Source organism: Carassius auratus, chromosome 34 (assembly GCF_003368295.1).
Source record: "Carassius auratus strain Wakin chromosome 34, ASM336829v1, whole genome shotgun sequence".
Classification (NCBI taxonomy): Eukaryota; Metazoa; Chordata; class Actinopteri; order Cypriniformes; family Cyprinidae; genus Carassius; species Carassius auratus.
The window spans coordinates 27,537,596-27,666,224 of NC_039276.1; the positions used below are offsets into that span (position 1 = coordinate 27,537,596).

The window sequence follows — 128,629 nt, forward strand, 5'->3', positions numbered from 1 at the left end:
CATCACACAGCTTCTTCAGCCTGCTACCATCAGGGAGGAGACTGCGGAGTCTCCAGGCCAGGACCAGCAGACTGAAGGACAGCTTCATCCACCAGGCTGTCAGGAAGCTGAACTCACTCCCGAACTTGCCCCCCCTCCCCTCTTCTGCCCCAGGCACCACTGAACTATGAACCCCCCCCAGATCCCTCCCCCCACTAATATACGATGATATGCACCAGTCCATGGAACTGACATCATTCCACTACCTCATCAGTCAGTTAAATAAAATAATTGCTTTTGAGCCCTTTGTCACTTTAATTAGACTTAATAAGCTTTTGTTTTTGCACTAAATAATCTTCTTTCTGCACTGTTGTTCACTTCATTGATTTGCACTCTATCTGCCTTTTGCCTTGCGCTGCTTCATTTAACTTTATTTTTAATTTTATTATATGTCTTTTTTTAACATTCCTTTATTGTATAGTTGTATCTACATTTTATATTTTGATATAGATTTTTTGGCTTTAATGTTAATGTTATCTGTGTGCACCGGGGGTCTGAGAGTAACGTAATTTCGATTCTCTGTATGTATGTACATGTGGAAGAATTGACAATAAAGCAGACTTGAACTTGAACTAACAGATGATGAAGAATTGACAGAGAAACCATCAAGTCTTAGACAGTGTTCTAGGTTATTACATGCAGAGTTTTTAGGTCCTATAATTAAAACCTCTGTTTTTTCTGAATTTAGCAGTAAGAAATTACTCGTCATCCAGTTTTTTTTTATATCGAATATGCATTCCATTAGTTTTTCAAATTGGTGTGTTTCACCAGGCCGCGAAGAAATATAGAGCTGAGTATCATCAGCATAACAGTGAAATCTAACACCATGTTTCCTGATGATATCTCCCAAGGGTAACATATAAAGCGTGAAGAGTAGCGGCCCTAGTACTGAGTCTTGAGGTACTCCATACTGCACTTGTGATCGATATAATACATCTTCATTCACTGCTACGAACTGATGGTGGTCATATATGTACGATTTAAACCATTCTAATGCACTTCCATTAATGCCAACAAAGTGTTCAAGTCTATGCAAAAGAATGTTGTGGTCAATTTTGTCAAACGCAGCACTAAGATCCAATAAAACTAATAGAGAGATACAACCACGATCAAATGATAAGAGCAGGAGGAGAGCAGTCTCAGTACTATGCTACGGTCTAAATCCTGACTGGAAATCCTCACATATACCATTTTTCTCTAAGAAGGAATAAAATTGTGAGGATAACACCTTTTCTAGTATCTTGGACAGAAAATGGAGATTCGATATTGGTCTATAATTAACTAGTTCTTTGGGTTCAAGTTGTGTTTTTTTGATGAGAGGCTTAATAACAGCCAGTTTGAAGGTTTTGGGGACATATCCTAGTGACAATGATTAATTAATAATAGTCAGAAGAGGATCTATGACTTCTGGAAGCACCTCTTTTAGAAGCTTAGATGGTATAGGGTCTAACATACATGTTGTTGGTTTAGATGATTTAACAAGTTTATACAATTCTTCCTCTCCTATAGTAGAGAATGAGTGGAACTGTTCCTCAGGGGGTCTATAGTGCACTGTCTGATGTGATACTGTAGCTGACGGCTGAATGGTTGCAATTTTATCTCTAATAGTATCGATTTTAGAAGTAAAGTAGTTCATAAAGTCATTACGGCTGTGGTGTTGGGAAATGTCAACACCTGTCGAGGCTTTATTTTTCGTTAATTTAGCCACTGTATTGAATAAATACCTGGGGCTGTGTTTTTCTTTTCTTCTAAAAGAGAAGAAAAGTAATCGGATCTAGCAGTTTTTAATGCTTTTCTGTAGGATAGGTTACTCTCCCACAAAGCAATACGAAAATACCTGTATTTTTTCTGTTTTTTGTTTTCCTCCAGCTGCGCTCCATTTTTCGGGCTGCTTACTTTAGGGTGCGAGTATGCTCATTATACCATGGTGTCATACTGGTTTCCTTTACCTTCCTTAAGCGTAAAGGAGCAACTGTATTTAAAATGCTAGCAAAGAGAGAGTCCGTAGTTTCTGTTACATCATCAAGTTGTTCTGAGGTTTTGGATATGCTAAGGAATTTGGAAGTTATCAGGAAGATAACTTAAAAAGCAGTCTTTTGTGGTAGAAGTGATGGTTCTTCGATACTTGTAACAAGAAGTAGAATTTACAATTTTGGCTATATGAAGTTTGCACAAAACTAAATAATGATCTGAGATATCATCACTTGGCTGAATAATTTCTACACTATCAACATCAATTCGATGTGACAGTATTAAATCTAGAGTATGATTTCAACAATGAGTAGGTCCTGAAACGTGTTGTCTAACCCCAATAGAGTACACAATGTCTATAAATGCTGATCCCAATGCATCTTTTTCATTATCAACATGGATATTAAAATCACCAACTATTAAAACTTGAACACTTCCTTTTCCTGCTGCTTATATTTTACATGAACATCTGCCACTCCCACTATCTCCACTGGCTCTCCTGTACAAGTTTTCAATTTGATTTTTGAAGGTCTTATTTTGAAAGCTTCTTAATCTTTCCAGATGTCCATAAACATTCCCTCATTCATTAGACTGACACTGCACCCTGTATCAATTTCAGTTTACAGGTTTGCCATCAACCTGCATTTCAACTGTGAGGGGGTTCACCTTCTTCAACACATCACTCTTTAGACAAGCCAACGTAAATGTTTCTTCAGATTCATCCCTTTCCTTATTTTTACTCACATTGAATGCTCAGTGTGGATGCTCTCTTTTTCGTCTTCCACTTTATTTTTGTTACGACAGGCCCTGGCTATATGGCCTATTTTGTCACACACATAACACTTTTCTCTTTTAAATCTGCATTTATTGGCACTGTGTTTCTTTCCTCCACGTCTATAGCAGTCTCTGGTGTCGATTTGTTCTTCTGTCTCTCCCTTTTTTCCTCGGATTAACCTTCCTTGCTTTAAACCTGACACTGTTACAAGTTTGTCCACTAGATTTATTTTGTAAGTCTCGTACATGTTTGCTTGCGGCTTCGGCGGACACTGCTATGTCAAAGTCTCAAATGTCAAATTTGTTTCTGATAGCAAACGTCTCTGAATCCGATCAGCCTCTATGTCACAAACAAGCCTATTCCTCAGCATTTGATCCAAAGTTGCTACATAATTACAGTCTTGTGCCAATTGACGCAACATACTCTTTCACAGTCTCTGTTGATTTCTTTGTTCTAGAGTAAAATTTGAATCTCTGTACAATCTCACTTGGCTGAGAATTAAAATGGTTTCGTAGCATTTTTACCAGCTGCTGATAAGTTCTTTCCCTTGGCTTTAGAGGGCTGAGAAGATCACACTGTAAGTTTGTGGTCCCACGACACTTATGAGAATAGCTCTGTGCTTACCCTCATCTTCAATTATATTAGCCACAAAAAATTGCACCAATACTTCTGAATATTCTACCCAAGTTTGGGATTTTACATCAAATGCTTCCAGTGTGCCAATTATCCATGTAGCCATTGTTCCTCTCTCTTTCTCTTTTAATAACTTTAGTTTACCTCACCGTTAGTTATCAGCACCATTCTCCTCATAATTTATTTTCTCCCCTTACCGTTATCATGGCTTTCATGCTTCATCATTGTCGCCAAAAATGTAGTATCTTCACAAAGAGTACTCTGCTACAAAAATTATCTTTCTTCTATCTTCAGAAACTGCACAGGCATGGACTTCGCAGGCCGTCTGTATCAAGGATTCCATTCACAAACTTTAAGGTTAGAACACATAAATTATAACACAACAACGACACCTTGTGGTTACTCTACGATACTACATAAATGAAGGGGTTGCATGTAAAGTGCGGGTTTTAGTGAAGCGCTGCAGAGCTTCAGGCTCGACTGTGGAAACATTGAGCTATTCTGGCCTCGGTGCTACTGGCCTGAGTCTATTAGCCCCGACCAGCCCGTTTTAAGGCCTGGCTCTCACTGGCCCGACAGTGGAAATGTGGCTATTGAATTGCATTATGTAAACCTTTAAAGACCACAGTATCTGCAAAAAAAATCTTTATTGTTTTTCTATAGAAAATAGAGACACCTACATCTTGGCACGAAGATGAAGATGTAGGGCTGTCAATTTTTTTTCGAATTTAATTGTCGAGTTTAAAATAAAAATCTGCAATTGAATTTTAGGTGTGCGTCACGCAGCCTTATCGATGACGATGTAAGTGTCATTGCTTTATAATGTTTGTTAGCCTATCCAGTTGGACCCACTAGATGCAGTGCTGCTGCGTTGTTCATTCAAAACTGTGAACAATTGATGCTGGGAAAATGTTGTTTACATCAAAACCGAAGCCATTCACACAAAACATATTTATTGCATTTAGAGGGAAATCTATCAACATTGCACTAGCTTTCACACAAGAGAGCCATAGGTTTAGAAAGTCATGTAAAAAAACATCAAGACTTTATGGCAGTTTTCCCATCCCACTGTATCTCAAGTTTTTACATGAAGAAAAGTATTCTTTTTGTTTGGTTTTCGGTCCTTTGCATTAAACTATTCATGCATGATGCTGTTTTGTTTCTAATTGTTTAAGCAACTTCATTAATTATATATGGTTTATAAATATTATTGTAAACAATATTCACTTTTTACAAAGATAGTCATGTTATATTATTATGCTTTGAAGAAACGTATATGTTATAATATTATAAATAATATTTTACTCTATGCGCCCTCTTGAAATTCTAACATGATTAGAATATTGATCATTTTTAAGTAAATAAATCTATTTGAGTTTTTCAGCCATTTTGAAAGCTCAATAAGGATGAGTAACTTAACTTTCATTTTGTGTAAACTTTCACTTTAATTGATCAAATCTAGTCAACTGAATGGTTGTTTTATTGCTCTAAATGTGACTTGGATTACTGAAGGGTTAATTCACCCTAAAAAAAAATTTCAATTCTGTCATCATACCTTCATACCATTCCAAACCCGTAAGACCATTGTTCATCTTCGAAACATGAAGATTTTTTTGATGAAATCCAAGAGCTTTCTGATCCTGCCAGCAATGGTCCTACCACAATCAAGGTCCAGATATTGTTAAAATGGTCCATGTAACATCAGTGGTTCCATCCTAATTTTATGAAGCTGTGAGAATACTTTTTGTGCACAAAAAAAATAAAAATAACAACTTTATTCATGCTTTAACAATGTCCTTACTACGTTTCTGTGTCTGGGAAAATGTTAAGTTGCATTGCTCTCTATGCAGTGTCAGAAAGCTCTCAGATTTAATCAAAATTATCTTAATATTTATATCTTACGGGTTTTGAACGACATAAGGCTGAGTAACTAATGACTGAATTTTAATTTTTAAGCTAACAGATCATTTTATTTTACCACTAAGAGTTTTCCTAAATAGCAGTAGACGTGTTTAGCTAAGAGTTTTTCCATAAAACCTATTCACAAAGCTGCTGAGACAAACTTAAGCTAAGTGTAAGGGCGGAGTTGACCTTGTTGACCAGATGTCCCGGGTGGACAGCCAGACCTTTTGACCGGGTTGTTAAGTAGGAGCCTCAGATCGGCGAAGGTCGGCTGTCGTTCTGCATCTGCGTAAGGCCTGCTGGAGTTGGTGGTGTGCCGCGCCCCTCTCTCCCGGAACCAGTAGTCGATGGCGGGGTCGATTCCATCCACTGGAGGCCGCTAGAGTCCTAAACTGAAGGGCATATTCATTAACAGACATTTTTCCCTGTTTGAGATTATACAGCTTCTCACCAATTGATGAGTCCCAAGCTGGTCTGCCAAAAACTTCTCGGAAATGGTCGATGAAGCTGGAATAAGACCGGATAACTGGGTTATTTTGAGTCCATATAGATTCTGCCCACACTAGTGCTTTACCTTGCAGCTGAGAAATTACAAATGCTACCTTGGATCTCTCTGTGGGAAATAAGTGTGGTTGCATCTCCAGGACCAGCGAGCATTGAAGGAGGAATCCGCTGCACTCCTCCGCCGAACCAGAGTAGGGTGCTGGCCTGGCCATGGGACTGGCGTGAACGAAAGGTGAGGAAGTGCTGGCATCATTGACGGAAGTTCTCGCTGGTGTTGGGGATGCAGGTGGAGCAGTGAGTGTCCTGCGGAGTGCATCGACTGGATCTTGAAAGGGGTCTGTGAGGCTCATGCTTGTGCCTAACGGTGTTGGTCCGGTCTTCTGTTACAGAATACTCGGGAAGGTGAGGAGTAACAGAAAGATGGTTTTATTATAGGCACAAGCAGAGGAGTGGGTAGTGTTGGGTTGCGTGATGAATGGATCCGTGAGAGCTGGGTGAAGAAGTCAGAGGAAGGAGGTGAACCACACACACGCACGATGGGTTAACTTAGGTCTTTGGAGGATCGCCGGAGAGAGGTAAGTAGAGGAAGAGTTAGTCCTTAAAGTTAGCATACAGGTAAGACCTTGTCACGAATGAGATCGGACATCGACTGAGTGCGTGTGTATTTGTGTGTGTGTGGTATTTATGGTGCAGATATGATTGGGTGATGATGAGGGTCAGGTGGAAGTGCTCAGTACTCAGGTGAGGGCGTGCGTTGTGAATGAGTGGAGGTGGAACCTGGCGTGTTCTATAATTTTTTTATTGTTTAGTGTGTATATATTTATATAGAGAGAAAGACAGAGAGTACAATATAATAAGATGCTTTCAACGCCGTCGCAAAGACACAGTAAAAGCACAGAATAATCCATGTTGTGATAACTGAGGGGAAACCATTATATCTTGCTCTTGCCCATATTCGCAGCGGCGTCCGAAATAATTTTGCACGTTCAAAGGCTAGTGTGACCGCCCCTTAATACATGCAAATGTAAAAGAAAACTAAACAGGATGGAAGAAAAACTGTTATTTCTTGCACAACTGGTTAATGAAATCAAGCATATAATCTTTTTTTTCCCAATATGTTTATTGTAATTTTCTCATTTTATAACCACCGAACAAGTACACATGCTTACACCTTTTCACATATACATCTTCAATTAACACTTCTTAAAAGTAAAGAAAATAATAATAATATATATTAAAAAAAAAGAAGAAAAAAAGATAATGAAATAATAATATTTGAATTTGTTACAGACAAAATTTTCAAAGTATTTTTCTGTAAGGGCTACATTCCAGTTGACATGATATTTATGTATGGCTCCCACAGCTTATCAAAGTCTGTCCAATCAAATGATGGACTAAAGTGGTTGTAGCCTTTTGTTTGGGGGTGGGGCAGTCCTTTCCGGAAGCAAAGTAGCATGGGACACAGTGCCACCAATTGGTAAGTTCAATTTCACTTTTTAACATGTTTAAAATTAAATAACTTTATATAAAAAATATATGTATGTGCATCAGTATGTAAAGAAGTATGTTTGATTGTTTAAAGACACATTTTGATTTTATTTATATATGAAAACTGTGTTTTTTTGTTTGTTGCCTCAGGGCAACACTGTGCAGTTAGACCATTGTTTTTTTTGGGCAATATGCTAAATTGGGGAGATGTGATCGGATGCAAAATTAGGACCATATGGTGCATTCAAGTCCTCCTGGGATGCTCTGTGAATGCTTCATATATGTGCAATTTATGTTTATGTTTATTATTATTATTATTATTATTATTATTATTATTATTATGTTGCCACAGATATGATGGTGCCTATCATCTCATAATCTGGCTAAATGAGTAGTGTTTTCTGGCAAACGTTATCTCTCTTCTTTATTAACAGTACACATAGTGTGTACAAATTATATTGAACAGTCAGTATTAAGATATGCATTTTTCATGATCAATGTTTTGACCAGAGGTCAGTTAGGGGTCAGTCAGCAAAGTATCATGTGTGTGTGTGTGTAGCATACAGACAGCGTATGTGTGTTAAATATAGCCAGTGTTTCGGTCCAGAAACTTTTTCTTTTTCAGGTTGCTCATAGCATCGTTGTCCCGTGGGATCACAGGTAGGCTCCTCATACTCTCTTGGTCTTGGATACTTCCTTTCCTCTCCGTTGGTCACTCTGAACACAAGATCTATGGGTAGTTCTGGATGTTGTCTACAGCAAATAGACACACATTCTGTGAAAGCTCTTGCCAGCTTTCCCTGAAGGAGGTACGAGGAAGTCCTTGAATGGCTCACTCTTGAGTTCTCAGCTCTGGTTGTAGTGAAGTTTAGTTGGGAGTAAAGTCATTGAAGATTTGTTCTAAGTCTAACTGACTTGGACGTGGTTGGATCGAGCACTCACACAAGGTTACGAGCGAGGTGCAGTGATGGAAACATGCTGGCATAGAAATGGCCCGTATGAATCTTCTTCCTACGATGAGGAGCCTAGAGAGGACTTTACCGAGCAACACTCTTTCACCAACACTCAGCTTATAATAAAGTACTTATACAATATGATTTTATGGATTATGGAGGCACAGACTCCAGATGTCATAGTGGTTTTGAAGATTTCTTCTCACGAAGCACTGAAATCATGCAAATGCATGCTTCTTTAGGCTCATCTTTAGCTCTGCAAGACTGGTCTGAATGTGCAAACCAGGTTTACAGATATGTGCTGTGACACTGATAAACTCATGATTTTCTGCTAGTTCCCTTATGATTCTCTTATGACAAAGTCATTTCATTTAGGTGTTATGGAAGTGTAATCTGCAGAGAGAAATATAGCATAGATTCAGAAAAACTAAGAAGAGTTCTAAGGTCAAGGAGAAAGGGATTTTCTTAGTGTTTAGATTGGGTTCTGCTTGAAAAGCGAAGGATATTACAACTGGGTTCAAGGTCAAGTCAACTATTGTAGATCCTTATTAGTAAATAATACTGTATGCATTTAGCAAACCCTGAAGCATATTGTAAAACATTACTTGTCAAACTTCCTCTTTTGGCTAATGATTTGTGATGATTCACTGAACTGATGTGTTTTAAATCAGATCTCTCTGATTCAGTTCATCAGTGTGTTGAACAAGGAGACATGTACAACATCCGGGAAGGTGGATCCCAAGGAATAAAGTTACCAAACACTGTTCTAAATAGTCTGCACCCTGATTTATGCCACCTCTGCACGTCACACGGGAAGAAAGCCAAACTTGTTTGTTAATTAGATTAGATTCAACTTTATTGTCATTGTGCAGAGTACAGTACAGAGCCAATGAAATACAGAAGCATCTAACCAAAATAGCAAAACCTATGTGTATTCAAATATAAAATATTGTGAATACTCTTTATATTAAAGTGTTCTTGTTACAGTGTAATTATACATATACGTACAGAGTAATATTATTTAACTACATGTACTTACTCTATGGTTAGGGTTAGGATTAGGGCTACTTGCGTGTAATATTATTAGTAAGTACATGTAACGTGAAACAAGGACACCTTAAAATAAAGTGTAAATGATATAACTTCTGCACGCTGTAATCAGACTGGATTCACTCAGATAAGTGCATGTGAACAAACTCTGTGATGACGGCTCATGGATCACTCCGTACTGAGCCTGAACCGGCCTCAGCGTTAACTACTACTAACACACTCTCATCTGTCTTCCACAGCCTCATGTTAACACTTTCTGATTGTTTAAGAATGAATTACAACACTTTATACCAGAGTATGCGTCTGTGCTCACATGAATGTGTATTAGTGAAACCAGTCCTAAGCATATTTACATGGATCAATGAAGAAGCGCTTCAGATACTTTATATATTGAGGATTGTTCTCTTCTATGTTGATTGCATGCTCATTGTCAAGTGTCGAGTTCCTGTGATCTGCTCTGCTATATTCATCTCAGCAGAAGTTGTGCACTAATGTTACATCATCATACAGTATATAATATACCCCAATCTGAGTTCAGACAAAACACTTTGTCGATAAGTCTTCCCCTGAGCTGAAGAGAGTGATAAAGTCAATCAAAAAGTACTTAACAAAAGTATTTCTGCATTATATTAAACAAAATGGTAATAATGCCAAACGACTACTGGTTTATTGTGGATTTGGCCCACAGGCTCATGGAAGCCTCCACGATTACTGGTTTAGTTGGAGGTTGTAGTAAGTGATGGTGTGAAGATCTAACTGTGGGATGCGTCTCAAACAGAAGACTGTGTCCTAGTCTTTCTCAACACCGAACTCTAACATGAGATTTCCACCACCGTGGTCACAGTACAAAAACACTATTAAACTTAATTTGGGAAAAATACATCTTTATAATAACTGACTTTCTATCCGTTCTCTCAGATTGGATTACTTCATGGGCAGTTATTGTATATCATCTTTAATCAGTTATTTGTCTTGTATTACATAATGAAACTGGACTGTTCAGTGCCTTCAAAACAGGTTAAATGAAGGACACAAAACAAAAGATATATCACACTAGGATGGCCTTGGGCAGTGCTTGACACAGCAGCACAGAAATGCATTCTTCTGTTTGAGCAGCATCCTGGTGATGTTGGGACTGCAGAAGGAGCGTGAAACTGCGAAGGTATCCTCATGCCACCTTTCCAAAGACACATACCAGCTTGTACATCTTCTTTATCTGTTTCACATCTTCACCATCAAATACAGTGATTGCAGAATTGCTAAAATATGAAAATCTGTTTGGTTTTGTACAGGCAAGGCCATTTTATTGTTGTAATACATTTCAAACACAGTGGTAAGATGTTGTGTGGGGGGTCAACTCTGGACACATTTTTTGTTTTGGAGAAGAAAAAGCTGCTCAAATTTGGCTCAATATTTAGTTAAATCCAAGATGGAGAACATTCCAACATGGCTGATACTGAAAGTACATTGATTCTGGCTTGGCCTCATTGTGAAGTGGGTGACCAGGCAAAAACACTGAACACATTGAGTGGCAAGTACTAAATCTGATCACATTAAGAGACATACTGGCAACTTCTTACCCTTGGGCTGCCTAAGAAACCATAACTAATAAATCTTTGGTGCCTATCATATGCATATTTTCCCTACTTCATTGTATTTCAAACATTTACATACAGAGGAAAAAGAAAATAAATAAATCAAATTATACAATAAAAGATACTTGCAGAAAACCTTGTAAACAGGGAACAAAATATGTTGCATAACGAATGAAAGCAAGGAAAGTCTTAACCAGATGAGCACATTTATGAAGAGAGGGGGGCAGGATGTAGAAGACGGTTGACTCCTTCAGGGAGGAAATGTTCAGGTGGGGCAGATCCCATTCGATGGACCACTGCTGAAATATAGAGTGACATATATATATATATCAATCTGCTATGTGAGTCACAGTAAATTACTGCTGATGTAATTAACAAAATAATGAACTTAATAATCTAAAATCATTCAATAGAGAGCTCTGCCTAGAGTGTAATGGATGAACTTTGAAAATAAACAATTGTATTATAATGAGTTAAAGCTCTAATTCAACAGAAATGATGCTCTTGTAGAACTCAGCTATAATATTTCTACTATAATTTATATGAACTTGCTTTTAATCAAAACCACGACAGTCACGGTTCATGGTCTGTGTTGTTGCTGGTGCGATTGCTTGTCAGTGGGGTCCAGCAAACACGAGGCAGGACAGATAATCAGGGGTGCGTTCTCAAAAACACTGTTAGCTGACTATGGTCGTTAGTTCCAATGAACTTTATTGGTAACGACGAAACTTGCGACCATAGTTGCTTTTGGGAAGCGCAGCCCAGAGTGGATGCACCTGTGACTTTTTGCATTACCACTTTCTATATCTGCCTCATGTCCTGCTGTGTTTGTCAGATTATTGTGTGCTAATGCCCTGTCGTTGTTTTCACTGGTGTTTCTCTTGTTCCTGGGTCTGTGTGGATTTATATCAGATTACTCATTCACAGCAGATGGGTTCAGCTGGTCTCAGTCCCTGTGCTACAAGGGTCTGCTTTTGTCTGCATCACAGCATCGAACCATTTGCCTTGATTTTTTCCCCTGCATGTTTGTTGCATTCACAATTGGACCTTGAGTTTTCGTCCGTGACAAAAGACATCATTGATTCTTCTTACTTCAGGGATCTCCAGTCCTGCTCAGTCCAGACTCAACAGAGTAAATGGCTGCCGGTGACAGATTGACAGGAGTTTGTCAAATAACCTGTTTGTTTTGTCAGTAATTTTTGTAGTGTTAACGTCTATGATCTGTTTGTCTGAAGATGTTATTGGACTATAAAGATAACTGACTACAGCTCTTAAAACTATGACTGTAATCTCCAGATTTAGATAGCACTATGGGATAAAAGAGCCCAGCGATCATGGATCCAACAGATCAAGGCAAGCCTCCTGTCTCACTGATAACCTTATAACTGAAAACTGTTAGCAAAGGTACATAAATTGAATGAATAAATACATGAATGAATAATGAAATAACTGTATACTAATCTCTTTCACAGAGATGAAGCCCATCAGTTTTAGTGAAATCATTGGCAAGATTAATTAGCATGTCTGTTTTTACACTGGAATCACAAGTCGTTCACCGTTTGTATTCCCAATCCTAACATGGAAACCTGTCGGTCAGTGTCAGGGGTGGGACTACACCAGGGGGCGTGCTATTGTTGGGAAGAGACGTCACTCACAGACGATTGTTAATGAATTCCATAGTTTTTACCCCAAATGCAGCGAATGCCTTTAGCGGTGCCTTTACCAATTGCAGTCAATGGGTAGCCTGTCACACACATATTTGGGAACTATTCCTTGTTTTTGGACATTTTGCCTGCGAGTCACTGTGGATCTGTACCTTTCCCAGCCCAGCTTTCGATGCTTGATTTGTTGTGCTTATCGAAGAAGGAGTTTAGATAAGTTTAGTGGCTAGGGCTCAGATCTTCCAACAACACACTCTGGGTTCAGGTCCCTGTCGTTACACAGCTGAGAGATACAGGCCCATGACTGATCCAGAGCATCCAGAGAGAAACTGCTTGACCATTCTCAGTTAAACAGTGCATCAGCAACATTGCTCAGAAAGCTGCGATCAGTGAGGGCGGATTGAAGGGGTCAAAAAAAAACAAGAAAATGGTAAATTACATCCATCAATGGCATGCTCACATAGGAAAACAACCAGAGAACATATTATACATGGATATAAGTGGATGTTCATGATTAAAAAACTACAAAATGGCCACTTATTTACACAGCTAAAGTTAATTTTCTTTTTCCAATTGCTGTACTATGCAGCAGAAGAGAGAGCATGTGTATGTGAATTACTCATCCCAAACTTAAGTTTCTTGCACTTGAATGTCTTGTGTGTGAGAGGGACAGAACTCGCTGTCCACAGATCAGTGTTCGAAGACAAGGACCCATAGATATAATAATCCCCAAAGCCCCTCAAAAGAAAGCAAGAGCTCCCTCAGTTGAAGCTGTAATATTAACACATTGGATAAACAGATATGTGGTAATTTCCAGTGCCTATTAATGTTTGTGCTATAGAGAGCATTTACAACATGTTTTACTGCATTTAGTGTGGAATACACTTCATCCAGTGTACTGATGGAGGAGTTGCTTTAGTGTGCACACTACACGACAGACAGGAACAGCGTCACACACACATTACACACACTCCTCCTCCCCGTCCTCTCTCTTGCCCGGTTGTGCTCTCGTATCAGCAGTACGTCAGCACTCATATCACTCCCAGTCAAAACACATTTCACAATGCAGGACTATGAGTTGTGGACAAATCCAAATATTGCACATGCTATTTTGGCAAAACTGTTTGGCGAGTGAAAATCCGGGCTGAAATAGTGCAGTGTGTACCCGGCGTACCCACAGTTACAGTCACTATTTCATTGCTCAAACACTTCTAGGTTGAGCTACATTCTGCAGAAAGGTGGTCCTCCAGTAGCAGGATTCAACATATCTGCCAGGTGTATTACTACACAATAACAAGTGTAATATTATTTATTAATGCTAGCTGTTGTCTGCCTATTGTTTATCATCACCTACCTTTCAAAAGATGAATCAACAGATCCTCAGTTAACAATAAATCACTGCTAGTGTGTTACTTAGGTAAATTGAATGTTTACACACTGTTCGATGTCATATTTTGTAATACTGAAATGCAATATTTTTTCTTTTGTTTTACTCCTATAGTGTTAATGACTTTCTCAGTTGATTTTATGGAGGAGAGATAAAAACAGGGTTACCATCTGCTTCTTTTCCCCCAGCATGTACAAGGAACTCAAGCTCCAGGATATTATTTGCACTCACCCAACTCTCTTTGAGCTGGAAAGTGTTTCCCTGGGTCCATCTGAAGTCGGATCTCCTTGACAGAAAATATGGAGGTAGCTGGAGTGACAGAATTTAACATGTAATTAATACAGGCATGACATTTCAGCTGTGAATGTATGACTTTATAAATGTGCAGAAATTGTTCTGTTCAAGACTGTCCTTGCAAATGTATGTACACAGCATCACAGCTTACAAAAGATTATCTTATAAGACTATAATATAATATAATAATAATAATAATAATAATTATAATAATAATATAAGGCGGATATATTATGATTAAAATATTACTAGTATAAAATACTTACTGTCAGCCAAGTCCTGCACTTTTTCTCCCAGGTCTCTAAAATAAATGTGCCGGAGAGCCACTTCTGCACACATACGCCGCCGTGCTTCAAACTGAAAAACACACATACATCTAATGTGAAGTGTGAGTTTCTTTTCTATGTGCATGTCTACAAACGGGATCTTTCTGTTAATCCTGCAGTCAAATATAAACTGAAACCCTTCGTGATGTTGTACTACAAGTCTAAGTTATGGGTGGTGTAAACATGGTTCTCTGAATGATGGAAGACCATTAACCAGCATTCTGTTACCAGAGACAGTGAAAGCATTGGAAGACAAATATAACCAAGAAACAAAACCTACACAAGGAGTTTTCGAATCTGTCCTGGAGGCCCTCCATCCCTGCACATTTGTTATCTCTCCCTTAACTAACACACCAGATTCACTTCACCAGCTCATTAGTAGAGACTACAAGACCTGAATTGAGTAATTGGGTTTGTCTGACAAGTGAGAAATACAAAATGTGCAGTCCTGAGGGTCCTCCAGGACAGGTCTGAAAAACCCTGCAAATCCACTTCATTTTCAGCGTTTATTTGCGCATCTTCTCTATTAACAACGGCTCTGTGTAGTAACAGCTGCTCTATGTGAAATCACCCACCTGATGGAATAAACCGCTGATTAGAGAACCGGCTTTACTGACGAGATGCGCAGTAACGATCGGCCGATCGTGATCGGAGCAGCCCTACTTATAATGTACAACGTGATACTTTATTTTCCTTTCTTGGATTGATTATTTCATGGAAAAAATTTACTGATGAGGATTTAGCTTGCTTTGGCTGCCTTTATGTACCAATGAAGGTTTATAGTTGTATATGCCTTGTTATTGTTAGTTATTCATTAACCTTTATTGTATTTTTTGTCTTCCAGACCAATGCCTCTACTGCCTGTAATTAATTAATTAATACCCACCTGTGAAATACCTGCACCTCTCTGGCTTACCTTATATCAGTACATCACCTGAACCTGATCACCTGTCTCCTCATCCTTAAATAATATTGTGCTCTTTCCAGCATGCAGGGGGTTCTCTCATCCAATCAGATCCTGACAGTAAAATTCTTTTTTAGAGAACAAAACCTCCAAAGTTCTGTTCCACCCATCATACATCCTTTGCTCACACTTGCCAGCCAAATTATTTCCGTAATGGTCAACAGGGTCAGCGTCCTCTTTTGAACCCAGACTGGTTCTTGTTCAGTGACAGAAAAGCAGAGAGCTGACTGAAGACTCCACATCATATGTTCTTATTCTGCTTGACTTGCAGCATCTTGACTCTTCTTGTCAGAATATGCAGAACAGCTACCTGTCAAATCTTTTTTAATTTCAAGATTGGACTACTGCAATGCTCTACTGGTGTGTCTTCCAACAAGTGCAACTCAGTCTGAGTAGATGATCCAGAACACAGCAGGATAGCTTACTCTCTGCTGCAAGCTTCACCTCTAATCAACCGTCTATGCCAGCACACTGCTGATCCACCTCCACCACTGTGGTCTCCACCTACCAAGCTTTCTGCTCCGTATTCCAGCGTTTCATTAATGAGGTGTTCTGGGAGTACCTACAAAATTTCTTAATAAATGTACATTAATGATATCCTCATATACTCCCAGAATGAGATAGACCTTTGTCATCATGTGGTGCTGCCACTTGGCAGACTGAGGCAGAACCGGGGAGAGCCAAAGTGGTGGAGAGACAAGGAAGCCTGGTGGAGGAACAATGGGTCAACAGGGCATCTAGTGGAGTCTAGGGCTCAGAGGCTCGAGGTGAAGCCAGGGGATTTACACACCTAGGCAGAGCTGGCAAATTGGCTGAGGGGAGCCAGCAGAGACATGGCTGTAAAACTGCCTTTATTTTAAAAAAGGAAGGAGAGAGAATGAGGCTGGACGAGAACAATGTTGCTGAATGAGACTTGGAACTAGCTGACAGGGGATTCATGTGAAACCAGTTGAACAGAAGATTCAAAGCTGGTTGGAATCTAAAAAGAGTATTTAAATCGAGTATCTAAACAGAGTGACTATACAGCGGAAGAGGATTGGCGAGGAAGGATGTTGCTCAAGGGTAGAAACAAGGACAGGAACTGTGTCACTCAAGTCAATCAGCCTCTCCAGGCAGTCCAATTCTACCAAAATTTCCTCTGGGATGGTCATGGGCACCTGCTCAAACACCTGTTCAGACTTTGCTGAAGCCTCGGGATCCAGGGGAGAAAATGGCTCTCGCACATGGTCCATGGCAGGCATAGTTGGGTTCAGGGTCTGTGGCATGTAATGATTTCTGACTCTTGTTGATGGGAGTGGGCTATAGCTGTGTTGTGAGTACCTAGAATACCAAAATCAACTGCGGGCGGCAGATCCTTTTCCTATTTGGCGCCTAAACTCTGGAATAACCTACCTAACATTGTTCGGGAGGCAGACACACTCTTGCAGTTTAAATCTAGATTATAGACCCATCTCTTTAACCTGGCTTACACATAACATACTAATATGCTTTTAATATCCATTAGGCTGCATTAATTAGGTAAACCGGAACCGGAAACACTTCACATAACACCGTACTTGCTACATCATTAGAAGAATGGCATCTACGCTAATATTTGTCTGTTTCTCTCTTGTTCCGAGGTCACCGTAGCCACCAGATCCAGTCTGTGTCCAGATCAGAGGGTCACTGCAGTCACCCGGATCCAGTACGTATCCAGACCAGATGGTGGATCAGCACCTAGAAAGGACCTCTACTGCCCTGAAAGACAGCGGAGACCAGGACAACTAGAGCCCCAGATACAGATCCCCTGTAAAGACCTTGTCTCAGAGGAGCACCAGGACAAGACCACAGGAAACGGATGATTCTTCTGCACAATCTGACTTTGCTGCAGCCTGGAATTGAACTACTGGTTTCGTCTGGTCAGAGGAGAACTGACCCCCAACTGAGCCTGGTTTCTCCCAAGGTTTTTCTCTCCATTCTGTCACCGATGGAGTTTCGGTTCCTTGCCGCTGTCGCCTCTGGCTTGCTTAGTTGGGGTCACTTCATCTACAGCGATATCGTTGACTTGATTGCAAATAAATGCACAGACACTATTTAAACTGAACAGAGATGACATAACTGAATTCAATGATGAACTGCCTTTAACTATCATTCTGCATTATTGAGACACTGTTTTCCAAATGAATGTTGTTCAGTTGCTTTGACGCAATGTATTTTGTTTAAAGCGCTATATAATAAAGGTGACTTGACTTGTGATGTTGTCCTTCACCTCACCAATGCTAAATTGTGAACCACACACAGGCAAAGCACAATATCCAGAAACTTAGCCAGGGCCTGCTGGAATCTTGTCCTGGCATCCAATGGCCAATGTTCCCATCCAGCTCTCTCCAAAAACAGTCATAGAGTCATCCCACAAGGTCTGGTGACAATATTCCAAATACTCCATGGTCTCCTAAATTTTCCAGCCATCTTGAATAATGGAACACAGAATAATTTGTTGTCCAAGAAAAACTTCTGCTAGATCCATATTTAGGGTCTGACAAGGATGAGTTTGAGCAGGATCTAGTTGCAGCAGTGAAACAGCAGTTCAACAATAACTCAGTTAAATTTAAATCAGTCCTTCTCAGGAGAGAGAGAGAAACACAAGAACAGAACAACCACTTGACACTGACTAAGAACTGACAACAAACTAAACTAAACAGGAAGTATGTACAGGGAGAATATATACACAGAGACTAAATGAGTGCGTTTACAAGGGGCAGGTGGACACACTAGATTACTAACTACTATAAAAGAAGACGGGAAATAAACACAGGAATTGGACACACAAATATAAATCGTAACAAAACATTACATTTAAACTGATGAAGATGAACTTTGTATAAATGACAGCACAGATAATAATCCTGAATTTCCTTTATTAGTCTTGACTGACTGTAAACATATAATCTGGACAGATGGCTCAATTTATTAAGTACTCAAGTATCTTTGATAATAATGAACATACTAAAATGGAGAAGTAAAAATGTAAATCATTAAAGTAGACATCAATAAAAAACTTTTTAATGTTTAGGTATTTCTTCGCAAGGGTAAAATTAAATGCATACTTTACCTGTAATAACTGGCATAGTAGATCATGACCGTCATTGGTGATCCTGTAGAACAAAATCACACAAAACATATTATAGCTATAGCTTTCCCATCTCCATGTTAACTAATTTTAATAGTTATATCACATGTGGGCAGCACTGAAACATCTTTTTTATCTTGTTGGTCCAGCTTTAATTCTGTCAGGTAGAACAGGAGTCGTTACAATCTTTAATAAGTGATAGCCACGATGCAAACCACCAGGGTATTAGTGGGTATTAGGATTTTCTTCCTACAAAAACTGTTATCTAGGAGTTAACAATAAAGATCATTTACAGATCCACAGAAATATACAATACCACAAACAGAAAGGATTATCACACACACACACACACACACACACACACACCTGGGTGCATGTGTGATCAGAGGTGCCCCATCATAATGAGGAAAGTTGTGTGAAAGGAAGCTTTCATTGGTGTTGATTCCTGGCCAAGACTCCTCAGTAGGAGTACCTGGAGATGACATACAAGATTGTAATCAAAACAGACCGTCAGCTACTCTCCAAGACATTAGAGTCAGCTATAGATCAAAATAAAGAAGCTGTGGCTTTGCAAACCATGTTCTACTGTAATGGGATCTTGTAGCTTATTACACTGGCAGAACATAAGACTTTTTAAACTCAATTATGAGATCAGTATCATTTAGAGACATGGTGTAGACCAGTGGTTCCCAACCTTTTCTACTCGCGGCCCACACAACCAAACACATATGTGTGCGTGGCCCACTGCAAAAAAATAACTGACCCCGCTATTGTTGGGTTAATAACTTACAACTCAGAAGCTAGATTGTTAACTGTCTTTACTGAATGAACTGGCAATAAACAGAAAAAAACTCGGGCTGGCACCGCTCAGCACAACTGCTATTGTTCTGTAGCATATGCAGCAGAAATATCTAAGATACGGTTTATTCTTAAACCCATCGGCGAGCTCGAATAGTGGAAGCATAGTTACAGTTTCATATTATTTTTTGTTATTTAATTATATATATATATATATATATATATATATATATATATATATATATATATGAAATGATGTTATTATGCTATGACTTAGACATTTTTTACATATATTACCAATATTATTATGTCTTTTAGTAGTAATCGGTGGCCCACCTGCAATACCACCGCAGACCACAGGTTGGAAACCACTGATGTAGACCATATTTTACTGTGTATTTCATTTAAAAGCAAACAAGTAAAAAAATCATACAAATATTCAAATAAACATTTAACAATAAACACAGTACACTTAGTAAAGACAAAATACTATAATAGAATGAAGCGTCAACCAATTTCAACACACTTTCCTGGATGTCTCTAGTGAGTCTAAAGAGCTTGATTCACTGGTTAAAGTGCATTCAATTAGCTTTGGAGAAACAGAAACAGGTCTGGACACCCCTGTACTCAATTCTGAACAAAACTAAACCTGGTTTCACGTGTCCTCTTTATTATGCTTGCCCATTTGGCACAAGTTTGTTGAATAGGGGGTTGCATTTCTAATACTTGCTAAAGACATTTAATATAAAGTAGGTCCACTTGAGGTAGGTGCAAATTGGCATATAATATGCAAACATGGAAAAACTGTTTGTAGCATGAAAAGCCAAAAATGAACAACAAAAATAAAGAAAATACATTGTTGATGTATGCAGTAATAGACTGTGAAAAAAAAAATAAAACAGGAACAAATCAAAAACATAGTCAGTAACAGTTAGAAAACAAACTTTCTGCATCAAAACTCATGGTACTATTGGGACAAATTAGCAAAAAACAAAAAGCTTAGTAACGGCATAACCCCAGAGCTCTTACCCAATATACGAAATATAAGATGAAGTTCATCCTCCACTGTTGACCCAGGGAAAAGGGGACGTCCTGTGATCATTTCATAGAATATACAACCTACACCCCTGTATTAATAAAAACAAAGCAGAGAGACAAAAAATAATGATTTGTCTTTTTAACCCATGTATAAAAGTCATTATCCAGGCTGATAAAAGAGTGGGCAGGATCTCTGATGTGTTCTCCCAGATTAAGCAATGCCAGCTAAACTCTCTGTAGCAAGGAATGAGCTGAAGAGCTAATCTAGTCATCAGAGTAACATCCAGTCTGTACACACAGTCATGCACACAATCTTGGGTTTTCTTGCAAATATCAACTCAACTCAAATCGTAAAGGCACATTGATATGTAAGGCAGAATCATGTTACTTGTGCACAAGATTTGGTTAACTAAACACTAACGCAAGCTAGTCTAATAAACATACATACATACAATCACTCATACAGGGGAAAGGGCAAATGGGATTTGATGGATGACACCCTCAGGAAAACCAGAGTCAGAGTCACCGGAGTAAACCATCAGTGCTGTTTAGAACGGGGTCTATAGCTTACACTAAACCTCTGTTTCGTTTAGTTAAATGTACGATACATGCATTTCCTTGTCCTGGAATGAGCGTCTGGAAGCAAAGTCTTGATGGTTTGGAGGTTGGGATAGATTGATTGAACCGGAAATCCAGCTGCTTTGATTTGAACTCTTTCTCACAACAGACACGGAAGAGAAGACAATGCTGAATAAAGTCGTTGTTTTTGCTATATTTGGACCAAAATGTATTTTCGGTGCTTCAAAATATTCTAACGGACCCTCTGATGTCACATGAACTACTTTGATGATGTTTTTCTTCCCTTTCTGGACATGGACAGTAGACCGTACACACAGCTTCAATGGAGGGACTGAGAGCTCTCAGACTAAATCTAAAATATCTTAAACTGTGTTCAGAAGATAAACGGAGGTCTTATGGGTTTGGAACGACATGAGGGTGAGTTATTAATGACATAATTTAGATTTTTGGCTGAACTAACCCTTTAAGTTGTCAATCTTCAACCCGGAAGAACTAGATCAGAACTTCACCTCCATCTACACTTGTTCCGGTATTCAGTAATGCGATATATCACGGTAATGAATATGCACAATATTGTTATCGTGGACACTTATAAATACCGCAAATAATTATATATTACAAATTATTCAGAATTTGAAATGCATTTTAAGAAAACTATTCCAATGAACTGGTCAAAATGCAGAACACCGCTGTATGCTGCTTGAAAGCGTGTGTGCTCTGATGTAAACAAGCGCACATGAGAAGCACATGAGGAGCACATGAGGAACACATGAGGAACACATGAGAAGCACATGAGGAGCACATGAGGAGCACATGAGGAGCACATGAGGAACACGAGGAACACATGAGGAACACATGAGGAACACATGAGAAGCACATGGAGGAACATGAGGAGCACATGAGAAGCACATGAGAAGCACATGAGAAGCACATGGAGGAACACGAGGAACACGAGGAACACATGAGGAACACATGAGGAGCACATGAGGAGCACATGAGAAGCACATGAGAAGCACATGGAGGAACACGAGGAACACGAGGAACACATGAGGAACACATGAGGAGCACATGAGAAGCACATGAGAAGCACATGAGAAGCACATGGAGGAACACACGAGGAACATGAGGAACACAAGGAACACATGAGGAACACTTAGTTATTTAACCTTTTATACTATATTATACTATATTTTGAGCACTTTTTAAAACAAAATTTCAATTTCCTTATACCGTGATAAAAGCATGAGCAATTAATCGCAACAAGAAAATTTGATCCTGGCATATCCCTACCTCCATCTATCTATCGATCCATCTAGACTTTGATCTGAGACCTCATTTAACGGCTAAGACTAGGTGAGAACCGTGCAGTGTCTAACCCAAGCAGAGGTTTGTGATGAGCTGTGAGTCCTCTGTCCCCAGGGCTGATGCTTCTGATCAGGAGACTGAGACTGACTCATGTTTCACAGGATCATTCCTCTGTTTCTGATCCGGCTTCACTCATTTACTCTTACTTTCTCGGTCCAGATTACCCATGTATCTGTGATATAGTATGTATATGTTTGTTTAAACTAGTTCATGTGTTTGTGTTTTAGTTTAATAAAGAAAAATCCTTTAACGAGCCGATGTTGCTACATGCTCTAATTAATTAGTAGTGTAAGAAAGTTATTTTCTCTGGCCACAAAAAATCTTAAGAGTTTATATAAAATTAGACTGAACAGATTAGTTGATATTCATTCTGGCAGCTGATCTAATTATTTATAATGAATTATTTTATCATTAATTAGCCTTGCAGTGGCTACCAGTTACAGCTGGCACAAGTTCAAGACATTGATGCGTCTATAAAGAATAGACTCAGCACTCATCTCTTAAAAATCTGTCTTTCTCTTTACTTATTCCTTCTCTTTCTAGCTTGTACTTATTTGAACAAGGCCTAAAACTTGGCATTACAAGCTGTTCCTGTGTCTGTTTGCCTCTTTAAGAAGAATAGCTTCATGTATCCCACAATTGTAAGTCACTCTGGGTAAAAGCATCTGCAAAATGACTAAATGACTGAATGTAATTATAACCAGTTATTTATTCATAATTCTCTTTTGAGCTAATCGAGGTAGTTAATCCAAACTTGAAACAAGGTATTTTGCCTACAAAGGTTCACTAGTGTTCATGAGAGCAACACAAAAGGTCTGAGTGTGTAAGTGTGTATGCGTCTCACCAGATGTCAAGAGAGGTGGAGTAATCTGTAGATCCCAGCAGCACATCAGGAGGTCTGTACCAGAGAGTCACTACTTCATTAGAGAAGGTCTTTGTGGGAACTGACTTCGCACGCGCAAGGCCTACAGCACACAAACAAACCATCAGACTCTCCCCTACAGTGAATGTAGGTTTCTGGATATGCTCTCTGTTAAGAAAGAGATAAGTATTTGTGTATGTGAGTGATGAAGCGTACCGAAGTCAGCGAGTTTGAGCTCCCCCCTGTCACTGATGAGAAGGTTCTGAGGTTTGAGATCTCTGTGCAAAACTTTCTGCCGATGGCAATAAGCTAGACCTCGCAATAGTTGAAACAGGAAAATCTGTAAGGTGGCAACAACAAATACAAAATAGTCATTCCAAAATCAGGTGCTTGCCACTGGTGTTTGTCTTCCAAAAGATTTTAATAATGTGCATTTAACAATGAACTTGAGTCCACAGAGATTAAAGTGTGTACATGGCTTTGCTTTCGTATATCCTTAATCTACATGACAGCTGCTTGTTCTCTTCCCAGTTTTCTTGTTTCTTTGCTAGTTTTGCCCTGTATCCTCCTGCTTATAATTCCCACAGTATTAAAAGATACATCCCACTTTGCACGGTATTGTTTGTGCACTATATTCCTCAACTATATCCCATCTTCTGATGCCATTTTTTGAATTAAGTCTCTGTTTTGCTTCCATTATGTTGCCAGTTTTTATTTGATATGTTGAATTAATTATATTTTATTGATTTGATTATCTTTCACATGTATTAAATCAATGTCTTGTCTTTAATCGATTAGTAGTGTTCCTGTGGATCAAGTGGTAGAGCATCAGCACAAGGTTGTGGGTTCGATTCCCAGGGAACACAGGTTAGGTAAAAACTGTTAGCCTGAATTTACTGTAAGTGGCTTTGGATAGTAGTGTCTGCTAAATGCATACATTAATTTACATTTATAAAATGTCTTTGCTTCTGTAGCCAAAGGCTTCTACAAAATATTATTTTATTTCTCAATGACTTTCCCTCATGCATTCTTTTTTAAGTATGATTTGTTTAGGATAATAACATACAAATTTTAAACTAAACTTTAAAATGTTAAAACAATGAAACGGTTATATCTGGCAGATATATGTGTTCGCCCCTCACCTTTACATTATAAACGCTCATTATGCTCCCACAGTCATCCAAATACTGTTTGAGGTCCCTCTCCTGGAAAAGACACACATGAGTTAGATTAGGTGGACACAATCAGAAATAGAGAGCTGAACAGAACATATGCAGGTCACCCACCAAGTACTCGAAGACTAGAGTAAGGCACTTCTCTGTGTGAATGATGTCGTGGAGGGTGACAATGTTGGCATGTTTCAGGTTCTTCAGAAGAGACACTAACAGAGAGAGAAATATGAAAACACTACACGTACAGCCTGGCACTGTTACTGCAGTCCACTGGGGGAATTGGGTTAAATAATGCATTGATTATTTTCAGTCTCTTTAATGCATCTGAACAGCACTGTACCTTCTCGTATGGCGGTGCAAGGAGCGCCTTCTTCATACTCCAGCCTGATTTCTTTCAGAGCCACTAGATTATCCGTTAGTTTACTACGACCCTTGAACACTGTGGCATATGTGCCCTGCACACCGACAAACACATACAGTATGCTGCTCACTACTGTTAATGATGTGTAATCACATGTATTTATATAAAGGGCAAGCTGTAAGATCATCAGAAAAGAACAATATCTGAACTAGTGTTGGGGTAACACATTACAGTATTCATTTAATTTGAAACTGTATCACAAACTGTGGTGAGATTGTCAGTATCTCACCTCTCCCACTTTTTCCAGTTTGATATACGTCTCTAATTTGCCAAATCCGATTTCTGACTGAAAAGAAGAACAGATCTCAGTAATTAGCTGGTTGTGTCATCAGCAGGACTTTGTTAGCAGTGGGGTTTCAGTCAAAGACAAGGCATATGATGGTTTTTGTCTATGACATAATGTAAACGTTAAAAGAAAGTGTAATGAACCTCAAAAGATCTGACTTTCAGAGTTATTTGTGTTTATGTATTGATTTATTATATTTATGTACAAGAAAGAAGGAGGTGTATAGAATAAATTGTACTAAAAAAGTTTATATAGTACACTATTTTACAGCTTTAATGCCTGTTCACACCAGCATGAAAAACAAAGGCAGCCGTACAATATGATATTGTAGAAAGGACAAGATGATAATATACCCTATTTGTATTTTTTAATAGATTTTCTTATTTTTGTCTCAGTATTTGTGTATGAGTGCTCATAAAACACAAGGGCAGCTTCAGTTTTCTAATCTTATGAAAAAAAAACAGCATTTATATGTTTTTAACATGTTCTGCGTGACTTCCTTCAGAAATACGTTCGAGCTCTGATTGGGTCAGCGGTTCCTGTGTTGTGATTCGACACCAGCTTACAGTACCCTGTCCTCCTGAAACAGATTGGGCTAGAACACACATGCTGGAGATGTACTTATAATCACAGGAGCGTTTTTTTACTGACGAGATGTGCATGAAAACCACATTCGTTTTTTTGCACAGCCCTAACATCTAGGCCACGCCCCCTGTTTGTGTATTCATGTGGGCGTAGGTTACTCATAAATCTGTTTTAGTGACGTTATTACTGCAGGAACTAGAGGGATGTAGTCCAAACGGGTCGTTCGAAATCAAATATCTCGCTTGGCATTGACCTTTGAGCTTTAGACTTTTACAAATATTATTTATACTCTAACAACAACATTACACACTAACTAAAGTTTAAAACACGGGATCACGAAGAAGGGGACCTTTAAAGACTAATCGATAGCAGAATGAATGCATTCAATACATGGCAAAGCACAAAGGCAACATGATGGCTACCTATAGCAAACAATCAGGGTCACATGACAAGAACCAACCAATGAGGAAACAAGACACATGACTAGGACAACCAATCAGAATATGACACATGAACCAAAGAACCAATCAGAACATAACACACAGACAAAATAATAGACATGAAAACATGAACCTGAACATCACAGTCTGATGCAGTGTTTGCTTGTTTGTTTTATATTTATGATTTAGTTTTAATCCAAATGATGCACTAATGGAGTGGAAAGCAGATCTAGATCATGCAACAGAAGTGTGCCCTCTCGGACTCTCTCTCACTCTCCTTTACGTCAAAGAACTTTAGTAACTTGTGCATTGTTTTACTTACCTTTGACCTATTCGACTGAACTACAAACTTTCCAGTGATGTCTGGGAGATATTTACTCGACAAGCTTGTGCATCAGTGCATCCACTCGCTTTGCTTATCAACTCATGCACATCCGCTATACAACTGAATATTGAATGTTTAGCATTATATTAATTACTTATATGTACTTCATATGCATCCTAAATCTCTAATAACTGTTCAGTTTCGGTGCATCCCTCGTGTGCATTTATTCAAAGTTTCTCAAAAGTACATTATACAGTACATTATACAAATACAAGAGTACTAATACAAGAGAGCCGCTAGCAGATTTCTCCTGTGCTATTTACTGTCATTTAGCAAAATAGTCTGTTCATAGTGCCACCAAGTAAAAGTTTTATTTAACCATTTTTGAAGCATCTCAAAAATGGCTGTTTTTCTGCAGTTGTATAACAATGGAAAGAGGAAAACACTGTTCATTCAAATTAAAATGTTTATACTACACAACTTTGCACCAATCATTCATCTTTGTGTGAACAGACCTTGAAATTGGTGTACCTTGCCTGAGGCAAAACAAATAAAATAAAAATAAACTGTTAGGAAGTTTTATGATACACATACAACATATCTTCAAATCTTACCTTTAAGGTAAAAGCATTTCTTTAAATCAAAATTTTAGACCAATCACCTGCAACACCTGACTCTTTATGTGGAGACACTGTGTGAAAATGTAAAAACACATTCGAAAACGACCCTTGACCGTACTTCTATTGTCTGTTTTTATTTGACTTGAAAGAAACCTTTGCTATTTTCCAAACTGATAATTTTAGAAAAAGTGACTGATGATAATTCACCATCACTCTGAAGACCAGACCTCTGTATGTGTATTTGATACAAACTGCCTCAATAACTAACACCATGATCAGTCTTAATTTCACGGTGATTAAAAAACACCTTGCCTTTCATCTCCCACTTATTTTAAACATTTATTAACAAATATATTCATTTAAATTTTGTCAGTGTTGGCAATACTAATATTCTTCAATCCTCAAGGTGAATTTTAAGATTATGGCAATGACCGTATCAAATAATGCCATTCAAACCAAGCGAGAACAGACCTCGATATATATAATGTGTAGAACTGAAATACACTCTGAACATCTGATGATGTCACATTAATAGATCATGGCAAAGACAAACTCACAAGTGACGTTCTGCGAAATCTTCGACTTAGAGGTTTGTCAAATGGGGGGCTGTTTTTGGCAAACTTCTTCAGGTAACCCTCTGGCAAACGAATATCTGCTGGCAGCGAGAGACGTTTATTGATATCCTGAAAAGGAAATGGAAGGGAAGAAAATAAATAATGTGCCAAAGAGCAGTTGATTGGGGCAGCACTCTTGAAGGATATATCTTAAAGGAATGCTGATGGAAGTGCACTTAGACAACTTTATCATGAGCTAACATTAGCAAAAACTACGATCAAAGAAAGACAATGAAAAGCTGCCAACAAACAGTAGCTAATTCTGTCTGGAAGCTTTCAAGAGGAATAAACATCAGTAAATTCTGATGTAAAGTCATTCACACAAAAACTAAGGAATGAAGTGTTGATTAAACTGGTTAAACTAAAATCTCAAAAAACACAGGACTATAGCTGAGATGGGCATAAAACAAGCTATTGCTGCATAAATGTGACCTCTCTGCTGGGGAAGGAGTGGGAGTTAGAACAAGAAGTGGAGAAGCACCAGATAGATATAGTTGGCCTCACTGTACACAGAGTCATGACTCTCTACACAAATGCCTGGGTAGGGGTCTCTCCATCTATGAGTCGAGCGAGAAGTGTGAAGAATCACAGGTGTGGGAATCACAAGTCTCCAACTCAACGCCATTGTTTTGGGGTTTAGACCAATGGATGATAGGGTTACATCAATATGACCCAGTGAAACAGAGGGGAAGGCTCTTACTGTGTTCTGTGCTTATATCTGGCCTTCTTTCAGACCCATGGGACCCTGTAAAGGGTACTACCTTGTGAATCCATAGTATTGACGAGAAACTTCAACACTAATGTTGGTGACAGCTGAGGGGTCTGGAGGGGAATAAACAGAAAGAACAGCTTGCCTGATCTAACCTGATTGGTGTTTAGTTGCTGGACTTTTGTGCATGGCATTGGTCATAACAAACACCATGTTCAAACATATGGTGAATCATAAGTGTGCCTGGTAAAGACCGGCTTAAGCTGAACGGCTGGAAATCGATCAAAACTCAAGATGAGCTATTCTTCATTTCCCAGGGAAAGCTGTAGGCCTACATGCTTCTCAGTCTACCTGGGAAAGCCTAAGCCAGAGTGCTGCAAAGGCATTCTGTCCCAGAACACTGGAACAGATCTTTACCCTAGTAAGGATCCTGGAAAGGGGCATGGGAGTTTGCTCATCTAGTCTACATGTTTTGGAGACTTGGAGAAGTCCTATGACAGGGTTTCTTGGGGTGTCTTGAGGGAGTCACTGCAGGAGTTTGGGGCAATGGTACGGCTTATGCGGGTCTTTCGGTCACTTAACAATCAGTGCAAGTCGTGTGTTTTCTATATTCACAGCAGTAAGACCCAGTCCCAGTTAGTGTTGGATTCTGTCAGGACTGCCCTTGTCAAAGGGGGTGTCCAGTTTGGGGGCTTTAGGGTGGCATTGCTGCTGTTTGCAGATTAAAACATCTCAACGCCATTTGATGTTCAACATCCTGTCAAAATAGCAGAGCTTACCCTTTAAATTATATAGCAAATAATAGTTTTTATATAAATGTTCCAAATCAAACATCCCCAATATTTTCTTATCCATGAATCACCTTTTCCCTGATTTTTTCACATATGAAAGGACACAGTCTTCCGAACTCAAAACTTGCTTGTTAAAACAGTTATTCAAACACACACACACACACACACACACATACATATATTATATATATATATACACACACACATACATATATTATATATATATATACACACACTGGGGCTCGAAAGTTTGGGCACTCCTTGCAGAATCTGTGAAAATGTGAGTAATTTTCAAAACATTATAGAGATCATACTAAATGCATGTTATGGTGAAAACTTTTGGAATTTGAAGATCAAGGTAAATTGTACTTAATTTGTGTACCGGGAAACATACAAGTATCTTCTGTTGCTTACGCAGGGCAGAACTAAATGGAAAAAAATCATATTTCAATAAAAATAAGACAAATTTGGCCATCTTCATCTATTCAAAAGTTTTCACCCCCAGCTCTTAATGCATCTTGTTTCCTTCTGGAGCATCAGTGAATTTTTGAATCTTTTTAAATAGTTATGTTTGAGTCCCTCAAATGTCCTCAGTGTGATAAGATGTATCTCAAAATCATAAAGTCCCTGCTGGAAAGGGTTCAAATATGCAAAGATGCTGGAAAACTGAAGAATCAGCAGGAGCTTAAAGATTTTTCTGAAGAACGCTGCTCAGTTTAACTGTTCAGAACAAACAAGGGACTCATGCACAACCATCACAAAACAGAAAGACAGTCGAGGATCATCAGGTAACAGAACACAGTACTAAGAACCAAGGGTTCCCAAACTTTTGAGTGGGGTTATTTTAATAATTTCAGCATTTTTTTTTTGTCTTGTGGAATAAATGTTAATATCTTTTATGCACAATATCTTACTCAGGACAGTACTAAATAAAATATAACATGCATTTAGTATGATCTCTCTTATTTTTTGAAAATTACTCACATTTTCACAGATTCTGCAAGGGGTGCCCAAACTTTCGAGCCCCACTGTATCTATACACACACACACAACAAAAATATACAGAAATTCAAAAATATAATAACATTTGACACCCTTTCATAGGTTTGCATAGTGTGAATTCCTCCAAGGGAAATAGCAGAACACCCTGTTTGAGATATAGCATGTGCTTAACTTAATTTATCATTTGTGCACAATAATAAGTGTGTGTCCACCTGTGAACGTTTGTGTATTACTCACTTGAGATTGTACATGCATTACCTCATTAGAGATGCGCTGCTGAAGGTTGCGCATACGCACTCTAACAGGACTCTGAACTTCATCAGAAGAGGTTCCTGAAGCTTGATCACTTTCTCCATCTGACCACATTTTATGATGGACTACACCTGTAAACACATTTATTAACTCTGATGTCTTGAATTTTATTTGACTGAACATCATATATGTGAAAAAAAATAAAACCATAACCATGCAAATATTAGGTACACAAAAGTGCATGGACAGGCAACAGTCCTGGAGTGAATTTCCCAAAAGCAACTATGGTAGCGAGTTCTGTCATTACCGATAGATGTCCTGCAGAGTTTAGCTCCATCCTTAATCAATAACATCAAAAAAATTGAGCCTTAGTCATCAAGATTGCTTGAAAATTGCAGACAATTGTGTTTGATTATACATAGATTTACACTCTGCAGGACAGTGGCCCTCCAGAACCAAAGTTGCCCATCCCTGATCAGGAGTAATAAAGGACATTCACACAGTGACTGAGTTGCAATGGCAAAGCAACTGGAAATCAATCATTTCTAAGAGTTGGCAACTTGAGGCAACATGAGCAGCAGAGGCTGTTGGAAATATCACAAAGCTGGGTAGCTGGGCTGAACACTTTATAAGAAGCTTTTGCATAGTTGTGACCTACTCACCCTAGTTTAGGACTTCCTCAGTGCAGAAATAGACATAAATCAATAAACTGCAGCTAGGCCCCTGGCTTTGATGGGAGTTTTACAAAATTTGTTTTATAAAGAATTCAATGATTTTCTCTGCCCCTATATTTTCTAAATGTATACCTTTGGCAAATAAGTCTGAACTTTGCCACTGATTTTAAAGGAAATCATAAAAGTGCCTCTTGATTATATATTGAGGTTTAATGAAACAAAACGTTTGGTCCGTGGAAGAATTGGCAAGTAACACAAGTATTAATTTTGTGATATGCTTTTTTTATTCTTAAAAAACAGTAGCCATAGTCTGCATTTTAGAATCACCATGGACCACGCTTTCAGCTAAAAATCTTTACTGGTCAGCAGAAGAAAAATGTGACCAGCATCTAGGATGGCATGAGGCTGAGTAAACTAAATCAACTGCAAATTGTAATTTTTTGGGTGAACCATCCCTTTAATCTGTGCATTGTTCTATGGATATAATCCATATTAGAGTTTTAAAGGGATTGTTTGTTTGCTTATATATAATTTTTTTATATGATCTGCATGCACAATAAACCATGCTAAAAAAAAAAATCATAATAATAAAAATCCAGGGCATTTTTAATAAAACAATTCATAAGCACATCTCCAGTAGCCTATGTTTTGTTTACGCATTAGGTTTGTTCAATTCCTCAGTGACACAAACACAGGTTTTAAGACCAGAATTGCGATATGGCTAAATGTGACGATTAAACTTCAAAAAGCCGTTATTTTATTAAATAAACATGAGCACTTTTTCGGTTTGAAAGGCCAGTGCACTGCTAGTTTTCTTCTTGTACTGGGGAAACAGTTATATTGTTGCTGTTTCAAAAGCGCCTCCTATTGGCAGGGAATGAATGTGCATTGGAGTAGGGTATTCCTGCAGTACCGGAGGCTGCAGTTTCAGGACAACACTTAAAGGACCCTATAATTTTATTATTATTATTATTATTACATTTTTTTTGCATGTGTTTATATATTAGCAGTTCATGAAAATTGCTGACATAACCTCACACACTCAAGTTCACGCCAGCTCTTACATCAAAGATAAAGATACAAAATGTATCATTTTCATTAATCTAGACTTTGCATCTGTTTGTTTGATGTTTTAATCAGGTATCCTCTTTAGGAATATAATTATACTTTTGACTCATCCATCTTATTAAAAATAGTTAGTGTATCATATTATAAAACGTTTTGTTTTTGTTAAAACTTATATCTGAACTGTAAATCATGCTTTTTACAGTAATTTTACAGTTTAATAGGAAACTAAAGACATTTCCCTAACTTGCTCATAAGACATTCATTTTATTTTTGCACATCTTAAAAAGTCTTAAATTTGAGCTTATAATTCCTGCAGAAACCATGCATGTACCCTACATAGCACTGGAGATATCATCATACGGGTCAACCCTCCCGTTTTCACAGGATTCTCACTTATTTTACCATTCTATCCCGCTATCATCCCGATCAAATATTAACCTGTATGTCTCCCGTATTTTTAATCTTTCTGTAAAAAAATTAAAGAATTCCACTGGGTGTATTTTATATGTTTGCTATATTTGCTTCTATTAAAACTCCTGTACTTGGTATGGGCCAAACCTCGTTAAGTTAATAAGCACAACAACAAATTTCAAGGTTTTCCAGTTGCAAGATCTTGTATGAAACACATATTTTATTATTCACACGATTGATGAATACAAATGTCAACCCATTTGTCCCCTCATCTTGGCAGCCTACAGCCCAGTGATGCTCTTGATATATGTGCAGGTAGTTCCAACAGACTGTATAGTACCGCAGGAAGGAAACAATGATCACTGGTAGAAACGGAAGGAGAAGACTCAGCTGGTGAAAAAAACAACTAAATATACATTTAAATATGCAGTATACATTTACACATATTAAGAGATATAGCTTAAACTTCAAAAGGCTATTTCATTTATTAAATAGGAGTGCTGCAAGTTTCAAAGTCAGGTGCTGTGCTGCTTTGTTTACTGCGGTTATGGGGAAACATCTATAATTCTGGCGAAAACCGCCACCTGCCACCGGCAGAGAATGAAATAGTATTTTTAATAAGCTTTTCTGCTCTTTTGACCAAAGCCTAAAACGACCCTTATTTTTATGCAGAAAACACGCAGTTGTAAATGTGATGAAGTGGATCGACAAGAATATAATGAATTTTAAACTCTGTTTAAATTAATATGAAAAAATAAAATTGTAAGCGGTACCCCCTTCCCGTATTTTGGTACCCAAATGTAGACAGGTATGGATATCATGTCTCCGATTGCAAACATAAGAAGAAGACAAACATCTTAGAAACACATTAGTACTTGTTGACAGATAGATTGTAGATAATTCCTTGAACAGTGTGACTACTAGTGTCAACTACATAAAAACACCTGCATCATCAATGGCCTGAGTGTGCCACTTGATCACAATCTTTCCTTAGAAAGCCACGTTTCTAGCATTTGTAAAACTACATTTTTCCATCTCAAAAATATATCTAAATTACAGCCTATCCTCTCAATGTCAAATGCAGAAATGTTAATCCATGAATTTATGACCTCAAGCTTAAAATGTTTAATGGCTTCAAAAGTTCCTTTGCACAAAACGCCTTGCCTCTAGTCCTTTCTCCTGGAGTAATTTGTTGGATAGATGAAGCAGCAGCAACAAGCAGCAGAAATCTGAATCAGTTGGAGCTTAAGGAGAAGCTTGTGTGGTAAACCAAATAAAAAAAGAGTTACAGTGGTCGATGCAAGAGGTGACAAGCGAATGAACAAGAATGAAAGTACTATGAGGGGTGAGAGATGAACGGAGGCAAACAAAATTAGATGAACCCTAAGTTCCCAACCCAACGAGGAGATGGAGAAACCATCAATGGATAAACAAAAACTGCAGGACCTATAGAAAGAACAGAGTTAATGCCTATGAGAAGTACTTCAGTCTTACTGCCATTAAGCAGATAACCAAATTTTTATTTTGTGAAAACAGTAAGACAGACAGGTGTAAGACTAGAGTCAGGCTTAATTGATACATAAAGTTGTGTATCATCAGCATAACAGTGAAATTTAATACCAAAATTAGAAAAGATGTAAAAAAAAAGAAAAGGATTTAAGTGTCCTTGTTCCAAGTTACATGTATATACTATTATAATAACTATTAATTATGCATAATTACAGGCAAGTAACCCTAAGACAAACCCTAACCCTTATAAGCTAATCTCTTAAAAGAAAACAAAACAATGCCAATAGATATATAATGTTAAATACAGATCTTCAGACCCTAACCTGGTGACCTTAAAATATTTAATTCTAACCCCAAACCAATACCTACCCCAAACCTAGAACTAAGGATCTGAAACCTAGGCCCCTCAAACCTAGTGACCAACATCCTGATGAGCTAATCTCTTAAAAACTAAAGCTAATAGAAATACAGTGTTACAAGTAAGTCATCGGACCTTCTAAATCTTTCTCGGCCTTGAGCAACACTCACTGGTGGAGCACGATGCAGGACCAGGACTATCCAGCGCTCACTTTCTTGCTGCGGTTTGATTCGCCGGTTCAGAACAAGCTCAGCCAGAAACCTTGTCCCCAGATCTAATTAAGTATCAAATTAAGTATCAAACCAATTAACCACATTAAACCCAACCATAATAACCCAATTAGAAATAATACCTAGTGCCAAACAAATGCTCACCCTAAACCTACCATCCTTAGACCTATGGTTCTGAAACCTAGTCTTCTCAAAATTAGTAACCAATGACCTGAAGAAAACAGAGATAATAGAAAAATAGTGTTACATGCAAATCGTCTGACATAAAATTTTCCTTGGCCTTGTACAGCTCTCGCTAAGGGAACGTGATGCTGGATCAGGATTATCGAACAGTGACTTTTGGGTTGTGGTTTGATTCGCTGGTCCGGAGCAAGTTCAGACAAATACTATGCATTCCCAGATCTTTTGGATCTAACCTCAAACCAACCATCACACTAAACCCAACCATTATAACTTTATGAAAATGAGGTACACCAAAGGACTGAAAACCTAGCCTTCCAAACTTCAATAGCCAATGCCTAGATAAGAAAATCTCTTAGAAGAGAGCAAAACAAAGCCAATAGGAATATCCATTCCCAATCTTCCTACTTCCTTCACATTCTCAGTCCAATGCCCAAATAGGCTATTCTCCTGGAAAGGGGGTTGATCAATGCTTTTCTGGTATATTCTAGCAGGCGAAGGCCCGTGCACACATCCTCAGTCTCCCTACTTCAAACCTTCCTAGATGCGTGCTAGGTCTGAAGGAGCTGTTTTAATTTTTTATAACCTAACCATATAGCAAGTACTTGTAGTTAATTAATATTACTCATTATGCATCGCAAACAGCATCCAAAACAGGGTCAGGCAAACGGATAATCCAATACACACGTGAAACTCAAAGGACCAGAGAACAGGCAAGACAAAACTAGATTAAGACTAGGACTAGGACTAAGGAAAAGAAGAATGGCTCACGAAAAGGCTCTAGGGATGTCAATGATTAATCGATGATCGATTGATTGTCTATAAGATATGCAATCAATTAAAGCTGTCGATGGTCGGTTAAACGATTTAATTTTGGATTGCGTGTGGCACATGCACACTCGACACTTGTGAGAGGCTGTGTGTGATGGTGTAAATGCATCATCATTCATTCACTATGTACAAATTAAGCTTTTAGTGTGATTTAAACTTTAAAAGTACATGAAAAAATTAAAAACACAAAAGTTCTTCAACATAGAAAGCAATAGAAATGTAGTAACTAAGTAATTTCATCAGATAATTGTTCCATATCGTGTGCCTTGCAGGGCTACAGGACACTGGACAGAAAGGCTGTTCTACTACAACTTGTTAATTCGTACCTACAACTTATTAATTTGTAGCAACTGTTTATGTTCCATTAATTCTGTTCCCTAAATAAGCCACAATTTAATAAAACAAAAAAAACAAGGCAACAAATTAATAAATCGAACAAATTCTTAATTCATGACATCTTTAATTTGCCTTCCCATGTTTACCATGGTAAGAGATGCGAAAACTGTGATTAAAAGTGAAAGATAATAAAATAAATCTCCGAAATTAGAGGGTAAAACTGTGAAGATTTAGGAAAAGAAAATGCCTAAATGTTATTGAATTTGTGAAAATTTGTGACCAACCAGCAAACCAGAACAAAGTCACATAAATGAAGGCTATAGGCTCGAACGGCATCCAGAGGCATGGTCACAATCGTAACATTTTCCAGTTAAACTATTATTCCTCTAATAAACAAAGCTTTTATACCACACTTGTAATAATCAGAGCTTATAATTTGTAAATAAATAAATGCTGGATTCAAAACAACAATTAATAGTAAGTCTATTAATTAATAAATAAAATTAAAACTCTGCTTGTAATAACCTAGAACACTGTCTAAGACTTGATGGCTGCTCTGTCAATTCTTCATCATCAGTTAGGAACCTAGGTGTGCTACTTGATCGCAATCTTTCCTTAGAAAGCCACGTTTCTAGCATTTGTAAAACTGCATTTTTCCATCTCAAAAATATATCTAAATTACGGCCTATGCTCTCAATGTTAAATGCAGAAATGTTAATCCATGCATTTATGACCTCAAGGTTAGATTATTGTAATGCAATGCAAAACAATCCAAGGTTTTTATTTAGCACAGTGGCTAAATTAACACATAACCAGACACCACCTGATTTAAATATTTCATCAACGTTAAATAGTAATGACTTTATGAATTTCTTCACTGATAAAATAGATAACATTAGAAATACAATAGCGAATGTAGATTCTACAGCATCTAACACTTCAGTTTCATCCATCGCACCCAAAGATAAACTGCAATGCTTTACAACTATAGGACAGGAAGAGCTAAATAAACTTATCACTGTATCTAAACCAACAACATGTTTATTAGATCCTGTACCCAGTAAATTACTGAAAGAGTTGTTACCTGTAGCCGAAGAACCGCTTCTCAATATCATAAACTCGTCGTTATCTTTAGGTCACGTCCCAAAACTATTCAAGCTGGCAGTTATCAAGCCTCTTATTAAGAAACCAAAACTAGATCCTAGTGTACTGGCAAATTATAGGCCTATTTCAAATCTTCCATTTATGTCTAAAATTTTAGAAAAAGTTGTGCCTGCTCAATTGAGGTCCTTCCTGCATAAAAATGATCTATATGAAGAATTTCAGGTTTTTCAGGAATGTCAGGTTTTAGGCCCCACCATAGCACAGAAACTGCACTTGTTAAAATTACAAATGACCTGCTCCTTGCGTCAGATCAAGGCTGCATCTCATTTCTAGTCTTACTTGATCTTAGTGCTGCGTTCAACACCATAGATCATGACATACTCATAGATCGATTACAAAACTATACAGGTATTCAAGGGCAGGCTCTAAGATGGTTTAGATCCTACCTGTCCGATCGCTACCATTTTGTTTACTTAAATGGGGAGTCATCTCATTTATCATCAGTAAAATATGGAGTGCCACAAGGATCCGTCCTAGGTCCCCTTCTATTTTCAATATACATGTTGCCCCTTGGTAATATTATTAGAAAATACAGGATTAGCTTCCACTGCTATGCTGATGATACTCAGCTGTATATCTCAACGAGACCAGATGAAACTTCCCAATTATCTAAGCTAACAGAGTGTGTTAAAAATGTAAAAGAATGGATGACCAATAATTTTCTCTTATTAAATTCGGATAAGACAGAGATATTAATTATTGGACCAAAAACAGTACACAGAATCTTGTAGATTACAATCTGCAACTAGACGGATGTACTGTTACTTCCTCTACAGTCAGAAATCTGGGTGTTATATTAGACAGCAACTTGTCTTTTGAAAATCATATTTCCAATGTTACAAAAACTGCATTCTTCCATCTTAGAAACATTGCCAAGCTACGAAACATGTTGTCTGTTTCTGATGCAGAAAAGCTAGTTCATGCATTCATGACCTCTAGACTGGACTATTGTAATGCACTTCTAGGTGGTTGTCCTGCTTCTTCAATAAACAAGCTACAGGTCGTCCAAAATGCAGCAGCTAGAGTCCTTACCAGGTCAAGAAAATATGATCATATTACACCAATTTTACAGTCTGGTCACGCACCATCACGCACCCTAAGGTCACAAAACGCTGGACTTTTGGTAGTTCCTAGAATATCAAAGTTCACTAAAGGAGGTAGAGCTTTCTCACATTTGGCTCCCAAACTCTGGAATAGCCTTCCTGATAATGTTCGGGGTTCAGACACACTCTCTCTGTTTAAATCTAGATTAAAAACACATCTCTTTCGCCAAGCATTCGAATAATGCATTTCTTAAATTGTGAGTGTAGTTGTATCTGATCAAATGTTTTACTTTTGTTGGAACAGCAGCTATGCTAATGATGTCTATTTGTTTCTCTGTTTTGCCACCTAGGATTTACACAAGCTCCAGTCTGGATCCAGAACACCTGAGAAGAGATGATGCTGACCCTCAGAGGACCCCAGATGATGCTGACCCTGAATCAAAAACAGAACTAACAAATATTGCTACAAGGGTGACTGCATCATATAATAATTGTGTTCATCGTCTGGCTGACTATGTTTTGTATTAACTTTTTCTGAAAAATCTTGTCATACGCACACAAACTGACAGTCACCATTTATAAGCTACTACTAAATATTGTAGAAACATAATTTTTTGTAAAGTTGCTTTGTAAAGATTTGTATTGTAAAAAGCGCTATACAAATAAACTTTAATTGAATTGAACTTATTAGGTGGTTGTTCTGCACGCTTAGTAAACAAACTACAGCTAGTCCAAAATGCAGCAGCAAGAGTTCTTACTAGAACCAGGAAGTATGACCATATTAGCCCGGTCCTGTCAACACTGCACTGGCTCCCTATCAAACATCGTATAGATTTTAAAATATTGTTTATTACTTATAAAGCCCTGAATGGTTTAGCACCTCAGTATTTGAATGAGCTCCTTTTACATTACACTCCTCTACGTCCGCTACGTTCTCAAAACTCAGGGAATTTGATAATACCTAGAATATCAAAATCAACTGCGGGCTGCAGATCCTTTTCCTATTTGGCGCCTAAACTCTGGAATAACCTACATAACATTGTTCGGGAGGCAGACACACTCTTGCAGTTTAAATCTAGATTAAAGACCCGTCTCTTTAACCTGGCATACACATAACATACTAATATGCTTTTAATATCCAAATCTGTTAAAGGATTTTTAGGCTGCATTAATTAGGTAAACCGGAACCGGGAACACTTCCCATAACACCCGATGTACTTGCTACAGTATTGTTCAAAATAATAGCAGTACAATGTGACTAACCAGAATAATCAAGGTTTTTCGTATATTTTTTTATTGCTACGTGGCAAACAAGTTACCAGTAGGTTCAGTAGATTCTCAGAAAACAAATGAGACCCAGCATTCATGATATGCACGCTCTTAAGGCTGTGCAATTGGGCAATTAGTTGAATTAGTTGAAAGGGGTGTGTTCAAAAAAATAGCAGTGTGGCATTCAATCACTGAGGTCATCAATTTTGTGAAGAAACAGGTGTGAATCAGGTGGCCCCTATTTAAGGATGAAGCCAACACTTGTTGAACATGCATTTGAAAGCTGAGGAAAATGGGTCGTTCAAGACATTGTTCAGAAGAACAGCGTACTTTGATTAAAAAGTTGATTAGAGAGGGGAAAACCTATAAAGAGGTGCAAAAAATGATAGGCTGTTCAGCTAAAATGATCTCCAATGCCTTAAAATGGAGAGCAAAACCAGAGAGACGTGGAAGAAAACGGAAGACAACCATCAAAATGGATAGAAGAATAACCAGAATGGCAAAGGCTCAGCCAATGATCACCTCCAGGATGATCAAAGACAGTCTGGAGTTACCTGTAAGTACTGTGACAGTTAGAAGACGTCTGTGTGAAGCTAATCTATTTTCAAGAATCCCCCGCAAAGTCCCTCTGTTAAAAAAAAGGCATGTGCAGAAGAGGTTACAATTTGCCAAAGAACACATCAACTGGCCTAAAGAGAAATGGAGGAACATTTTGTGGACTGATGAGAGTAAAATTGTTCTTTTTGGGTCCAAGGGCCACAGGCAGTTTGTGAGACGACCCCCAAACTCTGAATTCAAGCCACAGTACACAGTGAAGACAGTGAAGCATGGAGGTGCAAGCATCATGATATGGGCATGTTTCTCCTACTATGGTGTTGGGCCTATTTATCGCATACCAGGGATCATGGATCAGTTTGCATATGTTAAAATACTTGAAGAGGTCATGTTGTCCTATGCTGAAGAGGACATGCCCTTGAAATGGTTGTTTCAACAAGACAATGACCCAAAACACACTAGTAAACGGGCAAAGTCTTGGTTCCAAACCAACAAAATTAATGTTATGGAGTGGCCAGCCCAATCCCCGGACCTTAATCCAATTGAGAACTTGTGGGGTGATATCAAAAATGCTGTTTCTGAAGCAAATCTAAGAAATGTGAATGAATTGTGGAATGTTGTTAAAGAATCATGGAGTGGAATAACAGCTGAGAGGTGCCACAAGTTGGTTGACTCCATGCCACACAGATGTCAAGCAGTTTTAAAAAACTGTGGTCATACAACTAAATATTAGTTTAGTGATTCACAGGATTGCTAAATCCCAGAAAAAAAAAAATGTTTGTACAAAATAGTTTTGAGTTTGTACAGTCAAAGATAGACACTGCTATTTTTTTGAACACACCCCTTTCAACTAATTGCCCAATTGCACAGCCTTAAGAGCGTGCATATCATGAATGCTGGGTCTCGTTTGTTTTCTGACAATCTACTGAACCTACTGGTAACTTGTTTGCCACGTAACAATAAAAAATATACTAAAAACCTTGATTATTCTGGTTAGTCACATTGTACTGCTATTATTTTGAACAATACTGTACATCATTAGAAGAAAGGCATCTACGCTAATATTTGTCTGTTTCTCTCTTGTTCCGAGGTCACCGTAGCCACCAGATCCAGTCTGTATCCAGACCAGAGGGTCACTGCAGTCACCCGGATCCAGTACGTATCCAGACCAGATGGTGGATCAGCACCTAGAAAGGACCTCTACTGCCCTGAAAGACAGCGGAGACCAGGACAACTAGAGCCCAGATACAGATCCCCTGTAAAGACCTTGTCTCAGAGGAGCACCAGGACAAGACCACAGGAAACAGATGATTCTTCTGCACAATCTGACTTTGCTGCAGTCTGGAATTCAACTACTGGTTTCGTCTGGTCAGAGGAGAACTGGCCCCCAACTGAGCCTGGTCTCTCCCAAGGTTTTTTCTCCATTCTGTCACCGATGGAGTTTCGGTTCCTTGCCGCTGTCGCCTCTGGCTTGCTTAGTTGGGGTCACTTCATCTACAGCAGTGGTTTTCAACCTGTGGTCCGCGGCCCCCTAGTGGGCCGCAGTGGTATTGCAGGTGTGCCGCCAATTATTTTCTGTTCATTTCCAGTCCATTCTAGGGCTGTGCGATTAAAAGAAAACGTCCTAAAATCACGATTTGAGCGTGCGCATATGCCTAACTCCAGGTTCACACACTGTCTGTGATGCGCCTTTTTTCTGAGCCAATGTTGACGGATCAGAGCGTTCTCACTGCGGTAAAAGTCTAGAAATAAAAACGTGCGAAAATAATTCATGTCTAACACATGAGCATAGAGTGAATTTGTTAGTGAACATGATGCAGTTTAAGTGAGAGGAGACACGTTTTAAGTGTGCACACTCTCTCCTCGCAAAGCAGCGTGTATCTGAGCAAGCACGACCGGTTTTGTGACAGAGCAAAGGAAATCTGCTGCCAACAGAGAGATTCGCACTCGTGCATTATTTTAATGTGCTTTCGCGTTATATTTATGCGCTCTCACTGCTGACCGCATACACATACTGTATACACACTGCAAACACCTGAGGCACCACTACAATTAATGAGCTCTATGAACAATGCATGGCAAAAAAGAAAAAAAAGTCCCTGTATACAGGATTTTGTTTTTTATTTTTATTTTTTGCCACAAGTCTATACATTTTTTTACATCTTCACTATAGTGATAATTTTGACTTATGTCTGTTCTAGAGATGTTAAAACTTTTTGATAAAGCTCTGATTGGTTTTCTTTTGGAAATATGTTTCAAATTAATCGTGAATGCATTTATGACTGTAAAAGCACAATTGCAAAATTGATTAAAAAAATCGCGATAGTTTTTTTTTTTTTTGTCCATATCGCACAGCCCTAGTTTATTCAATAAATATAGTTTAAAATCTAGCTTCTGAGTACTAAGTTATAAACCCAACAAAAGCGGGGTCAGTTAATTTTTTTGAAGTGGGCCGCGCAAACATATGTGTTTGGTTGTGTGGGCCGCGAGTTGAAAAAGGTTGGGAACCACTGATCTACAGCGATATCATTGACTTGATTGCAAATAAATGCACAGACACTATTTAAACTGAACAGAGATGACATCACTGAATTCAATGATGAACTGCCTTTAACTATCATTCTGCATTATTGACACACTGTTTTCCTAATGAATGTTGTTCAGTAGCTTTGACGCAATGTATTTTATTTAAAGCGCTATATAATAAAGGTGACTTGCCTTGAATAGGCGCTGTGACCAACACTGACAACACGTTTTCCTGGAGTGTTCAATGATGTCACTTAACGGTGACGCCACAACAAGCGTCGTTCACATGTTTCTGCTTGGACCTAACTAACCAAGAGCACAGGTTCTCAAGCCCTGGGACAAAATGGGATGGTTTAAGGAAAATGTATAGCCTATATAAGTAATAGGCCTAACATAAAAAAAATGTTTTGATACATTTAATTTTTTTTAAATATACGAAATATATCTGACTTACAGATAATGGATTATAAACAGAAGTGTGGCTGCGCTCCATAAACAAGTTCACGGAAAGGAAAGGATGACAACGCGCATTCTGTTTGATTGCTTTATTTTACAAGAGCACAAATCGTCTGTTTTTATTGTGAGTGTTCACAAATCAAAGTTAACACTTTTGTGGAAAAGGTTTTTTGATCATGTCTCAGCTGTTTTGATCACGTCGGAGCCTGGCGCACACGTATTCCAGCAATTCAAACTTACATTGTAGTCTGTTCATTGTCAAAATAAAATAGTCGACTGACACAAGTCAGTTTACATAGACCATAGTATACCAGTTCACTCTGCTGTTAAGCCAAGGACATTTTTTCTCATATAGAGGATGATCTTTTCCATTTTGATGCGAATGCGTGTAAAGTGCAAATCTAGTTTAAGTTATAAATAAGTTTAACATTCAAATGTATTGGGAATATGGAAACAATTGGATTTGTACCGAATGAGACATGAGCAATATCCTCCAAATAAATCTAGCCAAACCCGCGCTCGCTCATTCTAGTATGCACACATGCACTGTATCTAATGCACTGTATGCTTGATTTTTAAAAACAAATAGGCCTACCGGAATGCAAAAATTCAAAATCAGACATTTTCCAGAACAGAATCAGGATCAAATTAAGTACTAATAATCACATAAAAAGATTTAATGTGAGCAGCAGTGGTTCACACGCGCCACAGTTACGTTCGGGGTAATTTTATTTTAAATACCATAATGTCAGTTGAATACATTGCAATTATGTTGTAAAATACAACATCGAGTACCACAAAACCATTTAAAGAGGTGCGTTCAGCGGTCTCCGTGCGGGATAGGAATCCGTCAAGTAAAAAGACCTCAAACGTATGGCTCGCTCTCTTCATTTTATCAAATGTTCATAATCACATCTAATCACATCTATATTTTATAATCCTGTTACTAGCATTTTATTCAGACTAAAACCCCTTTAATTTAACTGAGAAAGCATTTGTGTGTGTGTGTGTGTGTATGTTAATGATTAATCGATTAATTGCACGGACTGGATTTGTGCCACAGTATTTAAATGTATAATTACACTGTAAAAAGGGTACATTAAAATAAACGTTACCGTAAAGATATTACCAAGTGGGATAAGATAAATTAGGAACAACAGAGGACCTAGGACAGAACCTTGGGGGACGCTACAGCTAAAAGAAAAAGATTGGAAAGGTATGAATTGAACAGTCGAGTGGAATATCAGCGATACCAATAGCAGATAAATAGTTCAACAAAATATTCTGTGAAATAGTGTCAAAAGCTGCACTCAAATAAAGCAGAACAAGAATAGATAAGGACCCGCCATCAGTGTCCATTAACAGATCATTAGCTACTCTTACCAAGGCAGTTTCCATACTATGCTTAGAATGATATCCTGACTGAAAACACTCATTTAAATTATTATTACTATGGAGAGCATGGACCTGTACTGCAAATGCTTTTTCAAGGATTTTGAAAATAAAAGGAAAATTTGAGATGGGAAGGAAGTTATATAAATTGTTAAGGTCTGCAATAGGTTTCTTAAGAATTAGGGTTATGGCAACTATTTTAAAAGATTATGGAACAATGCAGATGCTAAGGGAGGTATGTATAATATGGGTTATAAGAAAATAAAGAAGGAAGACCGCCTTTTACCAGGTGAGTTGGTATGGGTTCAGGTAAACGTGGAAGAATTAGATTTGTAAATAAGATTTCTGATTCAGATGGCAAGGTAAAAGAAGGAAGAAAAATAAGAGGGGAATCTGCTGATACACTGTATAATGAATTACAATATGGGTTTAGCAAGAAGGCCAACTGTTGATGGATAGCACTTATTTTGCCACTGAAAAAAGATTAAAATGAATCACATTGAGCTGTGCAGAACAGGTGTGCAGGAAGGCTGTCAGGTGGTTTCAGAATATGATTTACAGTGGAGAACATGGCTTTAGTATTACTATATCCAGAGTCAATCAGATGTGAATTAAAATCATATTTGGCAGCAGAAAGACCATCTTTATAAATATGAACATTATACATTATACAGCATTTGCCATCAAGGTGTAGCCAATATAATTTGTACATTTTTAATATCCTGTGCATAGCGGTTCATCTTTAATATCATGAGATTTTGGCCAAATTTGTTACACAAATAGAAAATCTGAACTCCCATATACAAACCCGATTCCCAAAAAGTTGGGACACTGTAAAAATTGTGAATAAAGACAATGCAGTGATGTGGAAGTTTCAAATTTCAATATTTTATTCAGAACACAACATAGATGACATCAAATGTTTAAACTGAGAACATGTATCATTTTAAGGGAAAAATAAATTGATTTTAAATTTCATGTCATCATGACATCTCAGAAAAGTTGGGACAAGGCCATGTTTCCCACTGTGTGGCATCTCCTCTTCTTTTTATAACAGTCTGCAAACGTCTGGTGACAAGCTGCTCAAGTTTAGGAATAGGAATGTTGTCCCATTCGTGTATAATACAGGCTTCTAGTTGCTCAACTGTCTTCGGTCTTCTTTGTCACATCTTCCTCTTTATGATGCACCAAATGTTTTCTATGGTGAAAGATCTGGACTGCAGGCTGGTCATTTCAGGACCCAGATCCTTCTTCTACACAGCCATGATGTTGTAATTGATGAAGTATGTGGTCTGGCATTGTCATGTTGGGAAAATAAAAGGTCTTCCCTGAAAGAGTCGACTTCTGGATGGGAGCATATGTTGTTCTAGAACTTGGATATATCTTTCAGCATTGATGGTGCTCATCTTTCCAGATGTGTAAGCTGCTCATGCCACACACACTCATGCAACCCCATACCATCAGAGATGCAGCTTCTGAACTGAGCGCTGATAACAACTTTGGTTGTCCTTGTCCTGTTTAGACCGGATGAAATGGCATTTTCTAGAAGTATTCCTGAGCCCATGTTGTGATTTCCATTACAGTAGCTCTTTGCAATTTTTCTCTGAGAAACTCCTTTCTGATATTGCTCCACTATGTTTCGCCGCAGCATTGGGGGAATTGGTGATCCTCTGCCCATCTTGACTTCTGAGAGACACTGTCACTCTGAGAGGCTCTTTTTATACCCAATCATGTTCCCACTTGACCTAATAAGTTGCAAATTGGTCCTCCAGCTGTTCCTTATTTGTACATTAAACTTTTCCGGCCTCTTATTGCTATCTGTCCCAACTTTTTTGGAATGTGTTTCTCTCATGAAATCCAAAATGAGCCAATATTTGGCATGACATTACAAAATGTCTCACTTTCAACATTTTATATTTTATCTATATTCTATTGTGAATAAAATATAAGTTTATGAGATTTGTAAATTATTCCATTCCTTTTTTATTCACAATTTGTACAGTGTCCCAACTTTTTGGAATCGGAATTATAGCTACAATGAACTTTGTAACCAGGGGTGCACATAAGTGGTCCACAAGTCCACTGCTGATCAGCAGCGGTGCTAAATCCAGAAGCGCGTATACTTCCTTGCCAACCCGCCAAAATAAAAGCCTGCAGATTTAAAGTTTGAATATGATGAAATTATGAAAGAAATATGATGAATATGATGCTTTTATCCAAAGCTACTTAAAATTAGGGAATACATAAAGCGATTCTTCTTAAAGAGGCAAAGAAAGTAGTAGTAAATATTAACATTTATTTTTAAGTTTACTATAAAATAAATGTATTTGTATTTAAAACTAGTACTGCCTTTTATTTTTAATAATATTATCACACACTATTATTTAATTTATTTAATTTAATTTTATAACAAAAAAAAAATAATAATAAAGTGCAATAATATTATAATATAATATATTAAAAAAAAAATTTTTAGTTATATTTAATGGGTCATGCTATCTGCAGTGTGAGGACCAAACCAAATCTCCAGGTTCTCTTCTGAGAACCATGCAGAAAAAGTGATGTGCACTCCTGTTTATAACCTCTATGTTGATGAAAATGTTTTGTGATGCACTTACTGCCTCCGATGTGCACCGTTCTAATGACGGACAAAACACACATTGGTCAAAAACCAATTTAACCCCATTTGAACATGATTTTCATCAAATGTAAGTGTCTGATTATAATAAATACAGGCAAAATACCAACTCAAAAACAACAACAACAAAACTTTTTACCTTTTCTTTTTTGCTATATATCTGTGTTTAGTGGTGTACCACTAGTGGATTTTTTACTCATTAAAACAATGCTGCAACAGTAAAAAGGACACAATCACCCTTCAGCCAAAGACTGAGTGCCCACTGAAGCTAAGCAGGGTTGAGCCAGGTCAGTACCTGCATGGGAGACATACTGGGGAAACTAGGTTGCTGCTATAAGAGGTGTCTCACCCTGTGGTCTGTGTGGGTCCTAACGCCCCAGTATAGTAATAGGGACACTATATTTTAAAAAGCACTCTTTTTTTCGGATGAGATGTTAAACCAAGATCCTGACACTCTGTGGTCATTAAAAATCCCATGTCACTTTTCATAAAGAGTAAGGGTGTAACCAGGTGTCCTGGCCCAATTCCCTCTACTGGCCCTTGTCAATCATGGCCTCCTAATGATCTCCATTGTTTGAAATGGCTCCATCACTCCCTTCTTCACCTGTAGCTGGTGTGTGGGGAGCGCACTGGTGCCGTCGCATCATCCAAGTGCAGGACTGGCCATCTGTGTGATCTGGAGAATCACAGAACGGCCGGTACTCCAGGACGGCCGGCGGGCCGGCCCACCACCCGCCAAGCATGCAGTCATCACCGTTTTTCCCCCACTAATCTGGTTTTACACTCCAGTACTGTAGGTGGCAGCAATTCACTGCACTGGCCGTGGCCGCCAAGTAAGAAGAAGAAGAAGTGGAAGAGTAGGAAAAAACCAACAGCAAAGACGTTAACGTCAGATAGAAGCATAGAAACAAACAAACAATATGCATAACGCGGCCGTGGGTAAAAAAACTGAAAGAATAGGGTGGGGCTGAGAAGGCTTGAGAAAAAAAAGGGGAATTTAGATACTGAAGCCGCTAAATGTCCCAAACTAACTGAAATATATAACAGTATTTTCCAGTAGCAGCACCTCTCAGATAAATAACAGTGAAGAAGTGAGCCAGACAACTATACAGCATCATGCCACCAGAGATGATGATGAGGGACAGAAAGATGAGCCGGTTCCACAGGCAGATCCACATCCAAGTATGGAACATGAGAGGAGAAAGAAAGGTACTTGCTAGGGATGATGTTAGGAAGTGATATTCAGGTTGCTACATTTTTAATGATTACAGTAGTTAAAAAAGCTAAACTTTTAGCTGTAAAATGTAACATGCAGTAGCTAATATTAAGAAATATGTTGTGCTTTTACTTTTAAAAATGTTGGTAACATTACACTTAATATTTACAAACTTTGAAGATTTTGAATATAGAAGTTAAATTTGTAATGGTGTATTTTAATTTAGATGTGGTATTATAATCTGTGCAGTAAGATTAATTACTGCATAAATTAAGATTATCAAGTAATAAATTCATTTTAAGACAGCATTGAATAGATTGTATAATATACTTTTTATAACATCATAAACTATTCCATGCATTTTTTTTTTTTTTTTTAATCCATTCCATCGTTTGTTTATTCAGGTTGAGCTGAGACCCAGAGCAGAGAAAGACACCCACTCCAGCTCAACATTTAGTCAACATCAGTGTTATTGCTATAATTTGGATGGTATAGTATCATGAGCCACAATTAAAGTCTCGTGACACTCATGCTAGGCATTATTTTTGTTGTTGTCGAGTTACGCGCACCGATTGCTTTGGGCCGGGCCTAGTCATAGTCCAGGGCCGTTTTTTAGTCCCAGTCCGTCCCTGTCCAAGTGGATGCTGCCTCCTGCTGGTGGTTGAGAGGAGACCCCCTTACATTATTGTAAAGCAATACAATGTACAGAAATAGAAAATAAAAGTGCTATATAAAAATGTCTCATTCGTTCATTGTGACTAATTGAGGACCATCAGAGTTACAGCTAATGTTAACTTTAACAATTTAACAATGCTAGGTAATAGATAGGGCTGGGCGATATGGCCTAAAAATATATATTTTTTTTTTTATTCGATTTCCGATTTTTTCCCGACCCAATAAGTACAAACGGCAGACAACTTAAAGCAAATTTTGCTTTTATTAAATCAAACGCAAGACAAATGTAACCCCCATTTCTGGGATGAATAATAAATAAATGAACACCCTCGTGGAATCAAAGTCCCAGTTGTGTTTTAAGTCACACTTTGTAGTCTAGACTAAAAGGAGACAAACATTCACCTTGAGAGTAGCACCATTTTCTGAAGGATTAACAATACATTCAAATCTGAGGAAAAATACACAGGGACATCTTTCATTGTATCTAGCCCAAACAATGCAACAACATACAGGGATACATGGCATGAACATGCACTGCATCTTACTCTTAGCAGAATACAATTTTAAACCAAAAACAGAAAAAAATACTCTGTCTTTAATTGCACTTTGCATAGAATTTTAAATAACAACAAAAAGAGGCAACACCTCTGTCTTGGGTAAAATACTAATATAAACACAAAATAACAGAGTACAAAATGTACAAAATAAATAATACATCAACTCCAACTGAAATTAATAAAGTGCAAACTTTGCTTTAAATAAATAAACCATGCCATTTGTTTCCTTGAAATGTATGAACAGGAAAGAAAAATCACATTTTGGTTAAGGTGCAGATCATGAGCTATGTGCTTAAATTGCTGTCAATAACTGTTAAACATTTTTGGCAAGGAAAATCATCCTGTCCACTGCTCTGGCTTGAGGCAAGCTCTGCTGCATGTGACAACTCCTCCCTCACACTGAAAAGCCTCTCAGATGGGGCACTTGTTGCAGGTACACTGAGGTGTTTCTTGGCCAGGTGACTGAGCCTTGAGAAGTTTGATTTGTTGCTCTTCCACCACTGCAGTGGATCAGTGTCAGGGTCTGCCGCTGGCAAGAGCAGATAGGTTGCCAGTTCAGTCTCTATTTTAGCTTCTTCCGACTGGTCAGAGGTTGGCACAACAACACTCTTCTTGAAGAAGGTTGCTAAGGTTCTTTTCCTCTTGGGGTACGGCTGAGGCCTTGCCTCTTCCTGGTCCACTTGCACAACTGGATCAGGCTGTGGTGTGCTCTTGTCAGCGGGGAAAGACAGAAGTTCACTGACAGCTCTTCTTTTGACTTTCTCCACCTTGTCTGGGTCGATGTAGGATGAACCTTGGATCCATCAGAGAGGCCATGTCCAAGAGCTCATCCTTGACAGGATCACTGTATTTGTCAACAAGGTATCCCAGTATGTTCCTTTTTATTGTTTTGGTAAGCTCTGTGTCGTTGTCCTCAGGCTGCAAAAGACTGGTTTTGAACAGATGGATAACAGGCTTGATGTATGAGACACTCACATACTTTTCCTCTGATAGCGCATCTGTAAAGTCTTGGAGTGCTTTTTGTTTGTGGAGAAATTTGAATCCATTTTTATAAAATAATCCATTCGACTGTCTTTACGAATCAAATACAGATTAAATGGACATGCCATATTGAAACATTTTTGCCGAATTGTTTTTTTTGTTTGTTTTTTTTAGGCTAGGCCTAGTTAAAAAAAAAAAACATACAGCACTTAAACGTTTTAAACGGTGGATGAAGCCCAGTCAAGTAGTCAGACACTCGTCTTTTTGTAGTCTAGCCAGCTTGACTAAATGTTGGGTTGGCTGACTGAAAAAAAAAAAAAAAGAAGAAAGGAAAAAAAGACAAGCGTTATCTAGCTTGACTGCGATTTGGATGAGGATAATATGTGCGCTGTCAAAATGTAATATTTTATTTTACTTATTGTTAGACTTACCAATAGCGTTGTGTAGTTTGTGTCCAAAGCGCTGGAGGTTTGGCCATCCGTTCACTCTCAGGGCTTTAATCATGTTGGTGCCGATGTCCGTTGTCATGCAGCATAGACGGTTCTCAGACGGGTTCCAGCAGTCGAGAGCGTCTCTCACCGGTGTGGTCCTCGGGAAAGTATGACGTTTGGAGGGAAATACTCCACAAATCCCACGCATTGTTAATGAAATGCACCGTTAAACTCATATAAGGTGTCATTGTCCGACTGGACCACATGTTGGGTTGTTGCCGAATAAAAGGACAGCTCCTCCAGTTCTCTGCTGACTTTCTCTCGTGTGCTGTGGTACGGCTGGGGCCAGGCGACTTCACTGAAGTACTTGCGGCTGGGTAGCTCATTATTGGGTTCTAAGGTTTTAATCAAATTAATAAACCCGTCTTCTCCACAGTATATATGGGTACCATGTCTTTGGCTATATGCAAAGCGACCGCTTCGGTGATTGTTCTCCACCGTGCCCCCCGTCAAATGCGATGCCTTGTGCAAAGTTTTTTAGCTATGTTTTTTTTGGTCACTGCGGTTTTGTTCGTTTCGGAGAGACTGGTATTTTTCATATTGGGCTGGATGTCTCTGTTTCAGGTGTTGGAATAGGTTTGTGGTGCTGCTGCCTTTGACTGCGATGGGCTTTAGGCAAATGTTGCAGCGTGGGGTCTCTTGCTCCATGTCTGTCGCAGCAAACCCATACCAGTTCCAAACAACTGATCATTTTATTCCTTTCTTGGGAACAAACTTCCCACTCTCACCGGTAGCCATGTTGTCGCTTGCTGTTTCGTGTGAAACTAGCGCTACGGAAGCTCCGGGGAGCCAAAAATGCGCCATTACACAAAAACTCGATTTAGTTATTTTTTAAAATCGCCGTAACAAAAAATTCGAATTAATTCATTCAATCGATTTTTCGCCCAGGCCTAGTAATAGACCTACTCTGCATTTGTCTTATCTAGTTTTATTGCAGTGTTTTACACAGATAAAACATCTTGAAGTTGAGCTATGCCTAATGAGTCAAATATACTGTAGCAAAAATACTGACCAATTCAATATTGTCCAAACAACTGGACAATATCGACTGTCGATACTGACTTTTTTGGATGATTAGATCAACATCATCCAAGATAATTAAATTATTAGAAGCTGGTGTTATGTGCCACCATGTTGTCTAATGATACCTAATGATGAAGTGGAAAAAGCGGTGTCGTTAACATAGTGAATGTGCCCAAATTAACAAGTGTTGTTCTAAAACTGTAAGAATTCAACACACTTTTTAAAACATCCTTTCATGCATCTGTGTGAACAATAGTCAGTGTACAGAATAATTGTGTGAATGTATTTGTATGCACAGTTAATGTAAAAGCTTGTTCTCACCACTGTCTTGTGACAAGGGAGGCTCATCCAGTCCGGCATGTTCAGGAAGCTCTGAGAGACTCTCGTCCACACGCCGTACACTTTGCAAGCTCATGGACAGGCGCTTTTTAATTATCTTCATGCGGTCCATCAAAATTCTTCCCGCGACCTAAAAGAAACTTTGATTTCAGGTCACATATGCACATTCAATAGCTGCACTTACAGAACATCATGGGTGCTATTTTATCATAGGGTAATGTCACTGAGCAGGCTTCAAGAGGTTTGGGATTTTTGAGCAAGTACATGCTAAATCTAAGGCATGAGAGTGTTCGTGAAAAGATCATTTGTGTTTTAGCAGAACTGTAGCTTCAGGGGACATGTTTGATTCTTTTGATGTTGGAAGTTTTTCTGTATCACAATGAAATATGTTGTGGCTCTAAGATTTTATTTTAAGGCCACAAGGCTTTGTTAACATAATGGCATCTTTATATCATGCCCACTAGGGCTGCAACAACTAATCAATAAAATCGATTATTATATACAGTATAATAAAAATCATCAACAACGATTCTCATTATCGATTAATCGTGTCTGCCCACAGTACATGTCCAAATTCAACAAAAAAAGAAAGAAAGCCATTTTTGTTATTATGTGAATACTATTTAGTTGTTTTGGTTTGTTATTTGCCCAATAAATTACAAGTATTATTTTATTTGACAGATTCCTAAAATATCTGTGTTTTCTCTATTATGACAGGTGGTCCAATAAATTGTTAGCACTGTATGTTTTCGTAGCATTCTGTTGCCACATTTGTTTGAAGGACATTGAGCACAATGTGGAATAGTATGTTTTTGTCAATATAATTAAAATGTGTGTGTGTGTGTGAGTGGGGGGGGGTGACCAGATTAATCGAAAAAAGAAATGGCTTAATAAATGATTATCAAAATAATCATTAGTTGCAGCAGTAACATCCACACAAGCTGAGACAATGTGCAGATTAATGGGTTGATGTTCTTCTAAACACTTTACAACTCCCTGAGTTTGGCTGTCATTCCTGTCTGCTTCAAATCCACCATCAAACAGGTTACAAAAACGTTCACTGGGACCCACATCAATGTCTAGTGCCCTGTGGCACTCACAACAATAATTATGAAGATGTGCTCTGGAGAGAGACAGTTATTCCAGAATGCTGTTTAATAGACTTTAGTTCATCATTCAAAACAATCAATCCTCATGAACCTCACAGAGAAACTGAGCTCACTCAACATCAGCACCTTGCTCTGTGACTGTATACTGAACAACAAAAGAAATAACCTGTTAATTTCAGGAAGTCCCACATCAATGTGTCTCCTATAGAGACAGTCAGGTGCAAGGTTCAGTGCTTGATGGCTAGTAGGAAGTTACCCGGCTGAGGGAGAGTAACACCCAGTTCTCAAACGAGGGGGGCTCGATCTACAGCATGATTGCTAGATCAATGGGTAAGTGTACTACAATTTAACCAAAAGCTCAACACATCAGGGAGGCAGAGGAAGGGCCAGTTCACCTGATGCTTCCGGTTCTATGTGCACTGGGAAAAACTGAGAACTCAACTCTCATGTGACAGGAGCGTGTTAATAACCCTTACCATACAGGATTTCAGAAAGAGCGCAGAGGCTCAGTGTGCACGCTAACCATCATGTGGATATCAGAAAGTGCACAAAGCTTAGCGTGTGCACTTACCATAGCATGGATTTAAGAACTTCCCAAGCATGTGTCTACAGAAGCACTGATCCAAAGCTCAAAGATAACTCTCTGAGGTGAGTGGAGCACTGCCTGAGACAGCATTACACAAGAAGGCTCTCACAAATGCCACCTATACTTCCCACTTGATGCCTCAGCAGAGGGGATGTCCTAGTGACCATGAAGCCCAGCCTGGACATCCAGGAAGTTTCTTGCCATGTCGGGCAGAGGCCTGATGAAAGTGACATGACATTCAGCCACGTATAGTGACCCATTCTCAGAATTTGTGCTCTGCATGTAACCCATCCGAAGTGCACACACACAGAGCAGTGAACACACACACACACATACTCTGAACACACACCCGGAGCAGTGTTCATCATTTATGCTGCGGCGCCCGGGGAGCAGTTGGGGGTTCGATGCCTTGCTCAAGGACACCTAAGTCGTGGTATTGAAGGTGGAGAGAGAGAACTGTACATGCACTCCCCCCACCCACAATTCCGTCCGGCCCGAGACTAGAACTCACAACCCTTCGATTGGGAGTCTGACTCTCTAACCATTAGGCCACGACTTCTTGATAATCAAGAAGGCTCCCGCAGAAGCCTGTGACCCGGCCGCATGATCCAGAAAGCATGAAACCAATCAGACTGGCTGGATACAACATCGACGAGAGAGAAAAACACTGCAAGTCGAACACCTGGTTTGTAATTCCAGCAGCAATAAATATTAAGATGAGCAGGAATGTACAAGAGAATAATGTGCAAACAGGCTGTACAGGGTATTTACATAACAGCAATAGAGGTAAAAAAGTAAATAAATTAAATTTACAGATATTGCTGTATGCAAGTGACAATGTCAGTATATTAACTATCTGAATTAATTTAAGTCATGTAGAAGTTAAGAGACTGAGTTTGAGTGTAGGAGCCTGATGGGAAAAAGCTCCTCCTGAGTCTCTCGGTTTTAGCCATCAGGCTACAGAAGCGCTTACCAGATGGCAGCAAAATGAAAAGAGAGTTACCAGGGTGGCTAGAGTCTTAAATGAACTTAACAGCTCTGCTTTAGCAGTGTTCGAAGTAGATGTCCGACAGAGAGGGGAGAGCAGATCTCCATAAGGAGATCAGGAAGAAAAGGAAGGCTCACCTGAGCTGGACAGTTATGATCAGAAAGATAACGCTCATCAGGACACAACGTCACTTTCTTGGTCCGCTTCCATGGCAAGTCAAGCCTCGCCGTGGCTCATTCCATAACTTCCTACAGCTCCTCATAAACAGAGCAGGTGGATTGGGAAGGCTCAACCTCAGCTGTTTTGCACTTCTCAAACATCTGCTCTTCCAGCAGCGGTGGGTCCTGAACCGAAGGTAGCAGATGCCTGCCCCCTTTTCCTCAAAATGAAAGAAAAACGAGAGCGGATCTTTTTCATCGGAAAACACTCACAGTCTATGCATATTGCCCCCTGAGGACATTGTGAGCGTGCTCTTCTCCCAAACAGAAAAAGGCAAAGATCATGTGTTTCATCAGGTGTCAAATAACGCAGACACAGATGCACACATCGTCTAAACGCCTTGCTAGTACTCACCATAATATAAGGATAAAGATCGCTCTTACCACAGAAAGCATGCTTCAAACTAGTGTTGTCACGGTACTGATACCAGTGAAAATCCACGGTTCTTGGTACGAATTTCGGTACCAAAGCAAAACACAAAATATGCTAATAAAAAAAAACACACACACTTTTTATCACTAAAAATAAAACCAATGCCATTCTTTATACTTACTAACAATTGTGTTGAAAGTTTTTCTACAAGTAATATAATTATGAAAAGCAGTATACAAGTTTAACCAAATTTTATTTGGCTTTTAATTAATGAAATTTAAACACATTTTATTTTTGGTAAATAAAGGGGATTTGCTATTAAAATTAAAACATGGAAGAAATATTGTGTTATTTATTTCTTTAAAAACTTTTATAATTTTTTTTCAACAGTAGTAGCAGTATCACCTACTTTCTACTAAATAATAGTAATATTTCCAGCACAATGCCTTTATGTAAAAATGAACTTTTATTTTGATGGGTTACCGTGAATAACTTTAAATAGACACTGGTTTAAATTCCGTGACTGTCCATATTAAAATGTAAATTTAATTTTCATGACTGGATTTTAAGATTCCGTCCGCGTTTTCTGCTTCACGGAAATCATAGCGCTGTATGCGTCAAGAACCGGGTTCACCGGGTCCTCAGTACCACCGGTACTTAAAGAAACCTGCTACCATGATGCTCTTCCGGTGCCTTTTTATCCTATATTCTCACCAGTAGTGATGTCATGGTCTGTCGCCGGCCAACAAGTTATTGGAGTTTTTTTAAATGTATAATTTAGACATGGGTCACGACGAGGGTTTCCCCCATAGCATTCCTTGAAAGGGAACTACAGGAGCATTTACACTACAACCACAACTCTATTTTTATCAGTAAAATATGATATTTAATGATTATAACAAAAATTGATATGTACACTTTAATACTTCAGGTATTCATTCTTACCTCTGCAAAAATCAACTTTGGCTCTTTTATTCTATCACCATCACATTTTTTCCTGACCCACAATCCCCACTGTCTTTATTTAATTTTTTGTCCTCTAAATATATCTTTTGCAGGCCGATGTTTACAGTTTAAGGGATACTTCAACCCAAAATTAACATTTTGTTGTTAATCTCTTACCCCCATGTTGTTCCAAACCCGTAGCTTTGTACGTCTTCAGAACACAATATTTTGGGTGAACCAGGAGGCTTGGGACTGTCCCATAGACTGCCAAGTAAGTCACACTGTCAAAGTCCAGAAAGTATTACATGTGGTTTGCCACTGAGAGGAAGATCAGCTGTCCTGGCTCCCTGTAGCGTTGCCTTACATTACAACATATATTACAGACATATAATATAGCAGTTTATTGTTCTGGATAGGGCTGTCGTGGTGAGTAAATTTCCTTGCAGTAATTTTGAGTTGCGCAATAGCGTGTTATAGGGCTGGGTGATATATCGAATATTACCGATAATATCGGAATAATTATGGTGACGATGTAAATTTAGAAAATATTGTGAATATTGAATATTTCAAATTCAAGCATCCTTTCCCTAAAGAATGTGCCAAACATCCAAAAAGGGAACATACTGCGCAAACTCTCATTGGTGCGGATGCCAGATATCATAAGTTCAAATCCCCGAATCAGAGCTTCTCTGTTACATAGATACTTTTCCTTCCTGGTGCTCTGCTTATTCTGAGCAATTTGGCAACCATGTGCACGCAAACGCTCGCTCCTCGTTGCGGAAGCGCCGTCACAGATGATCTGAAAAACAATCAAGCTGGAGTTTAGTGATCTAAAAGAATGCGTCATTCAGCCGGTCTTTCCTGAGATCTCCACTGTATATGGTCACTGTATGAACTCAATCGCTGTTGTGTGACTAAAGAAACATAGGCTATGGCAATGTGGATTTACTAATAGGAATTTAACTTTTATAATATTTTTCATTTGTTTTACCAGTTTTCATAATATAGACAGAAAGAGTGTATAAGTGTTTGGTATATATAAATAAATAAGAACTATCTATGTGCTTCAGCAAATAGCTCCCCATCTGAGAAGGTTTTTAGTGTCAATGGAACATAGATTCATGCACAGAGCTTCTCTAACACCAGAGACAGTACAGACTTGTGTTCTTAAAAATAAATAATCCTTATCCCAGTTTATTTCCCCCCAGACTTTTTATTATTTAAATGCAAAAGCAAATATATCGAGATATATATCGAATAGAGATTTTTTTACAATATTGAGATATACATTTTTTCATATATCGGCCCAGCCCTAGCGTGCTATGCAGTATTATTGCCAAACATATTCATACTGTATACATATATATATATATATATATATATATATATATATATATATATATACAAACAAATACACATATAATCTTTGTGTGTACATGTTATGATAGCAGTAGTGAGGTCGTAGTCAAATGACAATAAAAACTGGAACCAAACACCATTGAGACAGGAAGTGAAGTAAACAGAAGAGACTGGCAAAATAATGGTCCACATAACAAAACATAAACCTGATAATAAGATTGTTAGGCTATCATTAGTCAATATGTATATATGAATATGTTAGTTGTAATCTGAGTGGATAAGAGACTTTGTATTGATATTTCCCCTCAGGCGTCAGTCGCTGCAGTTCAACTACACGCTCCAAAACACTGATTCATTACTTCACAACAGAAACATCATGAAACACGCTGCTGAAATCATTTCACCTTTGAGCGCCACTTTAGCAGGCTCAGCTGACCAGCTACGAGTCAATGCTAAAGACAGAGATTTAGCTTTCCTTGGGCATGACAACCTATTTTCCCAATTAAATATGACCCAGCCTGGAGGACAGACGCTAGTATTCACACGCGCTCAGACGATCTCTCGCTCATTTACTCTGTTTAGGCTTGTTAAGTGCAAATCTACAGAGACGCTGTACAAATCAGCATGGTACACATTGTTATCATCACTAACTTGTTTAATATTCAGTCTGATACAAGAAAAGAAAACGGTTCTTCCACTCCTCCGAGGTTTGCTCATCAACAGTGCGGTTTTGTGATATTGTGGTTATCACTACTGTCCTAGTTATGGACTCATCTGCAGTCACCACACATCTCTTCCTCAGGACTACTGCTATGATCACGAAGGTGAGCAGGAACCCTAGACATATTTCTTCTGTTGTTTTCCATCTGACAGATTCAGCAGGAATGTCTTTATAAGTTACTGGACCTGAGAGCTTTAACCTGTGCCCAGTGATTGCTCAGTCTCACGTCTTGACTCACTTATTGTCTTAAAGGAGCAAGTGAGAGGGAACTTTACTCACCCGTCTGGACAAAAAGACTGATTAAAACTTCAATCCCAAAAATAATTAGGGAACCACTGAAACTTGGCCATCAAAACATTTTGCCTGCAAATGAATCAGATTGTATTGCATTCAGTGATAATGTCATCCCAGATGAGGTCTGTGCAGCGAGAGAGAGAGAGAGAGACTCGATGAAAGATATAAACAAATGTGAGCAACAGCACGCGCTAATTAACTCAGAAAGATAGAAGTAGTGTACGGTACAAAAAATATATAATATAGGTAAAAAACATGACAAAGATGTTGTTTCATGACTTAATATATTCACGTTTTTGAATGAATCAAGTGAGCCAATGATTCATAACCAGTTCATTAAGACAGTTACTTGCCTCATTTCTAAACGATTAGCCATTTGAACAAATCAGTTGAATGAATGAATGACTCACTCACTAAAACATCACTCACCACCAACTAATGGTTTGGTTTCATGTTTAAACATATCATTGCATTTTTTTTTCTCAACATTTCTTATTTACATGTTCACAAATATTTAAAATATTATTATAATATCATTTTGCCCTTGCAGTTTTGCTGTGTAAAGGACTTTCTGGCACCTCTCGGCTTCATCAGCTGTCCCTTCAGAAGCAGCTTCTGTTTCCTCTGAATTCACTGAAACAATGTAAGAATCTGATGTGAAAGATAACACATTTCATACTGTTAGGGGAAAAAAGCTGTGGGAAATTACATCTCTTTTGTTATTGACAGCCACTCATTTTCAGTGAACTGTTATTTCTACCTCTTTCCAGTCACAGAGTATTTTCTTCTGAGAGTCGTTTAAGTGAGAGAACTGAAACTTAGATTAGATTATTATTATTATTTATTTTATTTTTTGCATTGAAAACCAAAAAGTAGACTTTTGTTTGTATATGCTGTCAGTTATAGAAAAATGACTGTAAATCTGTACTGGCAATGGGATATTGGTATTTGCCAAAAAAATGCCATCGGTGCATACACACACACACACACACACACACTACAGGGCTGCTGAATGCTTGAATCTGATTGACTGACTGACAGTGTAAGGTGTGCAGTTATTTTCAGGGAAATGCATGGCTAAAGTAGTTCCAGGCAGGTCTTGACTGGATTTACATGTCCGTATCACTTCACCAAATGTCCTTATAGCTTACAACAGCATATCAAAACGGCTCCTTGGAAGGGGGTCCCTGTCCTTCTTCCTGCTCACCACCAGAGAACTCCATCTACACATCCTCCCAGACTCCACTTCCCACAATCCCCACTCTGGGAACTAATGGTGCATTCAAGTCATCTCGTATAGATCGTATTTACCACTTGAATGCACATGAACACCACCACAATATCGTAAATACCAGTGGGGAGCCCGGGATTTTCTTTAAGTCAGTGATAAACATGGCAGAATATACAATACTTAAAGGTATTTAGCTGTGATATTGTCAGGCTTTTCTATTTACAGCGCAGTAAGTTAATCGACGATGCATAATATGATGGCATTATAATATAACAATGCAACTTGTAACAATAAAGTTGGCAATGGCTTAATAAATTAATTTAAAATATTAAAAACGAAGTATCATAGGCGTGATTCACAAAGGACAAAAAAGCAGGAAACTAAACGGTGCATTTTCCATGACGCAGCGATAGATCAATATTGTAATTACGATTATTTAACATGATCATGAGGGGGCCATATGACCAAAACTTTATATGAGTGATTTATTTAAAGATAGTGATACATATCAAATCTGAATTTCCTGTAAATAAGGCTGCTACAGACATTATACCTGCACTGGTTACTTCACTGGTTTGCTCTCTATCTACCATCTGCTGCTTAACTTATCTTTCTTTATACATGACCTATTTGTATAGTTGTACTTTATATTTTATTATCTGTGTTTAATGTTCTACTGTTAGTGTTATCTGTATGCACCGGGGTAAATTTTCTGTATGTGTGTACTGTACATGTGGAGGAATTGACAATTAAGCAGACTTGACTTGACTTGCTATGACATCTACATTGTAGAGACCAGCAGAATTGCAAACAAACAAAAAGTCCTCAAAATTATTGAAAATAATTAAACTGTCAGTTATAAAAAAGCAAAGGAACAAATACAAAAGAATAAGATACAAATTGAACAAACTGTCTCAAGCAGTATGATTATTTCATTTATTCGCTATACCATTTACTATTAATGTCTCTGTCTCGTTTCAGTTTAAGTTTGGCTTTAGTTTTGTATTTATTGCAGTTTATATGAAAAGGTTCATGTAGCATTGCACTGTCACAGTCTTCTGTCTTTCTGTGAGCACATGGCTTGTGCTGTGTTTATTTGGTGCCATGTGCTCTCTTCTTTCCTTCTCTGACCCCGCCCACCTTGTGACCTCATTACTGTTTAGTTGCTCCACCTGTGTTACTCTCTTGCTCCCTGACTCATTACCTTATTCACTCTGTACACCCGTGCACATAATCACGCACACAGCTGTTCCCTAGTTGTTCACGAGTATATAGTTTCGTCTCACCCACCACTCTGCCTGGCTATATTGTAATGTCTATGTACCTGTGTTTCTCGTGCTCGTTTTCCTGCTTGTCCCTGTGATTCGTTTTGTTTTTGCCGTGTTGGCCTTTTAGTTCTCATTTGTTCTTGTTAAAATAAAGTGTCTCTTCCCTGCACTTGGACCCAGATCTTGTTCTTTTACACGGCGCCATTTCTACCGCGCCGTGACATGTACACCCTACTGCAGAAATTAATAATTACATGTAAAATGAAATATAGCCCGCTGTCACTTTAAGAACCACACGGATCCAAATTACTGTTATATGCGTATTTTCATTCTCAACTCTTTACATTCATTTATTACAGGACCGACGAATGTATACATGAATAATCACCAAGCGCAGCATGTGGACACATTTTTGCATGTACTTGACCGTTTAGGCGCGCACTTTGAGCTAAAAGATGATTTTAAATGTCTGTGTTTTGTCTCTGAGTGCTTATATCTTCCTGAGGAGCCGTGCAAGTTCTCTTCCACGCTTTTAAAAACATGAATAAATATACTTGGATAATTCAAGCACGTCTCATTCTGCAAATGTCACGTTACATGATTTTACTGATTTTCACGGGTAATTGGGCTTTTCTGGAGGAATGAAAGCACAGCGCTGCAAAAGGGAGAGGAATGGGGCGCAATAATCGTTTTATCTCGATTATTGGATTTTCATAATCGTTGGAGGCCAAAATCGAAATCGAATCTTTCTTTTTTTTTTTTATTAATTGCACAGCCCTAGTTCAAAGGATTCATTAGTTCGCAAATCGGACATGTCACTAGTGGACAGATAATGCTCGCCCCGCACATATAACGTTACTCCCAAATATATTTTTAGGTCGCACAGATTAAGTTTCAGGAGCATATGTGACAAAAATGTTGGCAATTTCGAGCCTTATAGAAGCTGCAAAGCTTTCTAGCTAGAGGTAAGCCATAACCAACATGGCGTTACTTTGCTAAGTTAGCCCAGAATCGTTTAACAATAATGTTATGGAATCATGACAAAAGTGATCAATAGATTGGTTACATTTGACTAGACCTGCATATAAAAATGAAAGACAACATATTGGATTTGCTTAGCTAAATCATCCGTGTTCACTGTCTTCGTCAGTCAACTGAAGCTGTTCATGTAAGTGCACGGTTGGGCACGTGCACATTCTTTTTTTTTGCATGATTTACGAGAGCATCATTTTCAGGTCGGAAAAGCCGGATTTTTCCGTAAGAATCACACCCCTGCTAATGCACATTTCTTTGTTCTTCATTTTCTATAACAAGAGTTTAAGAACATTGCTATATTTTTGTGTTATTAATTAAGAGAAAGTACTCCTCCATCTTGCTCTGACGAAAGTGAGTTGAACGCACATGCCGTCGTAAGCACGACTTCCCACCTCGTGCGTACGAACTTCCCGGAGGACTTGAACGCACCATAATTTCAGACACACTTGTCTCCCATCAATGGACTATAACTCTGCACACAAACACACTCTCAATGTGAATTATTCTTTTGCTACTGCAGCAAAAACTAAGCATTTTTTCCTAGTCCATCTTGTTTTGTTTAGCCTTGTCTTTTTGCCTTGTTCTTGCCTTGCCTGTGTTTGAACTGTTCTCCTGGTTTTTGATCATTTGCTGCCTGCCCTGACCCATTGACAGTTTCTGTGGTTTAACCCTTTGTCTTGCCCTGGATACTGTCATTTGCTGCTGTGTGAGATTTTAAGTCTGCATTTGGATCCTTAATGCTTCCTTTAAAAAAAAAAAAAACCTGTTATTTTTCACATAATTTACCTTTATTCCACACCACTCTGTCCCATCTCTGAGAAACATGCTGGTCATTTCCTGCTTTTATGAAGCCCCTCCCTCAGAAATACATGTGGGCTCTGATTGGTCAGCTAGCGCAGTGTGTTGTGATTGGCTACACTTCCTCCAGTGCGTGTCTAAACGTCCCGCCCCTCTCATCAGTGGCATGTGCTCCGGCTGTATGGTAAACTTTGTTAATATCGTTAATCAGTTTGAGCGTCATTGAGAAGCAGAGGATATTAATGAAGAAGATCGTGCAGAATCTGTGCAAGCACGGCTTTTATAGGTAGGACTTTGTTTTTTGCTTGGTGTCTTATACTTTTAGATACGCTGTTATTTGTAAATGCTAGTGCTTCTGTTAGCTTTTAATACACAGTTTTATCCTGATATAGCATTGATACAGTACGGTAGCTGCACGTGTATTTATGGTTTGATTTGAAAGAAAACAGCGCATCCTTGTGGCGCGGCTGACACAGAAGAGCATACGCAGCATACTGTGATGTGGAGAGACACGGAGGAGACTGTTACAAACAAATTGTTGAATAAAGTCGTTATTTTTGGTTTATTCACTTACAAACAGTACTCTCGTCACTTCATGACATTACGGTTGAACCACTGATGGCAGACGGACTTTTCTGATGATGCTTTTCATAATCTTCTGGACATTGATAGTGTAAGTTACTTAGCAGTTTATGGGACAGTCACAAGTCTCCCAGTTTTCATCCTAAAATATCTTAAATTGTGTTCTGAAGATGAACGAAGCTTTTACGGGTTTAGAACAGCATGGGGGTAAGTGATTAATGACAAACATTTCATTTTGGGATGGAGTATCCCTTTAATACTACCAAGCTCTAAAAAAATGATCTTAAATGTCACACAGGAAATGTAGTCTTCACAATATAATTCAAATAGTTTGTGGTGAAGTAAAAAATTACATAGGTAACACATTAGGAATAAAGTGTCTTGATAAGGGTAGGGATATTAAAATGTTCCCCAAATACACAGAACTAGTAGTAAAAGTAGCCCTTTTCTACCTGCTTACTGTCTCACTGTTTGATTACCTGTGTCTGAAATGGCTCCCTATACACTATATAGTGCACTACATCAGCTGTCGGCCATTTTGTAGCACTCTCTTAATTCTGAGTGAACGAGTTCATTCCCTACATTCATTCACTATTTTTACCCACAATCCTCTCTGATTTAGAATGTAGAACCGATGTGCACTCGCTGAAGCACTATTTCCCAGAATCCAATGCGGAGAGCGGGAGCGAATGAGTTTGAATGAGAGATGCTGTTTACATCTTTATTATTTCTGTTTTCATGCATTGTTCAAATAAAATATATTGTTTAGGCATTAACTCAGTTTAATGTTTTACTAATTTACTGAAGTGGAGTCGTTGTTAACAAGAGATGATGGAGATTTATTTTGGTGCGTGATTATATAATATTGGATAATCACTTGTATGTAGTGTAGTATTCATTGAAATGTAGACTGAATGGTGGCCCGAGGGAGCTGTGAGACCATTGTACGAGCACAAAACTGTGTTTGGGAGAGATGTTCCTGTGCTCTCTGAGGAACACTGTACAGCACAATCTGAATTTGCTCACTTCATTCTGATTTAGTGCACTACACTGCCTTACACTATATAGGGAGCAGTGAACGAGTGAGTGATTTCAGACACAGCTATTGTGTGTAAAAGAGCAGCGAGCACATTGATCAGAATTTCTCATACTGTGTTCATCTAAAACAGAAAGTCATGTTTAGGGAACTGTGAGCTGTCCCTTTAAATGATGGTGATATAAGGACATCTCTGTACATTAACATGTTGACCCCCTGGCCCAGGCTGACACCTATGCGTCATTTCAGTCCGTCGCACATATGCTGAAATCAGTGAACGGTACAGCGCGTGACAGCACGCTTTAATACCGGAGAAACCGTGCGTCTTCATGCTTACCGCAAACACGGGCGAAACCAGCACAACTCGACCCTAGTCACTAACTGTACTCAAAGTTCAGAGCTGAACTAATATGGGGAGCATAATAAACGAGTGATCAGGAGGAAAACGCCGCAGCGGTCATACAGTACAGTACCTACCTGCGGCGAGACGCGACGCGACGCGAGCGTTGTGTGCTGACGCGGGGCGCTGCAGGAGCTCGACTGAAGAACAGACGCAATGTGTCTCGGCCAATGATTCAAGGGTTCGAGCTGAAGCGCCGCTGAACAGATGCACGGACATGTCTCCTGTCCGGGACTCCTCGTGATCACGTGACCGCGTGGCCCTCTCCTCCGTGGCGTGATGAAGCTCGCGCTGATGTGCGTCCGGTAAACATCCCGTATCGGAATCACCCCCTCCATACACCAACATGCACATATGCTCCCTGTAAACCTATGAGATTCTTCATAATATCTGAGCAGAACATTTAAAACAGATCGAATCTCCTCTTATTAATGTAACCTCATGCTGCTGTTTCCAGCGAACTTCCGCCTCTTCTCCATACTCACTGATGACGAGCTTACTGGAAAACAAACAATCTATCCTAATATAATCTACTCTAGCAACAATAATCTTTCCAAATGAATATGAACTATTGAAAACATTAAACTTAAAGCAATAAAGTTATTTTTTGGATCAGTATTTTAGTGAGCTGTTAAAGTTCACATCACTGTTAAAAACACCTTTATGTATAGAATGATATTTAGGACAATAATATATATATATATACAAGATTTAAATGTTATATTCAGATTTAGGTTTAACATTTCGATTTAAATACAAGATTAAAAATAAGATGAAATATCTTTAATATTTTAATTTAGTAATATAGTAATACAAATATAACGCTTATTTAGGTAAATCTTGCAAAATGTATTTGTTATGTTAGTTAAATCTGACAAAATGCTTTACTTTTGCCAAATTTGTACATGAAAAGGAGGACATAATTCTATTAAAGACAAATTATTTCTGAAATGTTTGGTTTACTTTAGAGCTCCTAAACCTGTTGTGACCACAGAGAGATCCCAGCTGAAGACAGTCACACCGAAACACCCGCTGAATTACAGCTGGTCCTGGCAGAAGAGATCCCGGCGTATCTGTGGATGCTACAGAACCTAAAGATGAACCTGATCCACTGACGTCTGATGGAGGAGCACGAGCTTCAGAGATATCTCCTGGAGTCTGTGACACTGAGACCTGAGAGCGTGGCTAGAACATTACTGTTTCGTTAGTATTGTTTGTTGGGTTATAAAGTTGCTTAGTTTTAAATGAGAAGACATTTGGAATAAAACATTTTCAAAGACCTGTGTTAAGTGTAAAGTGGAGGACTGTTGTAATATAAAGGATTCTGGTCAGATGTTGTTCAGGAAATGATCCGGAGCTGTGTTTTGAAGGGATTCTCTCCTATAACAGCTGGAGCTCTTCTTCCAGGGTCCAGCTCATCATAATGTGTTATTTACTGCAGACGCTGAAGTGGATTCCTGAAACGCAGCCAACAAAGACACAGTGGACCAAGAGTGTACTGGACATCATGTCATTGGAAGACTTGAGCGTCTCTTACAGTTTTACAAAACTTGGGACCCTTTTTCTCTCCCACAGACAGTTGGAGTTGGATGTTGAAGAACCGTCTGTCTGGCAATAAATGAGATGAACATGCCTCAAACGGTTTCATTTCATTAAATGTTTGTTATTTTATGTTGCTTTCCTCTTGTGTGAATCTTTTCATTTGTTACTACTGTAATTACTGTTTTTCCTGGCGATTGCTCTGCTCCTGACTGTGACAGAATGATTGCTTTATTACATCCCCCTGAAGACAACTGTTATTTATGTAGTTTTATCTTGCAAAAAAATATAAAACATCAAAAGGACATTTGCACAGTGGACCTTTATCCGTGTATCTCTTCATGGAGGATAGGATGTGAATTCTATAATCAGATACTGTGTGCATACTGTGAATGTGGACTGCAGTACTCAATTCAGCCACTAGCTGTCAATATTACATCAGCACCTTTGAGGAACAACATTATTGAGCAAAAATTCATTTGACCATTAAAGTACTTTAGTAAAGTGGCTGTTCAGAGGGTGTTCAGGAAACGTGCTCGGGGTACAGCTTGTTTGAGGAAGACTCAAAGACAGGACTGGAGCGTGTTTTAAAGACGACTGTGACTGACGGGTGATTAAGTGAGGAAATGACAGCACTATTCACATTGCATTGTTCATTTCACACAAACTGAATATCATGTGCCTGATTTACTTTAACGCTAGATTATACATCAGCAAACTCTCACTGGGCTCTCGCTCTTACTTCATAAAGACAAATGATAGCATGAAAAACGCCACTGTTGTTCCAATTATGAAAAAATATAATATACACAAATCAAGCAATTCTGCAACCATGTTGAAAGAAGCTGCCAGCGGAGCGGTCACTGCAGATTTAGTGTTTGATGGGAACTCTTCAGTGGCTCTGGGGTCTGAAGCGTGTGCATATGTAGAGGAACACAGTCACAGGAGCACACTTTCGTCAGCTGTCAGCACTTCTCACCATGCAAGCTTTACAGAGAACAACAGAGCGTGATCTGGGTTTATGGCTCAGTCGAAGTGTAAACTGCAGGACTTACATCATCTACTGTACACTGCAAGCCAATGATGTGGAAATAACCACGGATGTTTCTTGCTTTGGTTCTAGAATTTCTAATCAAATTTCATTGAGAATCAAATGGTTCTGAACTCGCATAAACCTCTTTAGAGTTGAACAGAGAAGCTGAATTATGAATCGGAGTGAATCACTATCTACCCAACGGTTCACACCCTTCAGAATCATAATAATATCTGTCATACACTTGGAGGACTGTGTGTGGGCACATAGATGAATAGGGTCGAGTGACATCACATCAACAGAGAAACAGTAAAAACAGTGTGTAATATAAGGCCAGTCAAGTCAAGTCACCTTTATTTATATAGCGCTTTAAATAAAATACATTGTGTCAAAACAACTGAACAACATTCATTTGGAAAACAGTGTCTCAATAATGCAGAATGATAGTTAAAGGCAGTTCATCATTGAATTCAGTGATGTCATCTCTGTTCAGTTGAAATAGTGTCTGTTTTTATTTGCAATCAAGTCAATGATATCGCTGTAGATGAAGTGACCCCAACTAAGCAAGCCAGAGGCGACAGCGGCAAGGAACCGAAACTCCATCGGTGACAGAATGGAGAAAAAAACCTTGGGAGAAACCAGGCTCAGTTGGGGGTCAGTTCTCCTCTGACCAGACGAAACCAGTAGTTCAATTCCAGACTGCAGCAAAGTCAGATTGTGCAGAAGAATCATCTGTTTCCTGTGGTCTTGTCCTGGTGCTCCTCTGAGACAAGGTCTTTACAGGGGATCTGTATCTGGGGCTCTAGTTGTCCTGGTCTCCGAGGATGAGACGAGACTGAGAGACACAGACTCCGTCAGCTCACTGTTTCTCCTGCTCTCTCTCTTGTGTTTGAAGCTTCTTGTTCTTTCTATTTGTACAAGTTGTACACAGGTTTCTGTGATTTTGACTCATCTGAATGGTGTTTTGAGAGGGTTTTATAATAGTGTAATTTATAATAGTGTAATCTATAATCAGTCTAGCAAACAGAATAGCAATGAATTATATAGATAGGAGATTGGAAAAATGAAATAGAAATGTCAAAGTTTGAATGAAAGTACTTCTTTGTTGACTATCTTTCCACACAATGACCCTTCGCAGCACCTAGTGTTGACCTGTGGTGACCGCACTGTTTGTCCTGCAGAGATGCGGTCCAGACCCCAGAGAGTGACCGGAGCACACACAAGCATTAGCGTGAGCCTTACACACACTGGTTCTCCTTCACACAGAAACTGCAGTCATTCACGTCAGCTAACATTTACATTGAATTACTCCTCAGTAAATCGACTGTTCTTCCAGAAGTACTGAAACAGAGCTAGAAAACTCATAATTAACTGATCCGTGGATCATCACATGGTCAGGAGTGCTGTGACAGGTATGAGCACGACTGTCTGCCTGATGCTGATGTTATAACACACTTCATGAAGCCAGAAACTATCCACAACCACTTCTTATCTTGATTTTGTTGCAGACTTATGCTAAAAATGCTTTGAATTATTAATTAAATCAATCTGCACTTGATAACACATTATGGCAAAGGGGAAAAGATATTTTATAACTTTGCATATGAACAACAACAAGAGTATCAGCTTTGCATGAGTGTTCAGTAACTCAGTACTTAGTTGGAGAACCTTTGGCAAAAATTACTGCACTTTTCACATTTGCATAATTTCCAACATTTCTGTGGAAAGATGATTAGGGAGTTTTTACCAGATTTGTAAAGAGAAGTGTTTGTAATGTCACTTCCATCAACATGAAAGCTCTCAGCTTTATCTTTTGCAAATGATGGTTCCTAAAAGAGTTCAGCTTGAGTCCCAGGGACAAGGTCACTGCACAGACTTTATACTCAGTCTGGATCCTCAACATAGGTTGAAGTTCTTCAGTTTGAACACACGCAAAGCTGCAGTCTAACAAGATATCAAATAAAGATGTCTGAATTAATTCTGAATGTGCATAAATATTCAGTAAAGTAAAACACTAAGCCTCACACACAGAGCTGTGCTTTAAACTGCACAGGGCGTATGCAAATCTGTAATTGCAATTTTGAATAGTAGTATAATATCTAACTTGTACTTTTAGATGAATAATTCGGAATACCTGAGAAACTCACACAGAAATCAGACCAGAAACTGTCAGAAAGCTCACGGATGATCTCCTGTGCTCAGTTTCTGAAGGTTTGGGCTCTGAACAGTGTACATGTCAAAATCGAGGGCTGATGAAACGACGTACCAATCCAGCATCTGTGAAACCTGTGCCACCATCTCATCACTGCTCGCCTGGTGGACAGAAACAACGGCTGTCCATTTCGTGTGGACAGTCTCATATTTACAGTCAGATGTTAAAAGATGACAAAACACAACAAATAATCAATTAAGGACTCATTTGTCACTTATGATTCCCCGCTCCCTCCACTATATTGGAAGTCTAACTGAATAAGGTCTACTGTATGAATAGGGAGTGATTTCAGACTCATCGTTGAGTATGTTTGACATCGGGTGATGCTGTGGGATCCAGTATAAACTGACCTGACCAGCAGAAAAGAGCAGAAGTAACAGGGCTGGCTCCATACCACTTTATCAGATCAGATCCGATCCGATCTGATCCGGTTCTGAGTGTCTGATACCAGCACAGCTGTTTTTATTGTAGATCCCAGTGTACACTTTCTGTACCTCAATTTGTTTACCTGATCATCACAATTTTGTGTGTTAAACACAATCTATCAAATACAGACAACTTAATTATAAAGCAAAACAACAAATGACTAAAGATAAAATCATAATCTATGACAAAAACGTATTGTGTATTGTTAAATGAAATACATTTATTTTACATTAATAGCACAATAATGAGGCAGCAAAATATCATAGATAAGACAATAAGAAAGGCTATTAATAATCTTTCATTGCACAAAAGTCTAATAACATGAAAGGCTGATCTACGGAGCGGCACGAAGAGCTGATGTGCATCTGATGATATAGAAGAGTTCAGAGAGACATTGATGCTGTCACGCTGTGGTGTGGGAGAGAAGCACCTAAACACATCTAAAGTACAGAGGTTTAAGGTATATTACTGTTTCCTGTTTCAGAAATCATCAGACATTGTCAAACCCTTGTTAGGGGTCCAGAGCCTCACGTCTGATTTAGGCTTGTACCCTCTGAACATGGAGATCCAGAAGAGATGCCTTCACTTCAGTTCCTCCGTACTCGGACCCAGAAGACACAAAGGCAACAAAACGGTCTCAGGTTACGTATGTAACCATAGTTCCCTGAGTAGGGAACGAGACACTGCGTCCTCTAGGGGGCGCTTTGGGGAACACCTCGTCGTGACCCGTGTCTGAAGCATACAATGAAAAAACACCAACTTGTTGGCCGTCGACAGCCTCTGATGTCACTACCGGCGCGACTATAAATCAGCACCGGGAGAGCACGTCATTATCTTCTTCGTCTGAAGCTTGCGTCCGAAGCATGGCAGAGAGCTAGAGGACGCAGTGTCTCGTTCCCTACTCAGGGAACTATGGTTACATACGTAACCTGAGACCGTTCCCTTTCGAGGGAACTTCGAACTGCGTCCTCTAGGGGGCGCTTTGGGGAACAGCATACCCACGCTGCCATGCTGAGGGGAATGCAGGCCAGAATCATGGCGAGCACTAAGTACCAACTCTACCATTACTATGGGAGTTGCCCCTGGGACGTTTAGACGGCTGTCTGTGACAGTACCCCTTACGGCCAAAAGGCTTAAGCTACATACCCAACTTAATTGTTAGGGCCTCGGCCCTGGGTAGAGCTGAAGGCTTGGAATCAGGAAAGATTCCTTTAAAGGGATACGGCTAAGAACCTAGCATTTGTACCAAGTCTTGCCTGTCACACAGGGGCTACTGCTAGCTTACGCATAAGCTTGCTGAAAGAGCTGTCTCAACAGTTCTCTAGTAGCAACACCCTGTTTAGATAGGTATCCGAGAATACATAGGTGGAGTGGCGCCCAAGATGAACGGGGCTTTTACCAACTCAAGAAAGGGCACGAAGCAACCGCGCGAAGCCCTCACCATATAGGATTTTAGAAAGAACGCAGAATACTAGCGTGCAAACTTACCACAGTGTGGATTTCAGAAAATGTGCAAAGACTTCACGTGCACACTTACCATAGCATGGATTTACAAATACTGTTCTAAGGAGGGGCTCTCGTGGCACCATGATAGAGCAGCTCATAGATGGAATGTTGCATCTTAAAACAGTATGATTGAGAGTCATCAACACGATCTATGGAAACAATACTGGAGCGATCTGGGAAAAAAAAAAAACAGAGAACTCCGTCTCGTACGAGAGGAGAACTCCGAGCTCAGAGTAGCGCACTCATAGGTGACCCATTTTTTGGAAAAAGGGGAGCGCTGCTAAATTACCACGAGAATCAATAGCCCCTCATGTTGAGAAAAGCGATGCTTGAGGTGTATAAACAAATACACACTGGCTGAATGGAGCCCAAGGAACCAAGGTCTAATCATCTCAAGAAAGGGAATGAAGCGTTACCCCTCATCGTACAAGATTTCAGAAAGTTTGCAGAGTCTTGCATGCAAACTTGCCACTTGTGGATTTTTAGAAAGTGTGTTCACATACACACTGACCACCATGTGGTTTTGAGAAAGTACACAAAGCTTAGCGTGTGTACTTAAAGGTTCCTAAGCATCGTAGAGGAGCTGAATCTCACGGGAGAGGCAAGCTCAATTTTACAAACCTCGGGTGAGGGGAGCATCACCTGAGGCAGCATATACAAGAAGACTTCTGTAACTGCCACCTCCACTTCCCGGTAGATGCGACAGCACCCCTAAGCGGCCAGGAGACCCCTCGCGGTGACCTGGCCGGACATCCATGAAATTCCCTGCAGTGCTGTGCCAGGCCTGATGATCAAGGAGGCTCCCTCAGATACCTGTGATCTCAGCCGCCTAATACCGGAACATGAAGCCGGATGGCTGCTGCTGACGAATGTTTAGTAAACACTGTAACTGAGCACTGCAAAGGAAACTCAGACAGAGTTTATTAGTAGACACGTAACCACCAGCAATTAAATACACATAAGTATATACAGAGAGGGTTACATGTACTCACTCACCCTCCTACGCCGGAGCCCCGCTCAAGGGGTACCTCCTTTTAACCTGGACCATCAGTTTCAGGTTGGTTGCTATGGACATAGAACCATAAAAAAAATATTATAGGTCCAGCATAGGAGACTGTTATGCGAGAGGTTTCCACCTAACCTCGATCAGGTGGAGAGCTGGTGGTTACAGGGGAATTAGGAAGGGGAGTATAAAAGCAGAAGTTAACCTTTCGAAGTCGATTAACGCATATACGCGTTTGTCTTTTCTTTTAGTAGATACCTCGGTATCATTCTGATTTGGACGAGAACGCTGCCTCGTCTAGATCATACCTCTTAGGTTCTGCTTACCTCCTCGTGACCCACGATTCCTCTATCCCCTGCCCGCAGGTCGGGGAGGAGCGCGAGTTGCGACACTAGCCTTCTGTGCCCATCTTTGATCCTCAGATCGAGACAGGCCAGGACCCCTATGTTGTTTGGGCTCAGACCTGGACCTTCGTGGGACGAAGGATCTGAAAGCAGCAGAGCGCGCCTTCGTCTCCCTGAACTTTTCAAATCGCCGCCTCAACGGAAATACCGAAAAGTTCAGAAGGCGAAACCTGAGCATCGGGCAGAAAGCATTTTCTTTCCTCCCGATGTCTGTTCATCCACAGATGTCTCTCCGCTGCCACCATGGCCGCCATAGTCCTGCCCACGGCGGAGGCGGCCTGCTTGGTAGCATGGAGAGAGATCCGTGGTGTGGCGCAGCTCAGCTACCTGATCAGAAAAAGGCCCTCGTCTCTATCCAGGTCTCTGAACAGATCAGTCTGATATGCTTGAAGCACCAGCATTGTGTGTAATGCTACTGCTACTGCGTATGCCTTGCCATTTAAGCGAGATGATTTTCTGAAGGGGCTTAGATGGCAAGGAGGGAGAATAAGAGAGGAGGTTTCCCCTGCAGAAAGAAAACATTTTTCACATATAAAATTTTTTAAATATTTATAAAATTTTTAGCTCTTTCTACAGGGGCATTCCCTCCTAGCCGCTTTCACGCATCACCTCGATGTCGGCAGATTACTTTAATGCCGAAACCGATGGATGCAAAAAGAAAACGGCATCTTTCATTTCTTTTTAATCTCTGTATGGAGATCATGCACAAATGAAAGGCTCACCTGAGCTGGAGGGTTATGGTCAAAAGGTAATTTTTGCTCAATAACCTCCAACAGCTCTACATACGCAGGGCAGGAGAATTGAGAAGGCTCAGCCTCAGCTTCTTCACCATCCTCAAATATCTCCTGCTTTTCCTGGGTAAAAAACCCAGCAGAGCACTAACCTCAGTATGAGAAAGTGTTATAACATCATCCTCCCAAGGCTCTCTCTCGTCCGCCGCCCTTTTTTTTTTTTTTTACGATCTCGAAAGGGAAAGTCCCTCTTTAAACCATTCAGACAGATCCATATGTATTCTCACGAGCTCATTTTCTTTCCTGCCTCAGCGTGGACAGATCCTGAACCGCGGGAAGCAGATGGCTTGCCTTTATTTTTATTTTTTTTTTAGAAGAGAGACGAACGAGAGCGGAGCTTTTTCCATTGAAAAAACGCTCATAGTGCACGCAGATTGCCTCCTCAAAGACATCGCGTGCGTGCTCTTCACCCAAACAAATGACGCAAAGATCGCGTGTGTCATCGGGTGTCAAATAACGCCGACACGGATGCACACATCGTCTAAACGCTTGCTAGTTGTCGCCATGATAAACAGAGAAAGATCGCCCTTACCGGTTCTTTCAGATGCACACTTCAAACAAAACAGTCAGTTGAAGATGAAGAAGATAATGACGTGCTCTCCCGGTGCTGATTTATAGTCGCGCCGGTAGTGACGTCGGAGGCTGTCGACGGCCAACAAGTTGGTGTTTTTTCATTGTATGCTTCAGACACGGGTCACGACGAGGTGTTCCCCAAAGCGCCCCCTAGAGGACGCAGTTCGAAGTTCCCTCGAAAGGGAAATACAATTTGACCTCCAAAATAAACTCTCCCTTAAACAGAACCTCTAAATGAGCAAATGTCATATTAATGAAACTATTAAACAAAGACGGATCCTCTGTGAATACAGATGAAGTGATCATAATCTCGTAGATGAAGATGGACAGAGAGAGCAGAGGATCTACAGCAAACCGAGGATGACAAACACTTTCACCTCTGTTTTATGTTTGTATACAGTATGTGAATGCTTTGGCTACATTGTGCTACGTGCTAATAAAGCTAATAAAGCTCATGAGAGAGAGTCTCACTGGGGTCAGACCCTCATAGGTTAACAGTAGGATCAGCTCTTCTTTCTTCTACACATGAAACAGATAGTTCCAGTCCATGTGTGTGAGTTTCACACAGCAGAACACACTCTTTACACAAACATGCTGGTTTTATAGGACTTTATGTTGAATGTCCAGGTTTCTAGATGACATGGAAATAGACGAGTGATTTAAGAGACTCCAGAGCTGAACTCAACTTCATTTTGTGAGGACTAATGTCTTGCTGAACAGGTCAAAGGTCAATGTGCTGTCAATGTAGATTTTTTTTTTTTGTTGGACAACTTAAAATGTAAAAATGTATGCATGGAGTCAGGGATCTCTGGGCTTTAACAGTGCATCAAATATGAATTTAACTGAAAAGTTTGTTCTAATCCACAATACAAATAAATAAAACGGTTGAAATTAATGCACAAGCTGTTGACAAATATATATATATATATATATATATATATATATATATATATATATATATATATATATATAATTCACATTTTACGTAGCCTGTTTATAATTTATAATATCAGCTATATCATTTTTACACTGGAGCAATTTTTTTAATCATGTTTATCAACGCACCGTCTCTGCACATCCTGACTAATAAACAGACTAATAAACATCTTCCTTAAACACTTTAAAATATGAACTGATCGGAAGCTCATAGACAGATCACTGAACATACTGTACATACTGTACACCTCATGTGGCTCTGACGTCATACGCGCGCTCACGCCGACGCGCGCGCCCTCTAGTGGGCGTCATGACGTCACTTCAGCACCGTAGAGGAGAAACAGCTCCTTCCGCTCGACTAATGGACCCGAATCCGTGATCGCGCAATTCAGCCGATGGGGCTCGACCCGGACCGGACGAAATCACGCCGAGCCGAGAGATAGAGGAGAACGCACGGAGAGACGCGGCTTTTACCGCGGAACCGAGAGGACAACACCGGATCCACCCTTCACTTGACAACGCGACAACAGCATCCTCCAGAGATACGGTAACGGTACTGCTCGAGCATCTGCTCCCGAACGAGCGAGCACCTCCGCGATGGAGAGCGCGTGAAGCACGGAGAGTGGCTTTAAACGAGAGAGATGCGTGTGTGTGTGTGTGTGTGTGTGTGTGTGTGAGTGTTTGTGTGTGATGGAGCGAGCGCGTCCTCTCCTCACTCGATGCGGTACCTCACGCGGCTCGACGCGTTCACTCGCGCCATTGACGCCAGTGACATCACATCTGAACGAGCGCGTCCATTAACTGCGCTTTCATCGGCGCGCCAGTCGCGTGCGTTTGCGCGATGCTTTTGCCTTTACGCGCACAACAGAGTAAATATATCACGCGCGCGTTAGTTACGCAATTTTGCCATATTGTGCAGAGAGCGTCGTGACGCGCGGAAGCGTTTTCCGATCGAGAGGTTGATATTCAGAAGAGATTCCATGCAGACACACAGTAGACTGGTTCAGCAGCCGTGGGATTGTGTTTGTGTGAACATCAGGGTCTGCTTTAGAATGTGTACAGTGAATAAAGTGCACATCTCATCTGAAATACTCTGAGCAGCTGAATTAGCACCATTAATTAGGAAAGGATTCATATGAGGTCAAAATGTATGCATAACAGATTTATTATAAAATTAGGATAATGTTTTTAAACTGTTTTAGCTTAATATTTAAAACTTGAATGTGAAGTACCAAACAAACAAAAGCATTATTGCGTCAGCATCAATATTAAGACTGCTGTATGAATATCATATCTCCTGATGGGCCCCGGATCTATCAGCTATAGCAGTGGTTCCCACCGAGGGCCCACACTCCACTAGGGGCCTCAGGGAACACGCAGGGGGCCATGCCATATCTTCAAATTCATTTCAATATATTGCTAGAATTCTTAATATGATTAATATGTTAAGTTGAGTAATGGTTTTGGAGCAGCTCAAGCGTTTCTCACAGCGCTGTCTCGGCTAGTGTAGATGGATGATGATTGTTATCACGGTAAACACGATCAGAGTGTATTATTATTGTGTGTCACTCTGGCTCTGTCCTAGTGCTGCATGAACACACTTCAGTGTATTTGTGAATGTTGAATGAATGTACCGTGAGTGTTTCATGACGGATGTAGAAGTCTGTGAGGATCAGTGGTGTTTATATACGTACAGGCATCAGACGATAGGGCTGTCAATATACCATAAATATATGTACCATACTACGCCAGCATAAATATCATGAGACCAAATTGTGTTCATTAAAAATTCAAATCTACAATAAATAACAGAATTGTCATAAATGCCTCGCTGTAAATGAAAACAGACCAGGTTTTTCTGAAACCACCAGTAGGTGTTGTTAAGTCTTAATGATTGAGTCACTGAATTATTCAGAAGAAAACAGCGGATTCAATCAGGAACACAGCAAGTGACTGTTTTTGTGAATGAAACTGATTCATTGATTCTCTCTATTTGTTCAAAAACACAGATTCATTCAGAAATCAAACAAAACACCGCTGTGTGTTGCTCTGGAAGCTTAGCAGTTCTGCTAATCTAGTACTGTTCTCATCTGCAAAACACAGCAAAATACCATCAATATTGACAAAGTTGTGTCTCAAATGTAATTTAATATTAAAGCTCCAATATGTAGGAATTTTGTAATAAAACTTCCGAAAATGTCTGTCACTGTAGCATTTTTTTAATCAATAACGTTACCCGTGAGAAAATAACATAACGTGGCAAATGGACTGTTATATTGCTCTTTGTACTAAGGTAAGGATTGTATCACGTGTGGTGACCGAGATTATGGCAGTACAATTAAATACAATCGGATATGTGTTGTTAAAAATATATTTAGTCATTACTTGCAAATGTTCGTTCGAATTTACTTTTAGGACGATTGGTTTGAGTATGTTAAACAACATGGCATTAACCATAAACACGTAACACAGCACAACATTAACCCAACAAATCATTTAACAATTAGCTGTAAGTTGTAACGGGATAATATAGTATAACATTTCACGTTCCTTGCAGTTCATTAATTATGATGACATAAAATAATACGATCAGATATACAGTTAATACAAAAGCGAATAAATTACCTCATCCGTGATCATGATTCGTTTATCCAATTTAGATACATTGCTATGGTGAAAACGCATTAAAAACGACATCTCCCATCGTCACCTGCTTCATAGCGTCATCAAGCTTTGCCTTTTTTACTGTTGGAAATGCGCCCTCTTGTGGTCAAAAATCTCATACTGGAGCTTTAACTTTAAGTTAATTGAACTGCTGTATAAAATCAATCACATTTGCAATGTCTCATATTACAAAACTATCATAAAAAACCATATGGCCCCCTACTTCTTGAAATGTGAAGTTAAAACACAATTCACATTATGAGGACTGATATGAATGATAAGAATGTTAATTGCACTCAGACTGTGTAATCAACGAATCATTACACCTGTTCCAGAAGAGGTCAGATGAGCGAGGCACAAACTGACAGAATACATCCTGAGAGAAGATGATGTTTGTGCTGCTGATTTGTCACGTCCTTTCAGTCTCGTTCTCCTGATCAACTGTAGTGTGAACAATGGCAAAATGAAGTGAAGTGTTGGGAAACACTCTTTTTCTCCACACTTTTGTGAGGATTTGCAGATGAGGCATGTGATACATTTCACTGTTTTTCATCATACAGTAAGTGTATAGCCTAGTTATGTTCTGGATTATGTTTAATCAAATGGGCATTGATGAATTTTAATTATTTTAATTATAACTTACTCTTAAAGACACACCTACTGTGAGCCATGACGTTGTTAATCAGTGTTATTTGCATTTGTTGAAGCCATCAGCCCACATTATTTAAACTTGATGTTATACATTTGTATTAAATAAGTTATTTAAGCTTGTGTTCAAGAGCTGATTTCTTGGTGAAAAACTACATTACCCATAGTTCTGCAGAGAGCTCTCCACCAATCAAAATAATCTCTACAAGCAAATCATGTCAAAAGAGCTCTTTTGTTCCGCCTGATGGATGTCATTCTGAACACCTTGATGAGCTTGTGCAGCGTGTTTGATTAGTGTTGAAGCTGTATCTATGAAGTCACAGAGAAAAACAGCATTTTCCATGTGCAAAATTGATTAGTTTGTTCTTCTTTACTAGTAATTCTTTTTTTTAAATTCCACATGCATACAACATTTTTTGTGCGCTCTGTTGTGTGCACAGATTTTGCAGATCTGTTAACCATGATGAGTACATGATTCTACAAGTTGGTGACTGATAACTGTGTGTAGAATTCAGCTGGTCTGTACATGTCTGACCGCATGCAGAAGAACAATGCTTCTGTAATTCAGGCTACTGAAATGACATTAATCGTTGGCAGGTTGCTGGAGAGAATGGTGCTGGAAGGAATGAGTTAACTTGACTTTTTTTTACTCTTTACAACTTTTACAACCTTGGCAGTCTGAAGCCATTTGCTCAGACGGATCCTTCTTACCTGGGGTCAGTTGCATAAACTTAGCTTCTATGTTAAGATAATGTTTTAAGTATGATTATTTGACCAGCTAGCTGTTATCCAAGAGGTAATCAGTCTTATTCTGGAATTCAGCTTAGACTAATGTATGCTTTTATATAACTGAATTTTAAAAAAGATAACTAACTTGTAAGACTAGTCTACAAGTTAGACCTTATATGAAACTGGCCAATGAACGCACCCTTGTGTTGTTGATATTGATCCACACGTGTGTTCAGCCCACCATAATTACTACAATTACTACATCGCTAATATACTCTGGTATTTAATTAGCATTCAAATTAGCACAGTAAGAAGAATGCCCTCTCACAGTAATGATTACTTGTGTTGTGATCTCTCTCTCCAGCTGTGCTGACGATTGAGTGGTGAGGGCCACTTTTCTTAAGGGTGGGTGACGCAGTGGGCTACCCTCACCCTTTCTGCACCCATGGCTTGTGTCCACGAGCAACATGCCCCTTCCCCATCCCTCTCAGGGTTCAGCACCCCACTCTCCGAACCCCCCTTCTGTCGGCCCGATTCGGAGGTGCCAGCGAGCACGCCAGACACCGAGCTCACCCCGACCCAGTGCGTCCTCCGTAATGTGCTCTCCATCGACCCGGTGGGGGGCGGCAGCGGCACTCACAGCAACAGCCCCACCCTGAGCGACGAGCCCACCAACTTCTCCAACAGCGTGCTTAAGCTGCAGGAGGGCGGAGCCGAGGGCGGAGCCATGCGCAACCAGTCCGACAGCTTCCGGCTGCAGGCGGGTGGAGGAGGCTTTCTGGAAGGCTTGTTCGGATGCCTAAAGCCAGTGTGGACGATGATCGGGAAAGCTTACTCAACAGAGCACAAGCAGAGCCAGGAAGGTGAGTATGGCAGCTGCGGAGCAGTCGGGTGTTTCCGTGTTGTTTTGGATGGAGATAATGGTATGTCTCTTCCAGAATCCTGGGAGGTGCCATTCGAGGAGATCTCCGAGCTGCAGTGGGTGGGCAGCGGGGCACAGGGAGCTGTGTTCCTGGGCAAGTTTCATGGTGAGGACGTGGCTGTGAAGAAAGTCCGAGACATCAAGGAGACTGAGATCAAACATCTGCGCAAGCTCAAACACCCCAACATCATTACCTTCAAGTGAGTGAATGCACTCCTGCACACCAGCCTCACCCTCAAGACTATAAGTAGAGCATTTCCCAGAAAAATAAGTAGCCGTTGAGTATAAGTTGCAATTGGGCAAAATTGCATGGTTGAGAAAAAAGATTATTTGCATCAGTGTATAAGTCACATGACATGTTATTATTATTACATTTAGAAATAATGTAAAGTATCTTAAATTAAATGTTTACAAACATTATAAATACTATACACATTATAGAGTTAGGCTATCATAAAGGAACACATTTGAAAATGAAACCAGTGTTGGGCTCATGCACCTCTCTCATTCAGCACAATTCCAAATGTGTCCATACCGATGATGTGGAGTAACATTTCTTTGCTAAACTGTTTTTTATGTAACCAAGGTTTGTTCTTCACTTGTGTACCAATATCCATGCTAAACATCAACCTTCATCATCCTTAAACTCAGCTGTGAAACTTTTTATATGTTGGGTTGACTGCATTTTAGCTCTATAATTTTAACTCAATAATTTGGTCTCCTGTTATGAATTCAGTTCAGAAAAAATATAGATGGGTCGTCATGGACCCCCTCAGCATACGGCCGGTGAGTCCCATGAATCTTCTGAATCTCAACAGTTTATACCAAGTGTAGAGGAACAAGCCGAAACTGATCGCCACACTAATCGATGGCACAAACAGGGAGCGAGACCCAAAGGAACACCACCATTGCTTCCTCTACCCCAGATTCGACTATGACAAGGCTTGTAAATACTGGTATTCTACCACCCCCTATACATCTGGAGAACAGATTTGAAGCATTAATAAATGTGGGTGAGGAATCCCCAAATGTATTTAAACATGGCCATAGACAATTGTTTAAACCAGATGGCCTCCACCCAAACAAACTTGGTGGAACATGTAAAGTGGGGAACAGAGACCAGAAGTGCAAAACAAAACAGGGAGACCAGGAGGGAGGTGGACCGGCGGAGGATCAGGGGGAGGGATGGAGGGCCAGGCTCACAGAGGGGAACAGGGACAGGAAGTGAACAACCCAAAAAACAACAACAACACAACAGGTGATCAGGGTGGGTCAGGGTGTTCAGGGACCCAGGACAGTGCCGACCCGGCAGAATTCCAAGGCCGAAGACCACCAAGTCCGTCTGGTCGAGACCGGAGCCCCCCAGGGCTGAGAAGAAGACCACCACAACCGTGTGGTCGGGACTGAAGCCCACCAGGGCGGCGCCGAAGACCACCACAGTGGGATCGGACTGGCAGGAGAGCAAGTCTGGTTAGACAAGTCTGAAACATAGAAAATGAACAAGTTAAGGGTAGCCTCCGTGGCCACGACAGGATCAGTAAGGCGCTCAGAGTTCGACTGAGACATGACGAGGCTCTGGAAGTTCCACAGAGGCAAGGAAAGACTCTGGTAGATCAGCCGAGACGTGGGAAGGCTCTGGTAGTTCCGCAGAGATGTGGACAGACTCTGATAATCCCATGGTGTTTAGACTCGATTCCAGAAGATCAATGCTGACTTGACTCTGCTCATGAAGATCATTGATGGCCTGACTCTGCTCATTAAGAACATTGGTGACTTGCATTTGTTCATGAAGATCAATGGTGACTTGCATTTGTTCATGAAGATCAATGGCGACTTGCCCTTGTTCATGAAGATCATTGGTGACTTGCATTTGTTCATGAAGATCAATGGTGACTTGACCTTGCCCATGAAGAACACTGGTGACTTGACCTTGTTCATGAATTTCACCGGTGACTAGCCCTGACTCTGGAAGGTCAATGGTGACTTGCCCTTGTTCATGAAGATCAATGGTGACTTGCCTTTGTTCATGAAGATCATTGGTGACTTGCATTTGTTCATGAAGATCAATGGTGACTTGACCTTGCCCATGAAGAACACTGGTGACTTGACCTTGTTCATGAATTTCACCGGTGACTGGCCCTGACTCTGGAAGGTCAATGGTGACTAGCCCTGAATCTGGAAGGTCAATGGTGACTAGCCCTGACTCTGGAAGGTCAACAGTGACTAGCCCTGACTCTGGAAGGTCATCGGTGACTAGCCCTGACTCTGGAAGGTCATCGGTGACTAGCCCTGACTCTGGAAGGTCATCGGTGACTAGCCCTGACTCTGGAAGTTCAACGGTGACTAGCCCTGACTCTGGAGGGTCAACGGTGACTAGCCCTGACTCTGGAGGGTCATCGTTGACTAGCCCTGACTCTGGAAGGTCATCGATGACTAGCCCTGACTCTGGAAGTTCAACGGTGACTAGCCTTGACTCTGGAGGGTCATCGGTGACTAGCCCTGGCTCTGGAAGGTCAACGGTGACTAGCCCTGGCTCTGGAAGGTCAGCGATGACTAGCCCTGACTCTAGAAGGTCAACGGTGACTAGCCCTGACTCTGGAAGGTCAGCGATGGCTAACCCTGATTCTAGATGGGAATCAGAACTAATGAGGAATATATAAATCAAAAGAGTCCTTTAATTATAATTTGTGGACAAGGAGGAATTAAACAGACAGGGTTTTAAACACGGGAGGTAATCAGGGGAATGGAGAAAAGGTGGGGATTAATCAATTAACCAAACAAGAAACGGGACATGACCAAAATAGGGAAACACAAAAAGAACAGAAAGTCCATGATCGTAACAGATCGCCCCCTCCCGGAACGGTGCCTCCTCGGACTGAAAGATGAATACCAGTGGAGGGAGGGTGGGGGTTCTGGAGGCGGTCGTGGGGCAGGCAAGGGAGAGTGAGCATGGAGCATGGAACCAGGGTGGAGCTGACGGATGGAGGAGCCAGGGAGGAGCCTGGAGCAGGAGAAGCCAGATGGTGCTTCAGAGAGAGGCCAGGATGCTGACCCACGGTGGAGTCAACGGCGGGAGGAGCCATGGTGGAAGACGAGCCGACAACACCAGGGGTTCGACTGACGGAGACTGCGCCAGTGGATGAGGAGCCCAGGTTGGAGCTAAGCAGACGGAGAGCCAGGGTGAAACAGAGAAACTGGAGGGCCAAGGCGGAGCAGAAGGCTCAGGCGATCAAGGCACAGGCGGGATCCCGGAAAAGACCGCTGCGGATCCGGAGTGACTGAAGATGAAGGTGGAACTGGAGGGAAGGAGGAGTCTGACAGAGCCAGAGGGATGGAGTGATGAGGCGAAGCCAGAGGAATGGAGTCCCAAGGCGGCGGATGGTCGCCAACTGACCAAGGTGGAGCCGGAGGGACGAGGATGACCAGAGCGTCCAGATGGCTCTGACTAAGGGTGAGCTGCGGGACTGACTGGCACCAGCGGAGATGAGGTCGAGGAACTGGCTGATCTAGGAGGAGGTGAGATAGGGAGGCCGGGAGAAAACACAGGAGGATCAGGGCTGTACAGAGCCAGCAGAGAAATGGAGCAGGGGAAATTACTGGTCTAAGAGGAATGTAGAACAGGTTAATCATTAATCAATTAACCAAACAAGAAACGGGACATGACCAAAATAGGGAAACACACAGGAACAGAAAGTCCATGATCGTAACACATTGGTTAATAACACTGTTAAAATTCATAATGTAGGCTAATACAAAATAAATAATTTTTGTACATAACATGTTACTACAACTGCCTGCAAAGGGAGCCAAAGGGTAGTTGCTGATGTTACACTTACAGTAGGATCAAATCCTTGTTTAGGCTATTGGCCAACCATTTAATTCAAATATACACATAATCTTCATTTTTGACCACCTTTTTTGTTATATATTTTGTTAAAATATAAAACTACTTAATTTTCTTTTGCATGATTTCTGAATGCTTGAGACAATAAAATTATATATATATATAAAATGTATAAATAATAGTGGTCCTGTAGCTCAACTGGTAGAGCACTGCGCTAGCAAGCAAGCTAGCGCAAGGTTGGGGGTTCGATTCCCTGGGAACACATGATATGTAAAAATTGATAGCCTGAATGCACTGTAAGTCGCTTTGGATAAAAGCGTCTGCTAAATGCATAAATAATAAAATGTATTTACTTTTTATTTTTGATTTGATTAAAGTTCTATTTTGACCCCTACAGTAGGTGCTTTTGTTGTTGTTGTTGTTGTTTGTTTGTTTTTTCATGATATTTGAGGAAGGGGTGCACAACAATGTAATCCTGCTTAGGACACCCATTTGGCCAGCAGCGGCCCTGTTTTATGTTCTGTAAAGAGACAACTCTTCTCTATTCGGCAGATATCGTTGCTTTTGGTTTGTGGATTGTCATTCACAGAAAGTCTATGAAATATTTTGTCTCCCTTTTTTGTATCGGTATATCGGTAATGACTATATTCTATGATTTTGACTGCAATTGCACTTTTATTGCCTTTTAAAAAAGAATATTTTATCTAACTACAAGCAACAGCACAAATAAATACAATAGAGTAAAGATACAAATAAAATATATAGTGATTTTCAGTTTTTTAGCATTAGTTTTTAGGTACAGAAATTTAATAAACTAATCAATTGTAAAGCAGCATTGCATATTGGACTGCATAAATGAAAGATTATTCTTTATTAAAGTTACAAAGGCTTTTCAATCAAGAGCAGTGAGTGATTTCTTTGTTGTTGTTGTTCGATTAATATAAAGACTGTCACTTTATACACTGATACAGCAGGCGTACATTCAGCTGGCTATGTCTGATGTAGGATACTTACCAAGACGGGCATTTTAAAATACCTTTTGTGTGAATTTGTCCATTTAAACACAATACTTTAGAGAGAGCTTAATATTTGCATGCTTCGGATGAGCACACGCACAAATCTTCACCCTGCGCCAGTGATGTTGGCACTTAAATGTTTAAACTGACAAAGCTTAAATGAGTTTAGTTTTAACAGATATTAAAGTGTGCTGTGCAGGTATCACCTGTGTGCTTGCGCTATCAGCACCCGGGTGATGAAGGAATAAGTTATATTTATACACAGTGTTGGGAGTAACAGCGTTTAAGTATAACAGCGTTCCTAACGGAGTTAAATTTTCAGTAACAGAGTAATCTAATTAATTACTTTTCCCATCGTTGCAATACCGTTATCTTTACTGAGAATGTAAAGTGTTGCATTACTACAATTTGGTTAAATAAAGTGCGAGGTATCATCAGCTGCCTGACACCGTTGCAAATCCGATGATGATTGGCTGGGTGGGTGGAGCCCTGCTCACGCTGTCTCACTGCACGGTCGAGACATAGGTCTCTGCAGAAACAAAAGTGGGCATTTATCACCATGTGGGTGTTTTCAAACTGCTGGGTGTTTCTAAATCATGCAATCTAATTGATCCCCCTTACCCAACCCCTCATTCCTAAACCTAACGTCACTATGACGTCAACAAATCAGGTATCATGGTGTAAAAACACCCTGATCTGGTAGCTCCCATTACTTTCCTGCAGAGACCTATACTTGGCACACTCTGACAACCACTAAACACAAGACGGCATTAGGGATAATGGCGTGCCATGCTATGCCCAGGAAAAAAGACTTTATCCACGTCTGCCTCAAGCAACTCAAATCTTATGAACCACCTCACATCAGCACATGCTAACATGTTACTGTACTGAATATTTAATGCTGTGTTCAAACCAGACACGACTTGCGTGAATAAATCGCGCTATTCGTGCGTAGTTGGACATTTTGAGTTCATACGCTTCATTCGCTCGTGAAATTAACTTCCCAACAGACGCGAATTCATGGGGGATTTCTGCCAGTTGAGTTCACGCAGCATTTAAACTAGCATTTTCCAAATATTACTGTTATCGTGACATGAAATGTAGTTTTAAAAGTATTTCATGCAAGAATGCAGTTGTTTTAAACTCAAATATGTGGTTTATTTAAAAATGTTTTTCGCCAATTTTCGGAGGCTGTCTATTCGCGTCTTTGCATTGAGTTAACATTGAAATCACTCGCGCCAGACGCTCTCTTGCATCTGGTGTGAACACACCATAAGAGTTGGATAGTGTTCTGTTTATTTTGCAGTAACTTTAGGCCTAATATACAGTAACAGAGATTTGCACTAATGGCCAGGTTTCCCTTTGTTTCTTTTTACCCAAGTTTAAATTTGTTTGTCTTAATTTTGCACTTGAATTTTATTTACAATGTTTATTTTTTATATGTTTTTATTTCATGCATATCATATGTCAGGCTGGAATCTATTGATTTCAAATAAATACAACATTTTCTAAAATACTTATAGTGTTTTTATTCTTCAATCAGTTAATATAAACATCTTATATATTAAATATGTTATAGGACATAATAGCGTTATAGAACATAAAAAAATAACGTCACAGGTCGTCCTAGAACAGGACCTCTTCATTTTAATGATCACTTCATGTATGATGGCAGTAGCAGAATTCATTTTGAAGGGTACAAAATCATCTTGGCTACCAATATTCAAGAAAATGCCACCAAACTCATTAGAAAGCACTTTATATACGATCAGGACCCTGACCCAAAACACCCTGCTAGTTCAGTCAATTCAGCCACTTTATATGGCAAAGAAATTTAAAATCTTAGATTGCCCAAATCAGTCTCCAGATTTAAATCAGATTGAACATTAATTTCAGCAGCTGAAGAGGAGACTAAAGACAGAAACTCCCCAAAACAGGCAACAGTTGGAATTGGCTGCATTAAAGGCTGGAGAAAAGCATTTCAAAGCATAAGACCAAGAGATTGGTGATGTCTGTGTGTTGCAGACTTACTGCTCTGATCACATGTAAGGGATCTGCAACTAAATAGCAGCTTTTTATCTTGTACATCTGCCTTAAATTTAACTATTCCAATACTAATGCTCACATCAAATAGTGGGATGAACTCTAAAAGTGCTGTCATTGTTATTTGGTAAAACAGGTATGTGTCGAAAGACCTAATAATAAAATATGACATTCTGTAGTTTTGTCGCATATTCATCTTTTAATCATATTTGCAAATGTCTTCACTCCACAGCAGAGAAAGCAATGTTGTCTTTACTGTTCCAATACTTATGGAAAGCACTGTATATATATACTGTATGTGTCACATGTATGTTCCGGTTTTCCTTATTTGGTCCTTCCTTTTTCTGTAATAATAATAAAAAGACTTGTGATTTCTCACTCAAAAATATGGTAGCAAAATGGCAAGACAAAACAAATTAACCTTAAATAGAAGTCTAACCTTTGCTCAGACAGTTTTTTTTTACAATATAATTATAGTTCACAGTAATACATCATGCATGACTAAAATATGGCATGAAGAAAGGTTAGCAGGTGCGTCGCCAGAGAATTTTGAACAGAGGTGCTGAGGGGTGCTAGATCATTGACGTGGAGCTGGGCAATTATAAATATGATTAAAAGATGTTGGTCTCATTCGCAACACAGATGAGACAAACTACAGGAGTGAGGTGAGCCGCCTGGCCGGGTGGTGCAGTGAAAACAATCTCTCTCTGAACGTGGAGAAGACGAAGGAGATTGTTGTAGACTTCAGGAGAGTGCACACTCAGCACGTTCCTCTGGCCATCAACGGTGCGACTGTGGAGAGAGTGAGCAGCACCAAGTTCCTGGGTGTGCACATCACAGAGGACCTCTCCTGGACTGAAAACGCTGCAGCACTGGCCAAGAAATCACAACAGTGTCTCTACTTCCTCCGCAAACTGAGGAGAGCCAGAGCCCCGGCCCCCATCATGTACACCTTCTACAGAGGCACCATCAAGAGCATCCTGTCGAGCTGCATCACTGTGTGGTATAGCGCCTGCAACGTGTCCTGCCGAAAGACTCTGCAACGCATAGTGAGAGCAGCTGAGAAGATCATTGGTGTCTCTCTCCCCTCCCTCCAGGATATTTACAGAACCCGTCTCACTCTCGAAGCCCTCTGCATCACATTTGATCCCATTCACCCATCACACAGCTTCTTCAGTCTGCTGCCATCAGGGAGGAGACTGCGGAGTCTCCAGGCCAGGACCAGCAGACTGAAGGACAGCTTCATCCACCAGGCTGTCAGGAAGCTGAACTCACTCCCGACCTTGCCCCCCTCCCCTCTTCTTCCCCATGCACCACTGAACTATGAACCTCAGTCCCCCCTCCCTACAAGCTCCCACTAACACTCTGAGACCTACACCAGACACTTTGTGCAGCATTGGCCTGCTCACTACTTCATTCAGGACAACCGGCTGGATGTACATTAACCTGGTTATTACATGGCTGCTGTCCACAAAAGTAAATATGTATATGCAAAATATTGATTTGAGTTGAAATATTTGAATGCAAAGCTTCTGTGAAGACAGAAGTTGAGCGCAAGCAGCAATTTCAAACTAGACGGACGTTTATGGGAAACGGAGCTGGCAAACCACGTATTACACAACATTTCACCAATTAAGATGAAAATGTTTTAAAACTTTACCAGTTTGTTAGTTCTCTTATTATCCATTACAGCGTACAAAACAATCGTAGCAAAATGGCAGCAGCTGCGTTTGTATGAGACGAGAGCGAGTCTGCGATACCATAAACAACTGTACACCATTTTGAATAGAGTTTTAATATTTTATTAGCTAAACAAAATGCAAAGCTTCCACCCAGAAAAATAGATTTCAAGCAAGAGTAGGGCACCAACTGCTGTTACCAGGATGAGCCTGTGTTATTAGCTTTTACAGGTTGTTATCCAGGGATAAATTACCTCTGAATGTTGTGACCGACCAATCAGAATCAAGTATTCCACAGAGCCGTGTAATAACTGTATTTAATGTTCTACTGTTAGTGTTATCTGTATGCACCATGGGTCTGAGAGTAAAGCCATTTCAATTCTCTGTATGTAAGTACTGTATATGTGGAAGAATTGACAAAAAAGCAGACTTGACTTGTTATTATTATTAATAATAATAAAATAACCTAACTCGACCACTCAATTTTGTAACATTTTATTTCATGATTATTTGGCTCATCACAATTTAATAAAACATTTTCATTTTATTAAATTAAACAAGTAGCTTATAGATCAGTCAGTTCCCAAAGATTTTTATACAGTCACTTAAAATTCACTGAACAAGCATTTGGTAATGTGAGTCAAAGTCAGTATGACATCATACAGCACTGGGGATATATTTCCTTGAGCCTTCACTCTCTGTGTAGTGATGATGTACAAGCTGCTGTTTCTCCATCACAGCTGCTCTCAGATATATAGTGGAGACAGACAAAGATCTCTCACTCCATCTCTCATCGAGAGAAGTAGGGCTGCTATATGGCGGTTCTCTCCGACTTTAATTTAAGATGAATATGCGCCATAGATGTGCATATCAAGTATTTATGAGAAGTGTGGGAGTATAATCATGTTTACTGCATGACATGGGGCGCCCGCATGATCCCTTGCATTTCTTCCTGCAGAAAGAACTTAACATAGGCTCCTCCATTATTTTTGGTCATACAGATAAGAGTAGCCTAATAGGCTATTCATTCATACAAAAACCTTCTGCTTTTATTTATGTACACTCACAATAACACCAAAATATTGAGCTTTTGTAAAAATAAAGGTGAAAAAAGGATGCGCTTTCTGCCAGTCTCCATTAACTGGAGCCACCTACTTGCCACACAAAATAATCAATCTATGGGTAAAAATATCTTAAAAGGTCTACTATTGAATGTAATAAAAAACAATATATATTATGTAATTATGTAGTCCATATGAAAGTGTGCATTTCCATCACTGTCCGCGTCTGCATTCGGTAACTTCATCTTTGCAGCCGACACTAGTTTATTTCTAAATAATTCAAATGTCTTCTTTTCCTCAGGCACATTCAGAATCATATATTTTTCTTTGCTTTGTGACAAGCTTTATGCGCACGCGTGAGCACGGAATATAGGTTACAAGCCTATAAGCGTAAAGCATGGTAATTTATTTAATTATATTAATCAGTTTAATAAAAACTTGAGACTAATAGACTAGAAAAATCTGTAGTTGGGGCAGGCCTACTTGGCACATTTTTAAACTTAAATGCTATGACATTATAAAACATGCGACTGCAATTCACGTCACTCTGCATTGCATGAGTTATGCATGCATTATCAAGTCAAATGCTTTTATTTTATTTCATTTTGGGGGGTGGTTTGGTCTTTCTTGGGGCCCCTCCCTAGCACCACCCATGAAGGTGAAGATGAAATTATATGAAAGTATAGTTGCACAGCTGTTCAGCTGTTCAATAAATCACCATTAAACAGAAGAAGATGTATGTTATAATGTCATATGTTATAATAATAATTTGGTGGCATTATTCATAATCTGAGAAGTTCAGTTTGACAAGCTACAGCGAAACAGCAGCTCATGTTAACCTCTTTCACATTGCAAACTCTCTGTGTATATACCTGTATAATAGTGTGTGTGTGTGTGTGTGTGTGTGTTTCAGGGGCGTGTGCACGCAGGCTCCGTGTTACTGCATCCTCATGGAGTACTGTGCTCAGGGCCAGCTCTACGAGGTGCTGAGGGCCGGCAGGAGGATCATGCCGTCTCTGCTGGTGGACTGGGCCATGGGCATCGCAGGCGGCATGAACTACCTCCACCTGCACAAGATCATACACAGAGATCTCAAATCACCCAAGTATAATGCTTTCTACCAATCCACACAACGCATGCGCACACTGAGAGTGTACCTCACACACGTGTCTTCTCTCTGTCAGTATGCTGATCACACACGACGACCTGGTGAAGATCTCTGACTTCGGCACGTCTAAGGAGCTCAGAGACAAGAGCACCAAGATGTCGTTTGCAGGCACTGTGGCCTGGATGGCACCCGAGGTGATCCGGAACGAGCCCGTGTCTGAGAAAGTGGACATCTGGTACGATCCGTCTTGGAGTATTCACAAACACTCTTCCAAACTATTTTACAGGCTGAACAAAAACAAAGCAAACAAACAACACATGCATATTTCATCAACTGAAATATTGTTAATGTACCAAATTACAAACAACATCACATGTACTTACTATTAAAATAACAATAAATTGTGCTTTATTACATGGAAGTATCCCTAACAATATTGTAAGTACATGTAGTTAATTAATATAACTTTAATGTGTAATTACACTGTCACAAGGACAGCTTAAAATAAAGTGTAACCTTATTTTTTGCTTTTAGAATAGTTTAACATTTTCTTGAAATGTCCCATAAAATCTATTCATTTTCCTTGTTAGGAAACTGACCGACCATTAACCAGTGAACAGGTTTTTACTGTAGTCTTATCACAGTCTTTTACCGTTACAATGATAATCCATTGCTACAGTGTACCTCTAAAGGAACAAGGCCAGAGACTTTTATGAGCAGAAGAACTGTAATCCATCTATAATGAGCAGAAATGGCAGACACTGAAGTGCAGGAGATGAATGCGGCGGTCAGTGATGTGATGTGATGTGTGATCTGTGGGGTCTGCAGGTCGTTCGGTGTGGTGCTGTGGGAGATGCTGACCGGTGAGATCCCCTATAAAGACGTGGACTCCTCCGCTATCATATGGGGCGTGGGAAACAACAGCCTGCAGCTTCCTCTTCCTGAAAGCTGCCCTGATGGCTTCAAAATCCTGCTCAGACAGTGCTGGTGAGAAACCACGAAAGAAAGAAAGAGTGCTTCATTGTGTTGAATGTGCACTTGTTGTAGAATCGTAACTGTAATGCAGATAATATAATGTGAATGTAATGAAAATCCACTTTAGTGAACTTACGGAGAGATGCACTTCCATGACTGTGTTTCTCAACACATTTAAGTAGTGCAGTCTGTAATAATGTCAGATTAAAAGTTTTCGCATAAAGTTCTGTTTTAATAATCTTTTGTCTTGTTTTAAAGAAGTGCACTTTTTTTTATGTGTTGACTAACATACTAAGCACATGTAAAGTACTGGATGTTTTTATTTTACATTCGAAGAATGTACTGAATTGCAACCTCATGACGAAAAAAAATAAAATAAATAAATATATATATATATTTAAAAAACAGAACACAGTTTTTCGATAGAAATGCCATGAAAGTATATTTTAGTTTTCTATAAATGATGGTCAGTACGTTCGGCAGTAACACTTTAACCATATTTTACAGACAAAAGCAGTAATTCTAAAAAATATTTATTATATATAAAAATATATATAGAAATATATATATAAAGATACACTGAAGTCCTATTTGAGTTGGTCAAAACACTATAAGTTCAGCCAAATACATTTAATGACATTTTAGATTCAATTCAGTGTCTGAGAACATTACATTCGGTTGACACATAAAGTGTATTCTTTCCTCAATGAGCTCTTTTTAAAGGGTACTTTTTCAGAAAAGAAAGAAAAAAGATAGGAGAAAATCATATGGAAAGAGCATCTCTCTGTGCAAAATGACAACCAAAAGATGCAATAAGCAGAGAAGAGTTAACTGACTGGTAATCATTTCCAGGTGACTCTTGTAATGCTAATGTGTGTGTGTTCGTGCGTGTGTGTGTGTGTGTGTGTGCAGGAACTGCAAACCCAGGAACAGGCCGTCGTTCAGGCAGATTCTGCTGCATCTGGACATCGCGTCTGCAGATGTGCTCTCCACCCCACAGGAGACATACTTCAAATCTCAGGTGAGACTCATTCAGTGCTCAACAACAGCACAGGAGTATCATGGTGGCCAAATATCAACTTCTGTTTGCCAAAACAAAATATTTCAAATTCTAGTTTAAAACACGTGTGAAGTTCTCAGAAAATGCAGTTTAAAAACCAACATCTAATGACCTTAACTTAGTGGTTACACTACATGACATTTTTAAAGGTGAAATATATTTCCTGACAGTCCAGGTGAGAGTTCACAGCTAAATCATTTTCAAAAGGGTTTTAAAACTATGTTTCAGGGTAAAAAAGTATTTTTTATAGTTTTTGGCGTGTCACAACATGTCATTAAACTATCTGAACTAAACATGTCTTGTCATGCAATTTAAAAAAGAAAAAACATTTCACATCAGAAATTAAAAACACACATCATATTCATGTCACTGAGTTGCATTTTGAAAGGAATCAGTAAAAGGGACAAAATTGAGTGCCACATCTCTGGTCATGTCAACACTGTTATTAAAATGAAAGATAATGACTGCTGATGATTTGAGATCCAGCATTATAAATCTGTGTATGCGAGAGCAGGCGGAGTGGCGTGAGGAGGTCAAGCAACACTTTGAGAAGATCAAGTCAGAGGGCACGTGTCTTCACCGTCTGGATGAAGAGCTGATCAACCGGAGACGAGAGGAGCTCAGGTCAGACACAGACACATGACAAAACACTGTCCTGCCCGAACCATTAATACAGTCCACCAGAACTCACTAACTGAACTCAAAAGCTCAACTCACTATTTGGTTTGCTCTCTATTTTACAGTACGTGCACTTACTGGTACTTACAGTGTACTTATCTAAGAAAGCACTGATTTAGTATTATGGATTGCTTTAGGGTTATTTGCGTCTAATTATGCATAAGTTACTGTTATAACTATGTTAAGTACATGTAACTTGTAACAAGGCCACTATAAAATACATGTATTGCTGACACTAATGATTATTTTGATAATAGATTAGTTGAAAGATAATTTTTTCGATTAATCGGATAAAAAAATCTTTATTTTAATTTTATTGACAAAAACAAACTATTCCACATTCTGCTCAATGTCCTTCAAACAAATGTGCCAACAGAATACTATGAAAACATACAGTGCTAACAATTTATTGGACCACCTATCATAATAGACAAAATACAGATATTTTAGGAGTCTGTCAATAAAAAAAAAATTGTATTGTCATTTTGTCCGTAACACAACTGGACACCGATGCAGGTTACAGTGTGAGAACAATTTATTCAATAAGTCCAAAAGAAAAAAATTCCCTCAAACGAACAGAAACAGGCCGGGAAATAAAGAGAAAGGTCCAACAGAGACTTCAACATCCTTGTGTAAACACCCGGCAGGGGGCTCCCAATGGTGCGGCCTCGTAGAGCGGAGAGGGGAGGAATACACGAGAGAGAGCCAGTAATGGAGAAAACCAGAACACTTCTGAAGAATGTAGGTGCCCGGTCTAGGAAAACAAGAGGAGAATGGAACACAGGTTTAACCCTGGAAACATGGAAAACAGGATGCACCCGACCAAGTGTGGTAGGGAGCTTGAGCTGTACCGCTGCTGGACTCAGGACCTTGGTGATCCGGTATGGGCCAATGAACCTGGGTGCCGATTTGCGTGAGGCTACCCTGAGAGGCATGTCCTTGGTGGAGAGCCATACCCTTTGACCACACACATAGTTTGGAGCAGGAGTCCGGTGACGATTGGCCGCTGCTTTGTTCCACCTATTAGCCTGGACCAAGGCCGCCTTAGCCCTCTTCCAGGTGCATTGGCACCGTCGGACAAAAGCCAAAGCAGACGGGACCGCAGCTTTGGGTTCCTGTGTGGGAAACAAGGGAGGTTGATAACAGAACACTGGAATGGGGACATAACTGTGGCAGAGGCCGGAAGGGAGTTATGGGCGTATTCTACCCATGACAGCTGTTGACACCAGGAGCTGGGATTGTGGGATGCCAGGCAGCGAAGGGTGCGTCCATCTGGGGATGGAATCCTGATGACAGACTCGTAGAGGCCCTGATCTGCTGACAGAACTCCCTCCAAAACCGAGAGACAAACTTGGGACCCCTATCGTTGACCGAAAGACCATGAATCCGGTATACGTGATCAACCATCACCTGAGAAGTCTCTTTGGCTGAGGGGAGCTTGGGAAGATGAATGAAATGGGCCGCCTCGGAGAAACGGTGAGAATGACGATGTTAACCTTAGATTCCGGGAGGCCAGAGACAAGGGCCAAAGGGGTGAGAAGGGATGGGCAACGGGTGGAGCAGACCAACGGGAGGCGCTTTGGAAGTCTTGTTCTGAGCGCACATCGAGCAGGCAGCTAAGAACTGCTTGACATCCTTGGCCATGGATGGCTACCAGAATCGCTGACGGATGGCAACCATCCGAGCTTTATGAGAGTCAGGAGCTGGCAACTTCAGCAACGTCCCTTACCTTACAGGGGTCTGCTTTGATCTCCCCCGCAGAAACAATGAACCCCAGGAACGGAACAGACTGGGCATGGAAGACGCACTTCTCCGCCTTAACAATGAGCTGGTTCTCCAACAGCCATTGTAACACCTGGCAAACATGCTGAGTGTGTACCTGCAGAGATGGCGAAAATATCAAGATATCATCAAGATACACAAAGTAGAAGTGATTCACCATGTCTCTCAACACGTCGTTAACCAGGGCCTGGAAGACAGCTGGGGCATTGGTCAGGCCAAATGGTAGGACCCGGTACTCAAAGTGTTCCGTGGGTGTGTTGAAAGCTGTCTTCCACTCATCCCCCTCACGTATGCGAATAAGGTGATAGGCATTCTGAAGGTCTAGCTTGGTGAAGACCTTGGCTCCCTGCAATAGCTCAAAGGCAGATGACGTAAGAGGCAAGGGTTACTTGTTCTTAATAGTGATGTCATTCAGGCCTTGATGATCTATAAAAGGACTCAAGGAGCCGTTCTTCTTCTTGACAAAGAAGAACCCAGCACCTGCAGGAGATGAAGAGGGTCAGATGAGACTGGCTTTGAGGGATTCCTTAATATATTTGTCTATGGCCTCTCTTTCAGGGCCTGAAAGGGAAAACAAGTGACCTTTGGGCAGAGAAGTGCCTGGGAGGAGCTCAATGGCACAATCATAAGGGCGATGTGGAGGTAAGGAGGTGGCCTGGGACTTACTAAACACCTGGCACAGGTTGTGGTACTCCACCGGGACCCCCTTCAAACCAGCAGCCTCCACCTGCAAGACAGGACACACAGACACAGGAAAAGAGGCAGCACCCAAACAAGATGCAAGACAAAACTTACTCCAAGACAAGACAAAGTTGCTGGACCAATCCATGTGAGGGCCATGTTGCACCAACCACGGGTGCCCCAGAACTATGGGAGCACTCGGGGATTCAAGAAGGTACAGCGTGGTCACCTCACGGTGATTACCCGAGACTATAAGATTGACAGGGGGAGTGGCATAGGAGACAGTGGTTATTAAAGTGCCATTCAATGAATGGGCAGGAATAGGTTCAGGAAGAGGAATGGCAGGAATCCGCCAACGGGTGGCCAAAGAGAGGTCCATAAAGTTGCCCTCGGCTCCTGAGTCAACCAGTGCTGCACAGGAGTTAAAGACATCACCAAACTGAATTGAGACAGGAAGGAGAGTGTGAGAGGAGGGAGGAAGCAATAAAGGGGTAGCGCTCACCAGGATCCCCCTCTTTACTGGCAAGCATTGACTTTTAACGTACAGCCTGCTGTGAAGTGACCTGATTTGCCGCAATACAGGCATAGCCCTAAGGCGAGGCATTGCTGCTTCTGTTGAGGAGTGAGCCGAAGGCACCCCACCTGCATAGGCTCAGGCTCAGTGGTTTATAATAATAATAATTCATTACATTTATATAGTGCTTTTCTAGGCACTCAAAGCGCTTACATAGTCAGGGGGTATCTCCTCATCCACCACCAGTGTGCAGCATCCACCTGGATGATGCGACGGCAGCCATAGTGTGCCAGAACGCCCACCACACACCAGCTTACCGGTGGAGAGGAGACAGATTGATGAAGCCAATCAGCGGATATTGGGATTGTTAGGAGGCCATGATGGTCAGAGGCCAATGGGCGAATTTAGCCAGGATGCCGAGGTCACACCTCTACTCTTTTCGAAAGACATCCTGGGATTTTTAATGACCACAGAGAGTCAGGACCTCGGTTTAACGTCTCATCCGAAGGACGGTGCTTGTTGACAGCATAGTGTCCCCATCACTACACTGGGGTGCTAGGACCCACACAAACCACAGGGTGAGCACCCCCTGCTGGCCTCACTTACACCTCTTCCAGCAGCAACCTAGTTTTCTCAGGAGGTCTCCCATCCAGGTACTGACCAGGCTCAGCCCTGCTTAGCTTCAGTGGGCAACCGGTCTTGGGCTCCAGGGTGATACAGTATGTGGGGGAAACAGATGTTGACTCCTCTGTCCTCCAGGATGGCCGAACTTCCTGACCTCTGGCAGAGCGGTCAAATTGCCTCTCCATCTCCTGGTGGAAATCTTTGAAAGAAGCACAACAGGAAGCTTGAGTCTCCCTGACGGAGGTTTCCCAGTCTCCAGCCTTGCCAGTTAGAAGAGTCAATACAAAAGCCACTTTGGACATCTCAAGGGCGTATGTGCGTGGCTGCAAGGCAAACACCACAGAACACTGGGACAAGAAGGCCCGGCAGGAATTGGGGTCCCCATCATAGGTTGGTGGGTTATTGCATCGGGGCTCAGGCTCATGGGGAGGAAGATGGTGAACTGCACCACCCTGTGCAGCCTCTCGTTGCAGCTCTTGGATGCAGGTGGTCAGCTCAGCCACTTGGCTGGCTAGGAACTCCACCTCCCTTGTGGTGCTCGTCAGTCTGGCTTCATGCTGGCCCAAAAGAATACCCTGCTGGGTGACTGCGGTTCTGACAGAATCTGCACCTGCTGTGTCCATCTTGGCCAGATCATTCTGTCAGGAACACAACTAAACACAGATGCAGGTTACAGTGTGAGACCAATTTATTCAAGTATAAAAGAAAAAAACTCCCTCAAACTAACAGAAACAGGCAGGGAAATAAGGAAAAACGTCCAACAGAAAAATAAGAGACTTCAATGTCCTTGCGTAAACACCCGGCAGGAGGCGCCCAACGGTGCGGCCGCGTAGAGAGCGGAGAGAGGAGGAAGACACGAGAGAGAGCCAGTAATGGAGCAAACCAAAAACACTTCTGAAGAATGCAGGTGCCCGGTCTAGGAAATGAGGGAGGGGAAAAATAATGGCACCACAGAACAAGACTTGACTGGATCAGACAGAATGGCTACACATGGACTATAGTCGAACAATGATCTGGCACCGATTGGCATGACAGACGGGAATAAATAGAGCAAGAGATGAACAGACATTGAATTCAGGTGAGCGGAGTCAAACAATTAGAAGTGGAAACTGTAGTAATGAGGGGGAGAGAGGAACGCCACAGACAGGTGTAAGACAAACGATCAAAACCAAAACAAAACACCATGTGCACACGAGATGCAGACATATACAAAAACACACACACCGAAGAACGGGGTGATCAGACAGTGGACATGACACATTTATTGGACAACTTAACTAAACTTAAACTAAATAGTATTTATTCACCTAATAACAAAAATGGCTTTCTTTGACTTTGATAACAGCTTGCATGCTTTCTGGAATTTTTAATGTCGTTTCTGACTGATTGTGTATCTGAAAAAATAAACAAAGCAAAAATAAATTTTTTCTGCCTTTCTTTCACAGCACTAATTATATTAAAGCACTAGAAATAGCTTACTACTGTAACTAAAGAGCTTATTCATATTAGAGGTCTAACCAATACATAAAGATAAAAAATGATTTTGGTAATTAACAACACTGTTATTTAAGAGCAGCAGTGACAAACCTTACAAAATTAGTTAAAAAAGCTTACATAAATTTGTTTTAATAAATTTGTTAATCACTGTAGGCTATATAGGTTAAACCTCTAGATCAAAAATTAAAATAATAAAGATTATTATTTATTAATTTATTTATAAAATCACAGTGAAGTTCATTACAAAATCTTGTTTTGACCTCACTGATTGGAGTGTTTTTGAAGCTGCTACCACCGATCTGGATGAACTCACAGAGACCGTAACATCATATATTAGTTTCTGTGAGGATATATGTATTCCTACAAAGACTCAACTAATTTACAATAATGACAAACCGTGGTTCACTGCAAAACTCAGACAGCTCCGTCAGGCCAAAGAAGATGCTTACGTGAAGGGGGACAATGTCTTGTATAAACAGGCTAAATACACACTGGAAAAGGAGATCAAAGTGGCAAAGAGGAATTATTCTGAAAAAATAAGGACTCAGTTCACTTCCAACGACTCCGTATCAGTGTGGAAAAGTCTAAAGAAGATCACCAATTACAAGACACCACCCCCCAGCACCGTAGAGAATCAACGACTGGCAGACGATCTGAACGAGTTTTACTGCAGGTTTGAAAGAACACCCCTCACCTGCCCTGAACGCCTCCCCACAAAACCATTCACACCATTCACAACTCCTGCAACCAGCCCTGAATGCCTCTCCAAACAACCGTTCACACCATTAACAGCTCCTGCAACCCATCCTGAACACCTCTCCAATCAAGCACTCTCACCATTCACACCTCCTGCATCCCCCCTCTCCCCCACACCTACAATTCAGATCAGCGAGGATGCGGTGCGCCAGGTCTTCCGGAAGCAGAAAAGGAAAAAAGCACCAGGCCCAGATTGCACCAGCCTGTCTGAAATCCTGTGCTGACCAGCTGGCCCCCATCTTCACACAGATCTTCAACAGATCGCTGGAGCTGTGCAAAGTCCCTTCATGCTTCAAACGCTCCACCATCATCCCCATCCCTAAGAAACCCAAAATTACAGGACTAAATGACTACAGGCCTGTGGCTCTAACATCTGTAGTCATGAAGTCATTTGAAAAACTGGTGCTGGCCCACCTGAAGGACATCACTGGGCCCTTGCTGGATCCTCTTCAGTTTGCCTACAGAGCAAACAGGTCTGTGGACGATGCAGTAAACATTGGACTGCATTATGTTCTGCAACACCTAGACAGACCGGGGACTTATGTGAGGATCCTGTTTGTGGACTTCAGCTCGGCCTTCAACACGATCATCCCAAACCTCCTCCTGCCCAAACTAAATCAGCTCTCCGTGCCCACCTCCGTCTGTCAGTGGATCAACAGCTTCCTGACAGACAGGCAGCAGCTAGTGAGGCTGGGAAAATACACATCCAGCACCCGTACAATCAGCACCGGAGCTCCCCAGGGCTGCGTTCTCTCCCCACTGCTCTTCTCCCTGTACACTAATGATTGCACATCTAAGGACCCCTCTGTCAAGCTCCTGAAGTTTGCAGACGACACCACACTCATCGGCCTCATTCAGGACGGTGACGAGTCTGCTTACAGACAGGAGGTAAAAGAGCTGGCTGTCTGGTGCAGTCTCAACAACCTGGAGCTTAACACGCTCAAAACAGTGGAGATGATCGTGGACTTCAGGAGAGACCCCTCTGCACTCCCCCCACTCACCATCATGAACAGCACTGTGACTGCAGTGGAGTCATTCAGGTTCCTGGGAACCACCATCTCTCAGGACCTGAAGTGGGACATTCACATTGACTCCATTGTGAAAAAGGCCCAGCAGAGGTTGTACTTCCTTCGCCAGCTGAGGAAGTTTAACCTGCCACAGGAGCTGCTGAAACAGTTCTACTCCACCATCATTGAATCTATCCTCTGCACTTAAGTAACTGTCTGGTTCAGCTCAGCTTCTAAATCTGACCTCAGAAGACTACAGAGAGTAGTCTGGACTGCTGAGCGAATCAGCGGTACAACCCTCCCTTCTATTCAAGAACTGTACTTATCCAGAGTGAGCAAAAGGGCTGTCAAAATCACTCTGGACCCCTCACATCCAGCACACTCCCTCTTTGAACTGTGTCCATCTGGTCGACGCTACAGAGCACTGAGCACTAGAACGACCAGACACAGGAACAGTTTCTTCCCTCAGGCAATCCATCTTATGAACAGCTGATAATAACTGCGAACACACTACACTTTATATTTATATACACACACACTTTATTTATCTAACACACATACTTAGTATACACTTAAATTTTGCACATAATATATATGTACATACATAACTGCATTTTGTAAAATACCTGCCTACAATTGTCATTTGTATATTGTCATTCACTATCTACTTATTTGTATTTTTTATTCTTTTATTATGTGTTTTATGTTCTGTCGCTGTCATTCTGTTGTACTGCGGAGCTTCTGTCACGAAAACAAATTCCTCGTATGTGTAAACATACCTGGCAATAAAGCTCATTCTGATTCTGATTCTGATTCTGATTAGAACACTTTGATCAGAGTTAGTCTGTTACTGTCATCTCTTTATCCTGTAAAAGCGTCTGATATTTATTTTCAATCACACGCAGTTTCTAGTGCTCTCATACAGGACTTGCACAACATGTTGACTTTTAAACATAAATGTAATGTTCAACAACAGATATTTCAGGACCGTGGATGTTTTTGCGCTGAATAGTGTCTCTACTATGTTCTGTCTGTTTAACGTGCATGCCTGCCGCGCCGGTGCTCATTCAGTAAAGATTTCGACTTGATGCAGACTGTCTGGAAAGGTTTGCAACATTTACAGATAAAGATATGACCGTCAACTGAAAGTGTTTTGCACTGAGGACGCACACACACACACGTATCTGTCAAAGCACCTGACAGGCAAGTCATTACGCTAAAGAATCAGCTTGAAGCTTAAAATAAAGATTTCTATGTTTTGGGCAGCTCGGATCATGTACTTTTCCTGCAGGAGCTTATTCTGTTTCCACAAGTATTTGTAGATGCATTTTTGTCTATAGACTTCCGTTATTCAGTGCTGTAATTTGATGCGACCGGCTGAATTTGGACGTGCAATGTGGGCAGACCCGACTAATCAATAATGAGAATCGCTGGCAATGATTTTCATTATCGATAATAATTAATTTTATCGATTAGTTGTTACAACCCTAATTGCAATTAATCACAAAAAAAAATTGTTTTGCTATTATGATGATGTTATAGACTGTGTATTTATTTAGACAGTAACTGTATTGTGAGAAAGAGAGAAGATTGTGTCCTCTAAAGGGTTGTTACCGAGCGTGACATCCGGCTCATTTTACAGGCATGCTCTCGACATCAGAGAACACTACGAGAGAAAGCTAGAGAGAGCCAACAATCTGTACATGGAGCTCAACGCCGTGATGCTGCAGCTAGAGCTCAAAGAGAAAGAGCTGCTCAGGTAAAACACACATAAAACACTCCATAAACCAAATAAGACATATCTAATGATAAAGCTATTATACTCTAAAAAGATAAACTGAGTTTTTAATGAAGTGTATTTTAGAGTACAACTTACAAAAATATTCTCTCATCATTCATGCCCACTCACATTGTTCCTGTATGAGTTTCTTTCTTCTGTTGGTCACAAAAGATGAGACTTTGGGGGAAGTTGGTGACCATACAGTTAATATAATCCATTGACTTCCATAGCCCTGCATGTCAGCCCGAGCCTGACGGGGCCTGTTTTAGGCTTCTCCTTCTTTTATATCTTAGACATTCATCACTTAAAGAGATGGAAAAGATGTGCTGCACTGGTGGAAACAATGTAATACCATGTTACCAGGACTGTCAGGACACAGGGCACAGTGTTTAACATCACCATCCCAGCAACATTAATTACTATGAATGTGTCTGGAAAAATAGCAATGAGATAATTTAATTATTTATTAAAGATGGCAGAAAACACATTTTACTGAAGCACAATGATTTGTTTTCATTGTGAGTGCACACAAATAAAAGCAGACTTTAAAGTTTCAAATTATGTATTAATATTATCTGTATTTTAAGTTGATTGCTCTGTTATCAGGGGAAAAAGTTTAAGTGATCGTGCCAGCGCCTCCATGGATTAAACCTGGTGTAGCTTCCGCTGTCCACACAAACACATGGAAAAGTTATCTTATTGATACTGCCACATAGAGTGAATTAAGAAAGTACAGATGCTCCCTTTAAAGAGGTGCTTTATCATAAACAGAAACTTGCAGACATGCTAATTGGAAATTATATACATGTGTTGTGTGTCATGCAATAGCCACTAGATGGCGATTTGAAATAGTATTTTGTAGCTCAGCACACAGTTTCCAGGCCAGATCACACTGCTTTTGCCCACTTCAGAGAGACAGATATCTTGTGTATTATCAAAATAAACTGGCTATAAACAGTCCTTTCCATGTTTAGGCCCTATTTTGTGCCTTTTTCATGGAAAGGTCTCCTGATATTCCATGTCATGTTACTTTGAGATGATTAATATTTAGTTTCTGATATCTTCATTTATAACACCAGTGCTAATGCTGCTTTGTTCTTGATCAAGGAGGGAACAGTGTCTGGATAAAAAATATCCTGGTCTCTTCAAACATCACCCCTCGACCACAGTGGACAAACTGATCAAGAAGAGAAGCGTACCCCAGAAACTGCCTCCTCACGGCAAGAGGTCAGAACAGACGTTCCTCACTCTGTCTCTTATTTATTAATGATTACATGGATCGCTTACATTTATATCCACAGCAGAACGTCTCACACATAATTCCTTATTCTGTATTTATGCACATTAATTTGTTTTTAATCTCATCCTAATGTAATTACATTTGGAGTATGTTAAATGACAGACACCATGAGGTTATTGATGAAGACCCAGTATACAAAATACATTTTACTTTATTTGTGGGGCGGGCTAAACCATTTCATAAAAGCGGGAAACGCAGATTGGAAGAAAACTTGACCTGCACATCACTAGTACATGATTAAATGTTTAGAAGAGTATCTTTGACATTTGCCAGAACATGGACACAATATTTTTTCCATATTGCATGCATTTCCAAAGCAACATAATTCCGGGAAAAAAGGATGAGACACTCCCTCTCTAACTTTTTCATTTTGCACATATTACATTATAGGCTAACATTACTGAAAAAGCACAAAAGTACAAAAATAAAGTTTGTCAAGAGAAAGTTCTTGGACATTTACTGCCATGTAGTCTACTAGTAAGTACACTGTATACTACACGGAAGCTGATTGTGACGGCCAATAATCTTGCTAGCTCAAGATTTAAAAAGTTTGGTTTAGTGTCCTGTGGTGTTCAGAGCTCTCGAAACCCTCCACCTCCCCCAGCACCACCTGTCTAGATCAGTTATATGGAAGAGCTATGTTGTGTATGTCTATTTCTGCAGCAGCATAATATATTTAATGTATGCCATATCTAGACCTGACCTCCTGAGATCAGAGATCATTCTGCCCAAGATGGACGCTGGTGTGCTGCAGGTGACCGTCCCGCCATGTTCAAACCGAGGGCCTACCTCACCTAACCGCGCCCGCAGGATGAAAACTCGTCACCGGAGGAGCGGCAAAGGAAGCAGCGGGGATCTGTCCGGGCCTAAGCACCCTACTGCCCCTGCTAGCCGAGATAGAGAGCCCCCGCTGCCCAACACAACACCGCCCGCACCGCCTCTCACTGAGACTGCTTCAGGGGCTGTGATGAGGGAGGGCCAGCAGGAGCCGCCCCCGCTGAAGCTGTCCTCGTCCAGCCCAGATCTGCTCTCCTCCACCCGCCGCGCTGAAGACGGAGTCAGTGGAGCTGCCCCGACCGAAGCCCTGGGCGGAGAGACCAGTGCTGGAGCTGAAGCAGGGGCCGGCCTGGACGAGACTCCACCCAGAAGTGACACGGCGAGTGAGGACGCCGCTTCACTGCCGTTCTCCAGCAGCCCAGATTCACCCTGCTGTGGCCGAAGTGGAGCGGTGGGCAGAACTCATGTAGGAGAAGAGAAAGAAGAGGGAACCGGGACGGTGCGATTACCCAGAGGATCCAGCGGCAGTCATCTGACTCCATCAGCCATACTGTATCGAGCTGCTATCTCACGCAAACAGGTACACTTCTCTCTATTCCCCAGGTTTCATGTTCATCCTCAGGGTTTTCAGGGATACAGATTTCTGTGTATGTACATGAAACCACACTGAACTGATTGATTTTATTCTTAATAAAATAAAGGTGACTTGACTTGGCAAGGAGAGGTAAATAGATCTTTGCACTAGACTGGTCACCATTCCTTTTAAATTTTCACCTTTTTTCCTCACCTTTTCTATAAATTTTTAATTAATATGAGCTCATTAGACATGAATTAAAAAAAGTTTGATTAAGAGTTTCAATTAGCACTTTACACAACAAGACACTGTTGTCACCGCTTATCAAGATAGAATCAGTTGAAGAGACTGACTCAAACTAGATAAATGGCCTTGACCTTGGATCTCCTGTCACCTCACATGCAAAAAGGCCTTATTTCAGATCTTTGGGCCACAGACATCCTCTAACAATACACTTCTGCTTTGTGATGATCGCTATAAGGAATTATCTAAGCAGGGTTGCCAGGTATGCGTAAAAAAACTAGCCCAATGGTTAATCAAAAATAGCCCAATGACCATATCCCAAATATCAAAACAAAAAATATGCAATTCCCATACCTAAAGTACATATTTTACAGTCACTGTTATGTAGGTTATTCCAGAGTTTAGGCGCCAAATAGGAAAAGGATCTGCCGCCCGCAGTTGATTTTGATATTCTAGGTTTTATCAAATTGCCTGAGTTTTGAGAACGTAGCGGACGTAGAGGAGTATAATGTAAAAGGAGCTCATTCAAATACTGAGGTGCTAAACCATTAAGGGCTTTATAAGTAATAAGCAATATTTTAAAATCTATACGATGTTTGATAGGGAGCCAGTGCAGTGTGGACAGGACCGGGCTAATATGGTCATACTTCCTGGTTCTAGTAAGAACTCTTGCTGCTGCATTTTGGACTAGCTGTAGTTTATTTACTAAGCGTGCAGAACAACCACCCAATAAAGCATTACAATAGTCTAACCTTGAAGTCATAAATGCATGGATTAACATTTTTGCATTTGACATTGAGAGCATAGGCCGTAATTTCGATATATTTTTGAGATGGAAAATGCAGTTTTACAAATGCTGGCTTTCTAAGGAAAGATTGCGATCAAGTAGCACACCTAGGTTCCTAACTGATGACGAAGAATTGACAGAGCAACCATCAAGTCTTAGACAGTGTTCTAGGTTATTACAAGTAGAGTTTTTAGGCCCTATAATTAACACCTCTGTTTTTTTTCAGAATTTAACAGTAATAAATTACTCATCTTCCATTTTTTTTTATCGACTATGCATTCCACTAGTTTTTCGAATTGGTGTGTTTCACCGGGGCGCGAAGAAATATAGAGCTGAGAATCATCAGCATAACAGTGAAAGCTAGCACCATGTTTCCTGAGGATATCTCCCAAGGGTAACATATAAAGCGTGAAGAGTAGCGGCCCTAGTACTGAGCTTTGAGGTACTCCATACTGCACTCCTCTTCATTCACTGCTACGAACTGATGGCGGTCATATAAGTACGATTTAAACCATGCTAATGCACTTCCATTAATGCCAACAAAGTGTTCAAGTCTATGCAAAAGAATGTTGTGGTCAATTGTGTCAAACGCAGCAATAAGATCCAATAAAACTAATAGAGAGATACACCCACAATCAGATGGTAAGAGCAGATCATTTGTAACTCTAAGGAGAGCAGTCTCAGTACTATGATACGGTCTAAATCCTGACTGGAAATCCTCACATATACCATTTTTCTCTAAGAAGGAATATAATTGTGATGATACCACCTTTTCTAGTATCTTGGACAGAAAAGGGAGATTCGAGATTGGTCTATAATTAACTAGTTCTTTGGGGTCAAGTTGTGGTTTTTTTGATGAGAGGCTTAATAACAGCCAGTTTGAAGGTTTTGGGGACATATCCTAATGACAATGAGGAATTAATAATAGCCAGAAGAGGACCTATGACTTCTGGAAGCACCTCTTTTTAGGAGCTTAGATGGTATAGGGTCTAACATACATGTTGTTGGGCTTTGGTAGAACATCCATTATTTCTGTACAAGCATTGCAGTCAAATATAATTTATGCCTTATGCCAAACAATTATAGGACAGTTCAGACTATAAGATGGCTGCTGGGACTCAAGATTCAGTCTTTTCATCTCGTGTAGTGTGTCATAGTGGACAACAACCGATTCCACTTCAACACATCACCACAGCTAGCATGTTTCATCTTATTTGTTAGTTTCTCTTTCTTTTTTGGGCTTTTCTGACGACAAGACAAAGCAAAAACATGCTGTTGGCTAGCCATTGTTTGTTTACGCTCAAGGCACCTTCAGTCTAGTCTCGCCCTATAGATCAGTGGTTCTCAATTCCAGTCCTCATGACCCCCCGGTTTGTTTCTCTTATCACTTCAGAGGTTTGTTCTATTCGACCGATAGTGCCCTGTGAAGTGGACTTCACGGGATATTCTGCCACAGTTCCACTCTAAAAGCATTAACTTGTGCGAGATGTGAATTTAAATTATGTATTCACAAAAGTATATTATGTCACACTTTACACTTCTCTAGTAAGTTCCGTCTGTGTGCGAAGACACTGCAGGATGTAAATAAATAAATAAATACAATTTAAATTAATTTCTTTGCTCTTTGAATGGAATATATACACTCCTTTTGAACTGTAATCATGGCATAATATCATGTGATGTCCACTTCACAGGAGACTTGTGGTTGAGTAGAACAAACCTCTGAAGTGATAAGAGAAACATGGACTTGAATTGAGAACCACTGGTTTAAAGGAAGACCCCATTATTGCTAACATGAATTTATTTGGGATCTTTAATTTAGAAAATAATCGAAAAAAGCTAAATTCAAAATGGTAAAGATGAAAATAGACAAATGAGAAGTTTATGTGTGTTATTTTTGCAGTGATGTTTGGGGTTTTAATCATTGAGCATGTTTGAATGAATTGTGTTGAATCCCACCAGCGACGTGGAGTTTCCTCAGAAGAAGAAGAGGGCGAGGTGGACAGTGAGGTGGAGTTACCAAGGAGACGGTAAGAATATAATCATTCATTCCTTATGAAATATCTTCAGTGTGAACTTGAGTAGTTTAGAGTTGATTTATTTATGCAAAGCATCACTTCTAAACACATAATTAAATAAGGTCTCGTTTTACTATTTTTCATGGGAAAGTAAAGGTCTCTACTATCCCATGAATCCATGGGATCCACTTTAATTTACAATAGCTGGGTAATACTTAGCTGCTTACCCTCAACGTTCCCCTAACCCTAACCAATGGAGTTACCTCATATTGCCCAGTGCTTTCTTAAGTAAATACAGTGTACGTTCATGCACTGTGAAATAAAATGCAACCCGCTATCTGAATTTTAATATATCTTGTTTAATAGCTTGTATGTTCTCTGATGTCCATTTTGCAGACGGCCGACCAGTATAACCAAGTGTCAGTCAGTATCCACCTTCAGCTCCGAGAACCTGTCCGTTTCTGAGGGAGAGGAGGGCCACACCACTGACCACTCCCACAGCGGCACGCCGGATGTGGTCAGCACCAACACAGACGAGCGACTGGACGATCGCAGCGATGACCTCATCTCCCAGGGGTCGGAGATCCCTGTCGATATTACAGACCCTACTCTGTCGGAAAGAGAGGCCGCTGCCCTCGAACTGGAGAGGGCCAACTTTGACCTGGAACAAAATATCCTGGAGGTACAAGTATTGTGAGAATCCTTGCAACACATACCGCCCCGAGAAACACAAATGTTTTAGGCTTTTCCAGACCTGGCTCTGGAGGTCCACTAATGTCCTGCAGAAATTATCTGGATCAAACACACCTGAACAAGGTCTTCAAGCAACTTGCAGACAGACTCTGTAGGACCTCCAGGACCGGACTTTGTTAATGACTGTTTTTAGGCAATATATAATGTGTCCAAGAGATGGTTGACACTCTTTGTCCTGTTTCCAGACTCGTGCGTTGTGTGAGGACTCGGACTGTGACAGTGCTGAACTCGACCAATCAGGGAGCGGAGAGCCAAGTCGTCCCCCGAGCGCCGGAGGCTGGGGCCAGGGTCCTCAAAACTGAAACACACACACACCCCAGCACACACTTTCACATTCAGTTGCACCAAAGTGAAAGGAACACAGATTTTCGTGAAACACGTGTGCACACACATCCTCTGAGAAACGCAACGATACACGACACAAAAGGACTAGCCACCTAAAGAACAAATACTCAGACACTGGTCATAGCAACTTTGGGATCGTAAACTGCCTCGTGACCAGGACATAGCCACGGAACATATAGCAAGACAAGTTCAGCAGTGACCTGCTGCTAGAGTTGAGGATTACAGGAAATATATGAACAGATCAATGCAATTAAACACTTCAGGGCATTCCCAATAAGCAGCAGTGATGGTATCAATAGGTTTGTGCTGTTGTAGTGCAGACAGACTTCCTGGTGGGCCAGAACCATGTCCGTTCATGTGTGGAAGGCTTGTGGTAGCAGTGGATGTAAGTCAGAGTCTAGATCGAATCAGTAGTGCTGGATGAAACTCCTGATCACAGGAATCTCCGTCCTCCAGCCTGGATGAAGTAGTTTTAATCGGTTCAGACGTCACGTTAATGAAGTGTTTGGGACTGACTGACACTACTATGTACAGATGCTTCCTTTCCAAAGCATTTACAAGGTGCATATACAAATGTGATTCTATTATGACTATAATGCCCTGAATTTATGTAAATATATATTTATTAAGCTAAATCTAAGAAAACAAAAAAGTCAACTATTTGTTAACATAACAAAAAACAATAAAAACGGTCCAGTTTTTACTATTCTCCTGTGCTTGTGCCACCCTACCATGGCAGCTCAGATCGGTTTGGAGATCAGCAGGTGTGTAAATCTGCAGTTACACACACACACACACACACATATATATATATATATATATATATGTATATGTATAGTCAGGTTGGCTTTGCTGGTGCAGGACTGTAAAACTCTTGGATGCAAGAATACACAACACACAGACTGAACGGCACATATAAATGTACAGTACATGATTTATGACACGAGAGATATCTCTTCTAACTGTCTGCTCTCCTCTTACCTCTCAGATTATCTTTCAGTACTTTTTCTTTCATAGGGACATGCAATATGTACATTTCAACCTAATCTGAAAAAAGCACTTTTATTTTCTGCACTGTAAAAATAAAGTAAAACAAATAAATGACAATAATTTAAGGTATATGAATTTTAGCTTGCCAGATGTAGGTCTGAGAAGGACAAAGTCCCGAAGAACAAAATGCATGATATACATTTTTATGTACTTTTAATTTTTAAATCAATTGTTTTTATACATCTAATGAAATGTTTGCACCTTTTTTACCTTGAATGTGTAATAATGTTGTGTTGCTTGTAGGCACTTTACAGTAGGATGTTTATATACATGGACATGATCACTTTCTCATATTGCACTGAAAATTTATTTATGATGATGATGATGGTTCAATAGATGCAAATCTCCAGTTTCAAGAGTATGTATGTTAAGACAACCATTTAAAACCTTTCTGATGATAATAACGTGAACCACTTTTTCTTTCTTTTTTCTTCTGATGATGATGTTAAAATTTTCCTGGACCGTACAAGTCATGTTTTTGTTTCTGAACATGGTCCAAATGCATAAACATTGGCAGCTCTTTTCTGACTAAAACCAAATCAAAGGTCCTAAAATTGGTTAAATTTACATAGCAAGCAATAATCTGACTATGAATAAGATACTTAAAATACATGTATGGTATATTTAGAGAAGCATGAATGAATTGAGATGTATTTTAGTCACATTATTCAGTCATGTAAACGCCATAATCCATCTTCCTACAGCAAACTATTTGATGACACATTTTGTTTCTTGGAAGAAAATACAAAAATATAATTATGAAATAACTACTAAACTATAGATGTGAATCTATTACTTTTCAATATTATGTGGAATTCAGTAATAATCTGGTTCTGAATATGAATCAAACAGTTTTATAAACATCTTAATTGTAATATTGTCTTGTCAGGAGAAAAAAAGAGAACAGTGAGAAAACACTGGCCTGCATATAAATGTAGGAAATGCCAGATGTGAGGTATAAAGTATAAAGATAAGATAAAGAACTACAGTCACATTTAAACTCTGAATGCCTTTAATGACAAATATCTTCTCAGATCAGCAGCTATCATTCATGCAGTATGACTTTTATAAGCCAGTTTAGTGTGTAGAACCTGCCATTCATGACTAGCAGAATAAATAAAGCTCCTACCTTCACAAGTCTGGAAAATAATGTTCAGTCTGTATTTAAAGGACACACTAGATGCTGTCTCGGACATTTAGTTCAACAAATAATACCAGTCATTTTTCTCCCAAGCAACTGTATTTACTCTTCCTTATTCCAGATGTTAGAATAATGTGGAAGGCAGAAGAAAAACACTACAGGGGTATAGAAAGGGGCTATGCAACACAAAATCATAAAACTAATTTTAAATATGCATCCTATAAAAAAACAAGAAACATTTGCTGGCAGATTGAATCAGCCAATGCAACCTCCTTTGTTTTATAGCCCCAACACTTTTATTTCAACCACCCAAAAATGAAAATTTTATTTAAAATGTCGTCACTATGACCATATGAGGTAAGAAAATGATGACAGTATTTTGAGTCAGAATCACTTTAAGAGTCAGAATTCTCTGACAGAGAAGAGGTCCGTTCAAACAAGAATGCCATCGGCCATGCGTGTGCCGGAGCATCTATCCATAGAAGTGCTGGACACAAAAGAGAAAACAAGATTCTCAGTTTGCAGATGCAACCCCAGGCGGCAAGGAAGGCGACAGGAAGTTGAAGTCGGGTGGGGGCTGCCATCTTGTAGCAGAACTTCACTTGCGTTAGCATTCCCATTGACTCCCATTCATTTTGACGTCACTTTGACAGCGAATAACTTTACATCTGAGGCGTTTAAAGACTCCTTTTGTCCATTATTTATTTCTAAAGATACACGAAAATGTATAAAGGGCTCCATTACCTTCTATGTTACATTATGGCCCCGTATAAACAGTTTTTGTAAAAAATAGGCTAACGATTGCATCATAACCACTCGTCTCTCTGTCGCATTACCATACAGACAGGAGGAGAAGCTCGCAGGCAATTAACTTAATATGGTGTACTGGCGTTACATTTTAAAATACTATACAAAATAATTAATCAGAATACTTACTCCTGCTCACTCACGACAAAGAACTCCCCGCTCAAGCTCGCCGTCTCTGCAAGATTAACGATGGCAGTTGCACGCACATCTACTAGAAGATTTACATCTGTCAGACAGGTTCCTGACGTCGTCAAGCTTCGTTTGAGTCTGCGCGTCAGAAACGGAAGTGCTAAAAAACGCTAAAAATGGGCTTCAATTGTCTCAGTTGAGTTCCAATGGGGTCGCTGTGTCCATTTCTTTTACTGTCTATGTGCAACCCCCATTCTCTGGGCTTTAACCCCGGCCATATTAACAATAGGAGCAAGGAGACGGCCTGTGATTGGCTGTGGAGCTGATTGATCAGAGGGCCAATCTTGAAAACGCCCAACCATGCCCCCACTTATTTGTGCTAATATTTAATAGAGTTTTGCCGTAATTTCCATGTATTACTATTAGAGATTGAAACATCACGTTTGAATTTGTTTTCCCAATCAAATGCATTCATTCTGTATTTGACTTTTGAACAAACTGTAAGCGTATCTATCAGGTGATCGAAGATGCTGATGTCTGCATTGACCTTTCTTCAGTTCGTATTTGCATCATCCGGAAATGGTCATGCAAAGAACAATCTTCGATAAGTAACAATTTCAGCTATTTTAACACAAATGAGAGAGGGGCTCAAAAAAATAAAAATAAAAGTAAAAGACAAACAGCAGAAAAAACATAGTAAAATCCCCATCTGTCAGGTTATTTTACTGAAGCTGATGATGGAGTAGAAGTTGTGGAGCAGAATATGGACCGGACACATGGAACAGATAAAAACAGTGTCACCGTCCATACAGATTTTAGGTATGTTTTATTTTTTAACTTGGATGGATGTTCTTGGCTCAGTTAAACGAGTTTTAGGCATTGTGGTTTAAAAACAAATGGTTTAAACTATTCATGGACATTAATAACTTACTAATATCTGTAGCACTAAGTGATTCACTGGAGTCATGCGGTGCTGACATTTTGCCTCTGTGTGGTAGGCCTGGCTGTTCTGCGCCTATGAACCACGAGACTTAGCTTCCAACAATGCACCTGTAAATTTTATAATAAATAAAGGTTTATTTGTTTCTAGTTATTTAATTGTGTTAGATATTTCCACTTTGCAGGTGTAGCGGATCTGACCCGAACCAGACAAATTAAAGATTCGATCAAGACTGGTTGAAACATGATCTAAATTCCTCAGGAAGGCAACAGGAGGTCATAAATCAGTGCTAGTGCCACAAGTCAGAAACAAGTTAACCAACCAACTCTTTCACAGAACGGCTTTTGACATTAACACCATTAGAACAATTATTGACAATTTCAATTTGGAGAACTGAGATGCAACGCCGGACATCACATGTAAACCCATGAGAGTAATAAACACCCCCCCCCCTCCTGCAGAACCAGACTGAAACTCCTAAGGGGAGGGGGGGTGGTCTTTTAACCTCTGGTCTCTACAGAAATCTTTATGTCAGAGAATGACACAGAAACTGTCTTTTCTAGATATAAATGGACCAAAATGAACTCAAAATGACTTATAAATGAATCAGTCCATCGCTTAACTCCATATTCATTTATATGTAACCCACACATTTGACTATCATGTTATAATCACTTATTGTGTATGTCTTTTAATAATAACCTCAATTCATATCCCGCAAGTCATTTATCAAGGTCCTAGGTGTGACTGTAAGCCTCTTCTCTGGTTATCACCCCCAATCCAACCGTCAAACTGGACGTAAAATACAAGTAGGTCGCTTCCTAAGAACCTTCTGCCATGGCCACCAGGACTCCTGGAACCAGTTCCTGGGCTGGGCCGTGTACGCCCAAAATTTCCCTCCGCCAGCCATCCACGGGCCTCACCCCGTTCCAGTGTGTACTCTGTTACCAGCCCCCTCTCTCTCCCTGGTCTGGGGATCCCTCCGCTGTTCCCGCTGTTGATTACTGGTTCCAGGAAAGCAAGAGAGTCTGGGACAAGGCTCACAATCACCTCCAATGGACAGTGTGCAGACAGATGATAGCCAACCTTCGAAGAGCACCAACCTCGGGGTAGAGGAAGACAACCACATCGTCAGGGTATTCGGGCCTCAAGAGTGGGCCGTGGAGGAGGGGGTAATGTCACAAATTGGTCATGCTCTTCACCCAGCCAAATCACAGCGCACCCCCTCACCTGAGTATTAATCAACCACCACATTTAAGCACACACCTCAGTCTCTCCCATTGTCCGATCTTGTGACTACACAGTGGAATACCCGTCTTAGTTACCAGTATTGACTCCTTAAAATGTACCTATCGACTTGCCTCTTCTCCAGCGAGAATCTTCTCTCCTCCTTGTGAGGTGTGTGTAACTCAGCAGTCCAGCCAGTTACATTCGCTGTAAGAAGATTACGATCATCAGTCTATAGTTAAAGGTCCCGTTTTACGCTCTTTTTTGAAGCTTTGATTGTGTTTACAATGTGCAATATAACATGTGTTCATGTTTCGCGTGTAAAAAAACACAGTATTTTTCACACAGTTCACCTATCTGTTTACTGCTGTTTACACTGTCACAAAAAAACGGGCTGATGACTTCCTTGTTCTATGAAGCCTCTCCTTCAGAAATAAGTAACGAGTTCTGATTGGGCCAGTGGTTCCTGTGTTGTGATTCGACAGCAGCTGAGAGCACGCGCTGCCCTCCTGGTAACGTGATTGGGCTAGAACGCACGTGCTGGAGATGTATTTATAGTCACAGGAGCGTTTTTACTGACCAGATGCGCATGAAAACCGCATTTGTTTTTTTGCACAGCCCTAAGATCTAGTTAAAAAAGCTAAACAGCGTTGTCCTTTGTGTAATACCTTACAGAAACTGTAAAACGCACCAACTTAAATAATAAAATACACTTACCAGTTGTGGTCCATAAACAACGCCTTCTCCAGACAAAGAGGGAACTACTCCATCTTTCAAGAATAATCTTTGTGCAAATCCAGCATTAAACTGATTGAGATTGAGAAAGTTGTCCTCAGCAAGCTGTCCTCAGCAAACTGAGCTGCACATAGTTTTACATGTGCATTATAATTTTCGGGAACCGAGTTAAACATAAATTGTAACCATTAATGTCAAAGTACAGGGTCTCTGGGAAGCCCAAACAAAGATGATTGGACTCAGAGATTAAAAAACAGTGTTTCAATGACATGGCGACAAAAACAAACAGCTCTTCCTCCTTCTCCGTCGGAGCGCAACAAGGCCACGCCCCCTGTTTGTGAATTCATGTGGGTGGTGCTTAGTCAAAAAAACTGTTTTAGTGACGTCATTACTGCAGGAACTAGAGGGCTGTAGTCCAAACGGGTCGTTTTTTGTAGGCAAATTCTGTTAAATCAAATATCTCGCTTGGCATTGAACTTTGAGCTTTAGAATTTTACAGATATTATTTATACTCTAACAACAACATTACACACTAACTAAAGTTTAAAACATGGAATCACGAAGAAGGGGACCTTTAAGGATCAACTCACCTTTCATCTCACCCACTGCCACCAGTGGCGTAGCGGACGGGCCCGCAGGGCACCCCAAAAATTGACTCGAATAAATAATTAAAGCGTTTTTATAACGTGAACGTATAGGACTTTTATTTTGGTAGTAATTGCAGCCTACCGCATTTGGCGATTATGACCATATCTGCATCAGCTGTCATTTCACACAAAAACGAGCACGTATTGTGAAGCACCACTTTGATGAAATCGAGGACGAGCGTCTCACAGACCCCGAGAAAATGTTCAAAGTTTGTGTTTTTTAAGCGTTCATTGACACAGCTGTTTCCCAGCTCAAACAACGTTTCAAAGGCTTGAATACAATAGCCAAACGATTCCGCTTCTTACGTCCAAGTGAACTTGTACATTCAACTGATGATGAGTTGCGTGCTTGTGCCGAAACATTTGCAGTGACTTACAACGATGATATTTCCTCTGAATTTCCATCATAGTTGCTTTCGTTTCGAAGTGCCCTACGTTCTGAGATAAAAAAAAAACTTGAAATGGGTTCAATGAAAGATCTGGCAGAGCTGCTGATTCTGAAGCATACATCTATTTTACCAAGTGTCACGGATGTGGCTACAGCTCTGAAGCTTTTTTTAACCGTCCCCGTCACAGTGGCAAGTGGCCAGAGATCTTTTTCTAAACTAAAACTAATAGAAACCTGCATGAGAAGCACAATGAGCCAGGACAGACTTTCTGAACTCGCGATACTCAGCATTGAAAGCCAGCACGCGCGTCAGATGGACATAACAGACATTGTCAAGGACTTTGCGCAAAAAAATGCTAGGAGAAAGGGGCGCTTTGGAGGATTTTAAAGGTAATATATATTACCTTTATTGAATGTTAAACGTCATGAATCTTTGTTGTATATTGCCGATAGAAAAAATATTTTGACATCATGTGCTCGTCATGTGACGAGCATGTGCATTTTAACAAGTTAATGTAATTGCTGTTTTATTGTTGGTGTTTCTTTTATTCTTTTTTGTGAAAAGTTCTTAATAAATAAATACGAAATAATTAAATACTATTAAATTCCACAGTAGCCTACTAATTCACAATTTTGAATGAAAAGACTCTTGCGGGTGCCATCCATCCATCCATCATCTTCCACTTATCTGGGGCCGGGTTGCGGAGTCAACAGTCTAAGCAGAGACGCCCAGACTTCCCTCTCCCTAGCCACTTCTTCCAGCTCTTCCGGGGGGACCCCGAGGCGTTCCCAGGCCAGCCGGGAGACATAGTCCCTCCAGCGTGTCCTAGGTCTTCCCCGAGGCCTCCTCCCGGTGAGACGTGCCTGGAACACCTCCCTGGGAAGGCGTCCAGGAGGCATCCGAAATAGATGCCCGAGCCACCTCAGCTGGCTCCTCTCGATGTGGAGGAGCAGCGGCTCTACTCTGAGCTCCTCCCGAGTGACCGAGCTTCTCACCCTATCTCTAAGGGAGCGCCCAGCCACCCGACGGAGAAAGCTCATTTCGGCCGCCTGTATCCGGGATCTTGTCCTTTCGGTCATGACCCACAGCTCATGACCATAGGTGAGAGTAGGAACGTAGATTGACCGGTAAATCGAGAGCTTTGCCTTACAGCTCAGCTCCTTCTTCACCACGACAGACTTGTACAGCGACCGCATTACTGCAGAAGCTGCACTGATCCGTCTGTCAATCTCACGTTCCATCCTTCCCTCACTCGTGAACAAGACCCCAAGATACCTGAACTCCTCCACTTGAGGCAGGAACTCTCCACCAACCTGAAGTGGGCAATCCACCCTTTTCCGACTGAGAACCATGGCCTCGGACTTGGAGGTGCTGATTCTCATCCCAGCCGATTCACACTCGGCTGCAAACTGTCCCAATGCACACTGAAGGTCCTGGTCTGAGGAGGCCAACACGACAACATCATCCGCAAAAAGCAGTGACGAAATCGTATGGTCCCCAAACCGGACACTCTCCGGCCCTTGGCTGCGCCTAGAAATTCTGTCCATAAAAATTATGAACAGAACCGGTGACAAAGGGCAGCCCTGCCGGAGTCCAACATGCACCGGGAACAGGTCTGACTTACTGCCGGCAATCCGAACCAAGCTCTTGCTCCGGTCGTACAGGGACCGAACAGCCCTAAGTAGGGAGCCGCCCGCCTCCCCATACTCCCGGAGCACCCTCCACAGGATGTCACGAGGAACACGGTCGAATGCCTTCTCCAAGTCCACAAAACACATGTGGACTGGTTGGGCAAACTCCCATGAACCCTCCAGCACCCTGGAAAGGGTATAGAGCTGGTCCAGTGTTCCACGACCGGGACGAAAACCACACTGTTCCTCCTGAATCCGAGGTTCCACTATCGGCCGAATTCTCCTCTCCAGTACCCTGGCATAGACTTTTCCCAGGGAGGCTGCGGGTGGGCCAACGCAATTTGCGCTATGCCACTGACTGCCACGTCAATCACCTGTTTCAATAATACTTCTGTATTTACTAAACTTCTGTCTCTGAGTGCGCTTGTTACAGTAGAGGGGTAGAATCATTAATTAATTGCAATTTCTTCTCTAAAGCAGTTAAACAAAACTTTTGTAAACTTTGACCTTAAAAATAATGAATCTTAAAAATAGATTAAAAAAATGTATTTGTAGTTTACAGGGAATAAAACATAACTTTATCAATTACCCAAATGTAGATAACTATCCCAAAATCTATGAAAATGAAGAAAGGTACCTTTAAGTTTTATTTCCCTCATCTTGCCTTGCAACATCTTCATGAAGAATGTTTCTGTATTTACCATGACTGGTATAGCAAAGCTACTGTCCTCATCCTTTAGTTTGTTACCTGTAAAAGATACGATGATTTCAAGGGGATCTGTAAATGTAGAGGTGGAAATATATTACTTGCAAATGGAAAAGTTTCAAAGCATTTAAAACCAATAGGAATAATGACTTAATATAGCACTTTTAGCTTGTCATTTGTTGTCAGGGTGAGTTGACTAGGCAACAATTCATTAAAAACTGCTAACATTACCTCTTCAGTACTGGTCTGTGTCTCCACACTGTATCCCCTGTAACAAATCTGTACTGATCCTGAAAAATGTATAACTCCAGATAAGTACCAAAAATTTACCATATTACAAACACAAACAGCAGTGTTGTGCAAGTTACTTCCAAACTGTAATACATTATAGATTACTTGTTACTGTTATTTAAATGTAATACTTTACCTTACAATATTACTGTCTCAGAATTGTAACACATTACATTACTCCTGTATTACTTTTGAGTTACTTTCACGAAAATAGCTACAAGGTAGAACTTAACATTCTAAAATGACTAAATGTAATACAGAGCACTTCACATCCAGTAGAAGGTAATTTGATGTTAATGACTGTGGGCTATCCAGGCCACTAACAATATAGCATATAATTGGCAAAGTGAAGGCTCAAGACAAGAAAGGATGACAGACATCACAAATGATTAAAGTCTGTTAAAAATATGGTGGAGGTAAAATTATTATCTGGCAATATCTGTGAATAGCTTGGGTCTATTAATATTAGACACAACATAATTAAACTCTAATGCCATGACAAGATGCACATTTGTTTTACTTTATTCTCTTTGAATTCAAGAGGTTCACAACACAAAACTGTCATGCACAAAGTGCACATGATGAACATAGCTTAGGCTGTGCTTAGTATAAAGTGCAATTAGAGGACCAACCCCTTAGCCTCAGTCATTTTAGTCCACAGAAATGAACATATAATCTAAACAGCCTAACTGCTTAGTAAGAAGACACAGAAGAAAAAACCCTTAGGCCTTACCCTCTAAAAAAGACTAAAACAAAACAGGCTACCAAATAAAGTCAGGTTAAAATAAATCCATTTGCTACAATGACCAGACAGATTGGCTCTTATGAAATTATAGGACTAGACACTTTGCGAGAATACAAAGATAAAATAAAATTAAATTAAAGTGCTTAGGCCTACAGGCCTAACAGAAAATATGGCTCAGTCATATTAATGTCAAACTCAAAAAAGTTCAGTAATAAGGGAAGTTATACAAGACAAAAAGGCCCACAACAAGGCCTGACAGCAAATATGGTTCAAAATCAGAAACTTCAGTAATTATCAGACTCAGACATTTCCAACAGGAAAATTGGATTTAAAAAGTTGTTCCCTCCTGACATAAAACAGAGGTAGCGTGCAGCTAAACCCATTGAAACAATGAGAGTAAAAGGAAATTAAAGCTATGGTGGGGGCTAGCCTATTCCATTATACCCACTTGACTGAAATATCTGTTGAAGCGCTTCAGAATAAGGCGCTGAAAGTGTCCATCACCAAGACGGTTGCGTTTTGGGGTGAGTACCAGACTCCCAAGACTGAAAAGTGTTTCGACTGGTGCACTGGATGGTGTGGGTGCATTATAGGGTAGTGCAATTTTTTTTAATTCTTGGAAACTGATGCAGGCTTTCCAACACCGGATCAGAATTGAAATAAGCTGCTACCTCTGTTTCCACTGACATAGGTGCATCAGCCATGGCATTAGGCTTTCCATCAAATGAAAAGAAGTCATCCTGAAAGGAGGTGACTGCAGCAGGTCGAGGAGCATCCCTCTTTGGGGTGGCAGGCTCTTCAACTGTTAGGGTGCTGCACTCAGTGGTGAGAAGGTACTTGATGTGATCTCTTCTGGTTTCCTCTTTTACCCAGCGACGTTTAAATTTAGGCAGCAAGACGGCAGCCAGTAGGGCATTCTTGGAGTCAATTGTTGTGGCAAACCGAGTTTTAATTGCTCTCACAATTATTTTAGGCAACCCAGTGAGCATCTGTGAAAGGCAATTTTGCATTGCTAAAGTTTTTGCCATAAGAACTTCAAGTGTTGGTTGAAGTGTCCCATAAAAACAAGTTTAAGATGTCCAGGCTTCATAATGGAGCAGTATTCCTTAAGAAACTGGCATTCCCTGTCATTCATACATTTAATCTGAATCTGTGTGCATAGATTGTTAATGTCAATTAGTGGCATTTCTATGATCCGAACATAGGCGCCATAAAATGAGATCCACTGGGTTACTGAGGGCACAATCAACTAACTTTCACTGATCTCTTCTAGGCATTCAGATGCAACTGTGGACCGGCTAGCTTTGGTCCATAGTGCTGAAGACTTAGCAGTGGAACTGCGGTAAACAGCCCTGGATACTGGGTTTGATGCCAACCATTTATGAATCTCATTGTTGGCAATGAGATTGAGCGTGTGAGTCCTTGCCGTGCATCCTCATTATCTCCTCCAGTGAGAACGCTGTGGAGGTCAGTGAAGGCCACTTTCCCAGCATCATCTTCCTCCATCTCCTCTTCTTCGTTCTCCTCAGTTTCGACTTGTTGGTATTCCTTAAAAGCTTTAACAAAGTTGCTGCCATTGTCTGTCACACATGCAGTCACTTTTTCAGTGGTTAATCCATACTGGGAAGAAATATCCTTAAGTTCAGATGCAATAGCATCATAAGTGTCTACTTCTAAACCTACGACAAGCGATCGCAGTCTTCTTCCGTTGCAGCGTCTCTGAATCGATCCAATGGACCGTCACTCCCAGAAAACTCCTGTTGTAGTCAGTCCATATGTCTGCAGTTGTTGACACGTCCTGCTGCTCATCAATTGTTTTCTTTAGCTCTTTTTCCATGGCAGTATAGGACCTATCCAATTCTTTGGTGAATGTTGTTCTGTATGGCAGTACATGCTGAAAAATAAGTAAAATACACATATATTAAAATTCCAGTTCATGATCATGCAATGCTAAATCACACATTTGCAGATTTACTGTCTGTTCCTATCGAATGCAAGAGTAGCCTATACATTCACATTATGGTGCTGTGCTGTAGTCAAGTCAAGTCACCTTAATTTATATAGCGCTTTTTACAATACAGAGTGCATCAAAGCAGCTTCATAGTGATAAAATAAAAATGATACAACAAAGTTTGTTTCTAGAAGAAAGTTGCCTCATCGGCCACATTAAGTAGGCGTAAGGCAAATTAATAATATAGTTGACAATTAAATGTCCCCAACTAAGCTGTAGGCCTATATACATTGAAAAAAATCAATGATTCATAAAATGTGCTTTTTTGCATTAAGTGGTTGCAATACATTTATTTTAGCTAAATTTAAAATAAACATTTAGGTGACTTACTTCAACATTATTTTTTTTATTTTAAATGTAGCTAAAACACATTTATTACAACCACTTTAAAACATTTAGTAAATTCAATTACTATTTTTTTTTTTTTCTTCAGTTTAGGTCTGTTGATGGCTATAATATTTTGACTATACATTTTGACCCAGTGACCTAGAATCTTTATGAACTAGATTATAAAATTCTAGCTAGTATTCATGGAAACGTTAGCTTACCTTGTCATTGTTGGTCACAGGGATCTTGCTAACTAGCTTCTTGAAAGCAGGAGATTCCACCATAGTCAATGGTAACATCTCTTCGACGACATACTCTGCCACAAGTCTTCTGACTTCTTGAGGTTCAAGTGGCATGATGGCAGGCCGAGAGAAATTTAATTTCTGCTGCTTTGGCTTACCACTCTCGTCCTCTGTTATTTTTCTCTTCTCAGCAAGTGTAGTGGTCGCATGGCACCGTTTGAGATGTTTTTTTTTTTTTAATTGCTAGTGCTATTTCGCGACGTTGACAGTTCTTTCGGTTTTACACAAAGGTTGCATTTGACTATTACGTTCTTTTTGTCCTTATCTCTGACAAACTTGAAGTAATGAGCATACGTCCACCTTGTGAATGTACAGTCGTCTTCTGTCATCTTCATCAGCCGCTTTTCCACTGGTAAGCGTGACTCGCGAGCACAGCAGGGGCAGAAATCATGCCTCGCGCCACTCCTGTAAAACCCTCCTTCACTGGACTATGTCACGCAATAACAAAGTTACACCAACAAGAGGGATATATTGATCATTAATGGTGGGTATAATATCAATTATATAGATTACAAAATCGGATCTTTGAATTTTTTCAGTAGCGTTAAATAAATAGAGGACAGTTACATCCACTCTTCAGATTTTTGCTTCAGAGCCGAGTGGTTGTATGAAAAGCTGTTGGACTTCACAAAGCCATTCATCTGCTGTGTGTCTGGAAGCTGTTCTGGTTGACGGTACACCGCAAACAGCAGTGTCCCCTGGGCGCTTCAGCTAAATTTTCTAAAATATTTCCTAACAGTGGGACAATTCACGGATAATTTGCATCTTTTTAAAGAAATTGTCTCATCCATGTCCTTCTGGATCATCCTCTAAGGAGACGACAAAGCAGCCCTGACACAGGCAACTCGGAGATGTGGGAGACTGCTCTTCACAAGCTCCAATTCAAGAGGCAGAAACGTATTATTAAATGAGTTCAAGCCCTATGGAGGACCAGGAGTGCCACTTAAAAATAAAATGAAGAATCAATTTATCAATTTAATAATTCAAACATAGAAATGTATATAAATAAATCACTATTAAATGGAAAAATTTATAGATATTTTCAAAGTTGTTTATTTTATTCATGTTTTAAAATGTATTTTAATAATACCATAAAACAATAAATAAAAATAAAAACATTTTAAATGTATGAATAAATAGACACATTTAAACTGTTTATTTAATTCATGTTTTTAAACATGGATTAATAAAACAATAAAAAGTACATTAATAAATAATTTAAATGCACAAGTTAAATAGCTTTTTTTTTTAAGCATTTGGCATACCTTTTCTCTCTCTATTTGCCAGATGCTTTTCTTTGCCATTTGTCAATCGAGTTAAAAAATGCCATTGGACAGTACACACGTGGGAGCAACCAATCAACTGTCGCCTCAATTTGAAGCGCCAAACTGTCATTGGACAGATCAAGGCTTTATCCCACTTTCTATGGGCTTCTGAGGCGCCATTCTTGAACGTTATAATTGTTGTGCAAAAATGTCCGGTGGATCTGATCGTGTTTAGAGAGGGATTGTGGATTAATTGCCAGCTTTAGCTGATTTCTGCGAAATAAACTCTCCTCTCGATTATCATTTTGTATATAGGAGAGTTTCACAGTTGAGGGAAGACGTTGCAAACGCAGCGGATAATTGTCGCTGAACAATAAATGGAAGGATTTGGGTCACGTTTGATGAGGCACAGAGTGTCATTCAACGACGGAGTCCCTCGGACTGTAGCAGCCGTCACGCTATTGCAGTTCCAAGCATTCTTGAACAACACCAGTCGTTGGATGTACCAGCAGAAGAAACGGCAAGATGTATCGGTGTGTCACTGAGGACAGTCCGACGAAAACTTGCATGTGATAGCTTAAGGTATGTCACTTAAAAGAAAATGTTGTATCAATGTTGTTTCCAGAAAGACTATGCCTGCTCGCGTTTAACTACAGCGGTCAATCGCATGACTGACATTATGTAAGGGATACAATCGTTTTTAAATCAATAAACTCATTCAAGACCCCTCCGCTTTCGCTATAACAACCGCCTCGCTCTATATTATCCCTTACATATAATGTTACAGCATTACAACAAACATTAGGCTAGATATATACTACAGTTAAGTTGGTTACGTGAAGAGGAAGGGGGGGTGGCTCTCGAATTTATGTGAGTGCTTTAAACGGCAGTGAAGTCAGAATTTGTTAAAATATTATAATATAATTGTATTATGTTAAACTTGTGTGTGTAACGCCTTACTATAATTAAAACATGCTTTGTTTTTAGGAAACGTGACTTGTACACCTCCATTACGAATGAGGAGTGGGATAGAATAGTGGCGGAAATACACCACAGATACCCCAATGCTGGCTACAAGATGATCTTGGGACACATAAGATCCAGGAAACTTCATATTCAAAGTAGGAAATGTAGCAAATATGAACATTTTACGTCTAATGACATTTTTAATGTCTCATCCAAGTTTGAAATTAACAGATATTTTCGGCCTTTTTTCTTTTGGCTAAAAATCAATACATTTTGGTGCATTCCTACTATTGGCTTTTTCCATTTACAACTTTACAAAATTCCTTTTTGTATGTTTTGGGCATTGTTCCTATTTGGGCAGGCAAATGTGGGTAAAAAAATTACAGTGGCGGGTGACACTGTCAAATCACTAGCCAAGTTATGTTTCACTTTACTGGGAAGATTAAATCAAACCAGCACAAATTGAGCGCAGTTACTGTATGTGTGAGTCATATACTGTTTGTTTCAAATACAGTCTAATTACACTTCATCTGCATGTATCTGATGTACTTGAACATAGATAGCCATCACTACGCAAGAAATAACAATGCGCCGCTAGTTCATATGAGTCAGATTTAAATGATGTAAAAAAATGTGCAGTTTCCCCCCCAGAAAAATGCAAGATCTAACATATGATTATTATTGTTATAATCTGTTGCAGAACACAGGGTTTTAGCATCATTAAGACGAGTAGATCCGGAAGGAATGGAACGGCGCAGGTTACGTCTTAGGACCAGCTCCCAACAGTGTGTGGCACATTGATGGGAATCATAAACTTATTCGGTTGGTTTTAAGCATTTCTTTGGTAAAGTTAATGGATAATGTTGCTAATGTCTAGGGTCACACATAATCTGCTCTCTTACACACCTAAATATAATCCTTTACATATGTCTACAAAATAAAATTCCCATCAGTCACAAAGTTTTATTTATCAAATATTTTGTTTTGTTTTATGTTTTCAGCTACCAATTATAGTGTAATAGTCTTGTATTCTTTCAGATGATCAGAATATATGCAAAAAAGTCTGCATGCTTGATCTTGCCCTACTTGTTATATGTAATGATTTCATGTTATGCTTTTATTTGAATATGCTTTTAGTGAATATGTGGAGTAGGAAGAAAGCCATTCCTTAAAACCTTTCCTGTACTATTGGACACAAAATCATGTTCAATGTTGTAGCCATTGCATATAGTTTTTGTGTTCTTGTGTAGGACAAGTTATTTTTTAATACATGTTGTATTCTTGTATGCTAGTATACTAGTGGGACTGTCATCATCTATCTTGGCTGAAAGGAGACTCAGTATTGTTTGAAGGTTGGTCCTGGAAAAGAATATTTTTATGAATGCAAATGATAAATGATGACATTGTATATCAAATGGGATCCAGGTATAGAGGGGGCTATGGGTTAACTGGTAACATTTTAATTCATACTTCTGGATAGTCTCTTCCTGCTCTGAACGAGGGGAGAACGATGCCAGGTGTTCATTAGAGGTGCTAGGTTGATCCAATGCGCTGACAGTCCCAGAATTATAATCATCTTTATTATGGTTGTCATTGCCATCAGGTGCATGAATGGTCTGCATAAACTGATGAATTACATAAAACAGTAAATGACAAGCTTTGAAAGATTTGAAAAAAGAAAAAAAAAGAAACACTTTGTAAATCTACCTCTGCGTCTTTGGAGGAAATCCACTGGACACAAAAAGTGTGGTTGGCCCTCTGATATTTCTTTCAGAAATGGTTCCACATAGGTCATTTCTAAGAGGTGGTGATAAGGCTTCCTGAATCTGGAACCATTCTGTAGCGTCCTCCACTTCTCCAACGAAGTCAAACAGAGCCTAGACATTTGGATTATTTCACATTTAAACACAGAAGACTTTGCACACCAAAACAACAACAACTATAAAATAAAATAAACCTTACCAACCTTAATTGATTCACTTAAAATAAATTTCCTGGTCCTCATTAAGCCACTTTTTTTCAAGATATTTTACTTTTAGCGGCACACCATGAGCAAGTTCAGGTAAACTTGCGATTTGCGCTCGTCTCTCATCTATAGCCTAAAATAAAACAGGCAAGTTTCAAAATCAAACTGTAATAGTAAACAAAACACAAGTCTTTTTCATCTTTTTTTGTCTCGGTGTGCGGTGCCTTGTAGCACTGTCACAACGCGTAATAAAATCAATTACCAGGACTTTTAATCACTCCCTTTCCCTCAATGCCTACATGATCTTTAATAACTATCCAAAGAGCTCAAAAACATGATATAAGGAAAACAGCAACAATGTTTTGCACATGTGCATGTCTGTCCAAGTTTAATCTATATTTTTTCTGACTAACCTATTAACTCTGAATTAAAGGCCTAGTCTTATTTTCTCTATGATGATACTTTTGTAGAATTCTTCAGCTTGTAATTTGCTTTAAGTTATCTTCTAAGCATCTGCTACGCAAATACACATAAGTCATTACAAGTAAATATATAATGTCTTAAAAAGGCAGCAACATCCTGATTTCCTCAACTTAGACTGACCTTTCTGCGTCTATTCTCAGATTCTTCGCTATCTTCTGCAGTTCCTGAAACAAATTATGAATTCATATTGTAATGCAGACAGAAAGATTACACAATGTCATCAGAGGATGTCTGTTATAAAGTTTACCCTACATTGGCTTGATCTGCTATCAAAGACTGATTATATTCATCATCCTGCTCCTCACGCATCCTCCGCCATTCACTTAAAGATTCCTGGCAATATTTTGATATAGGAATTAAGAAATATTAAAAGACACTCCTAAGAGCATCTACCATAAAACCTGTACCAAATAAATGTGGATGATCCACAAGACCACTCTCTTCTTCAGTTTGATGAACATTATATACAAGTAATTTTATTTTATTTATTTTTTTTAGAAAAATAAGAAGCGTTTTGAAATGCTAATATTGTGAACCTACAAACTGAAATTATGGCAGAAGAAAATGTTTGATTGTAGCACAAGCTCTTAACAATGCAAACTTTAAATTGACCATGTCTGTTTTTCATCTGTTAAATCGATGAACAGCTGGTCAGTATTTTCCTCAGTGGGTGACTGGTTGATGAGTGAATCACTGTCTGAAGTCTGTGCATTTAGGTGCTCGTTCTCTAATGTTGGTGGCAGGTGATTGGAACATTCAGTCCTAGGCCTTCAAAAACGAAATTAAATTTTGTTTCCCTAAAAAGAAACTGAATATTAAATCAAGATTATGACCAGTCAATGTTCTCCATACCTGCAGCTCTCAATGTGAACCTTAAGTAAAAAGCAATCTCAAAATTTTAGATAACTGTAAATGAAAATAATAAAAGAAATAAACTTAGTACATTACGATAAAAACATGTGTTGCCTAAAATGTAATAAGCATAGAATTTAGCAAATAATTAATTTACTGTAGTGTTAAAAGAAATAAAACTTACAGAACTGGACAGTTCTATGTCTTTTTTGCATAGGACGTATGTAGATGACAGCATGTCCCATATTTTCTTTTAGAGTCTTAATTGTGTACGCTGTGTTTGGGCAAGGCAACACCACCAGATTCCTAGATCGGGTCATGCCTGATGTTTTTAAAATCTCAAATCCCCCACAGTC

General features: G+C 40.0%; 2 protein-coding genes across 3 annotated transcripts; one reads left to right on the top strand and one right to left on the bottom strand.

Annotated features, from left to right (window-relative positions):
- Positions 1-10,507: 10,507 nt before the first annotated feature.
- LOC113053682 (cyclin-dependent kinase 16) lies at positions 10,508-65,795 on the bottom strand. 2 transcript variants are annotated; one of them, XM_026218866.1, is made up of 16 exons: positions 65,453-65,795; positions 52,415-52,562; positions 30,517-30,641; positions 27,700-27,825; positions 25,116-25,172; positions 24,806-24,920; positions 24,580-24,674; positions 24,436-24,498; positions 23,510-23,633; positions 23,276-23,396; positions 20,479-20,576; positions 19,018-19,123; positions 18,634-18,676; positions 14,519-14,609; positions 14,190-14,267; positions 10,508-11,206 (listed from the first exon to the last, which is right to left on the bottom strand). In XM_026218866.1, the coding sequence occupies exons 1-16, from the start codon at positions 65,711-65,713 to the stop codon at positions 11,118-11,120; spliced, it is 1,740 nt and encodes a 579-aa protein (XP_026074651.1). In that variant the 5' UTR covers positions 65,714-65,795; the 3' UTR covers positions 10,508-11,117. The 2 variants fall into 2 exon arrangements, with proteins under 2 accessions (XP_026074651.1, XP_026074650.1); XM_026218865.1 differs by having other exon boundaries at positions 10,508-11,209; positions 65,453-65,794.
- Positions 65,796-76,080: 10,285 nt separating this feature from the next.
- LOC113053683 (mitogen-activated protein kinase kinase kinase 12-like) lies at positions 76,081-110,482 on the top strand. Its single transcript, XM_026218867.1, has 14 exons — positions 76,081-76,345; positions 80,204-80,702; positions 80,778-80,961; positions 91,318-91,509; positions 91,589-91,747; positions 92,341-92,499; positions 93,400-93,508; positions 94,062-94,171; positions 102,729-102,845; positions 103,974-104,093; positions 104,863-105,523; positions 108,510-108,577; positions 108,962-109,247; positions 109,504-110,482. Exons 2-14 carry the CDS (start codon positions 80,285-80,287, stop codon positions 109,618-109,620), a joined length of 2,700 nt encoding a protein of 899 aa, XP_026074652.1. The 5' UTR covers positions 76,081-76,345; positions 80,204-80,284; the 3' UTR covers positions 109,621-110,482.
- Positions 110,483-128,629: the final 18,147 nt, after the last annotated feature.

Bases quoted from the DNA above. Each gene is read 5' to 3' on its own strand.
- LOC113053683 (XM_026218867.1), top strand. From the start codon at position 80,285: ATGGCTTGTGTCCACGAGCAACATGCCCCTTCCCCATCCCTCTCAGGG. The intron at 91,510-91,588 runs GTATAATGCTTT...TCTCTCTGTCAG, and splicing joins AGAGATCTCAAATCACCCAA to TATGCTGATCACACACGACG. The intron at 93,509-94,061 runs GTGAGACTCATT...ATGCGAGAGCAG, and splicing joins AGACATACTTCAAATCTCAG to GCGGAGTGGCGTGAGGAGGT.
- LOC113053682 (XM_026218865.1), bottom strand. From the start codon at position 65,713: ATGGAGGGGGTGATTCCGATACGGGATGTTTACCGGACGCACATCAGC. The intron at 24,499-24,579 runs GTGGGTGACCTG...TGTCTTTTCCAG, and splicing joins CTCTAGTCTTCGAGTACTTG to GAGAGGGACCTCAAACAGTA. The intron at 14,268-14,518 runs GTAAGTATTTTA...CTGTCACTCCAG, and splicing joins AGTGCAGGACTTGGCTGACA to CTACCTCCATATTTTCTGTC.